Source organism: Lagopus leucura, unplaced genomic scaffold (assembly GCF_019238085.1).
Source record: "Lagopus leucura isolate 7727_CA_CO unplaced genomic scaffold, USGS_WTPT01 Super-Scaffold_100004, whole genome shotgun sequence".
Classification (NCBI taxonomy): domain Eukaryota; kingdom Metazoa; phylum Chordata; class Aves; order Galliformes; family Phasianidae; genus Lagopus; species Lagopus leucura.
The window spans coordinates 52,341,145-52,464,191 of NW_024962264.1; the positions used below are offsets into that span (position 1 = coordinate 52,341,145).

Genomic DNA, 123,047 nt, shown 5'->3' on the forward strand with positions numbered 1-123,047 from the left:
ACAAGACGACAATGATACAATCTGTTTAGAACAAGAAAGTAATTTTCAGTTGCATGTCCAGTTACAGCAAGTGCAGTTGCTGGGGGAAAAACAGGAATCGAATCACACTTTCTGCTAAATACATATTTAATTGCTTATGTTTTTTTTATATTTTGTTTTGTACCAGACTGTTTACTCTGCTCATGATGTTGCGGAATTAGTGTTGCGAAGTTTTCCACCTCCCTTAACCAGTCTTAAAGTGCCCCCTGCTGTAGACTCAAGTTAAAATTCCAGCACAGTAAAACTGTGCCAGGGCTGAGCACGGAGAATATTCTGGCAAATTTTATTTCATGTGAGAACATTTCATTACCTCCCTCCAGTTGATTTCATCAAATTTTAGTGGATGAAGTGAATCCTGCTTCTCTGGGAATGTGAATTAATAAAAGCAAATCCAGCACAGTCCTAGGCTGGCATAACACTGGTCCTTTCTAACATGCAGAGCTGCAGGAGAGGAGCACCAGCCCTCTCTAACAGCTCCCACCTGCAAGAATGCTCACAGTGCAAACAGCTGAACACAGCAGGCCCAGACTCCCACAGAGGACATTCAGTCTCCAGCCCTCCTTTCCTCTGCTCAGCAAGAACAGATGAGACCTTATGACTCCATTTAGACTTAGAGAAGGAGAAAAAAAGAAAAGAAAAAAAAAAAAGCCTTAAGGAACAGATTTACTTCTTCTGAGGTTTTGGGAGCAAAATGTCGGGGTCTGATATCCATCCACAGGGTTACAGCCGGCTGCATCAGAGCAAACAACTCCAGAAACAAATATTGCTGAAAACCACAGGCAGACACAGCATTCTACATCACTGTAACACAGTTCTCCTCCAGGGTAAACAAAGCACCAGCATCTCAGTGACACAGCAAAAAAAGGAGGAAAGATGTATTATCTCTGCTTTAATCAAAAAGATATAAAAAGATATATGGCTTAATCAAAAACCTGTCAAGGATTATATGAAAATAATCTGGCATTACTTGAACATTTGGTTATCTTACTTTAGCTTGAAACACAAACTTCTCCCTCACTTCCAAAGCAGATCTGTATGTTCAGGGTGAGTTTTGGTTTCCTATTCCTGATAATCTTAACACTGCAGTGTTAAGATCCTCAGATCCTCAAATATTATTCTCAATGCACAAGGATTTACCTGTTTTTGCAATACGTTGTGATAAGGTAATTTCTTCTGCAAGGTTTTCTTTAAAAGAATTATACTACAGCAAGGAAGTCAATGCAAACAAGCTGTTACATTTCCAGCTGCACAATAAAAATAAATACATTCATAAATGAAATGATTAAAAAAAAAAAAAGAGTCTGTTAGTCATCACTATCACAAATAAACCCCAAATCAAATAGAGATCAATAAATGTATCTATCCAGCTGGCCTGATCTCCACAAAATTAGCAAAGAATCATCTCTGGTATAGTTTCTAACTGCATTCCCCCACCCTTCAACCCACACAAGTCACTTCAGTCTTGCTTATTCAGATGTTCAGCATTTACACTGATGAGAACATACATTTGTAGACAGAAGACTCTGCACCAGAAGACTCTGCACATATATGTCAAGAATATTTAAATTCCTCTCTGATTTCCCTTCTCTTTAGAATTAAATCTACATTCATAATATGACTATACATTTTGTGGTTTTAATTTATACCTTAATTACTTAGAGAGCTATTTTGGCTTGACACTATTTCTACTTGGATTCTGTTAGATCTTCTACAGTTGTTCAAGATCGGTGTAAGAATTGATTTCACATCCACTATATCATCAGAATTAATGAAGAGAAAGAATCATTTTAGTTGGTGTATGGTCCATGGCAAGTGGCTTTGTCTCTATATTTGAGTTTCTACATCAGTATTGCCTTCACACTGACTTAAACAGGATTCACCTTTTATATTCACACAGAACTAATTACAAGAAACACTGCAGAGAAAATAATGAACAACATTCTTATATGCAGCTACATGTCTTTTAGTGTTCTGTTTAAAATTTGTCTAATGCAGATTCCAAGTATTTTAAGAAGTCATCAGATTATAGATAAGACCTAAGAGATCATTAGTCCATCTGGTCAAACAAAGACAGTAAGACCTTGTACTGCAAGATTTGAAAATACTCCATCATGCCACAGCAAGAAGTGCTATGTAGTAATGGATTAATTTATTTACATTTGCCACAAACAGCTTGTTCTCTCATTCTCTTCCCTGTAACCAAATTATATATGCAAAGTAGGATCTGGTAGAATTGTTTTTCTCTGCATAAACATATACATGCTGCTGTGTGTGTATATTAGAGAAGTCAAGGTCAAAAAAAAAAGTATACTTACCATTTAAGGCAGCAGCAACCACTGCAGATTCTATAAGAAATTATTAAGCAGCCACTGTTTAAATAGACCTTACGTTTATACTGATGAGTAACACCTAGAGAGCCAAAAAGACCATGTTTGAGGGCTTTCTTCTGAAACTTGGTGGAGTGCTGAATCGACTCAGCTGTTAAGCATCTTCATAGGTTGGGTAAGGGCAGGGGAAGTGTTAAAGTGAGTCAAGTAGATGGGGAACAGAATCATCGAAATGCTGTTTGTAAGAGAACTCTCAAGCTCTCCAGACCAGACTTGCCCTCAGAACAGCATTATCAGCAGCACTGAATCTGACCATCCACAGAAAACCCCTCAAAAGATGGTTGTCAGTCTGGGTTTTGCACCACCCTCCTAGCAAGACAGGATGGCTAGCCCAAACCTCCATGAGCAGAAGTTGTTACCTCCAAATCCCCTTCTTAAAGTAGTTGTAGGCTACAACTATTCAGATCACCCTGTAGCTTCTATATGACTGTATGCAAGCACCTCTCCTTCAAAGAGCACGTTCACTGTACTGTGGCCCACTCAGACTCTCTCAGTAAGTTATGTATCTTTTTAACTGAAGCACACAGTGTTCTGAAATAGAATTTCTTTAGCCACTTCTTCACGTCTAAACATACTCTCTTTCTATAGACTCTAATGCTGCAGTTAGACATCATGTACTGGACAAGAAATAGTAGAGGGCCTTCCAGATCTCACTGTGAAGGAATTCAAGGAATTTATTCTCCCCACAGACAATACTGCACTGTGGCTGAAAATACCTCAAAGCACAGATTATATGTGCACTGCATTTTCTTTACTTTCTTCCATATTTCTGCTTTTAACACCTATCTCTGGATCATTTTGATGCAACTCCTATCAGCCTGTATGTCTGAAAAACATCCTAAAGTTGTACATTAAATTACCAGTATCTCAGTTTAATTATTTCTAAATATTGTCTGATGGTATGATGCCACATTCAACCACATCATCTTAATGGAGTTCCACATAAATTTTAAATAGGTCTGGAAGACAATTGACCCTGTCAAACTAGCCAAGTGAGAGAACATCACTTATATACATTACAGCATAGTATTCTTGATATTAATGCTTACCTCAGAGGAAATTCTGGGTTAACAATTGAAATCTAAAGTGGACACGTCAATAGATACAACTTCAGGATCAAAATGAAATGCTGAAATACACTCCAGCTTAATGAAGGAGCAGCAGTACCTGACTACAAAGTGACCCTCCAACACCACCGAGAGCTACAGCTAACATCTCCATATTGAACATCTTACATAAATAACTTCCCTTCCAGCCACTGGTGTAAAAATTGCATTTTATCTTTGAACATCTTGACTTCAGAAAGCCATTCAAGTAGCTTTAGTCTACATGTGTCAGCTTCCCTCTGGCCTGAGCTATATCTTGTTTTCTTCAGTCAGACCTAAAGATTTGATCCAATGCATTCAGTTCACTGGGTGTTTTGACATCTGCATTCAGAGAAATTTGCCTTTCCAGGGTGGTTCTGTAATCACGGCAAAATAAACAAATAAAAAATCACAGACTGACAAATAAACTTCTGAAAACAGAGAGACAAGATGAGTCAACACATCTCAAGACTTCAGGAAAGAGCTGAAAGAAGAACTTCTATTGTTAAGTTGTGCATTTTATTTTATGGTTACTGTTTTTTAATTTTATACATGTGTGGAAACAAATGAGAAAATTGTATTTTGCTTTTACCTTCCTAAAGAAGAACAGTTTATTCCTGGATTTGAAAGTTTTCTGACTACTCAGAGGCAGTGACAGTACCTATTATCTACTGTACCTGCCAATATTTTTGTGCAGATAACACTAGAATTATGAAGGTTTTGGCTTTGTTTTAGTCTAGCAACTGTTCCTGAGGATTTCTATCACTTTTATAGAAATATGTTTTCCATGCACTGTTGCACAATAGCAACATTTTCCAGTCTTTTTCTCCAATAAAGTTGTGCAGAAGACCACAGCAGGAAATTCTACATGCCCCATTGGGCTAGCAATCATTAAATATACAACATCCTAATGAAAGGCAGTTTATGGTACCAGCAAAGAACTTTTCACAATGACAACCAATTTCTCAGCTTTTGAAAGCTGCATAAAAAGGCTTCCAGCTGCAATACGTTTGCAACAGAACAAAAACTAATCCTTGGCAAATGTCTTCACAAAAATAACTACAGTAGAATAATGAAGCGGTTCACAACAAAACCACATCAACAGCAAAAACAAACATGGAAACAATGCTCCTTAGCTTCCCTTTCCACTTCAATTTGACATGGCTCTCTGTGCAACACCTTTCTCTCACCCATGCAAATTTTAAGGCAATGTATCAATCTCCAGTTCTTCAGCACATACAAACATGACAAAAACTGGCCTCAGTTACATTCAGATCTCCCACATCTCAGCATTTAATAGGACACAACCTCCACTTACCTAAGGAGAAGCCTGGTGCAAGAAAACTGACTAACCATCATAATATTTGGACTTTCAACTACGTTTTAGATTTAAAAAACTATTAGTTAACAAGCGAATCTCATCTCAAAAATCATACTAGAACAGGAGGACCTAACTCTTTTCCCTTGGCCTTCTTTTTCCCCTTTGCCAAACACCAACTCTTCATAGTCCTCAGAACCACAGTTACGCAGTACTAGCAACAGAGAGTAGAAGTCTTCCAAAAATGATTGCATTTCACCCTTCTGTGACTGCATCAAAATTTTTATCATAAACCCTCCATCTGAGCCCTACCTGAAATGTACATCGGCACTCAGGAAGGAAACTTAATGGTACTTGTGGAGCAAGTCCTCATGAGTGTGAACCTATCATGCTGCACTCTCAGGAAGAATTAATCCCCTCTGCCAAGACCGGAGTTGCCACACAGCAAACTGCAAGTTCCTCAGAGGAGAAAGTGAGTTTGCAGCAATGTGATATGTCTTAATACAGAGCCAAAGGGGAGGGCATGCATCTGACCTATTTTGAAACACAAAGTGAAGAAAATACTCAGCAAGAAAATATGAGCTTTACTTCGAGTTCAGGCAGGCCAAAGTAGCCCAATTATTTACCACCCAAGATGCTAAGGAGAAATATCTCTCTCAATTCTCAACATTGTTACAGAATTTTAGAAATACTGTCTCTAATTAGTAGATGATGCTTCCAATATTCTAATGCTGTGACTAATGATCTTCTCTTTTTTTTTTTTTCCCCCTCCTGGTCATTACCAAGTTCAAACTACATATCTCAAGAACTGATCCTGTTCAATACAGTAATATTTTTTGCTATATTTTATTAAATTATTTCTTATTGACTCCTGAAATAAGTAACATATCACTCATATATCAATGAGTTTTGATCAGAACAAAAACGGATGTTAGAAATAAATGAAGGAGAAATGTGTTTTTAAATTTCAACTCAATTTTAATTGTATAGTTCTAAAGAAGATAAATGGGCTTTTCCAGCCCTCAAAATTTTAATCTGCATTCTATCAAAGCGCAGAAAAATAAGACTAATGCAGAAATGGTACATTGCAAAGAAATAAAAATGTTTTCCCTATTTCTTTAAGCCTATCCATAAGAACTCCACATTAAAAAAAAAAAAAAAAAAAAAGGGTTTCCTTTTAAGCACTTTAAATTAAATGCCTCTGTTCTTCCCTTGCTGTATTTTTAAACACAGGGAACAAAACTGCTATGTGGTGCATTTTTAATTTGCACCCTAAAAAAAAAAAGAAATCAATGGCATTTTTCCTTCCATTTTCACAAGGAAACTTATGCTGAAATGTGACTTTTGCATATCTGTAAAGCTTATTGACCTGGTCATAAAAGAATAAAATGACAATGAAAGCACAGGTATCTAAGATTAGAAATGCCTGAGGTACCAAAATTTCACCAGGAACCTGTCTGCAGTAACACCTGTGAAGATATTCTTTCACAAAAAAGGAAATGTTTGCTCCTTCTCATCCCTGATTTTAATAAGATTCACTGACTGAGACAGCTACCTGTGCAGAGCAGTTATGATCCCCTCAGACTTTCATTGACCTTCAGGGAATTATAAAAGAAGAAACTGATTTCAGTGCCTGGAGAGGGGGAGGGAGCAAAAGAAACCCTTTCTCACAGGGTAAAGGTAAATACTTCTAACACAAAGCACTCCAACATTATAGAAGAATTCCTAGCAGTAGGGAAGAAAGCATCAAATCAACTGCTGTCATTTTAAATATTTCCTACAAAGGAGGAAATATACTTTAGTATAATAAGATATCCAGCAGTAGATTTTAATGTAATATGCTCAAGAATTAATCTCTACATTCAACCCTGCACTACTGCAGCTGAGTCAGCACCATTCTTTTAAATGACCTGATACTGTAATCCCATTATTAATATCATGAAAATGACTTTCCTCTTTGCTGTTTTGTGCTGTCAGTGGAAAGCCACAGCACTAAAATGCATTAGCTCTCACAGGTCTCCTCAAGGATTATTTGCATCAATACAAACTGAATTAATCATTGAGACATTTGAATAATCACCACTCGGATGCCAGTGCCAGAGCTATGTTGGTAGCTGCGGTTTGCTTCTGTAAAATGTTGCATTCTGTTTGTGTTATAATTGTCTGGCCTGTACGTAGTTTACTGTTCTCTATCAGGGTGAGATCTTGCTATCTACTTCATTATTTTTTTCTTTTTTCTTGGCATATTATATACAAACTGTCTGCTTTGTGTTCTCTACTCAGCAAGTCTAAATTTTTAAGAGGTGCAAGTTTAAATTTATGCATCTGAAGGGGGAATTCATTCCAGGGAATAGTACAAACGTGATGGAGAACCTCGTTATTTTTGCAAGACATTGATATCATCTTACACAGCTACAGCTTTAACTGCAGAGAGCCTGGTAGGATACCAGAGGATTGCTTTGGTAACAGCCAAGTTCAACCCGTATTTCCAAACAGTGCTAGAATTCAACTGGACAGCAAATATGAAGAGTGAAATGCATTAGAAAAAAAGTATCCATGATAAAAATAGCCAGCTCTTATCCAGCTCAGCCAGTAACCAGTAGTTCAAGGCAAATTATCAAGCCCGTTTAGCAACCTAAACACTAAGACTTCAGCATTTCCTGCAACAAATTAGTAAGCATTTTGTTTGCAAAAAAGCTTTGCATATCCAGGGTCAGAACCCTGCTAAGAATGCACACAGTTTGCTGTCATTTACATTCTGTCAAATATAAATATATTTTTAAATAAGATATATTATGAAAAAAAAAAAGGCAAAATTTTCACAAAACAAAGAACTTAACTACAAGCTTAACAAACGTTGTGATGTACTACTGAAGAAGTAGCACATTCAATTTGCTTAGAGAGGTGGTGGCTGCTCTGTCTGTGGAGACACTCAAGATCAGGCTGGACAAGGCTCTGAGCACCCTGACCCAGCTGTAGATGTGCCTGTTCACTGCAGGGGAGCTGGACCAGTTGACCTCTAAAGGTCCCTTCCCACTAAAAAAAATTTATAATTCTATAGTTCTAAGTTCTATCATATTAAAAAATTATGCATTAATACATATTATACAGACAGAATCAGGAGTACAAGTGACTTGTACAGAAAACGGTTGCAGAAACATGTCTATATTAATGTTAAATATGTCTGAAGGAAATTTTCAGTTATTAAAGAAAGATCATTGTCAAAGAGAATTCAGAATAACTGGAGTGGCACATAGGTGCTGTTGGCTCTGGAGGAAGACAAGAAGAGACAGTCACTGTTCCATCAGTTGTGCCCCTGCAACTGAGTCCCTCCAATCTACCTACAGCTATCCTGGTGCAGTGGGTTTGCACCAGGAGCACCTTGTCTAGACACCAATTTCCATGCAACAAACATCCCCTGCACAAAAATATGGAAGCAATAACAGAATCACCATAGCAGAAAGAATAAAACTGGAAAAGCAAAATGCAACAGTGTATTAAAAAAATCAAGAAAACATCCAACCAAAACAAACATTGACTTTTAGTGAACTAAATATATTCATCTCTGCCAAGTAGGGGGCAAGACCCATCATTTATGAGGGGCAAGGCCTCTCATGGAAGCACAACAGCCAATTTACACAAACATTTGTCTGGGCTATTTCCTCATTAATTTTCTTCTGAACTGTTTTTCTTCTTTGTATGTGGAAAATAATGCTTTACAAAACTCCACACAGGGAAAAAAAAATCAACTATTTAATCCTACCCTGTTCCTGTACAGATCCAGTTACCATAACAACTTGCTGTAGCTCTTCTCATAACAGGCTTAGGGTAGCTTGCCCACAAAACCATTCTGTGACTAGAACTACTGTCAGTATACTATTTCACATCCGTGCAGCCTCTCTGCTGCCAAAAGTCAAATCTATTTCATTTTCAGTGTAAATATAATTCACAATATTTTGAGATTTCATGGCTAGAAAGCTCAGGCAACAAGAAATGTTAGCATTCACATCACTTTTATCACTAAACATAGCATAAGAGTTGCCATTGGAAAAGTCAGCATTTACCATGCTGATGGTCATCAAATACTACATACAGTATTTCACTACGCTTATAACAGGAAATAGATAATATTTAAAATGCAAATTGGATTTGTAATTGTACTTTTAGTCACCTCATCTGTTCACACTTATACCAAATTTGTATTTTTTTTCATTTCTATATTTCACAACGACATATTATTTAAGACTGCAGTACACAACAATTGTCAAGTATCTTTTATTCCTTTTCCTTGAGAAGGGGCTGCAGTGGACGATAAGCTATGGAGAATGATTGTGAAATCTGCCAAAATCCTTTGGATATAGTTGTAGACTTTTCAGCAGTGTTCAAATATTTTACTGAGCTTCATTTCACAATGCAGACATTGTCTCCTGTAATTTATTATTAAATATCATTTTCTCTCAGCCTAATTTCAGTAGGAAATATTTGTACAAAAGCTAAGATAGAGCTTGATGTCAAAGTACTGGGGCTGAAAGGAGTATTCTCAAAACATCTTTTAGATATTTTGAGTTCTAATAATTCTTTAATAAAATTATATCTTTTCATGATAATTATTCACAGTACCTGAGCTCAAGAGAAAATTTTTACATATAACCTAGCCTGCTATTTGGCTTTTCCAGCTGAGCACACTGAAACAAGAGGGGCAAATGCAACCCTCACATATTCCAGCTCCTCTAAACACCATCTTTACTACTAGAAAAGATGTTTTACTAAAAATTAAAAAATAAAAATAAAAAAACCACCACCACTCCTTTCTCAACAGGGTAAATATAAGAGCAATTGTCTCCAAATTTTCCCCTCCGTGGAAAGGCTCAAAAACTCATTTTAAGCAGGTCATGAACAAGAACTCATAACATTATTCTCATTGCTGATGGTCCAGCTACATCCAACAAAATTATTTTCCTCTGGCTTGGCCCCTTGAAGCCAGCCGTGTTCCAGTTCTGTCTGGTTTTGGTGCTGCAAGACAGGCAAACTCTAAACAATAGCAGGCATCTGTTAGTTTCAAGATTCAATAATACCTCACAGTAGCAGGAGAAGTGGTGACCTTTCTAACACTAAAAGATAAATATCACAAGATTTGGGTGAATGTCTGTGCTCTCTGGATAATCTCTCCTCCCCATGAGAGGACATTCTCAAACTCTCACCCCTATGCTTGTGCATGTGGGAAGTAGAATGATGCTGGACAATTCCTAAACTAAGGCCTTTCTCAATGAAGATTGTTTCTACTTTTTGAAATCTTCAGGTGTGAGGAGTGGTATTTTATGAAGCTTGATGCTTAAAGTATTCCTAAACCACATTAAATAACATGACATATTTGGACTTGACTCAGGATGTAAAGACTACAATTATCTAGTTAGCAATCTCCTCTCATCATAAGAGTTTTTAAAAAATACTGAAGGAAAACATCTGTTGTGTTATAAATACATACAAGTCACTAGGTAACACAGTAGCTAATCTTACCTATGGATAGGATTTTGTCTCTTAAATACTAATGAAAAGCAGCAAATATTTTTGCATGCAAGAATCCAAGTGATTCCAGTCAAATTGATTAGCGTTTCCTGAGCAGAAGTGGCAGACTAGCAAACACTGCTTTGCTGATGTCAGCTCAGCACTGACATCAATAAAGTCCCGACTGCAGACTTACAAAGGACAGGTAAGTACAATGAGCAGTTTGATTTCAGCCCCACTAAAATACTGGAAATTGCATGGCCTAATAAGAACAGCAAAGTAAATATGAAAAGCAATGATCTTCAACTTACAATGAAGAATGTAAGGTAAAATTAAACTGTACCTGCAGTTTCCTTGGAAAAGCAGCAATATCAAATTATTGGAATCTCATCAATTTGTACAACACAGTCTAGCTTAATACTGCAGATTCTTCCACAATTAAACAGCCTTTCACAGAAGAAAATACGGTGTGAAAGACCAAAACAATGCAGTGAAAAAACATTAGTGCAAACTGAAGTTACCAGGGCTTTACAATTTCACTTACCTCCAGTATCTTTAAAGCCAATTTACTAGGTTTTTTACTCTATAGGAACTACTACCTTGTTTCTATAAAAAGGCAGAAGTGTGATCCGTGGCAATCCCTAGACACTCAACTTTGATGAGGGAGAAAATAAATGCTCTTTTAGGACCATGTTTCAAAAACCAAAGCTGTTATCCAAGATAGCCTAAGCACAGCTCACAAGTAGAATAGAAAAGCAATAAGCCTAGACCTCACAGAAGTGCAATATTTGGATAAACAAGTGGGAGCTGTGAGATTTCATCACAAGAAATGGTGAAAGCCAGAGAATTTTAGTTATCAATAGCCTTAGAAGGTATGGAAACAAAGCAATGCAAAGAAATTGCTTATTGTCTAGGAAAACTAGAATTTCACACATGCCTTTCTTTAATGTCTTTCATACATACAGCAAGGACAGCAGCAGGGAAGTACTTGCTTTGTCATGATACTCCTCTCAATAAGCCCTACCCAAAAAAGCATCAGAGCAGGTAGTCATTTATGAAAGCTAGAATGCTTCAGGCATTCATGTCCTAAGAAGTTCTAATAGCTGTGCATCTACAAGAGAAACAAAACCAGGTGCAAAGGTATGTTCATGGATACATGCAAACCTGCTCTAATGCCATAACATGCCAAACATGTTTGTCCGAGTGAAATTATCCTTTATGCTCTTCTAAGTACAAGGTTCATGCTGTATTTCTCAACAAGCAGCTGGATATTGCACCAATTCATAATATGCTGTGTAGCACCACTTGCAAATTACTTCCAGGGAAATGAGTACTTAGGAATTTGCCGGAGACCTGATTAGATGGTGAAATGAATCAGTGTTAGAACTGCAATAGACTTTGATCAGTTTAAAAATGGCTTGTTTGAACGTTTGAAATCATTAGCAAGGTGCAAATGCGAGCGATATAATACAATGTTGAGAGCAATTAGACTGAAGTTTGTTTTGTAGTGTCTATTGAGTACATTATTTTTATCTGGTTTAGAAACATTATAATACTTGCATAATAGATGCAACACCCATTTTCCTTGAACATTATTATAGGTGTGCTTTCAGCAATATTCATACTAGGTAAAAGCAGCAGTATAAATGGTATTTGCTCATAGCTTGATCTTTCTCCAAGAGAAAGCTGAAGATTTCAGTGGATCAAATACTTATTCTGCCTCCAAGTTCTTTAGGCATTTATCCAAAGTTCTGCCAGAGCGATCAATGCGGGTGGAAATGAAACTCTAAGACTCAGATCTACAAGGTTTTTAGATCAAATTTGTCAAGAAAAATCCCACAAAACACATTAAATAGAATGTAATTTCCTTATAAAATACAATTAATCTAGAAGTTACACCTCCCATTTCTTCTAGCATTACAATATTACTTTTAAAATACATCTAAGTAAAATGTACGTCCTTTGGAAAGACTCCATTCAGAGCACATAGTAATCAAAGTTCAGGATTTTCCCATTATTTATGACATTAATTTTATATATGTGAAATGCAATTGGATTCCCCCCTGCCCTCTCCCCAGCAATCCTGATAAAAACCCTATCATATCAGTTTGCAATAAAGAACAGTTGAGAAGTACTGATCATTTAATGGTAGCATGTACAAAAATAAACATATTAACTGTAAATGTCTGAACATCAAGATACATAGTTCAAAGGGTGACTTACAGTTTGGCAAAGGGGTTTCTCTAAAATCTTGTTCCATGTTTTTTAATATCCTCTTTCATTACAGTAGATGACATTAAGAGCATGATCCAAACCATTTCATACTCAACAGCAGTCTCTCTCTCATCATTAATAATCTTTAGATCAGATGCCTAAGCATAGAAGTCTAAATATACTGAATTAACAGTGCCACTGGAAAAACAGTGGTATGACTCTCTCAATATGATGTATGTGCAAAAAAGAAAAAATAAATTTAAAAAGCAGAAACAGACCAGTGACTGGGCAAACAGGGTTGTTAAGTCTTTGTGTTAATGGCTGTGCTCAACGATTAATCATTTCTCATATGCAACAGTTGTCATTAAATGGACCATCTCAGTCTTCAAAGTAGTTAAAGGGTGGTGATATGGAAGCACTTTTATCTGCACTCCTATACAGAAGACATAGAAATATGCTCATAAACAGAAGTTTTGTAGCAGAAAACAAGTTAGTTATTAAATCAAAACATTCTGTTCATATAACTCTCTTTTTTGTCCCCACAGACAGCTAAATAGGTAAAGCTTCTTCAAGCAAAGCACTGAGAGTTAAGAGCATTGACACCAACATCCTCCACGCTCATTCTGGATATGGACTCAACCCAAATCAGAGGGCAACTACCTGTTCCTCGAAGTACCATTTCATGTTCCACAGACAGATTTTGCTGCTCCTCAGGCAACACTAATGTGGGATTTGGCTCTGACACGTCAGCCGGGATAACCACAGAGGCTGTGCTAACAATCAGAGGAAAATGGTATTCAGGCAGTACTCCTCTGCACTTAATGTTAGAAAAGTGCTACAGCTGCAGTGTAAGTTGCATCTTTCTCTGAAAGAGAACCTTTAAAATAAAAATATTAACTATCATCTGCTGAATCAGTTTCAAATAAATGACTTCTCCTTCCCTAACGCCAATTTTTTGTTCAGGAGCTTAGATTTTATTTGTCAAGAAAATGGAAAACTGCTGTTCCCCTGTTAGCACCACAGCTGTCAAACTACTGCTCCTTATTCAAAAATTTAAAAACTCAGTTTGCTTAAATATGTCATCGTGGGGCATTAAATCTCAAATTTTACTGAGATTCATTCATTCTTCTTTTACAGCACAATATTATTTTTAGAGCCACACAGCAAATGCAGTCTTTTTCATGTCTTATAAATCATGGAGTATGTCAATAATCAATTTAAAAAAATAATAAAATGTTTAGAGTCTGTATCAAGCTAATCAGAGAGAGATTTTCCCAGCATCTTAAGTATTGCTGATATTTGATACTGATTCTTTTCCTCTGAAGGATGTGTAAGCACAGAGCACACAGCAAAGCAAGGGAATTCAGCTCCTGAATTACCTCCAGTTCCCAAAGGCAGCCAAGAAAAAAATTAAGTGGAATTACCCCCAGAATATCTCACTTAGAAATCATTACTCTGAAACAAAACATTTATCTTGTCCAAATATAAAATGTGTGAATAATTCCGTTTTTTTTCCATAAAAAACTGACCATGTTCCAAAAGTAGTAAGGAGCATGTCTTCTGTACACGACCAGATGAAAAAAACAAGCTTTTAAATGCTCCCTACCCATTCTAAATAGGTAGGTTGCTCTGAAAGTAATGCATCCTATTTATTTGCATGGAAACTACAACAAATACAAATAGTACAGTAACACCATCTGGTAGAGCAAACACTATTTTTCAACATAGTTACAGCAATAGCTATGCATTTTTGCCAGCAATGACCAAGATCCTGCTTGCTGTGCTCACAGAAATCTGCATGGCTGTCCAGAACATGGCCTGTCTGTCATGTCACTGTTGCCTCTGCTGAAATGCACCACCACCTCTCACTGAGCTCATATCCACTGTTTGGTCTCCATGAACATTCAGAAAACGCCAGTGAATGTCAGTGGCTGCCTTTCTCTTTTTTTTCACTCTTTTATTGTTTTTTTGCATGGAGGAATTCAATGACACACCTTTTCCTCATATCTACTACTATGTCAGGCACCATTGTTGCCATCTGTCACACAGCAACAAAATGTAATGGAATATCGGTGGGAAGATTCAGCCTCCAGTGCCATACCACCATCTGCTTCTGACTTAATGGGGCAACACAATAAAACAAGAGGGAATACTTTTGGAGCAGTTCTCATGTATTCATTGTTTTGATTCTTAAATATCAGTATTTTGTTTTAAACAACCAGTCCTCCAAAGCCACTTAGAACCAATAAGAGACCATCTTCTGCCCTTTTTGAAAGAGAAGTAATTAAGTAAAAGCCAACAACATCAGGATGCTTTGAAAAAGAGAGTTAAATAGATGCTCACAGAGAACCTTACTAACAGATGTGGTTATTTTATTGTACCACTGTTATGTGGCAAAACTATTCTTTTTGCTTGTAAATTAAGTTAATGTGTTTGCATCAATACTTAGGGATTTGAATAATAAAACAGAATTTAATTTCCAGCACATTTCTATACCTCTATGGTGAGGATCAAGTGCTTTGTATCAGGACACATTCTGCAGAAGGTTAGCTAGCCTAATGAGTGATTTCCCTGTTCACACAACTCTGTGTTTGTAGGAAAATGGGAAAGAAGGGAGCAGGGCAGGGAGAAGATAAAGGTGTCAGCTGCATTGTTCCCAGGGCCCTAAGCTGAGCCCTTGTAGGATCCCAGCACCAACAACTCGCACAGTAAGACTGAAAAACAAGCAATATTAGGGCTGGTCAATTCAAAATATCTCTAGGACTGATCTTTATAGATAGGTCGTGCAGAGTTAAGGGGAATAATGTACCCAGATAGTGAGAAGCAACCAAAGAGCCTTAGGTATGAACTAGCCAAGAAAGTGGGAACCAGCATAGCTCCTCACCTCACACGATGTAACCTCCTTTGGCTGGTTCATTCTCCAGTTTGATTTCCCATGCACTTTGTTGGTGGCATCTTCTTGCATTTGGGCACTGATCTCACTCTCCAATTGAGAATTTCCCTGTGAATGACCCAAGTGATGCAAAGCAGGTCAGGATACTACTCCCACCTTGCTGGGGACCCACACTATGCCTCATAATGAACAGCTCAGGAAGGTTCATTGCCCCAAGCAATGATTCTTGGAGTTCCTACAGCTCCTAGTTGCTTTCTTACCCCCTAAACTGCTGCACCTGAAACTAAAGAGGCAAAAGGCATAGTATCTATCTTCTCACTGCAGTGGCTTTGAAACAACTCACAGTCCTAAAGAGCAGAAAAGCAGCTTTTCTCCCACCTTTACAGTAAGAGAAAGGAAACTTGTATAATTAGTTAATTTAGACCACATAATGAAATTTGGTTTATGTTCTAACATTAAAGGATGCAAGAGTCATTTAAAACCTGGAAGGCAAATTCACTGTCAGTGCAAACAGCTGACTTCAGTGACATTCAGCTTGTTTATGCAAGCAGTGAATTTGGCCTGCTTGTACTTTCTGCTCAATGCTTCTGTCAAACAATGCAGAGCAAACAATATTTGGCTTCATCTCACTCTGGGCTGATCAACTATTTGCACCCAGGACTTCTTTTCATCCTCCAGTTTGAATTTTCCCCCAGTCCAGGCTTTGATGTACCTTTATAACAACTGCAAAACACATTTCATGCCAAGGATCAATTTGCAGGCACAGCACTAGACATTTCAGAGCATCGCCAGTTATTCATACAGTATTTTTTGGCAGCTTTTCGAAATACAATACCATTGAACTTTCGTCTCTCACAGTAACAAGTATTTTCATACATTTGTCTTTCCTGTGAATATTTTTTTCTTTTTACCACAACAGAGAGCTCTTACCAGCAACATACAAATTTTAAATCCTATGGCTTGTTTTTAATGGTGCTAATTCTAAAACAATCCTAATGAAAGCTTTCTTGACACACATACAAAACATCTCTTGCAGGTAACAGAAGAGGGAGGGCAATAAAAAAAACTTTACATCATCTCCCACTGCATACTTCAGCTGACCTACCTTCCCTCGGGGAAAGAACGCAATGCCTGATAAATCGGATGCATGCTGTGAAAGCCAAGGCTCATCTGTCTGTTCCTGCTTTATCTGTACAAAAATACAGAAAAGATGTCTCCTTAATTTGGATAATAATTTCACATAAGAAAAGGTTTGTGTAAGAAGACAAAGGCCACATTCAATTCATTCATTTGAAGCTTTTAAAACCAAGCTGGGGAAGCTCTGTATTTTGTAATTTATGAGTAACTTCACCATAAAGATACAGTAAACTCTGTAAAAGAAAAAAGATAGAACTTACACTCATATTTTTACCTTCAGCAGCATTACCAGCAAGAAAAAGCTGTTCATAGTAGATTTACTCAATGAAAAGGGTTTGTGTCACAGGCTGTGTTTTGAAGTATGAGAAGATACTTATTTTCCACTGAACTGCCTTTTAAAACCTACCTCTGTATTTTATGCAGAGCTGTTCAAGGACAGTTTCACCACAGGATTTAAATTCCCTTGATGTTCAACTATTAGTAGACAGTTCCTCAAGGCCAACAGCCATAGGGCACCACTTCTAGCGTCCTGGCTTTCCTTAGTTCTGTAGTTACCTCACCGCCTTCTTGTGGTTTCACAATAGGCAGGCTTAGCCATTGCCTTCAGCTACATTTTCAGCGCAGAAATCAGACCTCCAAGCCTTCTGGAAGATGACTGTCTCTTCAAACCAAACACAACCCACCTCACTCCCCTTCTCAAAAATTGATCTCATCAGACTGTTCAGCATCTTCATAATCTGGATTTTAGGAAAACACTGATTCACATCCAGTGCTGGGCTGGAGGTACCTCCGGAAGATCCTGCAGAAAGTTCCAGCTCAACAGCACAGGTTCACAGGTCGCCAATGTCCAGGAGGGTCGGTCATCCTTGCTGGGCCAGGAAGGGATGTCCTTCTCCCATCTGCCCCAGAACTTCTTTGGGAAACAGAGAAAAGGATAACCACTGCCAATTCACCACTCTGCTCCTGCCCCCTCATGCACCATCCCCAGCTGCCAAGCAATTTGATATTCATTTGGCAGCAAGCATCTTGTTCTCTCAGTGAAAGTAAACTAATTGCCTTCATTATTACTGTTGTTTCTCGTATCCCATTTGTGCTTTGTGCCACTTGGCTCTTTTGATCATTCATCTTAAATACACGCAGGCTTCAATCCATTTAGATTTATCAGTGCTGTGTTCTGCAGTTTATTCTGCTTTCCAAAAAGTAGATATTCTTATAGATGGATAGTATTTGGATGCCTCAGGAGTCAGCGTCTCTCCCTTTGCCCCTTATTTACTTTCCACCTCCTTCACAGAACTGTTAATAAAAAATATGGATTCAACAATGTAAAAATATTGTATGAGATAATAGCCACTGCAGAAACACATGGAAGTTAAACACATTCACCTAGCAATTCAGTGGCAAAGTCAGAAAAACTTCCCATCTCTTGATCTAAAGCCTAGACAGTCTCAAAAAAGTGCTCCGTTTCTAACATTATCTCAGTTTCATTTATAACAGTTTTTTCTCATTTCAGTTGCTTAAAATACTTTCAATGGTGAAATGCAAAAAAAAAAAAAAAAAAAAAAAAAACATGATAGGCTTTCCTTTATTTTTCCTGGTTTAGTTTTAAATTAAAAAGAACCTAGCATGATCCCTAAATCCTATATTTCAAAATTCAGATTTGATTTAAAAAAAAAAAAAAAAGAGAGATCAAATGGACAGCAGAAGTTGTGGAAGTTTTTTGATTTAAAATGATAGGTAATTTTTATTAAAAATTGAAGGAAAATCTCCATGATTATTTCTAACAGCTATTTGCTTAGGATAGATAAATATCAAATACAAACAGTGAACTCCAATTTGATATACAGAACAATAACTACAAAAAAAAAATCAAAACCTAAAGATTAAGTTTTCAGGATCTTCTAATATTGAAAAACAGCATTTTTGGCTGACTATTTGATAGATGAAAGTGATATATATACCCAACATGATCAGAGTAGATAGTGCAGTGACTAGGTAGCATTCAAGCTGTAATTTAACAGACTCGGATAACAAAAAAAATACAGCCAGCAAGGCAGCTGAATGCACAATTTATTTCCAGTTTCTTTTCTCATATTAAAGTCTATTTCTCTGTCACAGCAGCAACATTCATTATATTTGGAGCAGTGAAACAATAAAACATCATCATGCCTTAATTGGCCTGGGGGATGCTGGCATTAGGACATGTCAGTTCTTACACTCAGAGGAAGACTGGAGCTTGTTTCTCCAGTGATCCCCGCCTCGAAATGGCTTTGCAGCCAAGAGCTCCTACACCTTGTCACAGCTATTAAGTCTGTCATCAGGCTTAAATATTCCAAAAACACAACAAGTAAACTCAGAATGAAGTCAGTCATCCCTGCTGTACTCTAGCCTAGCTTGTAATAAATTGTGGCTTGTTTGTTTGTTTGTTTTTTATAAGCAATTCCAATTAAATCATTTTGTGATGAAACTTTTAACGAGTGACAACATAGGAACAAAACCAGTAGCATAATTCAATTTGTTTTCTCACTAAAGATACATTGTTGATCAGTATTTTTCAAATCAAGGCCTTCTACCCTTGTGTCTTGTAAGAGAGAGAGGACATTTCTCTAACCTCATTAAGTTCATAACAAAGACCAGAAGGAATACTGTCTTCAGCTTTCAAAAGATGACATATGGTGTGTTCCACAGGATTGTCAGAACTAATCTCTGAAATCTTCACCTTAAATTGGCTGACAACTGTGCTAAGCTAAATTTATTTTTGTATTAACCCTTAGGAATGCAAGCACTTTCTAGGCTGCTAGCAAATAGTAAAAGAGGTAACCTTTGCAATTCCATTTTGCTGTTCATCTCAAAGTCTCATGGCTGCATATACATGGCAGTCTTCACTACATACAGTATATCTTTTTAAAGAGAGAAATACAGGGGCAGAAATAAAGCAAATGATATGGCAAGATAAGATGATAAATGCCAGGGCAAATCTATGGAGACGATTTCCTAAGTCCTAAATCACAGTTGCAGATGGTCATACCCTTAAGGATCTATTTCCTAAACATTTGCCAAAACCACTCCAATATCGGCATCAGCCAGTTTGAAAACTTCTGAAAACTATCATTTTTACATTCATTGCATAGTTGTCCAGAAAAATTAGCTAATTCTGACTAGTCTATTCTCCTCACTACCTGTAAGCAGATAAAATACCACTCTGTACTTCACAGAATCTATAAGAGAAGCTGATTAAACACTAAGATAGTCCATTATTACAGCCAGCAGTCATGTAGAGAGAATATGACTTCAGAAAAAGTTTCTTTATGAACTGCAGAGTAATCAGGTAAAACTTCCCCTTCTATCATTTCAGATGGACTCTCCCAGCTTTTGTTGAAGGTTCTTCCTCATATTACGCTGAGTAGCATGTGAGGCGATCCAGTGCTTTCTAAAAAGATCAATAAGATCAGTGAACACAAGAAAAATCAGTTTTAACAACACTTCCAGACTTATCTTTCTCAGCAGCTAGACAATGTAGGCATTCTTTGGCTTGCAGCAGAGAAAAGGATAGCTTACATCTCTAGAAATCATTTCCCTTTGATCATTTCTTGATCAGACACAACAGACTCCCTCTGCTCCAAGTAGAGAAGTTGCATTACCCTTCCCAGATTTCCTTCTCACTAGGGCACATTGCAACATATTGATATTACAAGGTGAGATATTTTTCTCTTAAAGTTTTTGACTGGAGAAAAAGAAAAGCAGTTTTTGAAGCAAGGAATATGTGTTGTCCCCAAGACATTTTTGTCCCCTAATTTGTAAACTGGACTTTCCTCTGCACTGTTATTTCTAAATCTGGCCGCTCACAGCTTCTTCCTAGCTGTATTTCCATAAACAGATACATCCCATAGTTATTTTTGATCTGCATGTTCATTGTGCTTAACTGCAGTGTTAAAAATCACAGCCCATCTGGGTATGGCTTTTTTCTTCATCTGACTACTGTTTATTTTGGCTAACGAGAATTTGCCTCTGCATTTCCCCCAAATTGTGAATCTACTTATTCAATCATAATACATAAAGATCATTTCAGAGATTATCTCAGATTCAATTGAAAGCACAGACAAAAAGCATAGGCATTCATTTCGCAGACAAAGAACCTTCATCTGGTGGTTCGCAGACAACAACACCAACCTACGCACAGGTTTTGGGAGACATCTCTCAGATTCTCAGTGAATAAAGAGTTTTCAGAGCCAGAGACACTCTCTGTCACGCACTGAAAATTAATCTTGCAAGCTCCTCTAAGCACAGAGGAAGGAACAAAGAAAACATTCAACTCCCTTTTACATCACATACACATCACACACTGAAGGAGCAAAAATAACACCAGGATAAACCCCTCATCTAGCAGCTCATCACCTCCATTGGAGCTGCTAAAGGAAAGACTTTATGTCAGCATCGTATTGATTGCAGATGGAAATCATTTAACCATTTTCCCTCACACAGTTTCTTGCCATGATACTGCAAGCATTTTCGTGATATAAAAGTTACCTGCTCAACAACAGAGAAGAGGCTTTAGCTTCAACAGTACTGAAAACTATGCAGCTAAGTCCCTTGTGCTACAGCCTATATTCAAAACTGAGGGCAATGAAGGGAATTAGAATTGTATATCTGCAATTCAAAATGATTTTCGTTGATTTTATGGCTGGGAAGGAGGTAGTGTTCTACTTTGCAGCTGTATATTCATAATAGCATAGGAATATCTAGCTTTCTTTTCAAATGTATTTCAGTTGTTCAGTAAAAATGAATGGTGACCTTGCACAGTAGGCTAGTATGAGCTTGGTATCTGCAGATCTTCTTACAGAGCTCTGTGGAGGCATTCTAAAAAGAAATATTGTCATTACAACTCAAATTCACACTGCCAGAATACATGAAGTATTAACACCTGAGGGTGCTGCAAGGTTGCAAGATCAGAGAAGCATGGTTAGCCTATAATTAATATATCACTATACTGAAAACCATATGCATATGCGTATACTCTGAACATAAGAAACATATTAAACATGTATATTTCACATAATACTAATTTAGAAGCAATGTAAAGTAATATACAATACAAATAAATCTCTGCTATTGATCACGGCTTCCAGCTAAACATCATAGGAAGTCATAGGTCATGCCTGTTCTATGGCACAGGATAAGCACTTATGTGGTTTGTCAGCCTGACAACACTGTGTCCGCAAGCATTTGGAAGTCAGCAGGTCCTAGGTTATCAAGCATCTTTGAATTCAAACTTGTTTTACACCAGTTATATTGGCAAAAGTGTCTGGCTTTGAAATCAGTCGTCCTCTCAAGGGCAACAAAATTTTCTGTTGCCTTTAGTCACATCTACTAAAGCAGACAGAAATAGTCCTTTCTGGAGCAGGTTCAGAGAAAGGTATACCAGTTCATTTTCAAGTGAAATACAAACCTATTCTCCCAAGTAATACAATCAAATAGCAGAGGCAGGGGTAGCGTTTACTGCTGGTCTCTCATAGGATGACAATTATAAGGTGAAGCTACAAAGTTGACCATGGTTTTTTTGCCTCTGAACATTTTGGGTACAGTCTCCAAAAAGGGCAGATAGCAGTCAGATCCTCTTCAATTGCAGATGTAGGCCCTAGCTTTCACAGTCTTCCCCTACTGGTTTCAGCAATCCAATTGGCTTTACAGTACAAATCTCCTGGACACTTTCCAGTTTGTTCAGGCTGCCCAGATATGTTTAGTCTTACCTCTTCAGAAAGGGAAGCAGCCTTCTAGCACAAAAGTAGTCTTATTTGAATCTATAACTGCTGAAAATAGAGACAATCCAGCACAACAAGACACTCTTACCCTTCCACCTTTCCCTCACCATGGATCTTTCCCACACTGTTGTTTTAGTGATACTGTGACTGACTGTATCATTTAGGAGCCCCCCCCCCAGGAGTTGTAGAAGAATAAGGCCCCCCATATACCTGCTGTCTTCTCTAGTTTTTCCACTGTAAATTTTTAACTATATCCTACTATTTAAATATTTGTGACACTAACACAATACCACCGCATACCTTACTTTTCTGGTATTCTCACCACATCCATTTCACTTACAGTATTTCTGACATGAGAACCAATTACTGCTTTGTGTTTCCACTTCAACATGATTGAGCCCTACTCATAAGCATTTAAGATAATAATTGCATACTTGTATAAATTGCGAGAGACAATTCAGGTACAAATACTTTTCTTCAGTTCATGTAAAAATCTCATTTTATTTTGGCTATTATCTGGAAAAGTAGATGCAGCATTAAGGACAATAGGAATTACAAAAAGAAAAAAAAGAATTGAAGTCTCTGTCTAAAAATTTCAGGACCCAGCTCAAGCTGTTATGCCTATATCCACTCCTTTCTGAACCAACTCTCAGTAATAGCTGAAAATAATCAATTGAAGCTCATGAAGTAACCTAACATTTACAATATGTCGGCATTACTGAATCTAAACTAGAACCTACATAATTAATTTCAAACATCACAATAGCAATCAGTTCCCTAATGTTTGTCTTGGGGAAAAATACATTAGGAGGTCCAGTTTTGCCCTATATAAAATGCTGGCTTACATAAATGGGACACAAGCTTTCCAGAGGGGTCTGATGGAAAAATTTCTGTAGTATTGCATTATTGTTTCAAAACCATTTCTAGTAGCATCACAACTAATTACGTGAGCTCTTCAACAGAAATACCATGAAGAGTTTCACTGTTCCATTTGTTGTTCTTTCCTTAGAGCAAAGGAATCAACAAACTGTAGATTTTTGATTTATGTAAATCTAAAGCTTCACAAAATGATGATGAGACAATTAAGGTGATGCAGATAGTTAAATTAACCTGTCTCAACAGCCCATGAGAAAGGAAATCTAGGCTATCAAAATCAGCCTTAATTGTTCCAAGTGGATGAAAAACAGCAACTCAGAACTGATCATATAGCTCACAGTTAATTGTGTCACACCTGGAATGAAGTTCTGAAGATCCAGAACTTTTTTTCATAGCAATTGTTTAGAAATATGGGGTTTATAGCACATGTTAGCACCTTAGAAACGCCAGATCAGAATCGGCATCTTTTGATGTATTATTGCACTAAACACTCCATTATTTTCAGAGAACAGAAGAATATTTTCTTAATCTGCAGCATCTCAGGAAACTAAATCACTAAAATTCACATGGGAAAGCGTAACTGTGCCCCCTGGTGTGCATTAGTAACAGTATCTTATAGCAGGTCCTGCATGCTTTTCCGCTGGCTTACTTTTCAGTTTTTGAAACTTTTCATGGAATTTGCTAACTCCAGGAATAATTCCATGCTGAATAGCAGAAATCTGACAGATAAGAGGCAGCAGAAGGAGATTCACTGTAGGCCAGTTCCCCCAGCCCTACTGCTCACAAGCACTGTTTACCCATGGCACCCTCCAACATTGCTCACAGGCAGAGAAAATTTAGAAGTTGAATTCAAGTTGAAGGAAAGAAGAAAGTACAGCACATAATTCATTCAATGTCTCTACCCCCAGGCCAGCAATGCTGGGGAATACTGCCACAGGCAGTGTTTAGCACATTCTTTAATATGCTTAGCATAAACTTTTTTTTAAGTTTCTTTTTTCTGTTTTTTAAATAGAATACTTGAAGCTGAGATTTTTTTTTTTTTTTTAAATTAACAACAACAACTAAGAAAAGTCTCCAAAACTCCAGAGCCATTCCAAGTAACAAGTTGCAGTGACCATCTGTGAGCTCTTGCAACACAGGGCAATAAGGTAAAGATAGGTGTCATCTGAAAATGGCACTGGCTGCAGTATATCTGCTCTGCCCATGGGCAAATATATTCCCCAGAAAGGAGACAGCGGTGATCTTCAGACAAATTTGTTCCCATTTCAGAGCCACACAACTAGAAAATACTTAGATGAAGTCTCTAGTGAATGCCATGGATTATCCCTGTTTTTAAATAGGGATCCCTGCTTTTAAACAGTTGATTTTGAAGGACCACATGGAAGAGCAGAGCACATGAAAGTGTAGTTGAGTACCACAGCACTCTTTTCTCTTAGTAAAGATAGTTTTCCTTCTTTCACAAAAAATAATGGGGAGGAATGATTTCTAGTGTAGAAAATATGACAGTGGCATGAAAATCGTGCATCTAATACCAAAAAATAAAAAAAAAAAAAAAAAAAAAAAAAGGTTTCAGTGTGCAAAGCAGAAAATGAGTTTGCTTCCTCCTCTCCCCACCACACCATAGATTTAGAGTCTTGGTGTGAAGCCATGTGCACTGCTTCAGAAGTCTTGAGACTTGCAGACCCACAGAAACATGAGTTAAATCATGCCAGGTAGGTTGGTTTCAGGGCTTACCCCAGGCTGCTTTCAAGCTCCTCCAGTTTCACTTTCCCCCTTTCACGGCCAGCAACCTTTACAGAGTAGAGAAGAATCCTAGAAGAAAATCCCTGAAGCTTACAGAGGCAAACAAACAAACAAACAAAAAAAAAAAAAAAAAAAAAAAACCAAGATGGCAAAAGATGGCAAGACTTAAATCTGCAGAAGAGCAGAGCCTTAGTGCCAGAAATGGAGAAGTTTGAGAGAGGTTTCAGCCATTCGAAATATCAGGAAAGATGGACTTCTTTGCTGTCTAAAACCCTTTCACTCCAATTAGTGGGAACGAATGTCAATTTAAGGATTTGTACAGAGGAAGAGCATGGATAGTATTTTTCTAATCAGATCTTGAAATGCTTGGATTTTTTTCCATGTTGATTCAAGAACTAACAGAGGCTTCTGTGTAAAACATCAGGCATTCACATGTATCATTCAGAATACTTGAGAAATCTTACAGAACTGCTATACTGGAATTCAGGTAAATTGGTATTGAACTATCCCAAGAGAAGTTTATAGTCCTACTGCAAAGTGTGATGGAGAGAGCTTTAGCATATTAAAAAAAAACTTTTAAAATCCCATTCTTGTGCTGTTTGCAGAATAAAATACAAATAACTCCCTCCAGCCAGAATCTGTTCTGACAAAAATTTTATTTCACTAAGCATGATTTAAGATGGAATAGCCTTCTTTCCATATAATTTGCTGTTTCTCCCCATCTCCCACCATCCCCAAAGTCCATTTTTTAAGTGAATCAAGAGAAATTCTTTTCCCTTGAATAAGATCATATATTAAAAAAAAAAGTCATTATTACAATTCTGTGAAGTAAGACTGTGCTCATCTCTCGGGGAAAAGTTATTGTGAGAACTAAAATTGTGAAACTGTTTATCTTTCAGGTGGCATCTTCACTCTAATGGCTGTAGTTCAAAAAAAAAAAAAAGAGTTTTCTGAAAATATGGAATTTTCGGTTTTTAAAAGATGCATTCAAGGACACTCAATCCCCTGTTGCCACATTAACTCTCGATTATTCAAGAGACTATAGTTCCCAACATATGCCACCCCCCTCATTTCAACGTTCCTGTTTTCAGTCATTAATGATGGCAGTGTTAATCATGCTTTGAGAAGAGATGAATGATGCATTTGCATGGATTTTGAAACTGTATTAGCTGGAAAGCAATCCTTCTCACCTAACACCTTGCTGAGTCTAGGTTGAAGATGAATGATCCTTTGTATCAGACAAGGAACGACAGCTGGCAGTTTTTCACCATATCCTGTGACTCCTCTTTTCCTTATGAGAGAAAGGATACACTTGTTATACCCCACAAGTCTTTGCTCTTTATTTACCCCTGGAGGCTGATCTTTTCAGTTTTACCTTCCCTAAAAGAGCTGTAAATTGAGATAAACTGCGTACCTGTTACACAAAACAAATCCTATTCTCACTTTCCTTTAAAGCTAAACCCTCTCTCAAAATGCAAGCAGAGACACAGCCACCTGCTCTCTTTTCTCTGAGATTAAGAAAACAAATCAGTTCAAAAATACATAAGCTGATCAGACATTCCGGGATATTCACTGTATGAAAAGAGGGCAGGAAACGGTAGCAAAATGGCTGTCTGATTCTCTGGTATGCCTTAAATGCAGAACAGACTTGTCAGGTTGTCAGTGGCTGCAGGGCGAAGATGAGATCCTCTGCTTCAAAACAAGGAAAATGGATGTTTCAGAAGCAGCACATTTTAAGGGCAAAGCTATATGGTAATTTTAGCTAGGTATATATTTTAGGTAAATCAACATGCTGAAATGTTATATTTGATAACTCAACCATACTCACACAATCATCAAGGTTGGTAAAGACCACTAGGATTATTGAGTCCAACCATGACACCATCAGCGCCATACCACTAAAACTACATCACTACATCTACATGTTTTTTCAAAATAGTGATACCACCTCCCTGGGCTGTCTATTCCAGTGGTCACCACTATTTCTGGAAGAAATTTTTCCCTAATGTCCAACCTGAATCCCCCTCCCAGCACAACTTAAGGCCATCACCTCTTGTTCTAGCATGTCTATATTCCAGCATGAAAGTTACACTGAAATGTCTTCTAAACCCAAACTTATATTTGTACTCTCAGGGCTTCTCCCCTTCTTATTGATCTCTGTATTTAAAATCTCACTGGCAAAATAAAGGGAGCTCTCCCCATGCTTCAGCTTGCACCATGCAGCCTGCCAGCTCAAGATGAACCAGAGAACAAACACCACCACAGATGTGCAAGTCTTACACATCAACAAGAAGAAATATGGAATAAATCTGTCTCAAAGAAGTTTCAGAGTGGGGAAAAGAAGAAACAAATTCAGCTTCATTACACTGTTCCACAGGCAGTGTTCCACATTTGCCCGTGGTATGTATGCCCATGGCAACCTATACACCTATGAGAAACGTATTTATTCATCTCCACTCACTTCAGAATCTCTTTGCACTTGCTGTATTCTTTTTTAATAACTGGATATTCTCCTTTCCTCTACTTCTATGCTGATCTGAGGTGCAGCACAGAATGTCTTTCCTCAGATAACATTTTGAGATATACTCACTTTTTTCTGTCAGCTGGTAAAAACTTCCTTTGAAGTCTCTCTATAGGTCTAAAGTCATCAGACCTACAGATCATTACATCGCATGTCCTAGAGTACCTTTAAACAATCAGAGGTTTCTCACATCTTCTCTTCCTCTGTAGGTCACGCCAGATACAATCTTGCAACCATCCATAGACAGCTCCGAGCTTCTCTCGAAATATAACTTCCATGGGAAAGCAAGCTTCAAATTGGATTAAAAAAAAAATAGTCAGATCTCTGAAAACTGACTTTTCCCTTTTAATGAGAAGACAAATACTTTTACTACGTTGTCTCCAGGCTTTCTCGAGTGAAACACATCGAGGAGCCAGCTGTAGCTTCTGGGAACAAGCCTGGATGGTTTTCCCAGGGGCCCAGCATGGCACCGCAGCAGGGTTTCTCACCCAGGCCGGCAGCACATTGCTTTCAGGAGGCAAAGCAAATGGCTGCAATCAGCGTGTTTGATTGATGTCTGAAATGGCATTGCTATGGTAAAAGGAGGGGAACACAGGTACAGAGAAAGGTCGAGGCAAATGATGTATCTGACAAAAGCAAAGACAAAAGACAGGTTTGTTGTCCCTTTTTCTTAATGCCCTGTTAATTAGGGTGAAATAGGCAATGATAATGTTTGAAACTTAAATAAAATCGGATAGTACTTGATGAAATAGCCAGTGTGAAGATCTTGCGTATTCTTTCTCCATGATAAAACACATTCAAAGTCAAAAGCCTTTTGTAAAACAACTTCATTAATGCTCAAAAGATGTAAAAAAAAAAAAAAAAAAAAAAAAAGTATTTTTTCTAGCAGCTACAAAGGTAGTAACCCTCTGCTCCTTAACATCACGTTATGCTACTTGATAACAACTCCCTTTGGAAAACACATTAAACAATATTAGCATAGAATTTCCCACTTCAGAGAATAGAATCTCCTCATGATGACTGGAGCAAGCAAGCAAGAAAAATGATGTCTCAGAAGGTGACCTCTGAACAGTTTTATAGAGAGGCAATAATAAAAACCTATTCTCCCAAAATAGAACATTACAAGAATTGCAGTAACAGGCTAAAGACGATTAGTTCAATTGTCCTATAGCAAGGAGAACATATTTTGTTTAAGAAGCTAAGAATTAAGAAATATGATTACATTAAGCAGAATTCAGTCCTGTATGACCTTTCCCATTGACAACACAGCATGAGTAATCTGTAGAAACACTAGTCTTGTCATACCAAGCACTGCAAAGCAACATTAATGCTGTAGACCTTCAAAGCTCCCTAATGATAAATGGTAACATTGCAGTGGCACTAGTTAGCATGCAGAGTGCCAAAATCCCTTGAGAGACAAAATATTCCCACAAATACATATCACTCATTACAGCTTTGTAAAATAAACACAACAGATTTCTTACAAACAAGCTGAGCAATTGAAGGCAGTCTTCAATTTTATTCAGTAATGGAGTTGACTTATTTTTTTAGAACAGTAAGGGTACAAATCTGTAGAGATTTTAGCCAACAAAAAGCTGCTTTTATAGTCTATAGAGATGCTAAAATTGTAGGCTTCAAGAATTTATACATAAAAGTTGAAGCTCAAAAATAGGCAAAATTTTTTCTTTCATTTTCTTTAATTGGGTTTTTTTGCAGTCTTTCCCTTAATTTAAATATTCACGCTTTCCTGATTTTTTCCCCCCATCAAAAATTAAACAAGCTTCCTTTTGCTTTTCACAGCTTACAAAGCAAACCCTGGGCCTGAGCAGTCTATCGCAGCAGGCTGAAAGACTGAACAAGCACAGACAACCGGAACCCCTTCCTATCCACCCCTAGTGACTGCTTAACAGATACAGCCTTATTTGGCAGCCTTCGATGTCATCTAACATCCTTCTAGCACCGTGATGGTCCACTGTTAGTCCTTGGAGGACGTTTACTTCCTCCCAGCACTCACCTCCCAAAGATTGCTGTGGAATGCAAGGACAATCAAGAAATCTCTGCACACCCGGACAAGGAAGACAGAGGAGAACATCTTGATGCTTTCTATCACATTTTAGGCATTCCATTGTTGTTGCTTTTGCCTTGTTAAAGCAGACCAGCCTTATATCATGTCTCCCCATCTACAATACTCCATCACAGTTATCATCCACATCAACTGCTGTGGTGTTGCAAAAAAGCATTAACAGAATATTTTGTGCAATTACTCCTTCGAATCACATTCTGATATTCCACATACCCTTACAGACTTCTAATTGAAGTCATGCGATACCAAGTAAAACACACTGCAGAAGTACCAGTGCATAAGTTACCATGGCAGTTTTGCACTCTCTTTCACTGCTTTCTGTGTGCTCAAGCAAGGACCGCATTCAGAGTAAAGGGTGATTTCAGCTTAAAGCACAAGACAGATTATACTGTAATAAGGCAACCTTAAAGGAAAGAATAAGTCAAGCTGGTCCACAAACAAAAGGCAAGCATTTAGTCAACAATCATATCTTCTGGGAGAATTACACTCTCACCACCTTGCAAATAAGGGAAAATCCTGGAATAGCAATAAGTAAAAGCACTTAAAACTTCCATGACAGCAACCCTACTACAAAAAATAGAACAAGTGTTCAATACTGTGTGAGTATCTTAAATAGTTTTCATTCAAGAATAGTGACTCCTCGGTCACAGGTGGCAAGGAGGTGAATAATGCAGGCAATTAAAATGTGCTAAACAGACCTGATATTAGAGCTGAACAGAAAGGGAAAAAGGCATATTTGGAATGCTAGACTTCATATGTCTGTTCTCCTGAAGTGTCTGATATATCTGAAAACATTTATTGCTTTTTCCCCATAAACTAACGTTCAGAAAGTCACAGAGACACTAGAGGTTATGCCAAATATTTGTTACATTGGATTTCAAAGAAATTACATCCAGTGTTACAAAATGAAATTATTTGAACTGGAAAATCTAGGACAGAACTTCACTTTAAGTGTTAACCCAGATAACCATCAGGCCAGCTTAGCTCGACTAGGCTTATGCAATGATCCTGACAGACAGAGCCTACACCTGTTCAGCACATACATATTTTAGCTTAAGAGAGCTGTTTCCTCACAAATGCATCTTAAGTGCCTCAGATCCCTCTATGACACGCATGTTATGTTAGAATTTAAGAAACTTTTCCACATGCAAGAAATTTGACATAACACTGTAGGAAAGATTAACTCTTCCTACAACTTCAGTTCTTCCTGGGAAACTATATATACACTATATATGAACACTGACACACATTCCCAAAAAGACAATCCAAGTACCAACGTTATCATAGCAATTATTCTTTAGAAAACATTCTGCAACTGCTAATTGAGTCAGACAGCATTTATGAAGGGGAAAAAAACATTTTTCTCTCAAAAACACAGCTTACGAATTCTATCTGCTTACTGATAAATTTGACACTATTGGAGAAATAAAGCAACTGATTTAGGAAGCAAGAACTATTCAAAGAGGTATACATCATTAACCATTTTTTGTTTCCCACTCTGCTCTTTACATGCTGTAGATAGAACAATTCTGCCATCTAGAGTATCCAGGACCAAGAAGGAAAGATTTAGTGAACACACACTATCTGCCTGACTAATTTTGAAGTGAAAGAATTACCTCCCATGGCAGATAATTAAATGCCAATATTATGGTTGTTTTGTTTTGTTTTAAATAGTCCTATGAAATTTTAGTAGGCTGCTCACTCTCCAAATCAGCAGGTCTGCCAGAGAACTAGGTGAAGTATATGATAACGACAATTGAGATCATTAACATTTTTATCAGTCCTTTCATTACAAACACCTCTGAACATTTCCAAAACGTCAGAGTAGTTAACCACTTCCTCACACAAACAGGATAAAATTCCTTTCACATGGTTTTGAACTATTAATTGGTCTATTTGTGCAGAGATTGTAATCCCACTAAACATAAGTATGCATACAGATCATAATCACATTGCATTTCCCGATCTTTGTATTTCGTAGGCAAAAAAACACTTCCAGTGGATATGTACAAAAACTGCCCATCAGCTGGGAGGGGAAGGATGAGAACATAGCAAGGCAAAGCAACTCAGAATTACAGAAAGATAACAATTTGTTGTTTAATTTATATAGAATCTAGGATTTTAGCATCTTATTAATATGAATTAATACATCTTACTCTAGTTCTGCAGCTCACAAGAGAGAAGAACTGATCTCTGCTTGGATATGAATCTTCGGTTTTAAAGATTGAGATAAATATAAAGCAATAAATCATCCTATTCTGAGGGCAGAAAGGACATACGCTGAGCTCCTCCATGAACAGTTATGTCAAAGCACATCATATTTTTTCCTTTTTTGACCAAAGTACATTTATCACCATGGTAGATGGAGATTTACTTCCTACTAAACAGACTAAATATATGATTCTCTTTCCTCTAGGTTCTCAGACAAAGAACACCCTTTGGAGCATATGTAGGGTTAATCCCCCCAGCTCACCAATAACTGGCTGAAAAGGCCAGGAGTGTTTGCAGGATAAAGCACCTGTTCTTTTCACAGTTCTTTCCCTTAAACGTCTGCTATACCTGGAGACTAGACAGTGAGATAGCTGGACCTTGACACGACCCACCACAGCTATCCTCATATAGTTGCTTTTACAACAGGAAAGCACCAAAGATGAGTTGCTGCTAGAAGAAAAAATAGCCTGTGTTTACTGGCAATAATATGTTGCACTGGATACATATAGTACACATCATCTGAGGATCTTAGTGCTTTGCAAACATTAATTAAGCTCTGCACTGCTGTTATGATTCCAGAATGCCATTATCACACCCAAGGGATAGAGGAAAGAAAGGTATTAAAGCAAAACATGAGGAAGCAAGCCCTTGAAAGAAAAATGATTCTGGTTCCATTTCAGATCAGCACACACACATTCCAGGATATAGCATGCAACAAATAAGGATATCTCAAAACAAAGCATTTGATTTTCAACATGCCAGATAAAGCATGAATAATCTAAAAAGTAGAGGGCTTTCATCTGCTCTTTTTTTTCTTAGCCACTTGTGGGATTATATTAACATTTCCTAGTCCTATTAATATTTGATTCGCTTGATCAGTTCTTGCCCCCAAGTACGTTCACTTGTCTACTCAAATCTACTATTCTTGACCTACTTCCAACTATTAGTCCTTCAAGCATCACGACTCCTCCAAACACTCTGTTCCTCGTGTTCTTTCACTTGATCTTTCTCTCAACAGTGAATGAACAACCTTTGCCACATCGGTACAGCCATACATGCTTCCTGCAGAGCAGACTGCTTTCTATTGCCAGGAGCAGGAAGAAAGCAGGCAAAATGGGTTTCAGGATCAGAAAGTAAAAACAAACATTCATTGTCCTCTAGTACTACCTTTCTTCTCATCACCAACACAGAACAAGAACTTGAAGGACACTTCCCCAAAATTTCAATAGTTGGTTTGTGAGAGATCTTAATATTATTGGTCATGGTATCAGCAGGAAATCAGTAAGACTTTCTCCCTGTAAAACAAATTGGAGACCTGCATGCAGTTACAGGGCTAAGACCTCACTGGAGACTCCAATAAGACAACCCACCCAGCTCAAGTACTTTGATGAGTGGATATACTCATAAGTACAGTTCAGCAATTGCTAGTTTTGATCACGAATTTATTTCAGTATTCAGACTGCTACATACAAAATCAACTCCATCACAACCAGATGAGTAGAGGGGATGAGGCGTGGAGGCTGGAGGCAGACTTGACTGCCATGAATACGTGACAGAGAGCAAAGGATTCAGACAGAAGAAAATGAAAACAACAGGTTCCTGAACTACAGGAAAACTGACTATAGGAAAAAATCACATGGAAAAACCACATGGAGTACAGTCTTGACAAAGAAAAGGGATTCAGGATAATTGTTTGATTTTTCAAGGATCACACCCTCCAAGCTCAAGAATGGTCCATCCCAGTGTGCCAAAGGTCAAGCAAAGACAGGAGAACATCTGTGGTAGTGAAAAGGGAACTCCTAACAAACTTCAGCTAACGAAAGGCAGCTCAACAAGAGCTAGCAGCAGGGACAGGTGACCCAGACAAAACCTTGTCCAAGCAGTGATGGTGTTAGATATGCCAAAGACCACCTGGATATGGAACTGGAAAGGGACATGCGAAGCAAAAAAAGGCTTCTACAGCAATATGAATGGAGACTTGGGGGAGAATGGGCTTGCTACTGAACGGAGTACACAGTATATGGCAACTGCTAGCACAGAGAAAAAGGTCAAGGTACTCAACTCCCCTCTATGCCACAGTCCTTACTTCCAATATCTACCTTTCAGGAATCCCATATCCCTGAAACCAGTGAGAGGATAGTTACCCTCAGTGGAGAAGAGATGCACTTACAAGTACCGAGAAACCCAGGCAACAGCATTACAAAGTCACTATCTTTGAAAGGTTCTTGATGACCAAAATAGAGCAAGAGTCAACTCATTTTCCAGAAGGGCAGAGAGAAAGGATTTCGCCTCCAACCCTGACATTTCCAAATACATCATGTGATTAGGTACAATGAATTCATGGAGTAGGAATCATGGCTGAACAGCTTGATAGTTTACCACAGTTCAGTATGGTGGGTTGAGAGTAGAGCAGGGGATATAGTCTATCTCTGCCTAAGCTGTACTTTTGACAGCTTCTCAACCTTGTAATATACACATTGACAATGTACAGACTAAATAAGTTGACAGTGGTTTGAGCCAGGCTCAACTAGTGATCAGCAGCACAAAGCCCAGCAGGAGGCCAATCACAAGTGGTGTACCCTTGGAGTTGATAAGTAGGGCCAGAGCTGATTAAACTCATTAATGGCCTGGACAATGGGACAGAGCACACCATCAGCAAGTTTGCAGATGATATGTGAATGAGGAAGAGGAGCTGATATACCAGAGGGAATGCTGCTGTTCAGAGGAACGTAAACAGGCTGGAGAAGTGAGCTAGCAGAAACTTCACAAAGTTCAGCAAAGAGAAATAACTCCACACATTAACACAAGCTGGGTACCAGAGAGTGTTCTGCATGTTTCCACAGGTGGAGACAAAATCAAACTGAACACATCACTGAGAACCTGTTTTAGGTGACCCTGCTTTGAGCATTGGATTAGGCAATCTGAATCTCTTCCAATCTTAACAGTTTCTGTGATTCATGTTCTTGTGACTGAATAAACATTTTAAAGGGAGACTATTACCTCAGAATGTTCCAAAGTCAACATATGGATATGTTTGACATTTTCAGAAAACATATGGTAAGTGTAACCCACTAGCAGGTTAACTAATTCAACATCTTGCCTTAAGTAAGATCGTTGAATACTCCAGGAAGGCTATGCAGGCTTATTGGGCACATTGCACACCAAGGAAGTCAAGCTGCAAGAATATTTTTTAGAAAAGGAAACAAACTCCCAAACAGGGAACCTGCTTTAACAGAGTACAGTATGCGTTCATGTCTTCAGCTCATAAACAGCAATGACAGGATAAGCCTGAGCATCCCTTTTTCTGTAAATTAATGGAGTACAGAAATTTCAAAATAACTAGCAACACTGATGTGAAATAAATATAGAGCACTGTTGAAAGTCTCTGAGATGTTCCATGACACACACACTTAATATTCTCAAACATTTGTCTTTTCCTTCCCATATCGTCTGTCACTTTCTTAGGCTCCCTGTTTTAAGATGAAGGAAGGTCAAATCTGCTTTATATTTTATACTGTCCTTTTACTTTTCATTTTAGCTTCCACTTCTCTTTTTCCTCTCCAGTGTGTCCTGAAAGACAGAATGGAGTTTCACATTGCTTTGAAAAATCAAACCTTCTCTTTGCAGTAGAAAATTCTTAGCTTTCACAAGAGTTTCATCCCTTCATCTGGTGAATTACTAATGGCTGAAACTCAGAACAGCACTTTCAATTAACAGAAGCTTAACAGTCACTCAGTCCCCCGCTGGAAGTAATTCACTATTACCTTTATTTTATAGAACAATTGAAGTGTTTAATTAAAGTCACAAAGCAAATGAGTGACAGAAAGGACTAGGTTAAGCATAATTTCTACTTCTAGTGTGAAGATATATACTGGTATTCATTAAAGCAAAATCCAAAGGTACTGCACCTTTGTTGATAGTTACCTTTGAAGGATCAGAAAACAACAGAAATCTTTCACTTCAAAGTGACAACAGACAAAACAACAGTATTTTTCCACTTGAAAGATTTGTTGCCTTGCTAAAGTGTTAGTGGGAATTTATACTAAACTTCAGCCATATATGTAGGCTATTCTGAAAATGATTAATCTCCCTGGAAACTTCAACAGATACAAAGAGCACAACAGCACTATTTGATAAAGCAAATTCTCAGCTACAAAACTATTTTTCAACACACTCACCACCATTTTCACCAGCAATGAACAAGAACCTGTACACTGCGCTCATAAAAATCTGCACCAGCAGAGGTGACCCACTCTTTCACAACTGCTATGACAGCACTGTTACTATAAGACAGTGTTGCCCATGCTGTCCCATCTGTCATCCACCTGAACAGATGGAAGCCAGAAAGCACCAAATTTGGGCTATATGGAGGGTGTGGTGGGACAGTGCAGCCAAGATTGGCAATCTGTTTCACAGTATTCAAACTGGCAGGGAGCCTGGCATTATTGTGTTACAAGATAAAGGTTGTCACCTTCTCAGATCTGACTCTGGAAATTTGAGCCTTCATCTTAGTCAAGTCACAGTGGATGGTTTGTCAGTGTTCTAGGAAATCCACCCCTTTCCTGTCCCAGGAGACAGTGCACATCACTTTACCCACTGAAGGTTGTGTCTTGTACTTCTCCTTTGATGGGGAATTCACATGCTGCCACTCCATGGACTGCCACTTTGACTCTGGCTCAGAGCAGTGACAACACATCTGGATACCAGTAATGATATGATCTGGAAAGCTGTCACCTTTGGCTTTGCATTTGTTCCACAGGTCCTGACAAGCTTGCATATGGTGTCCTTTCTGCTCCTGTGTGAGCATTTGTGGGACTCACCTGGTGCAAACTATGAGATATTGCAATATTGTCACCATTGTTCCCAGTACACTTAAGTCAATATTCAACTCCTTGGTCATAAACTGTCAGTTAATGCGGATGAGCTGATCAAGATACTCTTCAAATTGTGGTGTGACAGCTGTACATTGTTATCTAGAGTGTGGAATATGCTTCACAATGCTGTTGCCACTGCTGAAACACATCACCCACCGCCTGTTCAGCAAGCACTGGTGAATGTCAGTGGGTGCCATTTTTTTGCACATGGACAAATTCAGTGACTCACTTCTGCTTCATACACACTTTCATGTCAGACACCATTTAGTCAGACTGCCCCTCTGCTGCTATCCATCACACGGTAACAATATGTAACAAAATATTGGCAAGAAGGTTTAGCCTCTACTGCCATACCACCAACATCTGCCTCTGATGTTGTGAGCTGACATCATAAAATAGGCGGCATTACTTTCAGAGCAGCCCTGGTACATTACATACTTACACTTATGTAGATATAAAAACAGATACACAGTTTTAGATGAAGTAGAGTTCAAAGCAGGCAATGTGAATTTCTACTTTTTCCCCTTGCCTTATTACTTACTGTGAGATTTGCTGTGCTAGATAACAGCTATTTCATTAGACTGAATTCAGCTGAGCTGCTCTGGGTTGGGGCCTATTAAGTAAAGGCCTCAAAACAGACAAATCGTAAGCAGTAGCAGTCTAGGCAGAGTGATCAAATAGGGACATGGAGTGCACTGGGAAAGCTCATCTGGTGCTGGCTGCTGCTGAAAGCAAAGAGCCAAGTCCTACTGTTCATTAAAAACAGCTTTGAAAGATCTATGGTCTTGTAGAGTATTTCCAGAGTAGTCATTACCACATAAACTGAAAACAACTGTATAAAGGGTTCATGAAGCAGACCTGTTGACAGTTGTGAGCAAGATATTATCGCAATGTCCTATTGCTGGAAAACAGAAATAAAGGAGAACACCATACCACCTTACTTTCACTAAGGGCAATGGGCAAGCGATATGCAATAGCACAGAGCACATGTAACACTAAGTCTTAGTACTGCAAAGACACGCAGTCTCCTTCACAACACCATTTTCTACTTGTTTCCAGAATTCGATTTTACAGTGCTGTGGAGAGAACGTGTAAATAAAAATTCAGTAAGATTTTTAAGGTCAGCACTGTCAGCATCACTCAGCAAGAATTTGCTCGTTTCAGCTGTACCATACTTAGCAGAGATAGGGACAGAAATGCAATAGAAATTAGTGATTATGTAATTGGAAGACAATTTTTAAGAAAACACCCAAGGTAAATTGCATGAGCAATAAGACTAAGCTGGCAAGTTCATGAAGCATAATTTAAGCATCTCAAGTTCACAGAATACTATTTTAAAATTATTTTATTGTTGGCAAGTCTTTCTAGTGTCCATACCATTAAGCTATAATAATTCAAGGAGGCATCAGATTTTAGATTTGAAATCCAATGGTATTTCACTGAAAACTAATACTCAAACATACTAACCTTCGAATTTCAGACTTCTCTATTTTTCCATCTCTCCAGAATTCTTCCTTGATCCAACTACAGCCTGCAGTAGATTATTGATCAAAGCGGGTGTCCTTTGCTGCTACAAACATTACAGCTTCAGTGACAATGGGAGACCACTAAGAATGTAGTGATCACCTCAAAGCAATTAATCACCCTGCACAAGTTGAGTGCAGCTCCTAACAGCGCAGCTAATGGGAGCTTTAAACTGTTGCCGCTGCTGCAAGAAGTACACACACCATGCAAAGACTGGATGACGACATCAAGAAGCCCTGTGCACTGCACAGCTTCCCAAATTCAAACAAACCAACGTGAAGTCATACCACATACAGTGAAGTCAATAGGTTCACTAATTTAAGAAATCAAGCTTGTAACTACTGTGTCTAGGACCTATCATTGGGAACAGCTACTTTCAAGAAGTTACATTAGTAGAATTTTTAGTGTTATTTATTATAGTGTAATAAGGCTTTTCTCTGCTTAGTTTACTTGTAGGATTTTTGGCTTTATTTTAGACTCTGAGGAGCCTCTTACTTATAAATGACTGACTCATTCCTTCCTCCATTGCTAGGTCACCTAAGAGCTGTAATAAATGAAATTCTCTCATCCGCTCATTATTTGCTTGGAAAAGCATGTGCTGTTAGGACACACTTCCCAGACATCTTCAATTGGCAAATTATGGATGTGATATATTGTGAATGCAGCACTAAAACAGTGATTCACCAGCATAAGACACTTAAGAAAAAAGAAAAAAAAAAAAAGTACTGGTATTTCAGAGGAGTCCTTTAAGTGAAGGAACTATTTGTTCAATTTTCAAGTATTTCTGTTTGACTTCTCCCAGACGGGGAATACAGTAAGAAATAAAAGGCCTTTTCACAAGCAACTAAGAAATTGAGCTGCTTGCCTCATTTATATAATTCTTTGTAAAGAAGCCATCCACAAATGTGCATACTAATTTTCCCTTGTGAAAAGGAGCAGCAATAATAACCAACAAGTTGAACGTTAGCATTTTGCTACCTAGCTGTCAAATCAAGATGTGTGAATTACAGTGCTGCCTTATCCATTCATGTTCAGAATTTAATATATGCCAGCTTACACAGTGCTTAGAGATGAAGAGCATCTTTAAAGGGATGAAAAACATACGCCCCTCTCTCCCTCTGGAACAAAAGAAGAAAATTTTGTTGGCTGTAATGCAACAAAATCAGTCACAGCTCTTTGATAACAGGTTTGTTAGCACTCCCCTGGAAAACAGGGCACTTGGGTATTCTTAACTACACCAGACACAGATCCAAAATAGCCTTTGCTGTTGCAGCAAATTCATGCCAAGGCAGGCTGATTTATTTTCATTTCCAAATCTCTGAACAATTTTGTTCTGCAGAAATACTGAAAGATCTGGCATATGCCAAAAAGACAACATGATTTTCTAAACTGAAGGGACCCTGAATATGCTGCGAGGTGCTTCAGCCCTCTGATAAGACAGATTGAGAAAGTAGATGTTAGATAGCCTAAAGAAGGCTTCAGAGAGACCTTGCTGTGGCCTTATAGTGTCTAAAAGGAGCCTACAGGAAAGATGGAGAGGGACTGTTATCAGGGAGTAAAGTGAAAAAGAAAAAGGGCAATGGCTTAGAACTAAAAGCAGGAAACTTTAAATTAGATACAAGGAGGAAGTTCATTAGTCAGAGGATGAGGCACTGGCATCATCTGCCCAGAGAAACTGAAGATGAACCACCCCTGGAGCCATTTAAGACCGGGTTGGATGGGCCTTGAGCAGCCTGACCTGGTGGAAGCTGTACCCTGTCCTTGGCAGGGGGTTGGAACTGAATGGTCTTAAAGATCCCTTCTACTCCATTCTACAGTTTAAGTACACCACCTCTTACCCAGGGAGGTGTGCAGCACATAAGTAGCAAAGGATAATATTCTTCCGGAATTAGGTAAAAAGTATCTAGTAGACTCCAGAAAAAGGAATGAGTACCTGCTACCAGGAATCCTACAGCTGATGACGGAAAAACAATTTTGATAGCTGCAGATAAAACAGAGGGAGCATAAGCAGCAGAACTGCATACTCTACTATACTACAAAGAGCAAAGCGTAGGAAAGTATACGGTCTTAACTACGTTCAGAGAAAATGCCAACAAGATTTTCTGCTTCAGCACAGCTTCACACCTTAGCAGTCCTTGTACATTGCAGTACCTCCAGATGTTCTTCAAGTAATTACCATTCAGATGAAGGCTCTGAACTCCAATGCATCTCTTCAGACATACTAAATAAGGCTCAGTTTGGCTTTCCCTTCAGCTTGCTCTACTGTTGTTCAGTAAACAGGGATAAAAGGGAGCCAAAAGTACCTGAAGAGTATCTCTCAATATGACTGATTCAATAGGAGCAAAATTAGTTCTGAAGAAAAAAATATTGTCATGGCAGCTAATATCACCTTGCACAATTGACCATACTTTAAACGTCTATCACTATTTTCTACACATTTTCCAATCCTGAGATTTTGTCAGTTGCCCTTTGCAAGAGACAAATAATACACCCTCCTTTTTTCACTACTTTGGGATGTTGAAGGACAAAGAAGTGCTCATTTTCCTTTTCAATAACATAACAAGATTCAAGACAGTAAATAGATCTACTTCAAAGTGTTTTCTTAATACATACAGATCTGATTTAGACAGAAAACATCAATACTTTGAGAGCTTCTCCCTGTGGAATCTCAACAAAACTAACACACTTGTACTGCAGTTATTAGGCATATTCATGCTGAGTACCTACAACAGTCACCTCAGACATCTGACCTTTAACAAAGCCCAGTAACTCAGTCTAGATTTGCTAGATTCTTAGAATGATGTATTTTATGCTCAAAACAAAATAGAGATACAACGACAAGATCAAAGCAGCAGAGGTATCCCAGGTCTTATTTAGGCAATGCAGATTGCAGACAGTACAAAGACCATAAACTGCATTGCATAAACCCTTATTTGCATTAAACAAGACCGAAAAGTTTATTTTACTACAAAACAACTCCATGTTAAGATAGTGATGGATCAAGCAGTTCATTAAAAGAAATGAAGACTGTGGATAGACAGCTTACTGCTTTGTTTGGTTATTTCATGCTAGAAAACTTGTCTTAAATGGAGGCATTCTTTCTTATTTGAAGTTTCACAACTGATGTTGGTTGTTCTTTTTAATTCTTTACTACATTTGGAAGCTTTGCTGTATCATAAATCTAAAGGCATGCATCAAAGCAGAAGTACTATATAATTAAAGCACACCTGAATAATTCTGCCTAGACTTGTCTAACTTTGGAGAACATCATTAGAAGTCCAAATTCAGAAGACCTGCGTCAGAAGACCTTTGCTTGTCACATATGCTGGCAATGCATGATTTTCACTAGCTTTTGACAAAACAGTTTCCCTCTAATGTTGGTGCTTCTTCAACCTCAAACAAAAGCTAACCAAAATCTGTGGCAACGTAAACTACAGCTATCCAGGCCACTGGATACTTCAACCTAGATAATAGCAGGCTATCAAAGGAAAACACTTCAAAACCACAGGATATAGTGCATTTCGTTTTGTTGAGACACAGGGTGGTCATCTATCTTGGAGCATCTCTGGCACATAATGTCAGTCACTGGAGACAAATACCAGAAAAAGCATTCTTTCCAACTGCTTTCTCTAACATTACTAGAAAATGATGATTTTTTTTTTTTTTTTTTTTAACAGCTGGGAGTAAAAAAGGAGAAGGGAATTTTCCCCCAAAGCAAAATTTTTTTTTATAATTATCTTAAAAAATTTTTCTCTACACTTCCCCGCCCCTACCTCCCCCCCCCCCCCCCCCATGAGAGTAGAAGGGGTTTAAAATAAGTTCTTCAGAGCACAGATAAATCACAGCATACAATTTTCCTTGTTCCTGTCACCAGGTCAGGCTTCATTTTATTAGTGACTGAAAACTTCTGGAGTATTTTCATACAGCTAAGCCTTACCTGTATAAAACCAATACTGATAGGAAAAGCTGTAGAATAAGTAGCATTAGATAAGATGCATGGAAGAAATGGAAATCCAGTATGAAGTTCAGAAAACATATCTAGAATGCTTTCAGCCTCCACCTCACCAAGGGTAAGCAGCATGCTGCAGTGAATCACAAGCAATGCCATGGAATTGCAAAATGGAATTGCTGAAGCTGTCAGTTTAAAAACCTAATTTGACAGGGAAACGAAATGGACTTTAATTCAGTAGCGATCAGAAGTAGTTCATCTACTAGGAAAAGATGATCTGTCTTCAGTGATTTTTTTGATTTCTGGAATTGAATCCCAGCTTGCCGAAACTCTTCATTAACTAAAGCTCAGTATTTTCACCCCATGAGATTAAAATGTTCTGCGTTCCACTTGCTTGGGTGCCAAGTTTTACAGTAAAATGAGACGTTTCTCACAATCTATGCTGTAATTAGCTCAGTCACAATATGCCAGAAAAATGAATAGTAGGTCTCCAATAGAAATAAATTTCTGAAGCAGAGCTGATCTGGCTGGGTCAGCCTACACACTTCTTCCATTTGCATATACAGTCTGAAGGGTTTGATCCAGGATACGAGGCACAAACTCAATTGAAGCCAGTGACCATCTTACACACACCCCCCCAAATTGTTCCTGAGGTAGGTTATATTGCACTGCAACTGAAAATTTATATGTTGTCAATTTATAAATGGTTTCAATTATCATTAATCCTGTTTCTCTCCAGGAGAAACTACTCTATTCGTGTTGTCTGAACACCATTCACACTGATTTCACATTCCTCACCTGTATCGTCATTCACTTGCTTATTTCACTGCAGTTTTGTCACCTGCAGATAGATGGGACTTTAGATGAAAGCTGTTCAATCTGAAGCATCAGTTGCAAGAAAACTTTTGAAAAAATAACTCTTGTTGATGCACAGCCAGTGCTTCTTTTCAGAGTTGTGAGATGTTAGCAACTTAAATCTTAAGCAGTCTTTTTTTGCTGTGGTGGGTTTTGTGGGTTTTTTGTTTGTTTGTTTTTGTTTTCAGAGGGGTGGGAATATTGACAAAGGATTCTCAATCTATTCCATACAATCAAAATCACAAGGCTATGTATCATTATGACAGTTACTTGGAAAGGCTTTTCACCTTCAGAATAAAATTAAAAAGAAAAAAAATCCAGATATTCAACATATGAAGCAACTTAGAAACTCAAAGGCTCTTTCAAGCACAAGCCATAAGCCCCAGGATTTCCAAGGCTAACTGTAGCACACAAGCTGCCAAACAGAACTGACTCCACCTTTTCCCCTTCCCAGTACAATGGCTGTCAAGGTTAATGACAGCATGATAAAGCAAAGAAATATTGGCCAGATTTCTATGCATAACAAAGAAAAGTTAAGTTGTTAAAAGTTTGTTTGTTTTAAATAAGTTTATATACTCTGGGAAAAAGTCTAAAATGAATTAACACTACATAACATTTTCACTTACACATTTTCACTTTTCAAAATGGAAGAAAGATTTATTCAACATTAAGTGTAACAACACATCAGAAATCAATATCCACTTATAAAATAAAGCAAAACAACATGAATAAACACAAGAAAATACTGTCTGAGACTCTCCAAGCAGGACATTTCTCATAAGACTCACAGGAAAAAAAAATGCAAACAAAGACTCAATTCCCAAAAACTCAGGTGTTGGGTTGTGGGTTTTTTTTTGTTTTTGTTTTTGTTTTTTTCCAGTTATAAAGCAATATATAGCTAATGGGGGGTAAACTAGAAAGGGGAATGAAATGCATCATGCTGTACAACACCAAAGAAATACTCCAACTGCATTTGTGTACAGCCTTAACAACATGCAGTAGATGAAGTCAAAAGTAAGTATAGTGTGTATATATTAGAGAGACAGAAACTAGTCAGTCCCAGGGCTTTGTTTCTTACTTCAGTTCAGTTAACAAAAACAAACAGAAGTAAATAGAGGAAGAGCAGAATCTGCGTGGTGGACAACATATCTTCCCAGAATAGTAAAGCCTTTTGAATAAGATTTAAACTGTGTACACATTTATTTGTCTTGGTCCTCTTCTTATTATGTCATCGGAAAACAACCTAGAACCAAAGACAGGCTTTATGCAAATATATACATTTTTATAAAGCTGTAATTAAACAAAACAATGCAAGTCATTCAAATTCTGCTAATCTTTTCAGTCAGGTATTAATATGCTGAACACTTACTGCTAAATCTTTTTTAAACTGAAAATAAGAGCAGGGCAAGACACTTCCCAAACAGCCTTGCTAACATACAGGGCAATTTAATTTTTTTGTTGCTTGCAGGAGAGCAGTGTGAAAACACAAATGCTATGCAATTCATTTCACAAAACAAGCCTTTCAGATCAAAAGCTGGGATGTTGGTTCAAATCAATCCACAACCTGGCAGAATTATTTTGCCAGTCTCTTCGCTTTGGTTGTTGTTGTTGTTGTTTGTTTGTTTGTTTCTTTTAACAAACCCCTAAAAACTCCCATAGCTCTTGTCAGATATTGAAAAGCAAGCAAGCACAGCGCACATGCAGATATTAGAATTAGATAGCCAAATACAACTAACTACAAAGTTCCAAGCAGTAAGGTACATCTACATTCCCCTGGGGAAACTCAATCCTATTAGGAGATGGATTTCAAAGCTGATAAAAGAACACAGGTTACCTGGTTCCCTTCAGTTCCCTGCCTATCACCCGATGACCTCCAGAAATCTGTTCTACCAACAAACTAATACGCTAGTACAAATACTCAAGATGGATGCTTCTGCAGAACACTGATTTTAATTAACTTCAGTTAAGAATGGGCTGATGGCTGACAACTGAAGACTGACCTGTATAAGACTAGATATACTGACCTTAATTTTAAAATTACTTCAAGTCTGAAAATTATTGGGCAGCATCAAGTTAAGATACAAATAAAAAAACAAATGAAGGACAATTAAGGCAGATAACTTTACCACTGAAATAAACTGCACCACTCAATGACATACTTTGCTCATCTGAAGTACAGCAGTGTTTATACAGCCATATCCAGCCGATTTAGTCTTTAAAAAAAAAAAATTAGTAATTCTCAATGACTGAGTAAAAAAAATAAAGCTGTATTCTAAACACAATCAACTATCATTACCTGCATATTTCTTTTTACTAACAGCAGAAGGATCACAAAAAACTGAGCAGAATTAAAGTAAAAGGAATGTAAAGGAGAGTTAGTTCAGATGTCATCAACGTTTTAAGAAGTCACCTTTAAGACTACTGAAATCATTATCCAGAACTGCTCTGAGGTCTGGCAATCACTTAAGTTAGTGCTGTAGCCACCAAATTTAAAGCTAGTCTGAAAATGGAATAGAAAGATCAAGGCAATGCCCTGAAAAGTTTGCTCTGCAAACTAAGGTTAATTTCTTGGACAAAGTTACTGATCTGAATGTTGAAATTGAACATATCACATCTCCAGCACTGAAAGCTGTGAATATCTTTTAGTCTTCTGATATAGGAGCAAACGATACACACCTTTGCATTCTTTTTCATTGTACGTGATGAGTAAGGATTTCCCTGTAACACTTGAGATCAACCAATTTCCATTTAAGAGAATTTCAGAGACACATTAAACATGGAACATATTCTAAGTTTGTTAAGCATGAAACTCCCAGTTACAGATCAAGAATTGATCAAACACATTTTAACTTTTGAAAGACAGTGGATTGATAAGTACTACCATCTTGCTTAGGTAACAATCAGATGCAAGAGCAATGTAGAATAACCATTTGTCTGAAATTGTTACAATCAGCATGAATCAGTGCCTTCTGCTTATGCAAGAGAGGTGGTGGTGGAGTTTCAGATCAGAACCACATCAAATGGGTTGGAAGGGAAAGCCATCTACTAAAAATATGCATGAAATTGTTGAACTACTGCAGCCTCAAAAGCACTGTTATCTAAACATTTACATGATGTCAAGCTATGACACTCCACAGGCAAAATCCTTTTTTGTTGTTATTGACTATACCCAAATCTGTGTTTAAAAGACAAAAGCAGAAATGTTTACAAGCACATGAAATCAAACAGCCTTTGCAAACAACTATTATTCAATGAAAATGCAATATCCAGGATTAAAATGCCTTGAGCAATTGGGAGCAAGCTGTGTTTCAATCACAAATCACTTCAGTCAGTGCAACTAGAACGTATTAGAAAACTATGTTCATCATCCTTAACATATTGCACAAGGAGATAAGCAAATGGTAAAGAGGTCCAAGAATCAGTAATTCCACTATTTGGCTTCAAACAAAAAATTTAAGTTAAACACTTGGGTTTATTTGCTTCTTCTCCCCTTTTTCTAAGTACATGAAAAATAAATGCTTTTTTTTTTTGCATACATTATAAAATTAGGATAGCAATCCTCCAGCAGTCTATCTTGGAAGTGGAATGAAACTATCCTGACACTGTAAAAGCTGGTGGTATGAGAAATGCTTATTGGAGCTGCTCTCTCTCCGGCACGTACTCTTTTCCCATATATTTAGAGGCAAAGGAGCAGAATACTTTAGGCTTCCATTTCTAATGCATTTTATGCAGTTAGCCATGAAACTAATGCCCAACTCTAGCACACATCTATACTCATCACAAATAAACACAAGCCTTCTTGGATTCCTAGGCTTTCAGATAAGGATAGACAGACTATTATTGAGAACTTGATGGAAAATTTTCTGCTTTAGTCAGTTGTCCATCAGAAAGTATACAGTAATTTACTAAGTAGGTGTCAGCTAAGTAGCAAAATAAAAGTATACTGTATGTGTCTGGAACTGCGCATGTGCAATTTTAAATTCCACCATTCACCAAGAAAAAAAGTAACAGCTTTAATCTCAAATAAATTCATCACAATCTGGTCATAAAGCATTCCGCATGGCAATCAGAAATATCTTTACTAAAGTTTTTGTGCTATAAGGAGAGAGAAAAATCAATCCTCAGGGAGAAACTTTGGAGAGTTGGCGTTTGTTTTTTTTCATTTTGTTTACTTGTCAGTATATTTTTTGACATGAAAACAAATAGACATTTCTTTCTTCAGGTGACAGACACATGATTCTCCCTGATGAGGCTAGAGAGCATCTACAAAGGGGCCACTATCCTGACAAAGCACACTTTAATAAAATGTTTAAGAAAGCAAAGATCCTCACCTTCAGAAGAAGGTAAACTTAAAATAAAACATATTAGCTACAAGAGTTTCAACAGAAAAACCAAAAAACTCTGATCACAACCATGCAGAGTTTAGAGCTCAGGAAGTCTGCTGCTGCTGAAGAATGATGACACCAGATTGTCTCAAACGCCTTACAGCAATCCTAGTGGTTGGATTGCTGATTGGACTCGGTGGCTGCCAGCTTACTCAAATTGCTTTAAGCAAACAGATGTAAAATTGGAGGACCTCTTAAAGTATATAATCTCCTCACTTCTGAGATGTTGACACATCAGGTACTTCAGTGCTGAAGCTGGATTTGATGTTTACCAATGAGGATCTGCCCTAGTGTCTATGATCTCAACATCCTTCCTTCCTTTCTGTACCTCATCAGATGCCTCACAATTTTTTTTTTTTTTAAGTTGAGCAAAAAAAAAAAAAAAAAAAAAGGACACTAGAGGTTTCAATAAAAACAATTCTACAGTAGTCATAACAGCAGGAACACAAGTCATTTAAATTATGAACAAATTAGACTGTAAGGGCTCAACTAAATAACAGAGAAAGCTCTATGAATTTAAATCAATTACAGTTTATGCTCCAACATACAATACTTACTGCTTCTGACCATATTAACTTAAGCTTTTAGTTATTATATTTATTGAGTAGCAGCTATAGAGTTACAGGACAGCTAGTGATAAACTGAGTGTTAAAGCAGTCTGTGCTCCAAATCTTGTTTTTAGAATACTATAACATTTTTTCTTCCAGAAGCTGGTAAAATTGTGTATTTTAAGATAGATAATACTTTTTAAAAAGTCACAGCCAATTAAGAATCTACTACTGCCTGTTTTACTTTTCAGTTACACATTCTACAGCAAATTTAATTTGGCTTTTCAGTATTTGAGCATGACTTTCACACAAATTCTCTAGGGAAACTGCTTTAGCAAGGAGTTGGACTAAATAACCTCCAGAGGTTCCCTTCCAAACCCTACTGCTGTGTGATTAGGAAGCACTGTCCCCCTCCCCAGTACCAGACTGTTTTTTCCATATGTAAATATTTACACTCTAGTATCAAAAAGCTGCTTCATCTTCTTTGGCAATGGTAGACAATTCCTCAAACTTCACATTGCAATATCTACCATCCAGCCTCAAATCTTAATTAAAACTCAATTATTGCTATAGCCTTCTCAATTGCAGACAAAAATTGAATGTTTTCTGGTAGTATTTTTCTTTATGTTGTTTTGGAGGGAAAATAAGTTCCTTAATTTTATGTATTCTCCCTTTTTACATTTTTCAAGTACTTCATAAGGCTTTTAACAACAGACTCTGAAGACTCAGCATTGAGGTGGTTCACCCTGACAAAAGTCTTTTTACATAGGTGCATTAGTACAGTCTAACAAGAACAGAGCAAGCAATTTTAGTTCAAGGACATCACTGCTACTTTATGATGACTATTTTCACAGTTATAACTGTTCAATGACTCAGAGAACACTATAATTTCATTATTTGCTATCCCATCAAGTTTCTTTTTCTTCAAACTTCACAAATATTTCCCCTAAGCTTTTCTGTATAGATGATGTTCAATCATTCCTTGACAAACAGCAAAACTCTGGATTCTTTCTGTTCTCTTAAATAATTAATCAGTATTACAGAACTTTTAAGGTACTTAAACACCTCCACGCCATCTCTTACCGTTCCTCTTCTAACCATTTCACGACCCACTGTAAGCGCTTCTGTTAACATCACTGCTACTTACTAAGAACAGAACTAACATTTATGTACAATGGAACCTAAATAGAAAATTATGGAAAAGAAGCACACATACCAGTCAATTTCAATTAGCTACAGGTTTTGTTAAAGGCTCCTTACTAGCAAAAAAATTCAGGCAGTCAGTGAATGAATTCTTTCATACAGTACAGCATGAACATTTGGCGAGGAATGAGCCCCTAATCACAGGCTGCTTGCTGGCAGTGGCACCTGTTACTGAGGCAACTAGCATACCCCTATGGAAGAGCTGAAACAATTCAGTGATCGCTGGATAAATTGCTTGTGTTCACTAGAGCAAGAAATATTTCTTTGGAATGTACCTCAAAATAAATTCCTGCTCAGTAGTAACATTTTCAGACAAACTGAATAAAAGGCACTGTTACTCAAGCAGTACATTTGTTGTCACCTACTGTTTAAAAAAAAGTTTTCAAACAATTAGCTACTGTTGCCCTAAATAGGCTTCCTTGCTACCTCATAGTATTTTCATCTTTCTGTATAAAAGCTCAACAAAAACTTTCTGAAGCACATCGAGTCTCACCTTTATATCTAAAATTATGAGTTAGTATAACAGTATACATTACAAAATTATACCATTTACTTCAGACATGTCTGAACAGCTAAATCTTCAAACTATACAAAAATAAAGTGTATGAAATCTTACAAAAGGAAGACATTAAGACATTAATAGCTAATCCAAAAAAATATAACAATAACTTATACACAGCAGTAAGCATAAGCAATGTAGCCTACAAGAGCTTTGAATAAACAGAACTCTGCAATATGTCTGAAACAAGCATCAGCTAAAATTGGAACATTCCCAAAGCACAATAACGTTTCCAATTTATTGTCTTTGCCACAGTACAAACTTTCACAAACCAGATGTCCATTGTCCATCAGTCTGTAAACAAAAGCTACTAATCCCCTCCTTGTTTTAAGAGGGTGAATATTTTCAGTCCCCAGTCAAGTTTCATATCAATCACTTGCATAAGGAATCAAGAGCTTCTTCTCTTGTTAAATTACACACATCTATATAAATTTATCATACAGCCTGCAGTGAAGTAAAATCACAGTGACAGTCCTGGGAAAAACTTTTTTTTTGTTGTTTTTTTTTAACAGCAGGACCTGAACCATTCTAATAATAAATGCATTAACAAAGCTTCCCATAGTAAAAGCGTGGCATTTCCATTTCCAGAAATCAAGTCAATTAGAAATCCTAGGTTCTACTTAAAAACCCCAAAAATCTAAAAGTGAAAAGTTTCATCTTCTCAGTCAAATATCAGTCTCTCAGTTTTACTTGCAGAGAGACTTTTCCAGTCTGTAAAACAGTAGTGCAAATCAATTAATTCTACTTCTCTTTATTTTTCTTGAAGTCCAGTAGATAAGCGTCCTAGCTCTATGGAAAGATAGGAAGATGCTCCGGTAAACAATAAACTTTGGCAAGCCTGGGAAGGCTTACTAGTTCATTAAAGCTTTTAAGTCCAAAGTGGCTTAAAAAGGGTTTATGAATAAACAAAAGGGGCAAAAAAAGAAATAAATAGGCAGAAATGAATGTAAACTGTCTGAAATTTTTAATGATTTCTCATTGACAGCTGGCACGATCTTTGACAAGAGAGTCAGTTAAATAGAATTGACCTAGAGAACATCCCATTTGAAAACAGAATGCTCAAATGGAATTACATTCCTAAAGATTAAAAAAAAAAAAAAAGAGTTCTTACAACGTTATTACAGATTTCTGCCCACCTCACTTATACTTCTTCTTAAAGAGGCTTTTTATTTTTGATGGCTTTTTGTTTTTTTCACCATTTTGGTACAGGTCCTGTGGGATGCTACTTATCCTAGGGACAGAACAAGCTTCTTGGCTGGGTTTACTATCACTGCTGGCAGAAGAGCATGAGGTGTGCCGAGGCTTTACAATTGGGATCCCACTTGAAAGCTGGTTCATGCTGCAGGACTTCTCCAAAATTCCATTATAAACTTTGCTTGCAGGACTAAAAATCATGCTTTTAGTTTCTGCCATGCCTACACAGTCAGGAGAGCCCCTAGATACATCTGCAGTTAGAGAAGAAGAGTCTCCTGTAGATGATTCCTCAAGTGAGAGTTCTTCCCGGGATACTTTCTGAGGAGAAAGTGTCTGGTACATTTCAAGACTAGACGGAGGAGACTGCTTCCTTCCAATGGACGAATTTAACGAGTCACATTCCGAACCTGCTTCCTGTACTTCCCTGAGTCAGAGCAAACAGAGGAGAAAACAATGAAACTTTAATTGCATGGTGGGATTTAAAGGAAATAAATTCAGAATTAACAGCATTAGTCTAAAAGTACCACCCACTTTTCCCTAGTAGTTAATTAACAAAAAAAACATTAGGTCAGACATTTTAACTTACAACTTGAATTATATCATTTTATTACCTAAACTTAAGTTAGTCAACTTCTGAAATCGTTTTTGTGGGTAGCAGGAATCAGTCATTTTATCTCACTGAAAAGAACAAAAACTATCTTTCTGGCACGTGAAGTCAAGAAAAGTTATGAAATGAAAGGAGAAGATTTAAGTCTATCATATACAAGAAGTTTCTTCAGGACAAGTGTCCCTACCTTTCAACAAGCTCATTTGCTCCTTCCAAAAGGAATTTAACCTTTTCCTATGAGGCCATGTAACAAGAGTAGGTACACGCTCAACATGCTGTAAGAATTGTGTTACCATCCATCTTCTCTTCGCCCAGTAGCTGACATTGCTTTTGATCCTAGTTTCAGATGTGAAAGCCAGTAACATATTGTAATGGAGAATCAGGGTTAGTTCAGTGCACCCTGGATTGTAACATTACTTAACTGCATATGACATACTAGCTATTTACATATTCATACCAGACAAGAACACTCTCTGCTCCCTGTGAACTCTATTATTTATATTATCCTACAGATTACTTTAATTTCTGACTTGGTTCAATCTCTAATTCTAAACTGATAGTTTCAAATAATCCTATCAGATTTCCAAGTGCTGTTTGCTAGTCTCCGTACCATTGTTTATCAGCAGAGAAGTAAATGGCTTCCTCCTCCTCTTCAGTTCGATAAAGAGCTGGACAGCTCGACACAGAAAGGATGTCAGGGTCAGGGGAGTGCAAAGCATGCTGAGACTGTGGAGATGATGGCACAACATTGCGTCTTGATCGACACAAGCTACTGCTTCTTGCCAGTGTGCTTGGAGGTTTTACAATGGACCCTGAGGCAAAGAAAAAGCAAACCAAAATCCCCCAAGTGACATTGATGTTAATAATATCTACTCTGAAGACTAAATAATAGGTGTCTGCTTCAGCTACAGTGATTCTTAAGCAACTTCATTATAGGCCAATTATTTAGAGGACATTGCTTAACTGTTTAGAGAGAAGACAGACTGACATTGCCTTATACATTCTACAGTTAGATGAAGCAGCTAACCAAGATCTAACTGCAGAAGTTTTGCATCTGCCAGATACTACCGTCTGTGCGCACCACTGGCTCACTACCCTCTCTTGAGATCAAGACTCCCAAGCCCTTATAAAACAAGAACAGCTGTGCTAAAATTAGTATGTTAGGCAATATCCTGCGTTTTACTTGTGTAGTAATTTGAAGCTTAAAGAGTTTATGAAAGTTTTGCAAGTAAGTGCATCTAGCCAAACAGCCAACTGAATTATACTGCATTAGTTGAAAATTAACATTAGACACAGAAGACTAATTTATCATATTTCATTTAAATTAAAAGATAGTAAATATATAATTAAGCCTCAATTCAAGCTCAAGAATTTTTGATAACATTTTCTTTTGCCATGCAAGTTACGAACTTCAGGAAAAAAATATTAATGGGTGGAGACAGCAACACAAGAATTGATGATTCAAGAATTAATGTGAAGGGACAAACTATTATCTTCCTCACCCAATTTCTCCTTCAGAAGTTGATTAAGTAGCAATACTTTTATGTAAAGAAACTACAAACCTACTTTCAGGCAAGCTGTTATCAGCCTCATATGCCTCTTCAAAGTGTCCCACAGAATGCATCACTTTGCTTAAATAAGACTGTTCCTGGTGTTCAAGATCTTTGTCTAACTCAGTACACCACAGATCCAGGTATTTTTTTTGTTTGTTTTTGGTAGCACAAGCCTTGTTTTTATGAACAAGGATGCCTAGCCCTAACAAAATGCTTTCTTTTTTTTATATGCCAGTTTAGCAACCACTAGATTAGTTTCTCTTCATGGAATCTCAGAAAAGGTTCAGTTCCTGTTTTCAGTGCTGGAAGTCACAACTTTCACAAAACAGCAAACAGCTGCATCTTTATCAGCACTCAGATTTTGTGATCTACTGGGCTGAGGGATAAAGAATGGCTTCCAAGTTCCAACATAACAGCTGTCATGTAACTCAAACTTTTGATTTTACTTTGAGGAATTCCTGCTGACCTGAAATACAGGTATTAACAGCTCAGAAATAAGGTTTTGCCACTACAAAGATATGTCTATGAAACAGAAACCTGGAAGTTTACTGAGGTGAAACTACAGAATCCATTAAGGAAACATGTACTGTGTGTCCAGGTCAATTAGATGCCATTCTACTTGATGGTGTAAAAACCAAGACTGAACCATCGCTGAGAGGAATTACAAACATTTTGTTTACTTGTAGGTGCATACACGCCTACATTAGTGTAGGGATTATGAAGGATTAAGCTATGACAACTTAACATTTAGAATTTTCAAGTACAACTGAAACACACTATGCTGAGGAACTAGCAAAACCTTAATCAGCCAATGAAAAACATCAAGTTTCACTACCCCTTTCTTATAATGACTTCATTCCATTCTCAATCACGTTTTTCCTAATCCCCTTCTGTTCTTCAGTTCAGGATTGATTAAACAGATCTTAAGAAGAGATCAAAGGACATCAGGCCAGGTAATGAGCCCAGACCAGTAAGCTCAGTAGGTTCATACACTAAAACAGTGCTGCTTGTAACTGACCTCTCTACACATTGCCTTTTATCAGACATTTTGCCTCTGTCTTTCCTAGTGTACATTTGTCATTTTTGTCTAAAGGATGGGAATTTTAACCATTATCAACCTATCACATAATTTTACTACTCTTGAACTGATTTCAGCAACATCATCATATTTTCTTTCCCTGCTCCCAAAGCATTTCCAATTCTGAGATTGTTTTCTTTTATTATGTTTTTTTTTTCCTTGTTGTTTGTTTTTCACTGAGTACAAACTTTAAAATCACTTCCATGAAAGCAGACTCACGCCTTACCAAAGCTCAGAAAGCACATTTAAAGTTTTTTGTAATATTATTGCATCCATTGGTCATCCAAGGAATTTGTTCATAAGGTTTAAATCAAAGTCCTCATAGTAAAGATTATAGAGACAGTATTCTTTAGAAAGTGATCAGAACTTGCAGAAGAAAGTGTTGCAAGGGTTTTCAAAGAGGCCTGTAGAATACATGCAAGAAGGCTGGTAAGATCAGAAGGAAAGCGTGCCCAAAGCATATGGATTGAAACCAGCTAAGTGGCAAACAGTCCCATTATGCAACTTTAAAACACTAATTCTAATTTATTCAGAGAATTCCAGCCCTAGAAGAAAAACATACATATGACGAATGCTTTCTCCATACTTAATATTTAGCTTGATGCTTCTTGAACAGCTACCATGGGAACTCATCTTTTTGAGCCTAGTTAATCACAAGTTCCCTGAAAAAGGCTCGTGTTGACATAATGACTCAAGATATCAGGGTGGTCTGAATCCCCAGTGTATATATTTTAATCATAGTTTAACCAAAGCTGGATCTTCCTCCCTCCAGCATTTGGCCTCTGTGCTTCACACTCAAACAACTCAATGCATCTCAACATAAACGTTCTCCCTAAAAGCTTCCCTTGGACAACAACAAGAATTTCTTTCAGGCACTGAAGAATGTTTGAATAGATATGCATCACACTGCCTCTCAAACAAAGGGTAAGATCTACCCTGTAGCTGAAGGGATCCTAGGCAAACACCATCTCTGTCATCAGAAAGAACAGGTGCACTAAGAGAAATTCAACATTATGGATAAATTGGAGCTTAGACAAAACATGCAAGTACAACAAGCAGACTTTCAAAGCCTTAGCCTTTGAATCCTGCATTCCCCCTTCCTTCCCAGTCTCCAACAGTGAGAGGGAATAAAGGCTTTACTGCAAAACTTCATTTTCAGTTTATGCAAGTCTTGAAAGACACCTGAAAAAGTTACCTCAAATTTTATTTCTTCCGACTTTGCTCCAACTCTTATTTTTAGCACTCTCCTCTTGCTTGAATTTAAAATCCCATCCCTCCAAAGCTTTTCCGCTTTTTTTACTGAACTTAACACTTACCATGAAACTGTGAAACTATTGGAGGAGTATCTTCATCTAAGTCATCAACTCCCCCTGCAATTGGATAAGGAGGAATGGAAACTCGGGGCATAACTACCCAGCTGTGATCAGAGTAGAGAGAAGAGGTCAAGCTTGGTAGACCAGAATTGTGTGCTATTTGAAAACCACAAATCTTCTCAATCTGTTGCCACCGATAAAGACGCTCCCGCAAGCAGGTTGTCAACTCAGACAGTGCTTTCCTGAAGAAAAATCATACATTTAAAATTACATTTTTACTGACAAAGCAACACCTGTGCAGTCATTCTAGAATACCTCAAGGTTCATTAAGACAGTCCAAAAATTCCCAACATCGATGTATTTTAATCTATTCACATAAACATGCAAAAACACTAAGTTCCATAACTCTGATTCAATTGTTCCAGGAATTCACAATTCACTTCCCTCCAAGAAAAAACAAAACAAAAACAAAAAAACAAAAACAAAAAAAACACATTCTGGTATTAGACTTACTTGGCTTCAAGGATTTTATGGTCCACCTCATCCAGTGAAGAGCTGTGTGCAACATGTAATGTTCCAAACACGGTGCTTCTCTTCTTTTTTATCTTTTCTGCCTAAAAAGCAGAAATGCACAAATTAAATACATAATGCATACAGCAATATACATGCAAAATAGATGAATAGTATAAATCAGCTCGAAGCAGAAAAGGTACCCACACACTTACCCGAGAACTTTGTATTTAACGTTAAATTTATTTAGCAGAATATTGGTCTTTACAAAACAGTGAAGTCATTACCTCATCTTTGGCGATTGCTAATTGCATTTCAGCATGCTGTCTTTTGATATTGTAATATTGTACTTCAACTTCATGCGTTAACTGAAGCCACTTCTGCAATGCTTCAGGAACAGACCAATTACTTCTCAACTCAAATTCCTTCTCAGCCTTTTTTAGAGCCATGCGCACCTGACAATCAAAAAGAAAACATCACCAAGATTATCATTAGAACTGACAGTAAAAGAATATGAAATACAAACATCTTTTTATCCCACAGCAACACTTAGGCTTTACAAATCTTTTGCAAGTGTCACTCCCTCTCAGGAAGTACAGCAAACATTTCTGAAACTATACAAGGGCTGCTCTGAATGTTATTATACCTCCTCCTACACTGGTCCACAACATGCATTTGACCTGCTACTACTAAGAAGAACAAGACGAAGCCCCTAGTTCCCAGTAAAACTTCTGTAATCCTGCTCCATGAATCTAGTTACATATGCTCCTAAGATCATAAAGTTCTACATAATAAAACACAACTGAAACTACAATGACAATTGACAGACTTTGCTTTAAGTACTTTTAAGACTTCTCCATTCAAATCTAGTATTGGAGAAAGACTGTTTTAAACAATTCCAAAGTTATAATAAAGCAAGAACCAAATTTAAGTCAGCATTAAAATACAGTTTGCAGATACCTGCACCAGCTCCTCCTCTGCATATTTGAGCCTGCTGAGCTCACATTCAGCTCCCTCCCTCAACTCCCTCAGGCGATGAGCTTCACGTTTGGCATCATTGATCTCATCCATCATTTTGCGCTCCAGATTTTGTTTTTCCACAGCTACGTTTCTATTCTCTTCCTGTGCTTTCTCAAGTCTTCACAGTTGAACAGAAAAAAAAAAAAAAAAAAAATGAGAAAACACACAGCATGTTTGTTAGAAGTTACCATCCTCCAGAGAAGAAAAAGTGTTCAACATCACAACAATATAAATTGAATGGATACAAATTGAAACAGAAGACTCTCTCTGGACACCAGGAAGAACGCTTGTGCTGTGCAGGTGAGCAAGCATTGGCACAAGATGCCCAGAAAGGCTGCGGAGTCTCCCTCCTCAGAGATCTTCAAAAAGCCACCTCGATGCGATCCTGGGCAACCTGCTCTGAGTTGGACTGAACAGCCTCCAAGGATCCCTTCCCACCTCAGCCATTCTGTGACAATAAAAACTGAACAAGCCACATGAATCTGCGGCATCACAATGAGATGTTCAGAGTGTCAGACAAAACACATCAACTTCTCGCTGAGCCTTCACTAAAGGTAATAAGATCAAAGTATCAGTTTCCATAGAAAATTGAGTTACAAACATACTAAAAGAAACCTAACAACTTTCATAACACTAAATAAGCAATATAATCAGTCAGAGTTTGATTCAATCTTAAAAGCTAAAAAGTAGATGAAACATACATTTGTGTTCTCACTTCAACATATATCAGAAATTACAAAGTTAACTAATTATTTGAAAATAACAATACCTACTTCTAAATTAGTAAATAAAGACTGAACCACTATTCTCTACTCACATCTTAACTTTCTATCACAATTTCAAGTACCCAGGAGCAGTATCTACCCAAATCCCCATCAGCACTGAGATTAGTTTCTATTTATAAAAAAAAAAGAACAAAATGCAAAGGAAGCTTGAATTTTATTATTATTTTTAACAAGTATAAATGATCTGTATCTATACTTCACCTCAAAAGGAAATCAAGGACAACATTAACTTTTTTTTTTGTTTGTTTTTATACCTTTCCTGCAAGTCAAGAAGACTTTGTTCTGCTGTCTGCAAACTTTCCAAGTCCTTCATCATTTTTGTGATGTGTTCTTTTGAGGTTCTGTTCTGTGTATATGCAAACCAGCAGCCTCCAAAACCAATAACTATAGAAACCGTTAATACAAAATCCTTCATCCAGTTGTGAGGGGGACCTGTATAGAGAATAATATGATCATTAATTACTTCACATATACAGAAGTCACACTAATGAGTTAGTGGGGTTTTCTTCTGTGTGTATGAATTGCTGTGGTGTTTTTTCCTTCCTGCATAGTATAGGCTGTGATTAAACCTGATGTTAAACAGAATAATTACTACTCATTTCATACTTTAAGTTATCTCCAACAACTGCAGTTTGTTTACCATGCACAGAAGAAATTGTGTTCTAGTAAAATCTACATAGTTTATGCTAAAACATACTACATTAAGGAAAGTTTGCTGTATTTTCACATTGTGTAGTCTATATCTTTTTTAAATGAGAGCTTTTCCAGTTACACTCTGCCAGGTTCTTAAGACTTTTAAGTTATATTTGAATAAGTTCTCCTCTAAGTCTGTGCCCTCTGAAATATCCTGTACTGAGTTGAAAGGGCAACTGTAATAAAAGAGATCTTTATAAGACAACTAATAGCAGCACTTCCTAAAAGCAAAATCTCAACTGTCAAAGTACTGTATCCAAGATACACGTACATTACTTAATTCTTCTATAGCCACCTGAATTTTTATAAAACAAACTTACAAAAACACTTAAGGTAACTCTACCCACAAAACTAGCAGTTTGTTTCCCAAACAGAACACTTGGTTAAATCACTACAATATATCTCATGCAGCACAGACTCCATGCTCTGCCAGCATCATTATTAAGTGCTTTGTTCTTTTGGTTAAAAGCAAACATTCCGATTTTAAAGCTTAACCAGATCTGTTCTTTTCCTCTCTTCAGATTACAGAGAAAAACCTTACAGCCATATTCAAGTTTTCATGTTATGCTACTGGAAAACACCTTGCAGAGTGAGGGTTATAGCATAACACTGGAATGTCTTGCAAAGGGAGGTGGTGGAGTTGCCATTCCTGGCAGTGTTCAAGGGGCATCTGCATGAGGAGCTATGAGATATAGTTTAATTTGTGGTAGCAATGTAATGAGAAGACGGTTGGACTAGATGGTCTTGCAGGTCATTTCCAACTTGTGATTTTATGATCCTATGTAAGTGTTAAGTATTTTGATATCAGAAATCCCTTTAGATATGCCGCTTTTAACATTACTGCAGGTACAGAAGCAAATGTGTCACAGTTTATTGGTTGAAGTAAAGCCCCGTAAAATAACTGCATTCATTTTAGGGGTAAGTAGTTTCATGAGTAACTTAACTGCTTTAGAGAACAGAAAAAAACACTTTTGCAGTATTCTCACAGCTAAGCAACCCAAGTGCAAAACTAAGTGTTTCAAGACTGCTACAACAGAGCAGTAAGCATTAAAGGCATAATTCAAGTGTTTTTCTCCCTGCAAATCCCCAGCTCAGATCTGCCAGGTGAGCTCAGACCCAATCTGTGATTCAGTAGTCTCCTAACTGATTACCAAGCTCTAAGTGCTAACTAATTAAGGGACACCTCTTACGCATAGAAACAGAACTGACTATAACTGTACAAGCAAGCATGTAGACCACTGATGAAGACAAAGTCTGCATGAGCCAAAATGAGTTAGATGCAGAACTGCAGTATTACATTCAAGTGCACTTCAACTTAAGTCTGCACAAAAGACACTAGTATCAGATATGAACAATCACCATCTCCCACTTTTTTTCTTTTTAGGGTTAAAGAATGATGCCCACTAATCTCAGCATCCCAGCTTGCACTGGAGGTAAACCTAACATTAGCTAGGAGTCTAGAAAGCACAGCCAAAAATATTTAGAAGACATCACAAAAGCCAACTTGCAGTCTAGAGGAGACACTACAATTTCTATGTAGTCTTTAACACGTATGTGGGCCTTTAATCCATCATTCTGACAATATTTTAATCAGTTGTCCAGTTTTATACTGCATGTCAAGCAATCAGTATACCCACAATAAAAGTAAGCTATTCTACCTACAGAATCAAAAGTCACTGGACATTCCTGCTGTTTAATTTATACAATAGAAAGCCAAGGTAAAAAAATCACTAACGTGTAAGAGGTCCAAATAAAACAACATCCAAGGCTTTAAGTTGAAGTTTCTGTCTATGGCTCCGGTCAATTATTTTCAGGTGAGAGATCATGAAAGCATGTTCATTTACTGCTATCCTGTTAATGACAAAACAACACATTACATACTTCAACAAGCTGTACTCAAACCATTTCTCAAAGAAAATGCACCCACACTGTACAGAATTTTTGTTATATGGATTAACGTCATGCAATCAGATTAAGAGATACAATATGATAATCTTGTTATGAAAAACAACGTGGCTAGGGAAGATCAGTCAAATCATAGTGCTACCCTTTATGGAATATTCATAAAATGAATCCATCTGGTGTAATTAAAGGCAATGATTTGTCTAGAAACTTCTGGCAATTCAAAATATACACAATACTCAAATGTAGTAAATATGCTCAAGAAAATGGTTTCCACACATAGTTCTGATATTTACCCATGCAATACATTCAAAGTTGTCCAAAAGAAAGTGAGCTAATGTACAGATAATTATGTAGTCATTGATAAAAGCTTGAACAGAAAAAGAGATAAAACTAAGATAAAGGAGCAACAGGAAGGAAACTATAGCTAGAATTACTTCAGCAGAAAAAGAATCAGTCAGCCTTTAGAAATACCATGGCAATTCTCTTTTCTTATAATTGACCACATCCTAGTTAGTCTGCAGGTTCATGCAGTTGTTCCTACATAACAGCTAAATCGGCAGCCTACAGTGAATCATTTGAAACTAATTCACAAGAAGTACTCACCTGGGAAGTGTTGTTCCATTGACATTGCTCTCCCTAAAATTCTTTTCATACTGGGGCAGTTCAACAAATTCTGACAGCCACTGAAGAGTGTCCTCTTGAGTCCAGTTATGAACTGAGAGAAAAAAGGTTAATTTTAGCAAAAAGCAATAAGGCATTGCGGACAAGCAGTAGAAAAAAAAAAAAATCAAGTTACAGTGAGCATGAGAGTTTAGCCAAAAAGAACTGCAAACAAATCAGTATTCACATTAACCAATGTCACAGCAGGTGCTGTAGCAATAATTTAACGTACCATATCAAAACCCCTCCCAGGAACCCGCTCTCACCTTCATAGAGGCTTTTGCAAACTAACCACAAAAGGGAAGCAAAGAAGTGAGAAAGATGGGAAGAGTGAAAGAGAATATTGAAAGATAGTGGATACATAACAGCAAAATACATGAACTCCTTCAAAAGTCCAGGACTTCTGTATTATGTGCAATGGTATTCCCACTAAGAAAAATGCTTAAATTGATTCAAAAATCTCAAGTATATAATGGCAGGAGTCTATATAACCTGTCACAACTATAAATGCTCTAAAGTAAATGAAGAAATATTAGAAATACTATCCATAGATTTATAACCTCCAAACATTTCTGGCCATCACAGTCCAGCTGCCCCAACCTAGAGCTTCACACCGATAAATTCAAAAAGCAATTTCATAGTTTCATACCCCATTTCTTCCCTTGCTTTTGCACCAGACCTTTTTTCCAGGTGTTGATCTTCAGACTCCATTTTGTCATAATACTCTAAACTTTGGTAAAAGATAGTTCAACTCTATTTACAGATTGTTTTTGTATTGCAAAGGTTCTTAACTGTTCCTTTAGTGGGAAACCATCAGGTTCACAGGTTGTTCTAAGCATCTTGAAAGGTTAGTCAAGATCATCCCAGATTGTCCTTAACTGCACCCCAGAAGTACTACACTCACAAACCAACTCAAAACAAGTGCACTGTTTGGATTAGACGGCAAAAGTCATCTAAAATAGCTACTATACACTAGACACCTTGTTATTGACAGTACAGAACATGCAGTTCTGGAAGCAACAGTTCACCGAGTTTGCAAATGGAAAAATTAACAAGTTTCTCTTCTCCTGAAAGTATTTTGCAATCATATTGTTAAAATCAAACTGAAATTGGTTCTCATTTTTAATAAAACTTCAGTGATATTATACGTTTTATGGAAGAAATACAATTACTGAAGTTGTTCATAATAGACTAAGTTACTTTTGCTCTACTGCAAAGACAAAAAGATAGCCTTCTCCACAGAACACTGAAGAAAGTTCCCAAAACAATCTAGTAAGTTATAATGGGGAAATAAGTCACTATTCATTACCCATCACTACACCAGATACCTCCATTAGTACAGAAAATCCATAGAGCAGCAAGGTCTATCTGTTCTGAACTAAAATGAAAACTTGTACTTGCTGTGATCTTCTCATATACTTTCCCATTTACAAAAACAGAAGAGACTGCTATTAACAGTTATACACAGGTGTGCCTACTTAAATGACGTCTCTCAGCTTTAAGATTAATCAGAACATGGAGTCAACTCTTATTCTAGCATTCCATATTCTGAATCTGTCCACAAGAAATTCAACTTTGTTTGTTAAAACAAAGGCGTAAGTAACAAACATTTCTCCTTTTAATAAATATTTCCTCTTTTGACCTTCCACACCAACATACTGAATCAGAATGAAGAGTAGTCAGAATGCCTGTTTCAGTTCTACAGAAACCCATGGCAAATTAGCTGTCTGATTAGAAAACTACAAATCACACAGTGAAAACTTCCAACTTTCATGCTTGTTTAGGTCTATCAGAATCTTATTTCACTTTATTTTATCACTAGATAGGCTAGAATCCTCAGATTCAAGAAATACCTGGCTTTGTGTTGGTTTGTTTTTTTAATTTATTTGTATATAACCACTACTCAGTCAGTGTTAAAGAGAAGATAATTAAGCCTGAGTCTTGCAATTTAGACAAGCAACTAAAGTCATACATACAATTTATTTTTCCTGATTCCAATAAGCAGTTCTTTTCATTAAGATTATTTTCCCCCATAAAAAAAAAGAGATGTGAGAAAAGTCTTTTCCAGGAGTCAACAGCTTTCCAAAAGTACAAGAAAAATGTTAGAGTAGTTCCAAGGGCCATTCTCTTAATTAAGAGATTAAAAAGAATAAGACAACAAAGATTCTGGGGAGGGGCTGATCCAGATGTCAATAAGAATGGCATCTAAAGCAAAGTAAAATACAATATCATGCACGAGGTCTGGCTAAGTCCTAAACCTCACAGTCTTTCCATTTTTATAAACAAATTCTTGCATCCAAGTATAGACCAGTATAGCTAAGGAAAAACACTGCCATCTTTCCCTCACATCTTATATGAAAAGCTGTTTTGCTTGATCTTTCATCCTAAACTGGTTATGCTCCCCCTCTCTCAACATGTTATCCATAGCTAAAAATTTAACTGCGGAACAAGCTCCTAATGCCCTACAGGATCTGTCAAGCATATCCACTTGCTCAGAAGCAAGTAAGTAGCAATTATCTGATTAACTGATCCAGTGGCAAACAAGTACAGCTGTAAAAGAGGACGTGCAATTAACTAATGAGTGAAAGTAATCTGCAGCTGGAAAAAAAGGCACACAGACACATTGCTACCAAATCTGAAGAACTGTGTGATGCTTCTAGCCCTACAGCAGGGAAAAGAGGATTGTAATAACCTGGAAAGGATAAAGTGACAACAATCCATGGATTGAACAATGAAATTAGGAAATTTTACACATCAAGCTTAACCTTGAGAAAAGACACTTGAAACCTAACTCATTCATGTTAGGGGAGGTGTTAGCAGGGTTCAAAGTTCCTCTGCAAATAATTAGTAGCATAAAAATAAGATGCTTTCAGAAACAAATTGTGCAGAAAAAAATACAAGTCCAAATCTGATAGAGGACAATATTTTCAGTACACAGGAAAGAAATTATTCAGTTTTTAGAAGTGTATGAACAGGAAAACATTAGGATAAATGAAAAGTAACAAAACTTTGATCACATATTCTCTCTCCTTAACATCATAAAGAGCAAGCTAGCTGCCTTAAGTAACACAAGCAGGTACTACCATCACACCCAAACTACAGGGCAGACTGAGATATCATTTAGGCTCTAAACAAAGTACACTTGTATCCCGTATGAAGCTCAGTTTCCACATTTAAAAACTGCTTCCAAAATACACAATTTCTTTGTAGAAATTGTCAGATTTTTAACTTTTACTTTCTATGCAATAGTTAGTTGCTTTTAATCTCTGTGTTTTATTTAAAACCAACAGAAAACAGCTTTCAACTAGATGGCAGACTAGGGGGTGAGGGCAGACCAATAGGCTATCCTGGGAAACCAGAAACAAGCATTCTATTACAGGAATGTCCTCAAAGCTTCCTTTTATCACCATGGAAGCTTCCTTCAACTTAGGAAGAAATTCCTTTAGGTACCTGTAATGTTTGAGAGTATTAATGCAGAGAGCATAATACAAAAACAAATTGCAATTTAACTTATTTTACAAAGTCAACCTTCACACTAGGCAACTTACTCCAGATTCCAAATGATGCTGCACAACAAGTGTTCAACCCAAAGCGCTATCCTCCACAAAACTACTACTATGTTGAAATTGTTGTATACCTGCTTGTAATCTATTTCTGCACGAGTGACATTCTAATGCTAGGTCTGCATGTGGGGCCTCTACTTCCCTTTCCTGAAGCACCACAGCAAAGCCCTGGGAAATTCATTTACAACAGCCAAAACATTCAAGCTTTCTTTTTATTCACGTTTTCGTATAGAAGTCAGAAGGATCGCCTGACCTGTCTCCAATAAGACCTTACAACCAGCATATAAATTTATCCCTCAACAGCATACAGTAGTGAGAAGTAAGCTGGCCTTCATTCAGCAGAAGCAGCAACAGCCTGCTGAAACACGATACAGGAGAACTGATGACATGAGTGTACTCAAAGTCAAGCAGTCAGCTGCAGTTCACCTCCATCAGCACTGCCAATTAGAATGTGACAGCTCCAAGTGTGCTGAGGGAGTGACTTTTACTTATTTTCATCACCCAGAAAGAATACAGTAGATAGCAAATGGAGGAGTAGCAATTGAACGACTCAAAGTTAAAGGCATATGGCACTAAAGAGTAATCATAGTAGGCTTTCGTGTCATTCCTATTTCTACAAGTAGCTATCTCGAGAGACAGCATGTCAGCAACATGCCTTGGGCAGGCAGGTGTAAAAGCCACAGTGTTTACACCCCAATGCAGCACCTACTCTCTAGACTTGCTTCAGCTGTTATTTGCTTATTTTGGATACCAATTTCAGTGTTTCTTTTTAAAAAACAGCTGTAAAAACACACTTGAAAGTAAAAGGAGCGAGATGACCCTGTATAAAGCTGTTCCTTGCTAACCCATATTCATTGCTCACTAGGAGAACAGGCAATAGATATGCTTTTATTCATGTTAAACTTATGACAAAGCACAGTTCTATGGAGAGGGAGCTGTAAAGTAAAATATTACAGTATCAGACCCAGTACTCTTACGGGCCTCCAACACAGACCAGAATACATACAACAGCAATACTTTACAGCAAATAGTGAATGGCATTCATATTCTGAAAGCTGAAAACAGACTAGTCAGGCAAAATCACAATACAGACAAAAATAACAAAGTGATTCCATATCAAGCATGAGGAAGGACTCCAAGGTTTTCACTGTAGCAAGACCTTCAGCAGCTGCATTATGTGAAATACTGTGCAATCTTACAATTTTTAAATTAAATTTAAAATAAGTAAATGGTGACCCTATCTTTCCAACAGTGCAGCACTAAAAGCACAAGTTTAATTCCCCCTCATGCAGAATGCCTGTCTGCAGTACTGTACCCTCCTGTTCCAAATGGCATGCAGCCTTACATAACCCGGCCTTAGCTGGGTGCACACGTGCTTCCAGCCTCCAGTATTTAAAACTTGAGACAGTAAACGAATTAGAAAGTGCAAGGCAACCATAACATCTTCATGGCACACAGTTCAGTCCCAGCTGCTGCAACAACACTTGTGAAATACTACCTCAGATTTAAACAGGTGATCATATATAAATAAAGCCTTTAAAAAAAATCTTTTCCTCTAATAAAGAAGGTACTTCAGGTTATCTTCTTTTAACATAGAAGAGCTCGAAAGAAAAACATACAGGACAGGAAAGAAGCTTTTGTTTTTTATAGAACGGTCGACACGATGCACTCAATACAGAGTAAACATGAAATAAACCATAATGGCAAAAAAAAGTTTGTAAAAGTAGCTTTTTATAGAATTTACAATTAATCTGACAAAAGCAAACTACTAATTAACTCCAGGTTTGACCAGAATAGATCTATTTTGCTACAGAAAAAAAAAAAATCAAGCCCCATGGAGCAACGCTATAGTGCCAAGAGTATTAGCACCCTGTCCATTCCCCAGGACATGTCAGAGAAAGGATACCCAGCTGAAGGCTCCTGCCCTATTTTTACAGACTCCCTTACTACTGAGACTGCATGCCTAAACACCTCTTATGATAGTAGCCAAATTTACATAATCTTGGTCCATTCGAGACAAAAAAAACCTACAAAACATGACTGAGCAGAAACTACAGAGCAAGTTCATCTTCATCACCTCTGCTGCACAGCTACTGCCTCTTAATGACCCTTGTGAAAAAAACACACTGGTTCTTCACCTTTAACTCAGCAATCACTAAGCCTGATACTTGAGAACAGATGAAGTACTCAGCACATGTGCAAATGATAATGAGTCAAAAAAACAGCCAAATGCCGTAAGATTGAGATATGAACCAAAATAAAAATGGATAAGCATAAAGAACAGATCAGCACTAATAGAAATCACAAGTCTTTTAAGAAACCAATGTTTTCTATGCTGAAAACAAGCTATGCTAGTTCTTAGCCACTCCTCTGAAAAGAATTGTGTCTCCAGAAGCTTAAGATTGAGATTAAAAAATTTAAACGATCAGTATCAACTAAACTAAGTGATGCTGTTTTGTACTAAGGACTCACCAAAACTAACTGGCAATGGAGCAACAACAGCCCAGATACTGATTTAAGCTATGACGTGGTTCCTCTTATGATGGCAAAAAACAGCAATTCCACAGTTTCTTGAACTTGCACCAGTGGAGGCTGTGTCTTACATATTGAGCCAGGTAGGGACATAAAGCCAAAAGTAATTAAATAGCAATATTCTGATGTTTTTCTTGCTTCAAACTTTGTCCATCTTGCATCTTGAAAAGCAACCGTAAGCTATTTGATAAATACTGAAGACAAACATCCACACAAAGTAATATTTATAGGAAGGAAAGGGCAATTTTATTCAGTATAAACGTCATCTAGACGTATTACTTCTTAGTTTCAGAATAAGTAGAAGTGCCAAGGGCACTATTTAAAGCTTGTAACTGTCATACCAATACCTCAACATTCTACTGAGCAAAGTCTCCATGTACTGATACCACCACTTACACTACTTTCCACAATCTTGCTTAATGCTGTTAAGTTGCATTAAACTGGCACTACAAACTAGCAATTATATCAGAATTCCTAAAACATCTAGGAAGGAAAAGTAATATCTTCCATGTTTCCCAAGTTAAATGAAAACAGATTTGAGAGGATTCACACTTTCTACCGATCACCAGAATCAAGCATGTTTATAGAAGAAATTCAGAAACAACAATTCAAAACTGCTTAGGTTTGATTCTAAGTTCTGAAAGCAGTAACAAGGTTGGTAATCACAGAAACAGGAGTTTGGAATCTCTGAATTACAGCAATTTAAGTGAAGATTTAAAAACATCTAAACAACTTTTCATCTTATGAGGAAAAATTAAAAGAGAAAATAAAGAAAATAAAAAAGCATCTCTGTCAGCTGTATTTCAATTAGCAACATAAAGCTTTAATATCTTTAGCTTCTCACTTTTCCTAAAGCATCATTTATACCACACCATTAGTACCACTTGGGAGTTTCACTCTAGAGGGGGCTTCTTCAGTGCTCAAACAGTATCTATAAGGAGATGCAGAACAAAATCACTGTAAAGACAGTGAGATCTGACAGTACCCTCAAAAACTTTTGAGTCTTACACTGTTTGCTATGTTCAGGAGACCTGGAACAAATTATATCAGAACTACCTGTTTACTGAGTATTATTACAGCCAGAATTACATATAATAATTCTAAGGACAATTCTAGGGAGATGATTTTTTTCCAATAATGCAGCTGTAGTATTTTCTTTGCACAAGATCTTTTGTGAAGGAGAACTTGCAGAATACTTGAAAAGATTAGATAAAAAAAACACTGGTTAAAATACATTTATTACAGCAAACAGTTAACCAATGGTAAATGCACATTTAAGTGCCCATGTTAGCTGAATGAAAAGCATGTTAATCTTTCCATTTCTACTCTTTCTTTTCCATTTCTATTCTTGTTCAACTGATAGCACTTTACAGGTCTCCAAAGTGCTCATTAGTAACACAGTACCTTTTGAAAAGGTTAAAAAAGGTATTATGCTTTTAAGAGCTCTAAAATCTGCAACCTCTAGAGTTTCATTTTAATCACTATATTCTAGACCACACTCAGCAATGAACAGAAAACAGCTACCATTTTATATTTGATATTGATATTTCCTCCAAACTGAAGGGGTGCACGCTGGGCCATTATTTCAATGTCCTGTATTCCAAGTTTTAAAAGACTTTACAAAATGTTTTATTCTAAGAATTAGGATTCATAGCCCAAAGGAATTCGTAGAGTGGAGACACACTGGAATTTCTACTTTACTATGAAGTGCATAATGTTTAAAAACACTATGATAGCAACCTTCAGGAATTACTAAATTAAAAACAAGCTCATCTGGAATTCAATGCCTGCAACAGGTACTTCCATAAATCACAACCTTGTGTCAATGAATTTAAGCTATCCTAATTTATTCACAATACATTCCACAGAGCACATGGAAATTAACTCTAGATGGGCTGAGCGGGTTTTCAGTTGGATTTATACGAATATCTACTCCCTGTGCTATAGGGTACTACTATAGATTCCTGAAGATGCTTGCTTAAGCAAAGGTCATCCATTTACTACTCTAAGTGACTTGGTAGAAAATGGTTGAATTATGTCTATTTCAATAAGCACCATGATTTCTAGTTATTCCTTTTTACCTACCTTCAGATGTTTTCCATCGTCTCCATAGATCCTCAATAGTGATATGCTTGTCTTCTCTATGCAGGTGGCTATGTTTATTAGAAGCATCCTTATATTGCATATCTTCCCTTAGAAACTGAAGAAAACAGGAAAACATCTTTAATTCCCAAGTAATACTGATTTCTAAACAAAAACTAAATAAATTGGGCAGAAGAGAATCTTTACCATCTCTTCCCTATGTGAGCAGCACAAAATTCAGGCAAGACAACTATGTCAGATTCAGAAAGTTTACTATTTTTACAGACTTGATTTACAATCATTAAATCCTAGAAAAACTGAAGCTGCAGTTGGTAGTATATTGACACCATTATTAGTGTATCCTAGCCTTACAGCATTTACAAGTATGTATCATGTCAATCACTCTGCATACTTCTCCATTCTGAACAGATTTAATCTTCTTCACTTTTGGAAGGCAAGACCATATAATATTTGAAAACGTATCAGTCCTTTATGTATAGTGAGTAATACTCAAATCCTGCTGTAGCAGTTAAAGCAAACTGCCTGAGGGATGAGAAGAGAGTACTAATATTACTTCAGCCTTTTGAGTAACAAAAATTTGTTCTACTTAAAATTGAAAGACAGAAGCCATCCTAGAGACAATTTTCTTCTTACTAATGATGCCTCAGTGGCATCATTTCAAGTTCCGAAGAATTACACATAGCTGTTTCATTCGCAGTGATTAACAGGAAGCCTATATACCAAAATGCCATGTTGTTGGGCTACAAAGCCAGCAGAGGGAGCAGGAGTTAACAGATCTATTCACAATCAGCTCAGCTGCAAACACAGTTACACCAGCTTTTGGGTGAAAACAGCCTAACTTCAAACTTTCTTCACAAATACAGAAAACAGATCCAAGTTCAAAGCACAAAGCTTTCAGATAGGAAAGAAGGAGAATGGAAAATACCAATTAAATACTCAAGGAAAACCTAAGTTGTTTTGTTTTAAATGAAGTATCCACACACAAACTCGTAGCTTGCATTTAATAATCCGCATGTAGTAACTCCTCAGGACGGGTTATGCACTTCTGAGAATTTCTCCATGGAATTCTGTTCATCTGTTCAGTCCCACCTACCTCACCCCTTTCAGAAGCTGTGACAATAACAGCAACATCTTCCTTCATAGGCTCCTCTAACAGAGGCGGTCACAATGACAAAGTTACAGCATAAACACCTAGACCAGACAATGACACTTTTCAGAGAAGGGATGCACTGCATTATGAAGAGATAGGAAAGTCAAATATGCTTTCTATTTTTTTGTTTAAAATACCATTATTTCAAAAAGGCCTAATACAGAAATTGTTCAGGAGGAGTTGTCTTAAATGGAAGAAAGCCCTAAAAACAGAACAATTCTGGTAAGAGAAAAAAAGGGGGGGGAAGAGGGTGGGTGGATTTTTCTATTTTTCATCACAGCAGCTAATCTCTCTTCTGTTGCCCTGGTCATTAAGTACACAAAGAACAGGTTAGAAAAATAACTCTAAACAGAGGTTAAAAGAATAAGCTCTGAGAAGAAAAAACAGCCAAGGATTATCTTAGGCTGCAGAATTACTCAGAAAAAAAAAAAAAAAAAAAAAAAAGGCCTTTTAAGAAGACTATAAGAGATGAGTTGCATAAAAATACATCGAGAAAAAAAATCATTTGTTAATGTAAGCACTTGAAGTAGAAAGTGCTTTTTTTCTTCAAAAAAAGGAAAAGGCAGACACCTAGATTCAAACCTTCAATTCCCAAAGGCTGGAGATACCTGTACTCCTACAAAAACTCACATCCCAGAGCCCAGAATACAGCAGCATAATAAGGTGCAATGGTAATGAGAAGACAGTTGGACTAGATGATCTTATAGGTCATTTCCAATCTTGTGATTCTATGATTCTATGTGTAATGAAAACATTTGCCCTGAAACAAACTGAAGCTGGAGTCCTGTAACAGCTACAAGGTCAGGCGAGCCACCAAATTCCTCTTTAGAAAACCTTTGGTACTCCAACAGTTAACTCAAATTACAGCCAACCTGTCACTAAACACTAGCCTGAAGCAAGAACCATCACCATCATAAAATTTTCATCCTTCTGAAGAAAAAACACAAACCAAAATCCAATACAGGTCTGACATGCAAATAGCATTAACAACCTAAAGCCATGCGTAACACCACAAAAAAAAAAAAAAAAAAAAGATGCTAGGCAGTTTGAGTACTGAAGTTTCAAAATATCTTTGCCTGTTGAGGCTCAAATGAGCAATTGCATTCTTCTGCAAAACAGTGCTGAAGTTAATCACTCTCGCTAACTACAGAAGGAAGCATTCATCTGCTGTGTTTATTCCTTGTTCTGGAGTAAGACTCAAGTTTATGATTTCCAGTTTCAGAAGCTTAAAATAGACTCAAACTGACACACTTTAAGAGCAATTAGTAACATATCAGTGTTAGTATCTCCCTCCAGCAACTATTCCTTTATTATACAATATAATTCCCCCCAGTTTTCTTATTTCCTTCATTTTTATTTCTTCAAAGGACACTCAAAAAGTTTAAAAATAAAAATAAAAATATCGAACTACAACCCTACCTTCAGATACAGCCACTTCTAAAAGCAGCCACCATTAGATAGGCTTTCAGGAAGCCCTGTTGCTGTGTATTATCTATTGCTATCAGATACATGGCACCGGGCAAGCATGTTCTTAAAAGAGAATGTGGCACACAGCATTCACCATTTCTCCCTGTAGAAATAGCTTCTAAAGATGTGAAATAAGGCAACGTATCAAAGCCTATTGGACACATTAGTAGAGAAACAAAACTGCTTCCATAGCTGCAAAGGCAGAAGCTACTGTATATTAGCATTATCTATAATCCTAAATCTAGAATTTCTACCAAAAGAGATTATTGAAGTTCAAAAGAAAACTTCACTTATTCTACTGTAAACGTCACAGTCCCTTCAAAGGAAGGTAAAATTTCCGCAAGCACACTTCCTTGTAGCAAGACTGCCTGGCTGCAATGTTCATAAACAGGTTCAGACAGTCACATATTAGCTTAAGTAGCTCCACAGAGGCACAGCAAGAGCTAGATCTCATTCAAAACACTGTTGAATAAGTTTCTATGCAACAGTACCCATGATAGCATCCACTGTTGTTCCACAGGACTCCCTGTGCAGACAGCACAGTGACACGGACATTACATCTGGGGGCAAAGCAGGCTCCTAACTTGCCTGCCATGAGAAGGAACTGCTGCATGGACATGCTCTAAGTAGCTACAAGGAAATAAGGCAGTTCAAAGTAACGTTCAAAGTAAACAAGACCTCTTCGCACATCTGCAACAAATTTAGTTGATAACTAAAACTAAAGAGTAACCTCAAGAGTAAGCCAATGGCTTTGGGAGGAAGAGTTTTGTCAGTCACGCTATTAAGTATGTAATGTATACTCATGTGCAAGATCCATGGTCTTCACACAATGTTTTTGCACAGAGAAGTAAAATGAACTCACAAGATATCCTGGAGATGCAAAGCAGCTGAAGCATTTGCAGTCTGAGCTGCTTAAGTAGACATCTCTACAAAAGAGCACCTTGCCCAACAGTCTGACTCTGAAGCACTGACTACTTTACCTAATTATGAATACCAGTGCGGGGACATTCATTATAAAAATGACGACAAAAATCAGGATACAATACATCCTTCAAAGTTCCTTTTCTATCCTGCTGTGTGTACATATGCAAACAAGGAACAGTAGCTCAGGTTATAGCTGTACTCCTCCCAGCTGAAATGACAACACCTGCAGTAAGATCCTGGAGCATAACAAGGTCCCAAGACACTAAACAAAGGGAGATGAAGCCTTCCAACTTCATTACACAAAGTCTGTAAGTTTAAGAACATTTGGGTGGATTTCTTCAGAGCAGGCTCAGAACCACTTTTAATAGCTCTCTACCTTGCTACCTCTAAAAACTAAAACATCATAGCTGGCAAATTATGTCCGTATGTCCATCAAATGCCCATCCACACTCTCTACCAGACACTTTTTTTTTAAAAAAGACTACATACAGATGTACTTATCCACTACCCCAAAAATACTTTGCTACAACTTCTCTCAAGATTTTTAAGATTTAACAACCAAAAAGAACAGAGATACTGAGTATAGATTAGGTTTTCTTCAAGAACACAGAAGGGGCTGCTCACTTAGAAACATCAAGAGTTTAAATGACACACAGTCATCTTCCATCTCATGCTTTAATGCTCCTAATACCCAAAATATTCAAAATGTTAGCACCACCTTACATGATGCTTAGTTCTTCAGGATTTCCAACCATGCAATGCAATGCTTGCAATTTCCCTGAAATGTTTAGTCCTTACCCCCTGACCAGAACAGATTATTGAAATGAACAGAGTTGTCATTTAATCTAGTAAATTACCTGGGTTGTTGTTTGTCCATCCCTGCCCCCCCCGCCCCCCCAATAGAAACACACAATTACTTAAGGAATTAAAGAACAAAGATATCCACAGAATTCTTATACCAACTCATCTTCACAGCTTAACAGCTCTCTCTGGAGTAATTTGGAAAATTTCATGTTCAAGTAGTTGTGTTACATTTTATTTCTTCAGATTTTAAAATAGTAATGTTAATGCATAATATTTTAATTTAGCAACCTTCTAAAGCAGAGAGTGATGTGTGCATGCATCATCCTAATTGCTAAGAGAAAGGAAGCCCATACAACCAGGAACATATCACTAGCAAACTAATTACACAGTAAAAGTGAACAGCATGATCTGATTCTCCTCTACAAGAACTTTACTCACACATGAGCACCAAAGACAGGGTGCACAAAGGCATACATTTCCCAACTCACCCAGATGCTAGAAATTACTGATTTTTCCATTGAGCTGTTAACACTTGACTGCTCCATCTCCTCCATTTTGACTTCCTACTGGATTTTTTGACAGTTTTGGATTTCAGTTTTTGTTTGTGGTTTTTTGTTGTTGTTTTACTCCAATTCATCATCTTTCAAACATACTCATGACACTGTTTCTTTCATCTCTCTTGGGTTATTCGTATCTTGGATGCAAATATGACTTCAAGCCCTCAAATAACAGCTGTACAGAGCATGCATGCGTTCTGAAATGGTCACTTCTACTTCAAGAAAAATCTTCACCTGTCAAACTTATCACAGCCAAAGCACTGTTTTACTATTCCTGATCAGATCATACATGTTATTTTTCTGTTTTAATCACTGTACTGGAGAGTTTTCCTTTTTTCCTCATTATGCAAGTGTGCTCTAAATAAAATACAAATATTAAATCAAATAATAAACCCAAAGCTGTAAATCACGCCATTGGTTTTTGTGTTATATTGTACACACAGTTGAGATATCAGTATTTCAAAAACACCAACTTATCAATTTCCTACAGTGATATTTCTTGAGGAAGTTTCTCGATGAAGGATCTACATGTAGAGCTTCTTTGGAAAGAGAAGAAAAAGCTCCAGAATTAACAAGCATGCAAGTCTGTCTTACTGCTTGAGCCTCACCTCTAAAACAGGCAGTATATGCATTGTGTAACAGATGCTTCCTGAAGCAGACAGCCTCCCACAGCAGATGACTAAAACCTCCATCAGTAATGTCCTCCCTTTTAGTTATCCTTCAACAGCCTACATATTTAAACCAAGGTAAACAACTGCAACCTTTTGTACATAGATAGTAAAATATTAGTAGGAGTCAGAATTGATAAATTCATATTCACCTACCCTAACAATAAATAGACTTCTTTCTCCACCCTTCCTTTTTCCCCACTCTCTACTGCACCTTTGAATTTCATGCTGACATCCTACTCAACAGGCTAAATAGACAGCAAAGCATAATCTATTATCCAAATAAGCTTTCTTTTTTCCTTTAGTTTTTCTATCTTTAGACATCTTAGTTTATACTAAGTAGTCTAACATATCTAACAGAAAGACTAAAGGGGAAAAAAATCTAACCAGACCACACTAACTAGATTCCTTCTATCCTTCTTAGTCACTGAAAAGCATAAGATGTTTACTGAGGTCATCTAATAAATCCCATGGAATAAAAATTAGGTGAAGTTTAAATCAAGTTCCCCACATGAAGGACACCCAAATTAACTACAAGCTTTTTTCAGCTTCTAAAAGGCCCCCAATTACAGTCAGTTTTTGAGTAAATGAAGTTTCTTAGAAAAGTACAAGCTTTCTTACTTTCAAGAGAAATTTATGGAATGGTTTTATGTGAGACTGCTATTTTACAGGGAAAAAAAAACACAGCAAAAAGGGGACATGAGAAACTTTAGAAAAAGATGCCTGGAGTTACTGTTAGGGGTTCTCAACTGAATTAGCAAATTGAAATAGCTAAAATACTTTAACAGCTTTACCTCTTGTTACCTTTCCTCTCTCAAAATAACTTATTTACAAGAACTTCCTTCCTTTGTGTAAATATATACTTGTAATCATAACACTGTGTTAGTTCAGCAAAAATTTAATGTGCTTTGTTGTATTTTTCCTGCCAAATAAAAAACATGGTGAATATCAATATAATGCTCTTCCAGGAGTCTTCTTGTAAACAAAAACCATGCAGCACAGAACAGTAGAAAATCCACTAACTTGTTAATCCACTAACTCATAGTAGTATACATAGTACCTGTATTTAAGCAAGACTTATTTCCAGTAAAGTGGCTTATTATCTGTTCTCATCTTTAATCAAAACAAGCAGTATTGCCAACTCTTACGGTTACAGAAAACACCTGCTTCTGAAGCAGTGTCTATTAGGACACATTTTGTATATATTCTATTGTATATACTGTAATAAGGTAACCAGGTAAATATATTCTTAAACTATCAAATTTTTGAAGATTGAGATGTGGTTACAAGCACTACAGGAACATACAGATTACTAATTGTATTTACAATTAAAATGCAATTCTTATTAGCAAACCTAAAATTATCATCTTGGAAGAAAGTACATCTGTGCAAATACACACTATTTGCAGGAAAGTAAATGAAGAAAAAACTAACGTATTTTTTATTAAACACTTCAATGCTTTAAAATAAATTAAGTGGCAGAGAAAGGGTTACATTTCAGCTAATTTAGTTTATGCACAATGAGTATTTTGAACATACAGTTTTAGTAATCTTGCATACAACTTATAACAGCATCTCTTCAAGAACTGCTCAGGGAGAAACTTAAGTTCGGAAATAAAGACGAAGTCCACTGGACACAAGGGCAAGCTTTTTGAATACTAACAGAAAGCCAATAGAAAGTTTCCAATGCATAAGTGTTTCAACATTTTTCAACATATTTCAACCATCCTGAAAAGGCATTCAGAAATCTCACAACCACCAGAATTTCAGTTCACATGCTGGATTGTCCATATCCTGAACATCATGATAAGCAATTTAGCTCTAATGTTACAGAATGTTTTCAGTGCTTAACTGCTGCCTCATGGCATACTTCAAAGTACAGGGTGAATTTTTTTCCTCAAAGTTACTTCCTTAAGTATGTTATTTTACTTGGGATCATTTTCCCCACTGTATAGCATTCCTACAGAAAACTCCTATTGAGCATCAGTGTCAGTTTTCATGACCATACAGAAGAGAATCGACATAATTCACAACTTATGTCATTCAGTGAGAACTATCTGCCCTATGGAGTTACAAAATAAAGAGATGAAAAAAATCAGACTTTTCTCACTCACCTTAAAACCACATGGTAATACATTCTCATTTTTAGGGGACATCTTCATTCCCCTTCCTTTCTCCTACCAGAAAGCAGGAGAAGCAAGAACAATGAAACTACAAGTATTTATCTTTATTCCTCCCCAGTAAATCTCAGATCCAGATGGTCAAGTTAAGTACAAAAGCAAGACCTCTTCCAGAGTCAGCGGAAGAATGCCTACCAAGCTCAGCCAAGCACAACCATAAGCAACCATGCTTAAGGCAGGTCTAAATAACAAATCTTCATTAGTCTATAGGCTATAATAGGACCATTAACCTACAGCAGAAGGTTCTTACTACTTGCCCATAAACATATAAAGCATGACAACAAAAGACTGTTCTAGAGTGTCTTTAATAGGTATTGTTTTGAAGCAAGAAGTGTCTGAAAGAGATCTGAGGTAAGCAGGAAAGCCCAGCAATACCCTGAGAAAAAAAGAAACTAAAATAAAAGTTGGCAGTTCAAATCAACTCTTAGTTACCCTAACTGCAAGCTAAACTAAGGTCTGCCTCTTAACGCTAATCACAAAAATATCCACTTTATGTGTGAGCCTTAAAAACTTTTCTTTTAGGCTAGAACAACGGACTAATATATTTCATTTTTGACACCTCCAGAAACCAGATTTAACTTCCACGTTTGGCCATAAAAAAGAGCCAAGTTTTAAAAAAGGAACAACTACTCAAGTTCCGGAACATCAGAGCAGCTATGTAAAACAGGGAGAAAAGGACAGACCTTGCAGGTATGCACAAGTGAGGGCTTTCTATCCTCTCACCTCATCACTTTCATCTACTTCAATTCCACCATCTTTGTCATCATCCATTTGCTTATGGATCATGCGAAGGGCTTCCAGGCTGAACCGGTCCTCCTCAGTAAAGCACGGTGGGCTGAGAGAACTGCAGGGATCTAAAAGGGGAAAAACAAATCAGAACAGAAAATATTAGTTACTGTCTCTCTAGAACATGATGATCCCAAGCAAGACACAGAATGTGAGTTTTTGTACGTGCATATGTATCTGACTGCACTCAGCCTTCAGATTACATGGCAAACTTTTACCAAAAAATGAAAAGAAAAACATCCTCTTTTTAACTAGCCTCACAGAAGAGGCTGGGATAGACTCCTGCAATCCCATCCCCCACCCTGTAACTATCTCTACTTCTATCTGTCAACTACTCTGCGTGATCTATCGCTGCAGCACCAAAGAAAGCCACTGTCTCATTTCCAATCGCCTTTCAGAAAGCCTGGCAAAAACAAAGTGGAGGAGGGTGAGAGCAAGAATAAGTTGTCATGTCCTGCAATCGCAGCTTCATAAGCAAATAAAGGAATGATAGCTAAACTGCAGTAATACTGTAGGTAGCATACACAGGCAAAATACACGCAGACTGCAAGTAAAAAAAGCACACCAAAAAGAAAATAAAACTGACAAAAATATTTGATCTCATAACCCTGTACATGCTGATCAAAAACAGCAATGTCACCACAGAGTAGGGCTCCAGGCCAAAAATAGCATCTTCTCATCCATGATTATTACAGAAGGCTCATGATTTGTGCACATCTGATGGCTTTGCTATGTCAAATTAGGTATCAGTTCTTCACCTTCTACATGATGTGACAAATACTGCTCAATTCTACAATGTTTAACAATCAACCCATCATTAAAGATTTACCTTTCACAGACCTTTTCATTAGTTAGTAGCTAGTTTAACTAGTTCTGATGCATTCAGAACCAAATGATAGGAGATGCAGAAGAAATGATTTTTAGTTCACCATTATTTCCCACTATATTGTCATTATTAAAAGGCACAGCTCCAATCAACTACAGCTAGGCACATTCTGCTTAACCCACACCAATACAATTGGAGGAGACATTATCTTTTGCTTCTTCTACTACCTACCAGAAGACTAAGCTTTCATGTTGCAAGAAAAGATATTAAAGGTTCATTTATATGTAACATGAATGAAACATATACAAATTGATAGGATCTAGGGTTTACATAAGAAAAAAAAACCTTAACATACCAATTAAATTGGCATGATTCTGCTTTTCTGTCTGTTATACATTAAAAATAATAACTATTAAGAAACACCCAGAAGACTCTACTTGCATAAAGCTACAAAGTTGAAGTACAAAGCCAGCAAATAAGTCATAACTGAGATATCAGACACATTAGCAGGGCTAATCCTACTACAGACAGACAGGAGTCCAAAGCATTCTTACTTTATACACAAGTTTCATTACAGTGAAATTGACAGTTCCATCTGTGTCCATATTTCAACTAAAAAAAAAAAAAAAAAAAAAAAATCAACATAGCTGCACTATTACAAAATAAAAAGAAATCTCAGAGACGCATGAAATAGCTGTTAAAAAAAAAAAAAAGAGAACTAAATATTAAACCAGACCCATCACGATTTTCAGCTTTGGAATGCAACTTGAAAGAAGCGACATTTCAAGATTTTGTTTTTTTACATTAAAAGACAGTTTTAACTTGTTTAACTTGAACTTAGTCTTAATTCTTATATAGTATAAAATATCAGATTAATAACAGTTTGTAAGCACTCAAATGCATTTCTGATTTTTTTGGTTGAAAGGCCAGTTTTTCAGATCACAAGCCTTCTCAGACGATACCTTCTCACACTGAGGTTGATCAGTTTCCTAAACAGAGTACTTATAAATACAGTTCAGTCGGAAGGGGCCATCAAAAAATTGAGACCAACTGCTTGACCATTTTAGTGCTAACCAGAAGTTAAAGTACATTTGTGAAGGCATTGCCCAAATGCGTCTTGAATACTGAGGAGCATGTGGTACCAGCCACCCCTCCAAGAAGCTAGTTCTACTGTTTAACCAACCCACACAAGCTAAGGACTTTTCTTTACGACCAGCCAAACCTTTTTCGCTTATTTAAACATGAAGGCACTTGAATAAGCTATAACTCTTCAGAGAAGTAAACGGGCTGCTACTTATGCAGCAAATATCCCATGCTCTGGTCCCAGGAACACTTGATCTCTCTAAGAGGCAGAATTCCAGTTGCTGCTTTTTGGTCTGAGAAATATACAACAGGAACACATCAAGTGCAACAAAAAAAATAATCCATCCTAAACAGAGTCCAGATTTACCTCCAAGTTTATTTTGATGCAATCTAGTTAAAAGCAACATTACCAGACTAGAAGTTGTCAACCCTCTCTGCAGAGAGCAACCTCAAAAACACAAAAATAAATTTACAAATCCAAAACTATTTGTAAGAATACCTACAGAACCCTAACCAAATCCAAAAAAAGGTTCTAAAATACAGCATTCTGCCTCATTGGCAAAGCAGATAAAAAGCCCAGCAGCAACAAGTGAAAAGAATATTTGGTAATTCATTTCTCACTTGGAATCCACTCCAGACAATGGTTCTGAGATTCAAAACCCTCTATTACATTTAAAGGACAAACCTAATCTTTAGGTCTGGACTACTATGTACGTCCTAGGCTGACATGCTGTCACAAATACTTCAGTTCAAAATCACTATCACAGGAAAGAGTACAAAGACAGTATCAAGCATTCATTCAGTGAGTATACCCGGTAACTCAAATTTGATCTTTAATGAATAAATCAACAGGAATCAGTGAAATAAAAGCAAAAGATGATGTTCAAGTGAGGAAGACAAAAAGCACACATTGGGAGGACATGCCTTCAACACAGGTCAAAAGCGTAGAAATTTCAGACATTATGCTCATGGTAAAGAGGGAATTTGTCACTGAAATATTAAGCATGTAATTAATGGCTCAACAAACTTGGCAGCTTCAGGAGTAAACCTTAATCCTGTCTTGAGCAAGTCAGAGGCTGCCTCCCAGCCCTGACAGGGCAGGAAACAGCAGTCCTCATCAGGCCACTGTTGCTAACTGCTCTTGCAGGAGGCAGTCTGAGAAGGAACCGAGTTCAGAGAGATCCTATCCAGTTCATAGGAAGCTGTCCTTACAAATAAGGGGAAATCAGCACTTGGTTCTCCCTCTCCCTTTTAAAAGGAGCTACATGAGAAACTTCTAGCTGAAGTTCTGTGCTGTAGCATCACAGCTTTTCCATCCCACTTCCTGATGGTAACAGGACTTCAGCTTACAGAGTGACATTGTCAACACAGACCAATAAGTAAAATTAATTACACCCATATCTTCAAGTGTTCGTGTCAGCAAAGCCCATGAAATTTATTTTAGGAATACACATGGCTCCAAAGCAAAAGGGTGTAAGATCACAACGCAGCCTGTCATCTACCCTGCGTTTACTTTTCCCCAAACTGTTGGCAGCATAACAAATTGCAGAATGAAGATGAAGACACCAACAAGCAGGCAGCCCTGCAGTTATTACCCCCATTTTGCGCATGGACTCCAGAGCATCAGAGCTGTAACGGAGCCCATGAAGTCACAGGGACTCTGGTCAGACGCTTGCAATTTTGATCTAGGCTCAAGAGCACCTTAAAGGCTTCTCAACAGCTCAAGGAACCTCCTTAAGAGTAAAGGGAAACAAAAAAATCTTCATAATTTCAAGAGCAAAAAAGAGATCAGGTGCATGCCTAGAAATTTCTGAATTGGTCTGCTAAAGGAACTTGTTGTTGGGAGTTATTTGGACAAGTTGGTTACAACACATCATGTTTGTTCAGCACTCACCTAGAAGGAACAGAACCTTTTTTTTTTCTCCTTACACTAACATAGAGCAGTCCCACAGAAGCCTACAATGCTTCCACGACTGCCTTTTTCTGGCACATTCAGGAATATACCCTGTTCTGCTAGCTTTATGGTTCCCCATTACTGAGAGGCCATCTGGGATAAAGGGAAGCCTCACACAAAAGGCAAGCACTATACTATAACATCAGCTTCTTAAGCACATACTCCATGCTCAAAATAACTGCACTTCAATAAGCTACGATGACAGAAGTGGGATTTCGCTGCATTTTTCAGAGTCAAAGCAGGTGGCCACAACACTCTCTGCCACCTCTCCACCAAACGCATCTTCCTCTCACTACGATTACTATTTCTTTACAGCTTACATTTCTTTTTGTGATTTAGTTTTACACTGTACTTTAATACACTGCATTTTGTTCAATTCAGGAGAAAAAAAAAAAAAAACAGAGAGCAACAATTTTTAAAGACGGGTACAAATCTGACCAATACATGAGATTATTGGTGTCTTCAAAGCAAACATTCTCACAAATAACACCACATTTAAAACAGCTACTTACAAGAAAAGCAACAAACATTCAGCTTCTATCTTAAATCCTTACATAATGTGTCATTAAAATCTTCAAATGCTTGAAGAGATCCTCAGATTGAGCTTCATTTATTCTTTCAATTAACAACTCCCAAACCAAATCACTCCTACTCTTAATAATTAAACTCCTCCATGCGACAAGTAGGCTGAGCAGGATAACAGTTAACTTGACAATGTTATTTGTGACATTTATTTAAGTGATGAGAGAAAAAAAATAAAGTTCATCACTGCAGCATATCTTTCCACTAAATGTTAAAATAACAAGACAATTTTGACAAAAGAGCACAGAATGCATTTATCTTCTAATCAAAACATTCATGTTACTTAAATGAGCTTTCTGAAAAGCAATATGCAATAATACTAATGACAGCAGGAAAAGGGGAAGGGGCACAGTGGGAAAGGAGAAAAGACAAGAACATCCTGCTGTCTTTGAAGAATTTTCAAGCTCTGCAAAGCTCCACATTAGGCTTTTCTGCCACTGTATTAGAAGTTCAGATAATTTCTTCAATTGTTTCTATTAACTTAAACAATACAGATGAAATTTAAAAAAATGAAACTTGTCTGTAAACCCCGGAACTGGAAATACTGTTTCTAAATGTACGTATGAAGTATAATTATTTAATATTATATGTATAAAGTATAATATTAGTAATTAATAACAAGGGGAAGGTGGAAGATGACGTGATTTGCAGTTCTGCTCTAAAAGAGTTGCAATAATTCTTTAAAATCAACTAAACAACCTTCATTTAACAAGAAAGGACACCTTAAGCAACCTTAAGATAAATCAACATTACTTCAATTTGTATACAGCTGATCTTTGTATCAGTTTCATATCTGTTTTTGCCACTGCTGAGAAGCGTCCATTTATTCTGCCATTTCATTATCTTTGATAAATAAAGGTTGAGTATGTTTACACATGTAGAAATTTGATGAAAACAGACCTGGGTTTTATTTTCCTGACAAATCACCATCAACTTCTGCTTTCACCATACCACCAAAAAGTAACTGTGAATTTGAATACTTTTTTCTTTCCCCAAACAGCACAATGAAAGCTAGGAACTAACGGCTCGTTACTTAAAGAAGGAATTCTAGCAGTTCCAAAACCAAGTGTTAAGGTAGGTTACAAATGTCACTTCCTTACCAGATCAAAAGCTATGAACAAAACAGCAGGGCAGACATGGTTAATTTTTGAAAAGCCTGTTAAGACACAAAAAGCACCTTGCACAATTTAAGAACTTTCTGGCAATAACTATTTATTCAAAGGAAAAGATATGAAAGGAATTCAAATCTAATTTGCCTTTTACAGATACAGAAGCAAATCTTCCAATAATGCTTGTTGAAAAGAGAAGCTATCATACATACAGAGTTCTGAGTAATTATATCATGGATTGTTCTAACAAAAACTAAGTATCAGTACAAACATTTCACTTAGATTGTAGGTTAATTAGCAAACTACAGTACTTCTCTGTGACTAGACAAAAAGACGGATTTGTGACTCCTCCATCTCCTTCGCACACTTTCCCCTGCACAAGAGGAGAAGAAGCTGGACCACATGTGTATAAAATGTTCAAAGACAGCTGACATGAAAGAGGAACTCCTGCTAGCCCCAACAAAACAGTACAACGCCAGGAGATGAAGATGCATCCTAAGCCAGCTAATGATAATTCTCCCTTTTTTCTCCTTCCAACCTGATCTATGAACAATATTTCCTATACATACATGAACAGTAAAAGAAAAAAAGACAAATGTCTAATATCTCCTCTTAGCAATAGAGGGGTGTATCTCACTTTAGCAAATGTCATTGTATACAAGAACAAAGAGAAATTTAATTGTTTCAAGTTCAGATATGCACTATTTAACACCCCTTTTAAAATGTATGATATACTTTTTACTGTAATTACTAACATCTGAAATTAGAATATATTCAAGAAAACAACAAATTCACAAGGTTCAAAAATGGACATTCATAAGCAGATCTGCAAGAGAAACAAACCTTAATTCAAACAAAGCGACTCGACAGTTGCTGTTTGCCTTGTATTACTTTAGAACCCACAGTTATAAAAGAACTTGGACTATGAATTTAGTAATCAAGTGCAAGTCAACAGGATACCAATTAAGCTGATTACACAAACTAAAGGCACATATTCATATACACTAAATGACTGTTAGCACATAGCATATCTAAGTACATAATGGTTAGCTAACCTTTCGGCTTGTTTTAGGTCTAACTAGTTAATTTCTCAACTGTAACAACTTCCTCCTTTTCTAAGGGTGGGAAGTTAGAAATAGATGTACTTTATTCTTGATATTTATGTGAGTGCACGCAAAAAATCTGTCAGCTCTAAACAAACAAAAAAACAAGAATAGTATAGCATTTAAGCTACTTTACAAATTTGGTCAGAAAATCCGATTTAAGGATGACCTGCAACTGCCTAAAAGTATGCTCACATGGTATCTGCAAACTTCTTAGTAACTAAATTCTGCATTAAACCTCATCATCTTGCTCAGAATTGCATACTTATTAACACCTCTGCTATGAATTAATCTCACAGCCTGATCTTCAGCCTTCTGGTGAAAGCTTGCAGTCAGTACTCAATGTACCAATCTGCATTAGGATACAGCTCATGAGTTGAGCATGGGCCGCTACATTTCTCAGTGGAGGACAATGATCTGCAGAATAGAACAACCTCATTGCTGTGGCATCACTCATAACTTAAGTAGTTCCAACTTTTTATGTTGAAAGTGTAGTTCAAACCATAGAAAGAAAATGAGCACAAAATCACCTGAAAAGGATTCCCATACTGCTAAATCTTTTTTATTCAAAATTATGTAAAAGACAAGTGTTAAGAGATGTGGTTCAAAACCTTACAAATGCCTTCTAAGACCCAAACCATTTCACATTTAGGCAATTAGAATTAAGCATCCTAAAATTATTAATTGGAGAACTGCTTTAAGTCATCATTATCATTTGAAATTATAAACTTACATCCAAGTAAAACCAGAATAATTACACTTATATTTGTTTTCACATGTGATTCATAATCGTATCCTATATCCATGAACCAGTCACATAAGCATGGCATTGCTGACATTACTGAATTACTTCAAGTCTTTTACACCATCCGATCTAGCACATATATTATTAACTGTTCTAACCAAGGAATCAAATTTAATCCTCTGTGAGCAGCATCTGTAGCATCACCAAATCCCTCACAGTTCCTGTAACAACATGTTGTCAGAATGTATTTATACTTTAAAAGAGCATATCAGAATTGTACAACTGAAACCTAAACTACCAAAATGCAGCATTATAATAAAATAAGCCCCTAACATGGAGGCACTTTTTTTTCATTGTAAGCAAACTGTTAGAATTCTAGTATTTGAGCATTAAATTTATTAGCCTATGCCACATTTATACTTTCATAAATCCAAAGATGCTGACTGTAGATTCATTTCCTTTAATTGATAAGGCCATAATTAAACAATTCCCTCCAGAACTGAATTTTGAGCATGCACAAATATCAACTTCTCTAAGTAGTTCAATTAGCCTAGGTGAAGATCTAGTAGTGCACACTGCAAGCTAGTAAAGGACTATTTAATTTCAGAAGCTTACATAAAAAGCTCTGCGGTTAGCACACACATCCAACTCCAGATTGTACAACCACAGTGCATAACTGGCAGTTTTGCTCCTGCTAATACACTGTCTAATATTTTGCTTATGACAAATTCCACCAAGTGATAAACTGGGCTGTTATCCCAGTTCACCTTGATGATTTGATGCAGAAAACATCCAAACAGGCCCCCTCATTTCATTTGTTAAGGTTTTAGAATGTGTGTGGGGGAGATATTCGCATCCATGTCAATAACAAAACATCATTGTGTTGCTGCTTAAACTTAACATATGCAGATATAAGAGTGTCAGAATAAACCACAGATGTACATATCTTACATATGTTTTGGCTGACAGGGTTTTGATAAATGTATTCTTGGGTCTGTAGAAGGACACCGTTGGCCAACGCTTATCCCTTAGGTGTTAAAGCAGGCATTGAAAAAGAAGCCAGCTCCCATACAGTGAGCCAAACACTACACATGCAAAAAGAAAAAAAAATACAGGAAACCTGGATCACCCCAAGACCTTCAAGCCTCAGAATAAGCTACATACTGTAGTCAAACTGATTGTTAGAAGATGCATTCTAGCAAAAAAAAAAAAAAAAAAAAAAAAAAAAAAAAAAAAAAAGTTTTCCCCCTTCAAAAACAGATGCACACCTTCAATATAAATTTGAAGCAGTAGGCTTCAAAGCCATACACAATAGTAATGTGTAAAACTCCCGAATTCTCTAGGTTAGCAATGCGTGTTGGTTCAGGCAAAGTGCTACTTCTCCATCAGCTGCTCCCCAGCAGCACAAGCACATCCAGAAAGCAAAGAGGTAAGGCAACCATTCCACATAAGCTCTAAAGAATAAGCCAAAGCACAGTGCTAAAATGATTCCAAACTGTTTGTACCCCCACCTCCCTGCCCCATACTGCTTTCTTCCTTGTACCAACAAAAGCACATTTGTGCAACCATGCTGCAGAAAGGCTCAGGGAACTACTTCAGCATGAAAGACTTGCAACTGCAAAGGAGAAACCAAAGCAGAAGCAGGCAGCTTCTAAACCTCTCATACAGCTGAACTCAGCCAGAAACACAGCAGGTGAGCAATAAACAGAAAAACAGAATGAATGTAATGGAACAACAACTCTACAATGCAGAGAGAAACTCTTGTCCCATTACCTTAAACCCTCACTACTGGGATGCACAGGACAAGGCTGTGCCCTAGAACACTTGTTTTGCAGATAACAACCATCAAGTTGAGATGAAGTCACACACGTCGTCCCCTTGAACAAGCTGATGTGTGGCTACACATAACATGACACGGAACTCTATGTATTCCTTCATTCAAGCTAATTGTTTTGACCACTTTCCAAAGCATAAGAACCACAACATGCAGGAAGATTTCAAAATGCAAGATCTTAACACACCCAATAGGATCTGTCTCAAAGCCAACAAACTGACACCTGTCTACACAGCACCAGGGACTGGAGGCTTTCATTTTAAATTGTTGATACCACAACAAAAGAATTTCCTGAAGAGAAGAAACAGCCAGACAGGTATTTACAGAGAACTCAAAGGAAAGCACAAGCAAGTAGGAAGATCTTTAACACTGTGACAACTGAGACTGCAACCACCTGCAAAAGGATACTCATAAAAATTAAGTTTAATGACTTGGTTTCTTCCTTTCTCCCCAGTGCAAGTCAAGTACAAGATCAAATGAAGGACAGTAAGCTTTTTCCAGATAATGACTACTCTTCAAGAATACTTCATGACAATTATGCATAAAGCTAACTGAAATTTTAAGTCTTACAATATACTTTAAACACTAATAGTGACATGCATCTGTCAGATTTCAAAGATTGAAGCTTGACAAACGACATACCAAATTTTATTTAAACTCCGCTGGATACATGCTATAAATGCAGCTGGATCTCTCATACACTGAATTACCAACACTTCTGATATTTACTCGCTGCAAAAGGCACAAGGAGAAAAAGTGGGCCAGTGCCAAATTCCAAAGCAAGTGTTTCCAATACATTACTCTTTTTAAACATCAAACATCAACAAGTACAGGCAATCCATCATTTCTAATTATCAAAACGAAAATAACTTCCAAAAGGTAAGAAAGGCCCTTAATGAAATCAAAAGCCAGTCAGAAACATGAAAGATAAATTCTACTTCAGTATGTTCAGTTAAGATTCTATTTCCCTAGAAGTGAATTTCAATCTCACAAGGCCTTCTATTTCCCACAGAAAAAGTATCACAAATAGAATATATAGGAACCTTTTTACAGAGTTGTTTTAAGAAGGGTTGGAAAGTTTTCATACTGGGAGGAGACAAGAAAACCCACACAGGTATTCAGAAATTCTCTGCCATGCAGATGAACTCAAAGTCTTAGAAATGCTCCAGACAGACCAAAGAATGGTAATATTTGCATATGCACTGCATGAAAAGTGAACCCAAGTCAGAAAAAAAAAAGCTACCCTCTGTTGCTCTGAAGTTCAACATCATAAAGGTAAACTTAGTAAGCTTAGACTATAGTCTAAGCAGACAGCTATCCTACAGAACTTTCTCATTTCCAATATCTATATTATATCAACCTATCCTAAACTACATGAGTCACCTATTGCCCTGTTAGCTCAACAATTACCATTCTGCACCTGTCAAGGAATAAACACATCAGTTATAGGTTAGCATAAGTTAGGGGCTGATCAGCTGGAAAGAAGCTCTGCAGAGGACTTGGGTGTCCTGATGGATAACAGGGTGGCCATAAGACAGCTGTGCACCCTTGTGGGCAAGAAAGCCAGTGTTGTCCTGGGGTATGTTAAAAAGAACATAGCCAGCAGGTCAAGGAAAGTTATCCTCCTCTGCTCTGGTGAGGCCACATCTGGAATACTGCGTCCAATTCCAGGCTCCTCAGTTCAAGACAGGGAACTTCTAGAGAAAGTCCAGCAGAGGGCCACAAAAATGCTTAGGGGCCTGGAACATCCCTCTTATAAGGGAAAGTTGAAGACTTGCTGCCGAGAGACTGTTCAGCCTGGAAAAAAGACAACTAAGAGGGCATATTATCAATGCTTATAAATATTGAATAGGCAGCAGTTAAGTGGATGGCACCAGGCTCTTTTCAGTGATGCCCAGCAACAGAAAGGGCAATGGGCAAAAACTGGAACACATACAAATATGAAAATGAACTTCTTTATCCTGACAGTGATAGAGCACTGGAAAAGGCTGCCCAGAGAAACTGAATATCTCTTCAGAAGTCTCCACAAAACCCTCCTAGATGCTTTCCCATGTAACCTATTGTAGGGAACAGCTGTAGCAGGTCCTTTTCCAAACCCTACAACTCTGTGACACTCTATCATATCCAGGTAACCCCTACTTTTTTTTTGTTTTGGGTCTTGTTTTAAATTGTTTTAAGTAAAATATTGTATTGTTTGACTGTGTATACACGCAAACACACTGGCAGCACGCAGCTAATTTTAACCTTTTTTCAGAGGCTTACTTTGATTCCAGTACCAGCACACATTCTTAAAACTTTTGCATTCCAAATCTTGTGTTTAACATACTTGTTCAATTTCATAAGGCTTAGGAAAACAAAACATTTCAATCTTACATAAATTCAAGGAGACTACTTATTTTCAGAAAGCTGTGCTTGTTCAGCAGTCATGTGAAGAGGAGACTATGGTGATTAACAACAGCCTGCAATCACTTGACAGCAGATGGTAAACCCTATTTCGCAGTGGTAGACATGGGGCAACAGTCAAATACGTGCTAAGAAAGCCAAGTTATACATCAAGTCAGTCTTTCTTGCCAGGAAGGCATTGCAGTACTATGGCAAGCTACTGAGAAAATACAGAATCTTCAGGAGATGCCAGAGAGCTATGGATGACCAGCTCCAGTTCTGATGACACACTTGCTTTATAACATAAGACTGAATTCCAGGGGTACCTTTCAACTAGCATCTGCGATCTCCTTGCATGTGGAGACATTTTGTGTAAACAACCTTGCAAAGGTGAAGCTAGAACTGTACTTACACATGACCAGATCTAGTCCCAAATATGTGGGGACCTGCATTTCAAAGTGAGATGTCTGTAGCAGAAGTATACAGCCTTTTGCAATAATTAAAAGAGAAGAAAGTTTCTGGCATTGTTCATAGCTCCAAAGGGATTCACTGATATGGTACGTGACATAAGCAGCCTCACCTTCACTTTCACCAACTTACCTGAGATTCCCTAAAGGTGAAAACAGATAAAGGTTTAATAGCTCTATTAACATTCATACAACAGTTTGTAGGCTAAAAGTTTCAAGAAGGGTTAATTTCTTTTGCAGAAGTATAAAGGAAGAAGAGAAAAAAACAGTTGTTTTGAAACGCTTCCACTGTTTCTATGAGCAGAGAAGGTAATTTATGAACAAGTGTTACATAAGTTACTGCACTCCAACTGCAATCTCAATCAAAAATAAGATTCAAGACGCTTGCAGCTAACGTACAATCAACAGAAGGGGGAAGGGAAAGGAATTACACAGAAGCATAGCAAAAGTATCTTACAAAAAAACATCATATATATTCAAAAAAAGAATCTGTGACCATTAGACTTGATCCACACTTTTAAACTGGAAAGCTGCAAAAACTGTTGCAAATTAAATGCACTAAAGAGAGAAGCAACCAAAATCAGAACAACTGAAGTAGAATTAAGGAGATCCTCATTAAGTATTAAGATCTGTTTTAAGTATTAAAGCAAACAACACCCTGAAAAGGTACCCTATTTTATTCCCATATGGGTTCACTCTTGAACAAAAAGAAGTCCCACCTAAACAAGAAAGCTACTAATAAGACAGCCCAACTGTAACTACCTGCAGCAGCACCCTATAGAGGAAGCCAATTCAGGGTTTATAAGAATTAATTCCAATCTTTTGTGAACAACACCAGCTGTTCCATGTAACTGTACAAGCTGTCAGCTTGAGTATTACTGAAAGGTGGGCTTTAATGCACTTTAAAACCTTTTCTCTAAGATTTGCCAGGAAGAGTTTACTTGGGGGAAAAAAAAGAGAAAACATTTAGTATTCAATCAAACAGCAAAGCAATATGTGAAAATCCATGTGAGCATTATTTAAATTTACTAATTTATTAATGTGAACACTTGGAATTTTCATTGTTCTGCTTTTTTGTTTTTTGGGTTTTTTTTTTTGTTGTTGTTGTTGTTGTTTCTAATCTACAAGCTGGGAGAATACAGAAATCAGTAGGGAATATAAATTAGAGTAAAGTTTAATCTCTGCATTTCATAAAACATTCTTTGTTCATTTTTTTTAAACAGTAATTATTTCAAACCACGTTTTAAATAAATCTAAACACTGGACTTCTTTAAATTCCCTTGTTTCATGTGAGATCACATGGGCTATTGGTTTACTTATCCCTTACAAAAGATTTTCTGTTTTAGTAAGACCTGATTAATAGAATTCTTTTAGCTAGACAATTAATTATACCATGATTTTCAAGGTAAAGACATGACTGCAAGACTACTGAACTAAGTCAAAAATTAAGCACCTACTATTTCAAATATATAAAGTAAAAAAATTACAGCAATTATTAGAAAATATGTTATAAATTTGAATGTTCAGACTAGCGTTCAATCTTTCAGTGATGACAATTCTGCAAATATCAGCAGAGAAGATTAGAAAAATTTAAGTTCAAAGTTCCTTTTACGAACACTTAATTGTGCCTTTCCATAGGAGAGGTCAAGCAAACAGAAGAAATCTTGAGAAGTCAGACCAGTAAGGTGGCAGATGGAAAATCCAACTACAGAACATGCATATTCTCCATACTTTTACTCGATGGTCCCCATACTTTTTACACTAAAAGCATGTACCCCATTTAGTCAAAAAACAAGTAATTTCTGCCCATTCTCACATGGAATACTATATATGAGTGAAACACTCCTTACATGAATACAAGCATACTATTTTCTTACTTGCAAAGCTTTCTACCTGCAGGCTAATTTGAAATGACTCCCTGAAAGGAGACAGCAAAATGGTGGGGTCTGTTGTTAAAAAAGATCTTTTATATGCTTAAATATTCACTTGAGCTGTTCAAATTGGATGAGCATTTGTTATAATCGTACGCTGTTATGTATACACAAAATCCAGTACATTTGCACCCCATCCTTGGAGGTATTCAACACCAGGTAGGATGGGGCCCTGGGCAGGCTAATCTGGTGGGTGGCAATCCTACCCATGGCAACGGGACCAGAACTCGATAGTTTTTAAGTTCCTCTCCAAAACAAGCCATTCTGTGACTCTATGAGGACAAATAGCAGTGTATGGAATTGCTAAATCAAAGATAGGCTAAGTAACAAAAACCCAGCAACTAGGTAGATCTAATGAAGACGAGCAGGATTTTAGCTAGTTTTTCCCACAGAGACATCTTGATATGAGTGCCCTCTTAAGACCCACCTATTTTCTAAAACACTTTTTTTTATCCAATCCCACAGGTATTGCTGCATATCATATTAATACATGCCAGCTTCATATATCAAAGACTGAGCACATGCCCACTGACCTACTTAAGAAAACCACCTGCAGTATCACAGACAAACCAGTAAATGAGGAAGAATTTGAGAGTTTTCAACCTTGTCTAAATAATCTGATGACGATTTGAAAATGACAAGCCAGGGCAAGAGGCTCACGTGAAATTTATTCTTCAGATCACTGCTAGAGAGCAGAATTCACTCAGCTACCCCTAGTATCTCAATCCCAGCTTGCCAGTGTCACCCCAGCTCTGCCTGCACTGCAGTGCCTGCAGCCAGCAGCATTATCCACCCACACCATGCGCAGCTGTGAGGAGCCACACCTCGGAGAGGTTTCAAACAGGAACGAGGAAATCAAGCCAAGCGATCAGCTATGTCCTGCTGCCACCTGTGCAGCTGCAAACTGCCTCAAACCCATCATTTCCATCAGCTTCTTCCTTCCTGATTAAAGCTCTGCTGCCGAGCCACCCCCAGATCCGTTGCGTTACCATAAGGCAGAGGGAGAGCAAAATGCAGCACAACCACAGCCTCAGCTATGTCATCGGCTAATTGGGAAGACAATAGAAAACCGATGTTTGAAATGAGTCCTGAGATTGTTTCTACGGGTGCAAACACGTAACTCAGCTCCCACACGCCTCGGGCAGGACTTGCAAACAATCGCTTTTAGCACATCACTGAGCCTCTATGGCTACAGCCACCGGTCCGTGGTTTGGCATGCTCAGTTCACAGCCAGGAAAACAGCACCATTTGAACAAGCTACAAAAGTAGCTAGAGCCCCAAACGCTATACTTTGTATCTAGCACAAAAGCAGTTTACAGGATTTTGCACACGCCGCCAGATAGCCGCAGCTACCAACACAAACTATAATGTATAAGGAGCCAGGAGAAGCATAATGCTTCTTCCCACCATAAACGAGTGTAATACTTAAATACGAGTAGAAAACTGATAGCTTGTTACTTTCTACTTTTAATGCAGCCCCTTCCTAAAATAAATTGGGTTGCTGCATTTCTTGTTTGTGTCACTCCTCCCCTCCAACCCCCAACACACACAGATATCCCCTCCCTATTTTGCTCATGTTTTTGTTTTTTCCTTTCCAGGTCTCCTCCATGCTCCCCATTTTTCATGTCATAAGTGTCATAAGTGTCATAAGGCTTCCCCTTTTATTCCAGTTTCTAATCAATTTCTATCTGTGAAAGGGGATAATTAGGATTCACTATCAGCTAGTTTGGATACACTGACAAAGTGAATATTCTTACTGCATCTTTAAGAAAAAGCCCTGCCCATTTTGTATCTCACATTATAGTGACACATTAATTCTATTATTTCATAATAAATAACCTGCTATTCTCATCCCCTTCTACTAAAAAAAAAAATAAAGTTCCTCACCTTCTAGGGGTTTTTCTTTGTCTTAAAGCAGTGACAGCAACATCTTCATCCTTCCCATTGCCTCTCACTGTTACAGTGGCTCATTCTGGTCACAGAAAATCACAGTAACACCAAGGTTGGAAAAGACCTACAAGACCATCCAGTACAACCATCCACCTATCACCAATAGGTCTCACTGGTCATTTTTTTATTTCATCAACAATGGCAGATATGCATAACTAACTTTTTTTTTTTTTTTTTTCACTAAACCAGCCAAAGTAATTTTTGCACAAATGTGCATGTGTTCCTCCAAATGCAGTTAGAAAATGAAATTTCTAAAATCTATTTGTTCAAATAGGATATTGCAGAGGAATTGTTTAGTTAGAACTATCAAGCTTCACATCTTCTGAGCTTTAATCAAAGTTCTTATGGTCATAAATCCACAACTGTTCACTCCTCCCTTGCCACTTCAGGTCTTAAGCTTTCAAAAAAGCTGATTTCCAGGCAGGCTGGATTAACTAAAAAAAGACAAATCTCAGTGTACAAAGATGATTTCCACTCACTGTGAAAGACGATCACTTAAGTCAGCATAAGCAAGCTAGGAACATCTTTATTCCATGAGCAGAGAATAGTAGTGCTGAAAAGACTGAGTAATGCCTTCGTATACGTCTCACTGTAACATGGAAGTAGTTCATCTGTTTTAGAAGTGCTGTACCTGAACTAAAAAGCCCTACCTCCCAAGCTTTCCAGAGCAGGCTGCTAGGACTGCCTGGTGCTATGCAGTCCCACTAGAGTTCACACCAGCTCAAGGGTCTCAACAAAGCATTCCTTCAAACAATGAAATTCACTCCATCACGCACCTATTTTTCACTCAAAAGCACTGGCTGTGTTCCCCCATTCTAAATCAAGCCTTCTGGGTAAAGATGTTAGATGCAGATTTGTTAGAAGGCAAATGCATGCAGAAATCACCACTTAAGTGTATCATACCCAGAACTTTTTTTCCACTAAACTAAATCATACTGGGAAAAAGAAAAAAGCCTGCAAGCATCTCAGTATCCTTAGTTGTTCTTTGCAAGAACAGAATTTAGCTTTCACATGAAAATGTGTTTATTTTCTTCCTTTTTTTTTTTTTTTTTTTTTTTTTTTTTAAATGGAGGCTTTCCATTAAGGAACAGAAGAGAACATGATAAAGCTAAAAGAAACAATGTTGTCTTAAGTACCTGCAGAATTTGAAAAACTAAATCACTAGAACGTAATTCACATTATCAAGTATTTGTGCAAAAACACACACAATATCACAATTTAATCAGTAGAAATCAAGAAAGCTTTCCCATATTTCCATTTGGGCCCACAACTGAGCTTGGCTACAGAGTCAAATTGCTTCCTGATAGCATGTTCTCCATCTGTCTGCTTTCTTAACATCAATTGTTTACCAAATAAGGAATAGCTACGCTTCCTCTTATTATCTTCCTTTTAATCAGTCTCAAAGTACTTGGATTTTTTTCTTCTCTTATCAATAGAATAAACACTGCATAAATATGCTCTAGGAAACAACATCTACATCCAGATCTGCCTGGAAAACATTGGCTTTCCTTTTGAAGTTGAAATCAACAGCCAATAAGTGGTACCAGAACCAGGTAAGTTTTTGTACACAGTAGAAGAGACAGCGTAAGTTGTTCAACCAAAGAAATGACAACTGTTCATAGACAGGCTAAAAACACTGCAGACAAATACTGAACACTAGGTATAGAATAAATCTTTTCTACTCAAATGATTTATCAGTTTATACCCAAGACTAAGCTTAATGCTTTTCTTCTCCTCATCAGTGCTGGAGAGCTGCAAGTTCAATCACAGAACTGAATCCAAGCATAACTATTCTATTCTTTCCCTCTGAATTTTGCTATTGATCACATACGCCAACAACAAAGCCCACCTACCAGTTCAAGAGGAATCCAAGCCAGAACTGCAGGAAGGGAGATATAGAAGGAAAGGTGCAGAAGTATAAAAGCAACCATTGCTGACTGATCTGCACAGAAAGTCACCTGAGGTAATTATACACATTGGAATCTGCTTTAGCAAAAACTTTCTTACCACAAAATTTGCTAATTGGTATTAAGTTATTTGCTTAATAAGCAGCTGTTAAATTACTAAATGGAGCAACACGGAGGTAATTATACCTCCTTTATTCAGGTACTCTGCTTGGTTCTACTCATCTCAAAAAAGTATTCCAAACAAAAGAAATTTCCATATGCAAAGAGCACACAAGCAGGGTGATAGAAAAACAGACAAAAATAAATTAGACAACGATTTTATTTTTTTTCTAATTGATATTATTTTGGAAAGCTACTAGTAAAAAAAATAAAAACTGCTTTTACATGGTGCAATGCTCATTTATGACACTGAATTATACTGAAGATCATGTCCAAAACATGAAACATTTTCCAAAGGGAGATGCATATCACACAAATATGCTTATTATAGGTAAGAAAAAAAAAAACAAGGTGCCTGCTGCAAGTCTTCACACTTTAGGACATAAAGCAGCCCATAAATACCTTTTTCTTCGGAGGAGTCTTCCTGAATCACTATGCTGAAGTCACGTGCTAAGACAAAATCCTCCTCAAGCCACAGGTAGACAGATAATTTAAGACTTTAGATAAGCTACTTCACTTATTTTGTAAGATAATGACTATGTTCTTAGATAAGGTTTTAACCTTTTAATCCACTCCTGGATCAGCAACGGCTGGCAGGGGGTAAGAAGGAAGCAGATAATAATGACTAAAACCAATATTCATTAAAGAATATTTAGTTTCTCTATCCACTTTCAGCCATCATCTGTCTACTGATGAACATTCAGAAGGCTATGCTAGCAATCCTTCATTATTTTCTTCTGATTTTCATTTTACTTCTCTTGTCTCTCCCAAGGGGTTGGGCAAGTGATGCCTGGGTGCTGTATGAAACGTTAAGGCCAATGGAGGAATTAATCTTGAGTCACCTTCCACTGAAAGCTGACTGTTGCTAATGCTAACAACATTACTGTTGTTATGGAACGCTTCTCTCAAGTTACTTACTAGATTCAGTGTACACAAGTATGGTTCTAGCAGTTCAGAGTGGATATTATCATGACATCACAAAGCAAGTCTGTTTACATATATACTGTGTGCTAAAATGAACGCAAAACCCTTCCTGACATGAGGTGACATCAGTTCTAAATACAAAAAAAAAAAAAACAAAAGAGCAGCACAATTTTCACAAGCAGTCATTAGTCAGGACAACACCACAGAAAGTCAGAGTAAGCTCTGACAATAAGAATGCTTTAATTAACCTAAACAGAGTGGCATCACATTTCTAGCTTTCCCAAGTATTCGCGCTCATAATTAATTCCTAACATGAACTGCATCACCAACTTATAAACAACACAAAAGCTGATCAGAAATCTACTTGCATTTTTCTTTCCCCCCAACTAATTTCACTGGACATTCAACTGAGGCAAGTAACAGATGTGACCAAAAGTAGCATCGAACAGGCATCCAAAGTATTGCTAAAGGAAAACAAAAATCACTTAAGAACTACATGACAGAACAAGTCATTCTGTTTTAGACAATTCACTGCATCTAAATAGTTATTAACCAATCTGCATAGAAGAAAGTCAGCTTGCACATTTCAGGAAGTTGTAATTATATGAAGCACAATCAATTGCACTCAGAAGTACTTTACAGAATTTAAGCATCAACATAGACTTATTGCAACTTGCATTAGTAATATGTAACAGCTAGATGTTCTCTATAAAGAGCTGCACAAGAAAAGCACAGAACACAGGCATTCTGAAGGACTACGAAAGACCCCTAAGTTCAAGGCAACTGTAGCCTTCAAACAAGCAGCATATAAAATGTCACCAATCCTTCTTGAATATTTTAGATTTTCTCCAGCTCTCTGACATCTCTCAAAGACAAGTCTATGCTATCATAAAAGACACTGCCCACAACTCTCATCCTTCCTACGTGAAGTGCCTATGAATACTAATGAATCCCAAAGAGCAACTCCAGTGCTATGGTAGCCTGCAAAGACAGAGTAGGCAGACCAATATTCTCCTTGTGACTAAACCAATCACAGTTGCATGAGTCCGAACAATTGTGGGCGAGAATATCACAATTTCCAATTTAGCACAACATTCTGCTCTGAAGTACAAAGCGTTACTTGAAGTTCCCAGATCCAATCAATGCAGAGGTGGAATTGTTCTCTTTCTTTTATATGTGAGCTTCATTTAGATCTACAGATCTAAAGCATTTTCTGTTAGAGTTCCAGAACCACACGAGCTGATAGCAATGTAGTTGCTACCTCTGGTACACCTTATAGATATATATTATATTATTATAATATATAATATTATAATAATATAATTGTAAAACAGTCTGTAAAACAGTTCAAAAGTTGAAGTGACTTCAAGCATAGATCATCTTATCTAGCACATCATCCACTAGGAAGTCCCAAACCTTCTGAAAGTAATAAATTATGGCTAACGAGGACATGAAAGATGGGGAGAAGGAGTTAACACCACCTCCCCTTCGCTAACACATTAATTATAGCTTCCTAGCTAGTATTACAGATTGACTGAAACCTAATCTTGCAACATTTTAAAGCTAAATAGCAGGAAACAAGACTTCAGTGCACTCAAGAAGTGCTGTGAATGTAAATATCAAATTAGTATCCAACTTGAGCAGTAGTTAATCATTCTCTGACATTCAAAAATTAAAAACATTGAAGGCAGCCCCCCCCCCCCCCCCCTTTTTTTCAAGAAGTGTCTAAGGTTAGATATAAGATTACGGTTTAAGGTCAAATAATGCCCTGAAACAAGTTGGAGGTTCCTCCAAGTCTTAAACATTGCTCCTAGAAAATTTTCTGTATAGAGCAGAGTGCACACTTTCATCCCTCTTTATATCCAACAGGAATCCAACACTGAGTTAGTCAATGGTGTGATTCACATACCCAAACAGGGTTTGCTACCTCATAAGAAACTAAGTTTGCTCTCCATGTCTGTTATAGAAGGAGCCTGGATAACTTGGATATCAACACTTCAAGAGGTGTAAAACGAACATAAACTTTAAGGGTAGAATTCAAGTAACAGCACAAGAAAGCACTTCAAGAACGACGGGCCCCTACTTCTACAAATTCAACAGTGCTAAACAACAAATAAAACTAGTAAGCAGGAAACTATGGACAGTAAAGTGTATCCAAGTATATTTTTTCCATCCTGAATGGCCTGAAACACCAGCTCCTAAATGCTACAGTACTCTCCAAGTCCAGTACAGCACCACTAGCTCTTGGCATGACCAGCAGCCAGGCAAAGAAGGCAAGGAAAGGGTGGCAGGCCTACTGCTGGAGATACCCAGTGTGCAAAGTACCTGCCGCTAGGTCTGGCCGCTTGCCTCTGCCCCAGACCCTGGACTTCACCAGAAAGCATCCCACATACTTCCAACCCTATCTGGAAGCAACACTAACAGCAAAGCCTTCTGCAAGATCTGACAAATGCAAATACTCATTTGCCTACTTCCTCCAACAGAAAAAGCAACCAGGTAAGAGGTGAAGGAGACCTGAAAGCCACTCTTGGTGTGACGCCGTAACAACAAAACACAATTTCTGATCACAAGAGAATTAATTAGACCTCTATATTTGAATAGAAGTTATCTTTAAAACCTTTCAGGTCAAGAAAAAAATAGCTGAGGTTGATTTCATTATTACAACTATTAATTCAAATGAAGTACAAGCAGAAAATGACTAACAATGAGTAAAAATCAAGGGGTTCTATCTCTTTAACAAACCAACTAATTAGAACTCACCCTTTGAAGCAACATGCATTTATCACAACTCTGAGATAGGCCAATGAGGAAGTGAGTTTCAAAATATTTCTATGTCAACAAGAAACTTAAGATCATCGGGTAATGCTGTTCACAAGTGAACACATCAGAGCCAAAGGCTCGTTATTCATGCAAGTATGAATTCATTCAAATATGAATAGAGCTATTTAAAATTCTTGGACAAGACATTAGGCAGAGGTAAATATTGCTCTTTTCCTAACACTTAGAACTGCAATACTTCGACAACTTCATTATTAGTATTGGTACCTGTACTCATCATCACTATGAATGTCATAATTCACCTTGTACCACACTTCCAACTAATGCTTACTTCACATACAAACATTAAGAAAATACCCAATAAATATATTATCTTTTAGGAAACCACATGACTAACAGCCTTGTATTGTTTAGTTCCAAATGATACAGATTGCTCTATGTATTCAAGTTCTTAAATTCACTACCAAGCCTCACAAAAGGGGCTTGGAAATACCCAGTTGTACAAATGGCAGCCTCCATGGTGATCACAGGATACACACCTACTGTTGATTTCTACAGCAGTTTACAGTCGATGCTTCTAATTCCCATCTATATACAAGAAGCATCAAAGAACTTCATACATGAAATTGTATTTTCCAAAGTACTGAACATAAAACTTGTTAAACAAATCATAATTGGAGCTCTGTCTTGATAACAAAATAAATGCTCCTTCCCTCTATCAAGTCTCTTACTGCACTCCTACTAAACTGACCAGAACTAAGTGTCTCCTTATTGTCACTGAGAGTACAATACAGACTTGGAACAACAAATTGTATTTTTGTTTCAAACACACACCATGATTTCATTAATGTCGTGCAATACATCCTTGTTACCAGACAAATTTCACTTCCACTTTCAGTTTTAATGTGCACAGCACAATAAAAAAGGCAGTGTGAACTACACACTTTCATGAAATATGTCTATGAAGTCAGTTTTCAGACCAGAATACACGCCAAGATCAGATGGTGTATAATCAATGAATATAAAGATGTTATAATTATGAAATAAACAATAGAGTTTGGCAAAGCAGATTATGATAAAAAAATAATAGGATAGAAAGCTTACCCATGTCCTGGGCTCGCTTATGAAACTCCAGCAGAGTGGATCTCCAGAAGAGATCCTTCCCCACTGGCAGTCAGCTCTTAAAAGGGTCTAGGAGAGGTGCAGCCAGGCTCCACCCCTTCCGGCAGCACAGGTGAATTGCCTTTACCTGTGCTCCCAGGGCTGCCTCATTGCTCACCTCAGGAGACCAGAGGTTCAGGTCATGACTCAGCAGTTCCCATACAGATGGTTTAATTGCTTCTTGTACAATTGTGAATGTTCTAAATGAAATTATTTTCATTCTCATCAGCTTCTGAAACCTTTTCGAAGGGGGGGGGAGGAGGGGGGGAGGACAAGAGACCACAAGATGTGCAAAGTTGTCATTCCTCAACATCCTGCAAATAAGAGTGGCTGGGGGACATTTTAAAAATATAGAAAGCAATTATTTAGGTTACAAGACAGTGATTGTCTTGTACTTTGGCTTCTGCAAGCATGTTAATCTGCTGCTGACAGCTTTTTGGACATAGGAAATTATGAACAATAAAGAAAATAAAAAAGAAAAAGTCACTGTAATTCTATTATCCTCCAACTGAAAAGAAAATTCAGCTTTAACATACCATTTAGGAGACCACAAACCAATACAAATCAATGGAAGAAAAACAGTTGAATAAAATTAATTTACCAAGTCAGTGCCAGCAAAAATTTCATAAGACAATAGCCTCCACTTCAGAACATCTCTCCAAAAATTTACCATATGAATTATGACACAACATACAACATTATGATATTCTACTTTGAGCATTTTAACCTTATACTTTCTACGTTAGCAATCACTTTAAGCATTTGCATAAAACAAAAAATGAAATGCCAATGGAAAACAGCAAGCATTTGCCAAACTGTCTCATCTCAAATAACATAGCCACAATGCATTTCCTAGTTTAATTCCAGCTCTTCAGAGAGCACACCTCTGCTCCCCTTCATCCCTGCCAAAAAAAGCGTGGGGCAGGTGGGATGTCTATTTCGAACCTAATTTTCAATGAATGCCCCAAGTCTTTTATCATGAGAATAACTACCATCTAACTACCTACAGTTGCCTCTTATGATTACAGACAGGTCCATCACATCGTCAGCTACAGCTCTTAAGACTTGAAACCCACTGGCTTCTGTAGTGCCCATCCTCCAGCCATTTAGCCTTTATCACCATGCAACCTTCCTTCCTTTGCTGCCACAGCTCTCGTTCATTTGACCTTCACTTCAACAGTTTCAGCAATTATTCCAGCAGAAGATGTCAGTTTACTCAATGGAAGTCACTGGGTATGAGGAGCACAGGCTGGAGGCCTAACACATATTGGCTTAGGCTCCCAAGGAAGTATGGCTGCAGGCAGGCTTTTTAAAACCAGAGAAACCTGACGCCTCTTTATACAAAAAAAAACATACAAGAACTCTGGTGAGCTTTATCCAGACCTTTTCTAGTTTTACATACCCTTTCACAAGTAATAATGGTATATCTACTGTTTTCCTTTCTTCGTAATTTGCATTATTTCTTTCTGACCAACAAACAGGCTTTTTCCATAGAACAATCCACAATTACTCTCAAAATCAAAATTATAACAGCTTATAAGAGATCCAGTTACCAAGTTAAATGCAATTCAAGTTTTTACTTTAGGGCACGAAAGTATCCAGTTGAGTAAGTTCCCCCCTCCTTTTTTCCCCCATTCCCGAGTTTTTTGTTGGCTTTTGTTTGTTCCCCCCCCCGCACATCAGACACAATCTCACATCTCATCATCCCAACATGCAGCCATCAATTAATACCTTCAGAGATCCATATGCACAACAGCAGTTTATGCCGGGTCCCCCTTCATCATTCTGCTGCATACCCAACTTCCACTCACCTCTGAGCTGGTGTTCCATTTATTATCTACTGCTTTGAAGTTGCATCATTTTCATTCCCATTAAAGCTAACATTTTACCTACAAATGCATATTACACTTAGAGGAGATTCCAATTTTTATTGATCTCATCACAGTCAAAAGTTGTGTACAGCACTTCCATTTTATTGAAATAGGAAGTCTTACTATTTTACAACATCAAGAAAGTTAGTCTTGCCTATTGTTCAGAGGATGCTAGAAATAGGCAAACAAAGCAGCATAAAACAGCATCTAAGTGCTTTGAGGACAAAAAAAGATACTCCACAGATGCATAGTTTCTTTTAGGAAAGATGCTTATTAAATAAAGGAAACAAACCAGTTCTACTTGGATTCATTATGAGAAATACTAGAAGTGGCAAACCAAATGCATTTAGAGTTCAGACTGTATTTCTTCTTTTAAGTTGCTAAATACCTACAGCTCAGTCAGAATGGGCAATGTCTTCATTATCCAGTATTTACAGAATCACATTTCATTAGTTTTGCCTTATGCAACTAAGTAGTTAGGCCAAGCATGTGATTTTGGTTTTGAGCAATGAGCTCCCTCATACAAACAACTGGTAAAAACTGAGTGAACTCCTGAAAGAAAGGCTTAATTCCAAAACAGAAAACATAGCACACATAGGCTTCTACTATTGGACAGCAATACTTTCTGCCAAGGCTGCTACCTTCTCACAGATGCTCTTGTGCAGCAGTGCAGTGAACTGAAGTGAGGACCTGATCCTGCTGGGGGAAAAGAAAAAGCACCAATCTCCCATGCAGTCCATTCAAAAAACTAGCTCACCTCCAGCCACAGTAACATTAGGGAAGAGGTCAGGACAGATAGAATAGGCAGGGAAGAAGAGAAAGCAACAAGCAAAGGAACAAGCAAGAGTAGGTACTGAAGTCAGTTTAAATCAATAAAAAGCGACAGTCTTTCACAGCGACAGTCACTGCCTGCAACACAACCAAGGAAAGACCAATTACAGGGACTATGTTTCATAAGACCAAAACAGACATTTCAGATGCAGCGCTAGATTGCAATCCCAGAGAATACAGAGCACAGTTTCATACATTTAAAATCAAAGGATTCCTCTAATTGTCTCATTCAGTTGTTACAGCAAGATCTACAATACCCTCCCTATGAGTACCCCAACAGCGTTTTGGGAGATGTAGCCAAGGAACATGGAACAGATAGAAGAAACTGAGACAAGCAACGCTCTCAAAAGAGTACTGATAAGGTCTCTCTCTCTTTCAAAAAAAAGATTGGGAAGACAGTTGCCTCAATGCATTCCATTTGCACCTAAAAAAAAAAAAAAAAAATCACAGAGAAGGATATTTTTCCTTCATGTCACATGGCATATTACTAGAGCTACACAATACTACATAGTCTAATTTTTGTATTTAGCAAAACAGTAAGCCATACTTAGAACTAAAAAGGCAAACTTTCATTTTCATATCAAAAACATTTAAATCTAGGCAATGAAAAAAGTCAAAAGTATTTTTCTTACAGGCATATGATGTTACAGTAAGGGGTGATCGTGCAACCTTCTATATATAGCAATCTAGAATTGAAACTACACTAGAAGGAAGTCTCCCACTCAGAGTGATTAGCTTTGTTTCAAAATCACAGACCACATGGCTTGGGTGGTTTTGTTTACTTCTTAACAATATCATATGCCTTGCTTGCTGTTCTTCAAATACTAGAAGGCATTTCAAATTCAGATAAAGTAAACCAACCTTTTCATTCTCAGACTAAATGTGGAGAAACAATATAAAATATTTGTATATGCTTTAGGTTAGGCACACAACTTGAAAATTCACTTGCTTACTGAAGCTTGGAAGGGTGTCCATGAGAGGAATAAGTTTCAAGTAAAATCCTATGGTTGAGACAAAGCATCAAAATATAGACAAAAGTTACTTAGAGAATTTCCTAGTGAAGCTCACTGAATATATTTCAACATGCAAACAGATGGCAGTATAAATATAAAGCATTTACTGAGCCATTCCCTGCTTCATAAAGCGCTACAGATGCAGAAAAAAAAACGAGATGTTAGCAAGTTATTGATGACAAATCTCAATGGCAGTCAGGCTACTGGAGTTATTAATATTAAGATTAAAATAATGTTGGTGTTAACATTCTCTTTCTAAATAGCATATTTGTCTTGCATAGAATTCTTGATTTTAACTAATCTGATGCAACAGAAGAACAGTTTCTTTTCAGTGTAGCATTCTTGAATGAGTGGAATCCTTTCCAGCTAACAGACTCTTCTCTGCTTGAAACCACAAAGCAAAAAGGAGAATTCACACCACACCTCATTGTACGGAAAACTTACTGTTTTAAGCAAAAACTATCCCAAATATAGAAACCTAAACTGCCTTCACCAGGCTTTTATTCAGTAAGAAATAATATTTGAATTAATACATTACTGAAGTTTGTGTTCACTCTTATACGTGGCTTTAAATTGTTGCATATAAACCTCTGTTTGCTGCTGATCTCAGTTTTAGAAGCAGAGCACATGACAGTTTCTTACAGAAGAATAAATAGCCACGAAGAAAACAAATCAAGTACTAAAATTTTAACTGGAGACAGCAGCAGAGGGCTGGGCTGTCGTCAGTTCTGAGGTGCTTCGTAACACAGAAGCAGCAGGAGGAAACAGAACATGGGGCCTAGAGGAAAGGGATCAAAGTTATCTCCCCTATAAATTCTGGTACCACACAAGCTCAAGTTTCGTGCAGTGCCCTGCACCTCAACATCCGCTTCAGGTCAACTGAATTCCTGCAGTGCTGCTCGCTGTTTGCAATGCAAGCTACAGCAATGCCACTCCCCTCCAGCACTACACCCAGGAAGTCCCAAAGAAGCAAAGATTCACCTGTAGCAGCACCGGGGGTCTGCATGCAGGAGACATTCCCTCATGAGCTATATAACTCATAACACAAGGCTAAGATGTAAAAAGCAAGGCCAGTGGTTCTCACCAGCCAGGTAAAATTCTGTTGAGACAACAATTCCATTAACGAGTTTTTCGTTTTTCATTTTTAACCAATCTGCCCGGCACATTATTTTTTATTTCCAAAGCAAATTTAGGCAAAACTCTGCAATACTATTGATGATACGGAATTAAATGTTCCTCTAACAAACCCCTGATAAATACTGTGTTTTTGTGATTGGAAGGAAAATGAGGAAGGTCCAAAAAGAGGGAAAAAAAGCATTAAAGAAAGCAACAAACAGTCCTCAGTCAAGTGTGCAGCGCTCACTGAAATCAAGCAAACAAACACAATTTGTGTAGCACCCAGGCAATGAGCGCATTCCATTTATGCTGATTCTAAAGGAGAACTCTGCATTCTTGTTGTATTCACCTCCTCCCTCTCAGAGATGCAAAGATAGTTTCCGTGGCAACAGGAAAGCCTTCACAGTATCCAGAGGCAGTAGAAAAGCAACTTAAGTAATGACTGGGAACTCACCTATGTTTTGAAGATGTATAGGTGCTTATTTTATAACACCACACAGTGATTATTTACCCTCATCACAAACCCTATGTGGTCAAGATAAACATCTGAAATTCCTGCATTTTAAAAAGCATTTAACAGGTGCGATGCAGTAGACTAATCCCAATGAAGACTGCTCATACACCAAAGTTTCCACACCAAGTCCCATTACACAGCATGTCTCTCACATAAAAGATTTCTCACTTCTCTGGACTTCTAGAAAATGCATTCAAACCCCACAGAAATCTGAAGGCTGTGATTCTCCTAGCCTTTCCACAGCACTGCAGCTCTTTACAACATGATCGTCCACCTAGAGCTGACAGACAAGAGATATTGAATTCTAAAGGACGTACAAAGTACAGCATGCAAACTAAAATCAATTACATATCACAGAATTGTAAAGGTTGAAAGGGACCTCCAGAGATCATTGAGTCCAACCTCCCTGCCAAAGCAGGTTCCCTACACCAGGTCACACAAGTGACACACACAGCCTCCCTGGGCAGCCTGTTCCAGTGCTCCGTCACCCTCACTGTAAAGAAGTTCTTGCGCACATTTGTGCGGAACTTCCTATGCTGCAGTTTCTGGCCGTTTCCCCTTGTCCTGTCTCAACACAGCTGAAAAGAGTTCAGCCTCGCAACTCTGCCCCCCACACCTTAGATACTTATAGACCTGGATCAGGTCCCCTCTCAGTCTTCTTTTCTCAAGGCTAAACAGACCCAGTTCACTCAACTTTTCTTCACAGGGGAGATGCTCCAGGCCCTTCACCATCTTTGTGGCCCTCTGCTGGACTCTCCAAGAGATTCCTGTCTTTTTTGTACCGGGGAGGCCAGAACTGGACACAGTATTCAAACTGCTTACTTCATATAAACTTTTTAAAAAGGGAACTACATTTTTCAGTGTTTTCCATAGCAATAGTGTCATTGTGGGAAATCTTAACACTGCAGTTTGCCTCTGCCATTGGGTCCGGTTGCCATCCTTTGACAGATGCAAGGCAGCTCAACGCAGTTTGGATAGATCTTTATCACCGAGGTTAGCTAGAAGAAAATGAGTCATGCCTGGGTTGCGTAGGAGTAGCTAGCCTGAGCCTGGTAGGAGGTCCCCAGAAAAGCAGAGATTTCTTCAGAAAGCTTACAGCTGAAAGAGCAACTCAAAAACCTGCTGATGGAGCAGTGATACAGAGTTAAATAACTGTAGATAACTGCTCTGCGATGCAGTCAGTAACCACCAGCTTGAGGTCGGCATCATTAGTGGACAATGGACTCCAATTTCTGTCCTCTCAATAGAAACCACAGGACCAGATCGTTAAGGGTTTAACTACAAACATAAAATAGAAGTAACAGAAAAGAACAGACTTGGGATACTCAGTTTTTGTCACTAGAAACAGCAATCATCCTTAAAAAGCAGCCTGCTGCTGCGGAAGTGACAGATCTCACAGTTCCATTTTATAAGACCAGGACATGCCGAAAGACTCAAAGATCACTTTGCTACATGATCAAAACCACCACACTCTGTATTCCTCCACCATATGAAGCCTCACACACAACCACACCAAGTTCCTAGGGGATTACTCCAGCTAAAGAAAGGTCACTGCAGCAGTCCCACAGTCACCTCAGGATACACATACACGGACAGTATGGCTCGTCTAATGACTCACTGCCCTTCTTCCCTCTGCTGACCCACCCGCACAGCCATGCTCCCTGCACTGCTGCTAGCCCTTAGAACATACCATGAAAGAGTCTGATAAGAAATTCACTGGTTTCTGTTGCCTGCATTTCCTTCCACATTCCTTCAAGCTAACACAGCAGCAGTCACAGCCACACTGAGGAGGGAAGGGGCAAAAGGGATATGCAGCAGAAAGGGAGCAGGGCCTATCGCTCCTTGCCAGCCCTGAGCACTGGGATGAGCATGCCTGCTCAGGATTATTTATCATGCAACACACAAATCTTTCAGTAACTTTCAGAAAAGTGGCTAATAATGCTGCTCAATATTGCAGAGCAATTTAAAGTCAGTAAATAAACAGAATGTGAAAATCCAAGGTTATCTTCAGGACTAGAACAGGTGATCCCTTCACTTTCTACCATACTGTAAACAAGCAGTCTCAGAACAAACATACGACGCCTCTCAGTACTCCATTTAGTGCAAAAAGACTTACAGATCTGATTTTCTTAACTACGACTTGACATGTAAATGACAGCTGTATATATGTTACAAATTGCCATTTAAAAAGGAAGCATACAAGAGACAACAATGATACAAATTAAGTCTTTGAATACCTAAAAGTATAACTGTTTCCTGGCCATAAAATCAGTTGCATTCTTCTCTGTCATATGTCACTATATCCCTAGATTAACTTTGCCAGTTTCTCCTCTAACCCAGCAAAAACTTTCAGCGACAGGAATTGGTTACACTATTTATGCAATTTAAATGCTAATGGTAAAAGCTTCCCAGATGATACTAAACCTAGATCTCCCCCACTACAACTCACTTCCTCTTAACCTACCTCTTAGCCACAGAGCAGATGGAAAAAGTTGTGGTTTTTTGATCAATACCCTCGTGTGAACTATTTATTACCTATTTAGTGACACAATCCTCCCACAGCCTTTTCCACCACCCAAACACAGCAGCACATCAGTCAAATCCTGAGCCTCTCAGTCCGTGGTACTACTTTCCTCTGTCCTTGTTGGCTTGTTTAATACTCAAGACTAGACACAGAAGAGCAATGAAGAACAATGAAATGTTTCAGCTTCTAAAGAGTTTTCTGCAATTCAAACTGGATTAACATATCCCAGGACAGCATTTGCTCCTGCCAGCTGCATTATGTTGTTTCTTCAGTTCACAACTATAATTCTGGATTTCTTCCTACAGCTGCACTGACTGTACACCTACACCTTATCTGAGCACCTGATAGACTCCTCCTAGCTTAACATTACATACTTCGTTAACTTTTCCTTTGGATTTTACCTCTTAGGCTGAAAATCAAATTCTATGTGCTTATCTAAATGACTGCTTGCATCGCTCCTAACTTGCTCTCACGTCTGTATGTCCTTTCCTTAGAAGATTAAAGCTATAACTATTATAATCACTCCCTGTACAGTCACAGGATTCTCCCACAACCTTCAGGAGTTCCTCCGGCAGTGCAAAGAGCAGCTGGCAGTTGTTTGGGTCCAGCATCAGAGGCAAACACCTCAAGCTATCAGCCATACACTGAACACTGTTAAAAGTCTCTCCAAGATTTAAACTGATTCTAAGATGGCTTTTAAGCACATATGTTCACAGAATTACAGAATGGCCAGGGTTGGAGAGGACCTCAAGGATCTCCAAGCTCCAATCTCCCTGCCACATGCAGGGCCACCAACCTCCCCCCATTTAATACTAAACCAGGCTGCCCAGGGCCCCATCCAGTCTGGCTTTGAACACCTCCAAGGATGAGGCATCCACAACCTCTCCAGGCAGCCTATTCCAGCAACTCACCACTCTCTCTGTAAAGAATGTTTTCCAGATCAAACTGTTACATAAATAACACAACAAACTGACTCCTAAAGTGTTAGATCCCTCATATATATTTTCTCCCTGGATACACCGCTGGTGGAGACACCACAGCATTTGAATAGCTTCTCACTGATTTTACAGTCCAAAGTACACCAAAAAAAAAAAAAAAGACTTCTCTCCACCCAAACTGACACTTTTGATTGATTGAGCATGAAGTGTAGACAGCATCAGCACTATGTATAGCAAGAACTGCTTAATACCACCTACAATCCGGCTAATTACGTTTTGGGGAAAAAAAAAAAAAGCTGTTCCAACACAGCATATTCACAACACCCCTAGAAGAAATGGTTCCTGTCTCTTAGACTGCAGATGTTTGCACTTCCTTAGTTTGCACAGCAAGCCAACAGAACAGACATCTTCAAGTTCAGAAGTGCCCTGTCCTCCAAGCAGACCACTGGTGTACCACTGAAAACTTATAGTTCTAGCAGAGTGTTCTAATACTACCTTCAGCAGAACAGTGGATTTTGTTCCGATAGAAACGCACTGCTTTCTAAAGCAAAGCAGAGTGTATGCCCCCTTTCTCTCTCACCTTCCACACTCCTCCAGGCAGAGGGCTCTCAGAAGCACGCTATAAGATACGGCAAACTTCAGAATGCTCAAGTGCTGCCTGCCCACAAACGCTGCTCTCCTCAGAGTACGGTCTGAGGACCGCAGAGCTTCCCACTATCCACTACAGAACGGCTCCAGGAGGCATCACGACCTACCGAAATACCATTATTTTCAGTGTTCCACTGCAACTGCTGTGTGCAGGCATCACCATTCGCCACAAGTACAGCAATAGGAACACTGCCGTTTTTTCTTAAAAATAAATAAATAAAGTTATCCGTAGACAACAGCTTCCCACACTTCTCCTTTCCGGAGGAAGGGGCGCGGGAGAAGCCGCAGCGGTGCCCGCAGCCGGACGGGCGGCCCCCAGGCGGGGTGGCTCCGGGGGCACCGCACCCCAGCCCGGCCAAGCCCTCGCCCAGCTCAGCCGGGAAGGCGGTGTCGTTGTGCGGCAGGATCCGGCCCGCATCCTGCGGCAGCTCCGGCCAGGGAGGGGCAGAGCCGCAGTGCCGCCGCTCCGCTCCGCGCCGCACCGAGGCAGGCAGGCAGGCAGGGCGGGCAGCGCGGCACCGGAGCGCGTTCCCCCTTCCGCGCGGAGCCGTTACCTGTTATCTCCGCGGCAGAGGAGGACGAGGAAGAGGCGGCCGTGCCTCCTCGCGCACCCCGCCGCCCGCTGGGCACGTCCGCAGCCTCCAGCTCGCATTCCGCAGCGGCGGCGCCGACCAGCAGCAGCCCCAGGAGGAGCAGGCAGCCCGGCGCCGCGGGGACGCCGCGGGGCGCTCGGCTCTCGCTCATCGCTACGCCGCCGTATGAGATGCGGGGGGGGGGAGGAGGGAGGAAGGAAAGGGCTGGAGCCGCTCCGCTACCCGCGCCGCAGTCGCCGCTCGCCGGTCCCACGCCGCCTCCCGCCGCTTCCGGCGGCCAACGCCGCCGAGCCGAGCAGGCGACACGTCACCACGCTGTGACGTCACGGGAGGCGGTGCCAAGGGGGGAGGCTGCTCCCCGGGGGAGCACGGGGCGGGGCTTGTGCGCGAGCGGCGGACCCGCGGGGGGGGGGGGGGGAGGAGAGGCAGGGAGGCGCCGCTCCGCGCCTTGCGGAAGTCTGTGGGGCTCCGTGCGGGCGTCCGTAGCGCGGCGACGAGCGCGGTCACCTGAGGGCAGTTCTGAGGGGAGGGAGCCGGCCTGCGTGCTGCGCTTCAGCTGAACCTTGATCAGCTAAAAGCACGCGGTACTTGAAAGCAGTTCGACAGCACGTGGAGGTGTTGTGAGGCGTCCGGGAAGCCTCAGCGCTGCTGCAGCAGTTCCCCGCCCCGCGGCACTGGTGCGAAACGGCGCTGTGCCTTGACTTCGGGGAAGGGAGTTGCAGGGAGTGAGCTCCCGGAGGGAGACGCAGAAACCGGCTGTTAATGTAATTGATTGGGTAATTGTACAGCGCAAAAAGACGGGTATTCATAAAGGGTGCTCAAAAGAGGCGAGTGCGAACTGGTGTAACTGCGAACTCTGGTGCGGGCTGTTTGCAACCCATAGAAATTCCATACATCAGTAGAATGGATGCGTTGATTCTGGACTGCTGACCACTGCTTTGTGTACAGTGATCCGGGCTGGTTTCCATCCACTGCTCGCGCAGTCCGTACCTCCCCTATTGGACTGCAGGGGAGTTACAGGGTGCTGTGTGAGAAGCCTCGCTGAAACCAAGGCGTGCTGCTCCGATCGCAGCATATTTCGAGTACGAAGGGACCCACAAGGATCCCCCGGTCCAACTCCTGGCTCTGCACAGGACCACGCAAACTCAAACCCTATGAAGGCATTGTCCAAGAATTCCTTGAACTCTAGCAGCCCGGGGCTGTGCCCGCTGCACTGGGCAGCCTGATTCACACCCACTGCCCTCGGTGAAGAACCTCCTAACACCCAACCTGGCCCTAATAACGAGACAGCAGGGAATCATAAAAGGCAAACCTGGTGGTAGATCTGTGCTGTTTTCTCCAAATCAACTTCTTGTCCTTTACTGGCCTGGAAATGTCTTCCAGAAAGATTTCCTTCATGATCCTCTCAGAGAGAGGCACTGTGTAAGGCTGACTGTCCCGCAGTTCCATAAACTTGCTTTGATGATAGATGTGACATTTGCTTTTTTCTTTTTTTTTCTTTCCACTAGATGTAAATCTCATTGCCACAGCTTTTCAAAGATGATAAGATCTGCTAAACTACCCTTGCCAGCTTCTTCAGCATCTCCACATGCGTCTCCTGTCCAGTCCTCTGGACTTGTATACATCTTATTTGCTGAGCTGGCCCGATTTCAGCCTTCCCATACAGCTTGTAGGCTATTCCTCCAAGCTTTGCTGCCAGGTCTCTGTGAGATCTGAGGGCTGATCTTGGTCGGAAATACCAAGGGAATACCTCAAAGCCTCTCAGGCCATGGAGTATCTCATCCTTTTCCCTTAAGTCACTTCCTCCATTCAGAAGCAGACCCTTGGTTCTCAGGGTTACCACACTTGTAATTAACGCAATTTAAGAGTGTTTTCTGTGCCTCTGGATAAAACTGAAAGGCTGAAGCTGGTGCAAATGGAGAATGAATGGCAATGTCTGGGTGTTGACATACCTGATTAAGCATGCAGTAATAAAAGGGTCTGTGCTAATGACATCCATATTCGCAGATCATGAAGACCAGCACATCTGTGTGCAGTTTTGCAAGACACGCAGATAAGAAGAAAAAGAGTAATGAACAAATCCTGATGAATCACAGAGACGTGATGAAAGACACTGATCCCTATCAGCTTCTAAATGCCCCGAAGAGTCATTACCAAAATCTCCACGAGGTCACCAACCTTGGAAGAATACAGGAGGCATGGGGAAGACTTCAATCATTTGTCCCTGTATACTTTCAAGTTGAAGTTGTTTCATTGTGTTTTCTGTTTTAAGTAAAGCAACCTTCCTGTCAGGCAGCAGGGATACTTGGTACATTGCTGTCACAGTGTCACACAAGTACATACGTTCGTCTATTTTTTGCAGAAGGCAAACTCACCTCAAGATCTGGAGTTTAGCCATTTATGTTACTTTCAGCCCTGATCAGTAATAATGGCTGTGTATAGTTTTTGGACAGATTTTCAGAATGTGCTTTGCTGTATAGATAACCCAAGATTCTCTTTGGGTCCTGTCTTCCATTGATCTTCAGAGCAGAAAGCTAGGGGGTTTTGTTTGTGTTGTTTTGTTTTAATGGTCTCTGTTTTACTGCTTTGGGTTGGTGTTTCCATCAGCAATTTGCCATCAGCAAGTTCCTTCCATCTTGCTTTGCTGCACACATTGATTTATCTAAATAGAAAAAAAAAAAAAAAAGGAGAGGAAATAATCTTCAGAGTTGCTTAATGCAGTGGTTTCCAATAGATATGTTTGGCCAGTCCAAAAGGGCCCTGGGAGCAGGTTTGAACAGCAGAGCAAAATTAAAATATATATATATATGTTCTGCTCTTTGGTGCTATTTACAGTCTATCCACATTATGAGAATTCTCTGAGTGCATATGAGAACTCAGAAGGAAAAATATCAACCACGTACAGAAACAGATGAGAAAGAAACTTGGGGGGCAAAGCAAAGTGCAGACTGAAAAATAAATGAAGGAAGGTCAGATAGATTTAAAGATAAAGCAAGAAGCAAAAGCTTAGGTATAAATGAAGACAATCAGATTAATTTATTAAAAAGCATTGCAAATACAAACTGCCAGTAAATCAATGTAAATTCAAGTAACTTATGACCTCCAGATTATTGTAAGTTGTCTAGAGAACAATTGATTCTACGCTACTGGTGTGAACAGAAACAATCGCTTTTGAACAAGCTTGTTACTAAAATTCAGTTTATTCTGGAGTAGATAAGTAATTTGTATCTGTAAGCAACTAATGCAAAACATACTAACCACAACCTCGCAGTTCTCTTATTTCCTACACTGATAAAATCTTGAATGAAGATGGAGTTGTAGAGTTAAGGACCCCATTCACAGTTGTTTATGAGTTACTGAAGTTTATATTTTGCATAAGGAAGGTTGCTAGCTCAAGAGAAAAAAAATAAATAAATATCCTAAGTGGTCCTGTATTCCCAGCCCTTAATGGACTGAGAAATGATGGGCCACAGATATTATCAAGGTCCAATGATGAAATTAGAATGAAGAGAATGGAAGTGAATTAAGTGTTCTCCTTGTCTGATGAGTGTATCTTATGATCTTATGATCTTATCAAGGACCAAGAGCCTGGGTCTCTCTGAAATGAGCAAATTGCCTGGAATTAGGCTAAAATGCTGGTAAAATAACAACATCTCTTTCGATCAGTGAGAAACAACTGTCATTAACTGCAAACTATGCATGTAGCTCTCTGAGAAATTGTTGATGACGTCTCCTAATTAATGGCCTTTTTCTTTTTCCATCACAGTATAATCAGTAGTATTGCAGTTGCTTTTTTTTTTTTTTTTTCTCTGACATTAAAGAATAAAACAAGTACAAATATACATACATATATAAAAAAAAAAAAATGTTGGAAAGCACAGAATATTCAGTGAATACTCATTGCAGCTGAGTCTCCCATTAGCAGGGAAGCTTTGCTTGTGCTTGTTTTTTTGTTTTTTTTTTTTTTTGCAGTTTGTTGCATTTTTTTTTTGTTGTTGTTTTTATGAGAGCAAAGATGCCACTCCAGCTGGAAAATGTTGGCTGTTCAGAATGTGGTTGAGTTTTGTTTATTTCAGAAACAAACAACTATTCCATCTGTTTACACAATAACTTGAGGCATACCTAGAGATACCAAATCTGAAGAAAAACAATGGACAGAATGAATGACTAAAATATCTGAGGCAGCGCTTTGATTTTGGAATCTGTAGCAGGAGCCAAACAGCTTGCCAGGACACAACCTTATTAGTGATGCACAAGCAGAAATCTTCCTATCTTACTGACTATTATTTGGCATGACGGTTAGATTGCAACAAAATGATGGGCTGTTATACATCTTGACAGCTACAAGGACATTCAAGAGTAACACAAAAACAGTTATGGAATTAATACATTACAAATTATAGTGATCAGAAGTATTCTGAGAATTGCCAAGAGACAAACTTTGAGATCTAGATGTGTCCCTTTCCTTATCTGATGTACTTATCTCACTATAACCCCTCTTTATTTCCCAGCTAATATTTGTTGCCAGACAGTCCAGGCGTGTTATTAAATTTTAAGAAGGCTTTAATTGTGACAATTTTGCATCCTCAGTGAAGTCATAATCAGTTTGTTTGCAGTTAAGATTGACTTAAGTGATACGTTTAACTGTTCTTAAAGTCTAATGAGCAGCAATATTACACAACCAATCTGTACAGTAAAACAACATGGCTGCCATCTTTCTGTTCTCAAGCTGGTAAGAATTCAACCAATTTCAACACAGAAGCAGTAGCTGTAGAGATGAGTCACTAAAAAAGGCTATCTCAGAGGCATGGAAGTACAAATAATTTGCCACATGAAGAAAAGAATCCCAGAATGTACATAATATTTCTTTTACCATCTCTAAATCTCAGTAAATCTAAACTTCCCCTTACCTGGCATTGAGACAGTAAGTGCTTTGTGACTGCCTATTCCTTCCCCCTGGAGAGCAAACAAGGAAAGAATCAGGAGATGATAAGAGCCACTACTTACAGGACTTGCTTTTTATAACAAGCACACTGACCAAAAGAGATGTTAGAATAGAACCCACAATTTATTTAAAAAAAAAATGAATTTGGGCATAGTCATTTAGCATGTGCTCATATATTCACAGCAAGTAGTGAAGACTGTCTGCTGGGGCATGCTTGTGCATGGTTTCACTGGAAAAAAAAAGCTTTTCTACTCACTTATAACAAGAACCATTCAGGATGGAGTCTGCCTGTTCCAGCTGGGAGAGGTGTTCTGATCAGCTGTAACCAAGAGAAATACTGCATTATCACTAATCTACGTAGCAACTTTAAGATATTTTCTTTTCTGTCTAAATAAAGCCATGTTAGCTCCTAATACGTAGAGCTGTTCTTTGTCTGAATGAGCAAGGTCTGAGAAGAATGCTGTCAGCTTAGTTGTTTAAAATGGAAATCATTTACCTCTTTAGGTAAATATTTGGGATAAGAACAAAGAATATATTTGCCCTTTTGTGGAGGCAAGAAGGAAATGACTGGAGATTTACTTCAGATGTGGTTCTGGTGGTTCTAGCAGCTGTTGGCTGAAAGGTGGAACAGCCAACCACTCATTCAGAGGACAGAAATTAAGTGGGATTATATTCTTAAGATCTATAACTAGCAGAAAGTAATAAAAAACCCGGTGAAATCATCTATCTTGTGTAAATACAATTCTATTGTCAGATGTTTGTAGTGAATTGAAATGGCTGCTCTGAGGTCACAGCAATCAGATTGTTTCCTGGAATTTCTGAAGGCAAGCTGCACATCCTGTAAACAGGAGCTCTTCCCAGATCCATCAGACCGCAATGGCATGTGCGGCCAGGTACTGAGTGCTGTGTCACATCATAAATAAGATCGTTCCGCAGAGGCAGAGACAGCTAGTCTCAAATCACCCAGGATGTTGAAGCAGATATAGAAACCATTGCTGAGAAAATAAAATACAGCCATTTTGTCTTCATCTCACTTTACTTCACTTATTTATTTATTTATTTGTGTGTGTTCTTTGGTTTAGGTAATAGGAAAAAAAAAAAAAAAAAGAAAAAAAAAAGCACTGGAGGCCATATCCTCAGTTACAAGAAAGCTGGAAACAGATGGTCTTCCTACTTGCAAATACAACCTTGGGCATTTGGCATTATGACTCACAACAAGCAGCTGTATTTCTCAGAAGAATTAAAAAAAAAGTGAGAGCAAAATTTCGTATAAAACTTACATCTTTGGAAACAGTACATACAGTTTATTTCTGTTCCTGCTTGCTTTGCAGGTTGTGATAGTTGGAGACTGTGTGCAGCATGCTAAGCTTTTCTGAGCACTGGAGTTCTGAGGACTGACATTCAAAGAATTCAGATTTTTTTATTCCCTCGTATTGCCTGCATGATGACATTAGGAGTTTTGGTTAGGGGTGGGACAAAAATGTTCTGCATTCAGTGACCAAGTTTGTCAGCTTTCTCTGATACAACCATTATATAACTTATCTACCCGTACTTAGTAACAGGTTTTAACAGGTGGAGTTTCTTTGTAAACCGTTTGTGGTAGTATGAGAAATTACAGGGAAGGGTTCAGCTAAAAGTTAGACATCTAAATGAATGTATTGAGTTTGTATGGCAAGGTTTTGGTAGCAGGAGGGCTGCAGGATGGCCTCTGTGAGCAGAGCTCAGCACTGTCCCATGTCAGATCACAGCCTTTTCCAGAGGCTCTAATGGGGTCCTGCCACTGCCCGAGCTGAGCCATGAGCAACACTGGTTGTGGTCTGCAAAAGCAGATTAAAGAAAGGAAAAAACTTCTGCATGGTGGCAGCTGGGAGAGAAGAGTGAGAAACTGTGAGACAAACAGCCTCACAGCCACCAAGGTCCGTGCAGGAGAAGGAAAGGTGTTGCTCCAGGCACAGAGCAGAAGTTCCAAGCAGCCCAGGAGAGGCTCAGGGTGGAGCAGGCTGTTCCCCTGCAGCCCACAGGCACCATGCAGAGCAGATCTCCATGTGCAGCCATGGAGGAGCCCGAGGTGCAGCAGCAGATGTGGCCTGAAGGCCACAACACATGGACAGAACCTTCAGGAGCAGCCGGAGCTGCAGCCCATGGAGAGAAGTGGAGCCCTGGTGGAGCAGGAGGGCTGGGGGAGCTGCAGCCAAAATGAGAGGACAGGACAGGAGGCAGGTGAGTTTCCTGTGAACAGCAGAAAATGAAGCTGGTGTTCTTCCTCATGTCTTACCTCATATCCTCAGGACACAGGAATATGTAACTTTAAGGCCTTACTGAAAGCGATATACCTGGTAAACATCCGTAAGTATGAATGCTTACAGCTTGCTTGCACATCCAGTGGAAGTGGGTAAACCTTTCCTGACAATTTTCTATTTATCATTATATTTACACACCTATTAGTTTAGAGGATATCTTCAGAACCAGTCTTGAAAGACTGAAGAGGGAGTCTGAGAAGTGTTTGGCTCCAGAGATGCATTCCCAGTGGGATTAGCTGTGCTAACACCAGCAATGTTCCACTTAATCTGGAACTAGTATTTGTGATCCTTCAAAAGTTTCAATATCACTCCAGGACTGGTACCACAATCTGTATGGTTTTGTAGTCTGAAGAAGAAAGACAAATTTAATAAACAGTTTTTAGCTACAAATCCCCAAATATTAGGTTTCCAATGCCTCTTGAATTATGCAGACTTGAGGTAGTTGTGGCACCTGTCCAAAATTACTGGAGAGGCATGGTGGCAAACCATGAACTACGACAGTGGGTGTTGCTCCTTAGAGCAGGGCAGTTACCACATCTTGGGAGTCTTAAGCTGGAAGGAGGAGCATGAGATGAGGTGCACTTCTGAAATCCTAACAGCTCTGCCTTTTAGACAACAGGTGGCCCATAAACTCATAAAGAAATAAGGGGGCTAGTAAAAACATAAAAGAAACAGTATGAAGAAAATAGAACGCTAACGTGCCCAGCTTTAATCCTCACTAAAATATTAATACAGCCTTCTGTCCCATAATAACCCTGCCTTTTGATGGCCCAGAACCACCAAAAGCAGAGCGTGCAGTCTTAACCTGTTTGCATTGGAACAATTTCCTGAGCAGTATCAATAACCATCTCTCTGGCTAAATGTCTGGAATGAAGTCAGAAAAGAGATATTTACCCTGTGCTTGCTATTTAATATTCTCACCATGGTGTTTCCTAAAAAGGGGCAAAATTTCAGTCTAGAGCTAATTGAAAAGATGACTTATTTTTGCACTGAGAATACAATAATTTCAGTTGGGTTGGGTCCAGTTTTCTGAAAGATTTATGGTAAATTCTACAAAAGGAGAGCAAAACATTGAGGCTATTCTTCATTATTCTTCATTAAATTGTTTGTAACTTGTGAAAAAGAAACATATCCATAAATAGCTGTATTCTGTAACATTTTACATTTAATTTTCTTTTTACTGCTGAAGAAAAGATGGCATTTTTCCTTTATAAAGGTAGAGAGGACTGATTGCTTAGCTATAAGAATGTTAGCCTTCAGTTGGAAACACAGCTAGCATAACTAGAAGAATTAAAGTTTCTGCTCCTGAACTAGGAAAATACAAACATTTATTTATATAAGACCTTTATATAAAGGAGAATTTCACCATTAGCAGAGACCAGGAAATGTCTGACAAAGTAGAAAAAAGTCTAAAGATGCTAACATCTCAAATTGATCTTCTGCACATAACATAAGATGATCTTTGTTTCATTTTTTATCCAGACTTCACTGCTCTTTGCTCATTCTCTGGAAAATATACTGTTATTTTGTGCTTTCCTTATGTTCTACAACACTGCGTAAGCATCTACTGTACACAAAATGAAGTTTATTTGTACAAACTAGTGTCTTGATCTCTCCTTCAACATAAGCCAAGAAATATGGATGAACTTTATATAGCATGTAACAGTGGAAATAATTCCGTTACCTGATTGAAAGCAATTACATACACAGCTGTGTGTGATTTCCATTAAAGCCAAGCTTCTCAGTATGGTCTCAAACAGGTTTATTTTGAACTCTGAGTGAACACATAGACTAACCTCCAGCCTAAGAAATTGATTGTTCCAAGATGTGATGGTCAGAATATCTCCAGTGTATCACAAACTAAATTTGAATGTCTAAATATGCCCTTATGTAGGAAGCTGTGGAGTAAACACGAACCCTGAGCTTCCATCACAAGCTGTAACACTGCCAGTTTTCCACTAATGAACCAGAACTGGGCTTCAAAGCAATGCTTATGTTTTTGTAACCCAGAAGCACTAAAAAAGAGAGAGGGAGAGGGATGATGTTTTGACACTAGACATACAATCAAACAACTTTAGATAATAATTCCAAACAGAGAGCAAACTAAGTACAATTGATTTTTACAACATATATTTGTAATGATTTACTCTTTATTACTAGACTCATTAAGAGCATAACTTTGTACTAAAAGTAACTTTGCAAGAAAAGAATTACAGAATATAGCACTCGTGGAATAAACTGTCAGATATCCACTAAACATATTCTGTTGCTACAGCAGATTTTGCCTTTAACTATCTTATTCCAATTTTTGTCATTTAAAACAATGCACAGAAATTGATTGCCTGCTTTGTCTTACATAAACTGAATATTTTAACTCCTTTGTTAAATATTCCATTTATTTGGTCATAATCCCAAAAGAAACAATTTGTTCAAACTGTTTGGCCAAACACAATGTCATTTGGCAAAGCACTGTGGTCCTCCATAAGGCTAATTCTCTAGAGATAATTGCTAGCACATATCAGTAGTCCAGCATCTAAAACAACACACTGATTTTGAAAGACGACCTCACAGAACGTGAAGCTCATCTTCTGCAGGCTGTAATGTCTGATACGGTGCAGAAACAGGTAAACCTCCTCGGGCTGGAATGCAGTCTTAAATAAACAAATAAAGAAATGGTTTGCCAAAAAGCAGCATTACCCATCCTGCCACCATTTTAGGACTGATCTCCAGCCATTATTTAGGACGATTAGATCACGTTACAGCAGTTTATGCACTGCAGTTTTGCAGAGCACACTGAACCAAAGGCAAACACAGTGTTTTAAGCAGATATTCGCTCTGTTCCCATTGACGTCTGCTGGATGCTGCTGCACCACATGACATCCGCAGAGACACAAGCATCCTGAAACGTTTCCCAAAAGTGTGATTAGAGTCTGTATGGCAGTTATTTGGTATTATGACCTGACCAATAAAAAAACACTAAGATGAGAAATTTTAACACTGTTTTAAAGCAAAGCGCAACCATTCCACCAGCTCGAACCAATCTTCTCTGCTCCAGCATTTTTGTTAAGGTACTGAAAAAGCTAAGAACAAAAATCTATGACCGATTTCAGTCAGCAGCAGAACTCATTTGCCATCCCAGAGCTCTCTCAGTTCCTGCTGTTCTTTATGGCAGCCAGCGGTTCCCTGGCTTGCACAGAACTGCTGGCAGGCATGGTGCCCTGCAACAGGAGTGGCCTTGTGCAGAGAGCCTGGAGCCTCTGCAAGCTGCCACCAGAGAAAGGAGACATTTTTTCCCCTCTCCTACTGGGGTGACTTCTCCGCTAAGCCCAGCCCAGGCCCTGCTGCGCTCTGGCCCAGTGGCCACTCGCCATGAGCTATCTGCAGCCAGAGGAAGCTGACTGTGGCCGGCCACATGAGATACAGAGCTCTGCTAATCTCAAACCCTGGTTTGGACTGATTGCCTTTGCAGTGTCCGCTCTGGGGATGAAAGCAGTCACCATGAGGCGTGAACAGGAAAAGGCTATATGAAAGGAGGGAAAAGGAAGAGCCCTGCTGTTCTCACCACTCCTGCATCCTCCCCTCCCTCCCCCATTTCCTAGCATAAAATACCTGACAGAATAGCAAAGATAAAGGAGAATAGCTGATCAGATAAAGGAGAAAGTCTCTTCTTCCCAATCGAGAACAGACTCCCACAGTTTCACAAAATATTTCAGCAGCTTTTAAATAAACTCTTCACTACACTACATTCCCATATTTGATCTCTACACAGCAATCTATTCAGCAAAATCCCTTCATTCTTGTTGGAAGAACTGCATAAAATTCATTGGCTTTCTTTGAGTTAGAAGAGAGTAAAATAGAGTTTTGGGTACAATTTTTTGCTGGTTTCTGGTAACATGTAAACACTCATCTTGCAGCAATGACTCTTTCCAACCTTTTCCCTTTACTGGGATATCTAGCTGTTTTAGAATCTCCATACTGCATTTCTCATAACAATAATAATATTTGTTCCACAATAAAATTTGTTCCTGTGGCCAAAAAAATCCAGTAAAAAGTAGAGGTTGTTCTAGTTATTCAGCTGTTCCATTACCCAGCCATCAAGATGAAAGTTTCAATATATTTTTGGAAGTACTGAAACAAGATAACTTGGTTACATTTTTAGAAAAGCCTATTTGCTTTTGCATTTTTTTGAACAGTCTATTTGAAATTACAAGAAATCTTGGACAGATCATAGCCAGAATTCTAAAGGTAAACAGTAAAAATCGATCTTTATCTGGAGATATCGAAACAATTGGTTCTTGTACTGAAACACCTCTTTATGTTGATTTCATATGGGGGAAACAGAGTAAGGAAAACAATTTGGCTAAATTGAGCCATTCAAAGTTCAGCTAAGTCTCTTTAAATTAATGTAAGTGCCCATTTATTTATGATTTTATATCAAAATCTGACCCTTGTTTCTAATGGCATAAACAAAAAGGGAGTTTTATGAATTTGAAAGTCTGGAAGGACTGTGGACTTAAACAGGGTTGAACTACTCTCCAGAGTTAACACTTAACAAATGACTATTGCCTAGTAGAAGTATCTAACAGTGAGATAGAAGCCAGTCATTTTATTTTTATAAATATTTGAAATGAACGAGTGTTATTTAAACAAGAGAGATGAAAAATACAAATACCACCCAGAAACTGAAGCACAATATTTTGTTGGAACTAAAAGAAGAAACTGATGCAAGCATGAAAATAATGAAACCCCAGCAAATGCAATTTTTTAAGAACAGATTTCAAGAAAGTTCTAAGAGAGTACAGTTGGAATCTAAGGAAAGGATCCAGTTTGTATTTAATTTTATTCTAAAGAAGTTACACTCATTATTCCTACGTGCATCTATGTCTGTGTCACAAAAATGACAACTTAAAACATACAATAAAAGTCAGCATAGGTCTTCAAGAGATTCACTGCCACAGCTGGTCCATACAATCCCTGGTTCAAGAGCTGCAGGTAGTCAGTGAAGCCTTTGACCAAGCCTGAAGCATGAGGCACAGCATCATCCCAGGCTGAGGGAGCAGTAGCACAACTGGTCTGGCCAATGATGCACATTGATCCACGCTAGCTGCAGAGAATAAGGTCCCCTGTCCAGACACCAGGAGA

At 38.2% G+C, this 123,047-nt stretch overlaps 1 protein-coding gene across 2 annotated transcripts; it reads right to left on the reverse strand.

The window, feature by feature from the left end:
- Nucleotides 1–46,958: 46,958 nt before the first annotated feature.
- STIM2 (stromal interaction molecule 2) lies at nt 46,959–110,711 on the reverse strand. 2 transcript variants are annotated; one of them, XM_042871138.1, is made up of 13 exons: nt 110,622–110,697; nt 77,655–77,785; nt 69,164–69,278; nt 60,927–61,038; nt 60,154–60,269; nt 57,980–58,157; nt 56,881–57,058; nt 56,208–56,375; nt 55,924–56,024; nt 55,414–55,652; nt 52,077–52,278; nt 51,654–51,802; nt 51,148–51,283 (listed from the first exon to the last, which is right to left on the reverse strand). In XM_042871138.1, exons 2-13 carry the CDS (start codon nt 77,715–77,717, stop codon nt 51,246–51,248), a joined length of 1,659 nt encoding a protein of 552 aa, XP_042727072.1. In that variant the 5' UTR covers nt 77,718–77,785; nt 110,622–110,697; the 3' UTR covers nt 51,148–51,245. The 2 variants fall into 2 exon arrangements, with proteins under 2 accessions (XP_042727073.1, XP_042727072.1); XM_042871139.1 differs by lacking the exon at nt 51,654–51,802 and having other exon boundaries at nt 46,959–51,283; nt 110,622–110,711.
- Nucleotides 110,712–123,047: the final 12,336 nt, after the last annotated feature.

Bases quoted from the DNA above. Each gene is read 5' to 3' on its own strand.
- STIM2 (XM_042871139.1), bottom strand. From the start codon at position 77,717: ATGATCCATAAGCAAATGGATGATGACAAAGATGGTGGAATTGAAGTA. The intron at 58,158-60,153 runs GTTAGTGATTTT...TTCTCTATACAG, and splicing joins TTTATTTGGACCTCTTACAC to GTCCCCCTCACAACTGGATG. The intron at 57,059-57,979 runs GTATAAAAACAA...TCAACTGTGAAG, and splicing joins CTTCTTGACTTGCAGGAAAG to ACTTGAGAAAGCACAGGAAG.